Source organism: Pezoporus wallicus, unplaced genomic scaffold (genome assembly GCF_028554395.1).
Source record: "Pezoporus wallicus isolate ANWC-B61680 ecotype Strahan unplaced genomic scaffold, APGP_CSIRO_Pwel_v1 contig_4191, whole genome shotgun sequence".
NCBI classification, from domain to species: domain Eukaryota; kingdom Metazoa; phylum Chordata; class Aves; order Psittaciformes; family Psittacidae; genus Pezoporus; species Pezoporus wallicus.
The window spans coordinates 1-143,073 of NW_026641383.1; the positions used below are offsets into that span (position 1 = coordinate 1).

At 43.0% G+C, this 143,073-nt stretch overlaps 3 protein-coding genes across 9 annotated transcripts; all 3 read left to right on the plus strand.

Moving 5' to 3' along the window:
* The first annotated feature begins 6 nt into the window (after window positions 1-6).
* Window positions 7-6,852, plus strand: CRLS1 (cardiolipin synthase 1). Its single transcript, XM_057423306.1, has 7 exons — window positions 7-352; window positions 634-771; window positions 1,345-1,474; window positions 1,933-2,018; window positions 2,736-2,804; window positions 3,142-3,233; window positions 5,107-6,852. The coding sequence occupies exons 1-7, from the start codon at window positions 38-40 to the stop codon at window positions 5,192-5,194; spliced, it is 918 nt and encodes a 305-aa protein (XP_057279289.1). The 5' UTR covers window positions 7-37; the 3' UTR covers window positions 5,195-6,852.
* A 105-nt stretch (window positions 6,853-6,957) lies between these two features.
* COMMD1 (copper metabolism domain containing 1) lies at window positions 6,958-85,326 on the plus strand. 4 transcript variants are annotated; one of them, XM_057423308.1, is made up of 3 exons: window positions 6,958-7,206; window positions 31,347-31,628; window positions 45,978-46,148. In XM_057423308.1, the coding sequence occupies exons 1-3, from the start codon at window positions 7,012-7,014 to the stop codon at window positions 46,131-46,133; spliced, it is 633 nt and encodes a 210-aa protein (XP_057279291.1). In that variant the 5' UTR covers window positions 6,958-7,011; the 3' UTR covers window positions 46,134-46,148. The 4 variants fall into 4 exon arrangements, with proteins under 4 accessions (XP_057279291.1, XP_057279292.1, XP_057279293.1 ...); XM_057423309.1 differs by lacking the exon at window positions 45,978-46,148 and adding an exon at window positions 85,187-85,326 and having other exon boundaries at window positions 6,959-7,206; XM_057423310.1 differs by lacking the exon at window positions 45,978-46,148 and adding an exon at window positions 63,278-63,392 and having other exon boundaries at window positions 6,959-7,206.
* A 12,086-nt stretch (window positions 85,327-97,412) lies between these two features.
* On the plus strand, window positions 97,413-122,893 carry B3GNT2 (UDP-GlcNAc:betaGal beta-1,3-N-acetylglucosaminyltransferase 2). 4 transcript variants are annotated; one of them, XM_057423406.1, is made up of 2 exons: window positions 97,413-97,553; window positions 120,476-122,893. In XM_057423406.1, the coding sequence occupies exon 2, from the start codon at window positions 120,485-120,487 to the stop codon at window positions 121,676-121,678; it is 1,194 nt and encodes a 397-aa protein (XP_057279389.1). In that variant the 5' UTR covers window positions 97,413-97,553; window positions 120,476-120,484; the 3' UTR covers window positions 121,679-122,893. The 4 variants fall into 4 exon arrangements, with proteins under 4 accessions (XP_057279389.1, XP_057279386.1, XP_057279388.1 ...); XM_057423403.1 differs by lacking the exon at window positions 97,413-97,553 and adding an exon at window positions 100,135-100,447; XM_057423405.1 differs by lacking the exon at window positions 97,413-97,553 and adding an exon at window positions 100,733-100,814.
* Window positions 122,894-143,073: the final 20,180 nt, after the last annotated feature.

A 143,073-nucleotide genomic window follows, 5' to 3' on the forward strand; every position in this document is an offset into this window, starting at 1 on the left:
CGCGCCTAGGCCCCGCGGGCAGGCTGCACCCCGCACCATGCTGGCCGCCGCTTGGCTGGGCAGGGGGTTCTGGGGGCTCCTCCGCGGCGCGGGGCGGAGGCGGCCGGGCGGCGGCGGAAGGCCTCTGGTGAGCCGGCTCGGCGCAGCGGCGGCGGAGGGGCGCGGCGGCTGCCGCCATGGCAACAGCGGAGTGTTCTGCTGGTCGGGCGGCCGGGCTCCGGCGGGGTGGTGGCGGCAGCCCCAGAACCTGCTGCGGGAGCCCGCCGCCGCCTGGCGTCTCCTCAGCGGCGGCGCCGCCCCCCCATCGGAGCCCTCCCAGGAGCGGCGTGTGGCGGGGCGCTATGCCGAGCTGGTACGTGACGCGGTGGGGAGCGCCCGTAACCCCGTACGGGTGGGAACGGGTGGGTTTTCCCAGAGTTGGAGCCCCGGGAGGGCTCTGGGGGTCTCTGTCGGTGGTGCCTTGTCGCTCTGGAGGCTGAGTTAATGTTTAGTAGCTCGCGGACGTGTCCGTGTGTCTTGCGCAAGCAGCACACAAAGGTTGGTTTAACGTAAAGTGTGTGTTTGCCTTGATTTTTACTTGCCAAATCGGGGTTTGCCTTCCTGACCTGAAGTTTTTGCTTGCTTGTTTTACAGTATGAAAACCCCTGGACCATCCCAAACATGCTGTCAATGGCAAGAATGGGTTTGGCGCCAGTTTTGGGCTATTTGATCGTTGAAGAAAACTTCAATGTGGCATTGGGTGTCTTTGTTTTGGCTGGTGTTACGGATTTGGTACGTGTGCGTCGGCTTGGGAATACTGTGGGGATAGTGGTGGGTTATGGTGATCCAATTGGCATGCACTGAAATTCATATTCTAATACACATTTGGTTTTATGCTATATATGTCCTTGGCAACACTGTGAAAGGAGCTGGGAGGTGCCCGAAGGGGACCTAGTGCTGTTGGAGCACGGGGAATGAGTATCAGAGTTCCCTGACCCAGCCGCAAGTGGACTTTCTCCAGTCAGTGCTTACGCATCGGTGGTCTGTAACTGTGTGCAGGTGTCCCAGGTCCACCCATCATAACAATAATTGTGTGAATTTTAAGAGCATCAGTCACTCTTTTTTCCTTTTTCTCCCTTTTTTTTTAATATTATTTAATAATCAGAATTGAATATGTTCAGAGGCTTCCAAAATCTGGAATGCAATATGAAAAAAAGCATAAAATATCAGCTAAAGGGTATCATATTTCATCTTAAACTGGCTGCATTATGTGAAGTCATTCATGAAATACCTCTGTATACAGCCTATATAAGCTATTTTTATTCTTAGTTTTCTAACAAAAACATTGACCTTTGTTTTTCTCAGTTGGATGGATTTATTGCACGGAACTGGGCTAATCAGAAATCAGCTTTGGGAAGTGCCCTTGATCCTCTGGCTGATAAAATTCTCATCAGTGTGCTTTACGTAAGCCTGACCTGTACAAATCTTATCCCAGGTGAGAAAACATCAATTGCATGTACTATATAAGGTAAAGAAGCTGATTTTATGTGTAGTAATATTTCTTGTGTTTCTGGTAGGAAAACTATGGCTTGGAACTCTTGCTTTGTCAGTTGCACTTGGTTATTTGCTCTGTTCAAATACTTAACACACATCACAGAAAGCACGTGCTGCCATATCCAGAACCAGCTAGTATACACTGCCGTTTTCAAGTGTATTTCTTTAAAGCAATAATAGTGAGTAGCTATATCAGAAATTTTCTCATGGACTGGATTTTTTTAAGACTTCAGATTAAACTCTTTCAGAAATCATGGTAAAAATCTTCAGTCATGCATAAAACTTGTTCAGAAGCATTTGAGAGTGGTTATCCTCTTGCTTCATATTTTGTGTGCTTTTTGGTTTGGTTTTAATCATGAACATGATCTTTCACTAGATCCTATTGGCTTGGTTTTTCAGTTCCCCTTACTTCCATGATTATTCTGAGGGATGTAGCGCTCATTGCTGCTGTTTTCTATGTGCGATACAAAACTCTTTCTCCACCGGTAAGTGTATAGCTTTAAACAAAATGGTAGGAATATGTAGTCATTGTATTTTGATTAAACCTTCTGTAATGGGTTTAAACTAAAACAGGGGAAGTTCAGGTTGAATATAAAGAAGTTCTTTACTGTGAGAGTGGTGAGGCACTGAAGCAAGTTGGCCAAAGAAGTGGTAAATGCTCCATCCCTGGCAGTGTTCAAAGGCCAGGTTGGACAGAGCCTTGGGCAATGTGGCCTCATGTGAGGCATCCACTGCCCAAGGCAGGGGGTTGGAACTAGATGACCTTAAGGTCCTTTCCAACCCAAACCATTCTACAATTCAGTGATTTTTACAAGTATAAAAATATGAATAAGCCTTCAACAATGTTGTAAACAATAAAGATTTTAATTTTGAGACTTGATGTTGACTTAAAACTTGAGTGGTTAACCTAAGATGTGGTGTTGTGCTTGTTCTTTCACCAGATAGATCTGTAAGCAGAACAGTATTTCATAAAATAGGTTTCATCAAGATGAGTCAGAGCTACTGTTATTTTCCTGTGTATGATGTGTAATAGATCATATAAAATTTATTTTTACATTTTTCCTATCTATGCTATGTAGTAAATCATATAAGAGCAATATCAGTATAATCTTTAGTGCTACAGTTGTCTTTTCTGTGTTGTGTGAAGAGGACTATCGAATATACTAAATTGACTTTTTTTCCCTCTTTTTCTCACCCGACAGAGAACACTCAGTAGGTATTTTAACCCCTGTTATGCTACTGCCCAATTAAAACCAACATTCATTAGTAAGGTAAGAGTAGTAACTAACACCCCAGTACTTGGAGTGGTGTGCAGTTTGGAGGGAGGGGGCTGATTCCTGCTACCCCTGAGTGCAGTTTCAAAATAGTGCCAACCAGTTTGAAGGCAGTTTACATCCTGAAAGATTTTCAGCTATGCTCTGTCAGAGTACGTGTTAATTTTGAGTATGTATAGTGTATAGTTCAGTTGAGTATATAACTCGTTAAAAGAGGTTCCTAAATAAATTTTCTGTATATAGACTAGTACTTAAACCAGTAATAAAAGTGTCTATATTCTTTACATAGTGCATGTCTTCATTTTGGTCACATTTCCTATTTTGCTTTTATCAGATGAACACAATGGTTCAGCTAATTTTGGTGGCAGCTTCTTTAGCAGCTCCTGTTTTCAATTACGTGGACAGCATATATCTACAGACATTATGGTAACTTATCTCTTAATTTGTTTCTAGTTTTGGTTTTTTTTCTGATAATTTAATGTACTCTTAAAGAAACTGGTAATTGAGATTAATCTAATTGTGTGGCACAAAAAAAACCTGCAGGGATGGTGTAATATACCCATATGCCTGAATTTTTTAAGCATTTATTCTTAAAAGCACAAGAGCTAGATATTTGTTGGTATTTAATTTACTGTACAAGCAAAAAGTAGTCAAATGATAATACTAGTTAAGATCCAGGAATAAGAGCTGGGAAACAAGTCTTCAGAATAGGCAGAATTCAGAGTAATAGAAAAGAAGGGAGTGGGAAGAAAGGCTGTATGGATTCTTTATTTATTCATGCCATAGGTGTCCTTGAAGAAATAACTTTGATGTCAGTAAAAATAGATGGGAAATATTTTCTTGGTTTTGCTTTATGTTATACCTGCTACCTTGAAATCTAGGTTTCTGAAGCCTATCTGAAAAGCATCTGATGAAATCTGTGATTCCTGCTAGACTATAGGAAGGAAGGGGAAGGATGGAATGAAAACAGGCAAACAGGAGCGTAACTCCTTAAATAGTGGCTGTTCCTTTCACTGCTGTCATTGGAGGTGTGAGCTGTACCTGAAGCTTAACTGTACCTGAGAGCAGGTGTTACAAGTGCAGTTATTTCTCCTGAGCAGTTGGGTAAGAGATCAGGACAAAGAGGCTGAACAGCAGAATTACTACGTAACTTAGTTTCAAGTAGTAGAAAACCCAGTGTTACTTGTATCCTTCTTGGGGGGAGGGAGAGAGACATTAAAAAAAAAACACAAAACCCCACAAAACCAAAACAAACCCAAAAGCTTTTAAGGAACTAGGGACCTTGATCTTGACAGCCAGTGTAGTTTTTCATCCTTTTGAAAGCCAAAACTAGAATCTCATCTGTGAAAGATGCTTACTTTGCTGCTTGTCGGGGACTCTGAGTGAGTTACAACATCTTCGGTTTGTTCATTTCTTACTTTGCTTTAATTGATGAATACAGATGTTCAGCTAATTTTGGTGGCAGCTTCTTTAGCATCTCCTGGTTTTGGCAAGCTGTGGCCACCCCATCCCTGGCAGTGTTCAAGGCCAGGTTGGACGGGGCTTTGAGCCAACTAGTGGAAGGCGTCCCTGCCAATGGCAAGGGGGTTTAAACCAGATGATCCCTAAGGTCCCTTCCAACCCTAACCATGTTACGATTCTATTGTGTGAGTAATGAAGAAATGCTGGGTGTAACTCACCAGGGTCTTCTGTAAACACACTCTCAAAAATTATCTGGATGAGTGAGCCAAGGGAGAGCAGTGGTAATGGAGGGGTAGGACTGTAGTGGTGGCTCTCACCTGAATGGTGTCAGCCTTTAACACAGAGGAGCACTGCTAATTTAGAAATATGGGTAGTTATTACCCAGCATCTGAGGAGGGAACAAAAGAGGCTGAAGCCAAAACTTGTGCTTTAGCTTTGCAACTTGGTAAAATGAGACATTCCAGTCTTGCGTGGTTTGAATGTTCCCCTTTTATACTACCAATGTATAATATCTCCCATCGGACAGTTCTCAAGCTGGTAAAAATTAATGTAGGCTACAAGTACTGAATCTTTTGTCTTCCCTTCTCTAAGACAAGTGCTAATGTGTTAAAATTTCGCCTCCTATGCAGTTACACTGAAACATTCTACTTTGCACTACACGGCCGTTCCTTTGTTTATCTAATCCACTTAAAACTGAATTTCAGCATATTATCTGTAAAACCTATTTCTGTCAGACATAGCCCTTGAACTTGTAGTGAAAAATAATGATGAGCTTAAAAATGATCCTTTATTATTGTACTTGGACTCAAACGACTTACAGGAACTATTTTCCCCAAAGGTGCATCACGGCTTTCACGACGGTAACATCTGCATACAGTTATTACCACTATGGCCGAAAAACGGTTCAGGTGATAAATAACAAATGAAGTTCTCCTGAAAGGACAGGCTCTTGGCACCACTGGGTGCTGTACTGCCAAAGGGGGTTATATTGCTACTGAATTTTGGATCAAGAACTCTTTTTTTTTCTGCTTAAAACCATGGCATCACAATGGAGTGAAGATTTAACATGTACTGTATATATATAGATAGACTTTTCAATGTGTTTTTTATTTGTTTAAAAATAGGGTTGTTTACAAAACAAATAAATAATATCCTTAAAGACATAGGTTGCTGATTGATGCCACGTGCATTCTGAATAATTTTATATTCTTTTTGAAGTCAAAATATGCACCTTTCACCAGCTTTCTTGCCGTCTTCACACAAGACACTGAGTAGGCCGAGATCTGAGAAGAAAAAGCAATTAAAAGAACAGATTTGTCTTTGTACCTCAGCCTAAGTCACTAAACCAGCATTGCTCATTATGATGTCCATCAGCCTGAAGCAGAGGAAAGTGTCTCATCGGGAACAGTATCTTCAGAGATCTAAACCAGAAGGATAGAAATCTTTTCCTTTGTGTTCCGTGGTGATATGGATAAGCCATGAAGAGTTACTACCCTGCCCCTTTTTTCAATACGTGCAACCATGAACTGTATTCACCACAGAAGAGCATTGCCCCCAGAAAGGTTGGCTGTGCAGTGAGTACTCTGTACCCAAATGGAGTTAGTTTCTCATGCTATGTATTAATTTCTAGCAATTGAAAGGAACTCCTGTATCTCCGTATTCTTTAAAGCTTTTAACTATGCTATTTAGTCTAAATACTGCTGTAGGAAAGAGACATTTTAAGTATTGTCCAAATTAATGGAGAGAGTGGAGAATGGAGAAATTGTTAGCTGCACATACTGTTACATCTTTCATTTTCCTGTTCCTCTAGCTTGAAGATTCCCTCAGGCCAGGGGACAGCTTGCACATGTACTTTGCCTATTCTCTACTTACAAAAAGATACAGAATAAAGAACTAGGCAGAACAGATCATGTTGATCATAAACCTATGTTTTATATTTTTGAGCAATGTGATATTTCTTGTATGTCAAAAAAAGTGTAACTATGAAGGGCTTAAATAACTGAAATCAGGTGGTGATGCCACTGATAAATCATACTAGAAGACAATTTGCTGTAGACTTGAAAGCACACAGTCTCTTTTGTGACTGCACATGCTTGTATATACAAAGCATTTTAATATTTTTTATATTTAAACTTGTATAGAATGGTGCACAGAGAAAACACTTGATATTTGTTAGTACCTTTTTCTTAACTGTCCCATGTTTTGTGGCCAACCCTGCCTCTTAACAACAAAAGGATAGAGAGCAAAGCTGGTGGAAGCTTCCTTAAACTGAGTGTTCAGTAAAATAGAGTACTTGAAGAATCAGCATAGAAAAAAATGCATTCTACCCAGTCATGTCATTCCTGTTTGGTCCTGGTTAATGGGATTGGGGTTTAATTGGGGTTTTTGTTGTGTTGAGGTATTTTTTTCCTGTTCTAATCACAGATACCTTTGGAACATTACCTGGCATTGTCAGGGAATGAAATACTGGTCGGTGGAGGCTCTGTGTTGGTGTGTGTTATTACACCTTGTTGAAATAAGTTCCATGTACTCGGTGCGACGTGCCTAAATGCTAGTGTTAAATAAAATTAGTCTGGATGGCAGAGCCGCTGCGTTTTCCGTTTGCGTGTTGGGTACTCGGTGCTTACGATTGCCTTGCTAAGGGCACGATCCGCCTCACCCCGAGAAGAAGACTCGGTACGGCGGCGGGGACTGTCCCTGCGCGGCCGCCGTACTGGCGGGCGGTGCCTCCGCCCTCCTCACGATGGCGGCGCCGGAGCCGCCTCAGCCGCCGCCCGAGGGCTCGAAGCCGCTGAGCGCGCTCCTCAGCGGCATCGCCCAGGCCGCCTACTACGGCAACGCGGACATCACGGAGGATCTGCTGCGCGGGCAGCTCTACCCCGAGGCGGCGCCGGAGGAGTTCCGCGCCCTGCACGCCAAGATGGGCGGCCTCCTCCAGGTACCGGGTGCGGGCGGCGCGGCTCTGAAGGGAGGGAGCCCCGGTCCGGGGGGGGCCTCTCCGCACAGCGACCAGCATCCTTCCCCGCTGTGCGGCTCTGACTGTAGCCGGGGCCGGGGGTGCTGCCGCGGCGTGAAGCCGGTCGCCCTCAGTAGCAGGTGAAGCTTTTGGCTCCGTCCCTTCCCTTGCATGCCGTGGTGAGCTCCCGGTGTCGTGGAGGCGTCTCCTCAGAAGCAGGAGCCCACCAGGCCAGCGCTCTGTTGAGGTAAAGGCGGCTCTTGGGTTTATGCTTATGGAAGTAGCGGTACTTGAGAACTTCCTGCGAAGAGCTGCTGTTCACGTATTTCTTAACAAGGAAACTGCGTTTTAGGAGAAGCATCACCAATTGCGAAGCAAGCTGCTTTAAACAGCAAACAGATTTGGCTTTATGTAGAGAGAAAGGGATTTTCCCTTGGAATGGATGTTTTTGCTCTCTGTTCTAGAGAACACCGTGGTATAGTTCTCACGGCTCAGTGTGGCACAGGGAGCCTCCAGCTAACAAATACCTGAATGGCCGCTGCCACCTGGTGGTTAAATCCACGGATGTTCGCAGGTTGTATCAGCCTGGCAGGTTTTTGGGGAGGAAAAAGTGTATCTAAACGTGGTAACATAGTTCTGGCTGGGTAATTTTTTACGCCCAAGCCAGCAGCGAGCTTTATCCCTTTTTAAAGTGTCGTATTTTGCTTACAAGTAAAGCAACATGCTTGCCTGCTTTGCTTTCTCGGTCACTGCGCGTTATTTTTACTGCATGCTATTTATGTTGCTGAAGGTCATCTTTTAAATTACTGGAAAGAATCCTCAGGATTACCTTGCGTTAGTCTATATGATGGAAAAAAATGCTGGAAATTTTAAAAGGAATTGAATTTTCTTGCTTTTATCTGTGTTCTTATTTGTTACAAGGTCAAAAGTAAGCAAGTATGTGTCTTTTAAAAGAAAAATCACTATAAAGTGTCTTCAACCCCCAACCCCCTTTTATTACTGTCTTGTTCTCAGGAATCAGTGTGTTAGTGTAGACTTGCAGGTTAGCCCAGCAGATGATATTAACTGCTGCTTTAAATGACCAGTGTCACAAGATTCAGCAGAGAATGCAGCTCAGTCTCTCATCATTAGGTTGTGCCCACAGCGCTGTTAGCAGCAGTCTCCCTCTTTGTGGCAGGTAAGAAACTGCATGTGTGAAATGTGCCACTTCAATCTGATATTTGGTTACTGTCACACATGCCTGCAGACAGCCGCTGTGGTGAGCAGAGCAGTCGGATCTGGTGTGTGTTCTGCAAGATGTATGCCAGTGGGGAAGTATGTTATGGCCAAAATGAGGGGGTTTGACCATTTGGAATGGCTTCCCTAGGGAAGTGGTGACTTCCCTAGTACTGGATGCTTTTAAGATGCAGCTGGGCAGGGTGCTCTGCGCAGCAGTCTAGATCATGCTTTGCCAGGAAATGTTGGACCGGATGGTCCTTGATGTCTCTTCCAACCTGGGATTCTAGGATTCTCCTCATGTATTCTATCTGATACGTCAGTGCTTTGTTGTAGATTCCTAATCAATTCTTTATTCATTTTTTGTGTTAATTTAAAAATCAGTTTCTTTGCTAAATCTCCCCAAGCCAAATTTTACTTTGTCATCCATTCTCCCATTTTGGTAGTAATTTTTTAGACCTGATAGGTATACCTTTTTCCTCACCTGGACTTCTTGGTGCTTTTTTTGAGGTGCCTTTGGCTTACCTGTGAGAGATGGGGCAGATAAGAAACACAATTAGTATTTTTCTAGTTATTTCAGTGCATTACTGCCGTATAGTAACTTTAGATGAATATTGACTTCATGTGAATGATCTCCAAACTATATAGGTTTCTTTTTCTGCTTGCAGAAGTGGGTGGCTCTTTAGCCATCACTGAAATGTCATAGCTGCTCGGCCAATGCGGTGTGTTTGAGGCCAGAAGAAAAGAGAGTACCATGTTTACAGGAAATAGCTAGAGAAATTTAGGTTTCAAATACAACTCTTATTCAAGCACTGTTGAGCTGTCATATTCTGGAGATAACATAAATTCAGGCCCCAGAAAGCACAGATGATTCAAAGTATTCAATATTTACCCATTTCTGTAACATAGACATATAGCTTAGGAGGATGGCAATGTGTTGGGGAGAGGATATCACATTCCCTGTGTGCTGCTTTAAGAACCAAAACTGGTAACAGTTGTGGTCTTCAGGGTCATGCCTTCCAACATAAATTCGTATTCATAAATAACAAAGCATCATCTCACTATTGTCAGGTTCATCTTATGGTCTTTATTGCCACCACTCTTCTCATCTTATGAATGAAATTCCTGGGATATAACCAAAGTTTATGTTGTTCAACACACTTTAAAGCTGAAGTTCCGAGCTAAGCAATACACCAACTACATTTACAGACACAGCTTCAAGTCAAATATTGTGAATTGCGTGACTTAAAGGATGTAACACTTTAATTCCTGTGGATATTTTCAGGACCTCTGTTCTAGAGCATTCTAAAAAAATCTCTTGGCCTTCTGGTCAGTTTGAGGGCCCTTCCTCTTTCGCACCTCTTAGTTTGTGAGGGAAAGGTTGATATTAGTGTTGTACTTTGAAAGGAAGGCTTAAACATGTTTTCCTGTTCCTCCATCTACCTAGTAGGAAAAACCGTTGTCTTGGCTAGTATTTTTGATACCCTCTTTTTAGTTCTTACAGCTAGCCTACAGATCTCTGCCTCTTGCATAAACTGGCTCTTCTGAAGCTATGACATAGAGGTCACACAGATACAGTGTGAGCTGTTCTCTTTTGTTTGAAGGATGTGCAGGGGAAGCGCCATCTTGGCCCTACCAGTTGCTTAACCAAATCTTCAAGTAACTGAGAACTACCACACACATACTTGCATGCTTTAGGGAGTTGCCTGGAACACTTCTAGTATCTCTCTGAATTTAACTACATGGGAGGTGGCGTTATATTGTATTTGTTGACAACAGCAAACTTCAAAAGTGTTCCTCTGTGTTTATAACATCTCAGTATTTGGACACACATCTTGGATGCTGGAGGAGCAAGCTCCACTCAGAGATCTGTTTTGTCCCTTCCTTGTCAATTGTCACATGAGTTTTGGAGCAAATTTATTCCAAGTCTTGATATTTCATTGTGAAAAATCTGCATGATTAAAATGTTTATGTTATCTTTATGTGGTTTTATTTTTCTGTTCCTCCTCTGGATAGTGGAGGAAAGGGAGCAAATAGCAGAAATAGACAATAGAAAGTCAGAGTACTTGTTTATTTTCCTTGTACTTGTTACATTTTCCTTGTGTGCAGTGATCTTATCTGAACTTCAGAAGGCAACAGGTAGCTTTTCTGTCTCCATTGATGATAATACCTGTTTGCGTCAAATACATTCTTTCAGGAGGTAGCCATGCTGTTTGGCTTCAAACACCTCCTTTAGAAGCCCAGGTCCTTTGTATGGCCAATCTGGAAAGAATTCGATGTCTTGTACTGTGTCCTGTTGAATTCCAAGGGAATGTAAGCACCTAAATTGAATGAGATGAATAATGCCTTCTGCCTGTCTCTTGAGGATTTTTTTCTCTGATACCCATCTTCTTGATAGTTAGAAGCAGAGGCATTCATTACCCTTGTGAATTAATTGCTGTAGTACTTCATATCTTCTAAGTAGTAATCATAAATCTGTACTATAAATCAACCACTTGGTTGTATTAGAGCTGAGTATAAACAAGATGAAGGACTTTTCCTGTACCCTCCTGTGTTCCACCTGTGCAAAGCATGGCACCTGGGAGAAGTATTGAGATGAAGAAGAGCCACAAAAGCATATCATATTTATTGCAGCAATAAGCATTTAAATGTTTCTTTCCCCCTTGTTTGTGTATTGACTAGTCCTGGGTTTGTATTTATAAACGATGTTATGATCTGCTTCTTACAGCCTGCCCATAGATCTGCTGAATTTACATGAATCATTTGACCTCTAAAATGCTGAATTTATTTTGGAGAGAAGTCATGTTACCTTATTAAATTTACTTTAAAAAAAATCTCACTTCTGGTGTGGAATATCGTGGAAGGTAGATCAGAGCCCTAGGAAGGCTGGCCCTGGAGAACTGTACCACTTTAATGTTCTGTCAGTTGTTCTTTACCTTCATACCCAGCCTTCTGTCCCATAAGGTGGCAAAATATTGAGAAACTGAAGGAGATTGTAGATCAGCTTTTAGAAATTCTTATCCCCAGCTTTTTTGGTTTTTAAAGACTTCATCATCCTGACTAAAATACTAAATTTGTCTTCTCTTTTCGTATGTTTAGTTAACTGTATTCCACTGGTAATAGTTACTTTACACCTGGAGTAATTCTACTGTTTTCCTTTTGGTGGCAGCAGGCTATTGGATTTACTGAACACGATTCAGTTGCTGCTTTGTTGGAAGTGTCCTGGTTCGCTCTTCTGCCTCAGAACAAACTGTACGTTGGCTAAATGACAATAAAAATTGCAGTGTGAGGAGTCTAAATATTTTATTATATTTGATTTGCACGGGTTTATTTTCAGAAATACTGAGGGTGCCACCATCTGCAATAACAAATACTGGCACTTATTGGTAAAAATATTAATCAGGCTCTATGCAAGTGATATATGAGAACCAAGAGCTTGATATCTATTATGTAAAATGCACCTGAACTCTATGTATAGACTTTATAACATTCACTAGCTCTCTTCCATTGGTGACTTTCATTAGGAACCATGCTGGTATTTCTACTAGACTTTTCTGATGACAGATGTTTAATTTCACTGTTTTTCAGCCAAGAGGCTGATGGTAACCAACATTATTTGGCTCTGCTTAGCCCCTGGCACACATAGTGTATTCAAATCCCATCTCATAGCTATTTCTATGTTGTGGAATGCCCAGCTATTTCTAGTGATTACTTTTCTTCATGCCTTTGATGAAAATCTATTGAATAAGAAAGCTTTTGATCAAAATGTGATCCAAAGGCTTGTGGGGGAAAACTTGATGACACTAGTGGATAAAAGTGCTCGGTGTGTAAAATGCTCTGGACTCACCTGTGCAAACTGTGGGTGCTTTGGAAGCTGCCTAGTGCTGTTACCCTGTGTTGTCCCTAAAGACTGTCCCTTTCCTGATAGGGACTGCAGTCTTTTCCTGTGAAGTTGCTGTTGTTACCTAGAAAGGAGGTCCCAAAGCATCACTGTTTCTGCTTGAGAAGGAAGAGGCTGTTTGCTCTTCATAAAATGGATCTGTGAAAAGTCAGAGCAGGAAAACAGTCACAGGGTTCACCCTGTTGTGGAGGATAAAGGCCTTCAGCAGGATTTCTGCTGACAGCCACTGGTGGAAAATAAATGACTTCTTGCATTTTCTATTAAGGGAAGAGCTGTCATTCTTGCCTCTCCCCAGATAGCTTGTGATTCCTCAAGTATGTGAGCTGAGTCGTGAGCTCTTAGTGCTTTGCAGTTGTCCAAGCTTCTGCAGGCTGAGAAGCAGAACAGCCTCAGTCCAAAGACTGATACAAAATCATTTGGGAAGAGTTGATAGGAGAGACTGCTTGTTTTCTGCCATTTAGAATTGCAGTTGTGCCTCCATCTACTGACTAGAAAGATAACTCCATAAGCATGCTCATTCTTCTGGATTTGGGTAAAAGGTAACAAGTTGCTCACAAAGCAGTATCAGCAAGCGCTGTGTCAATATGAGGTGCTTTCTGGCCAAATACGAATCTTTCATAGTGTTATAACTTTCACTCCAGTGAATGACCGTGCTTATTATGAATAATTCTATTTGTTATTGGGTTAGGCAAAAATAAACTAACAATAACTGCATGCAGAATTTTGGGAGGGGAGGGGGGTATGTCTACAGTGTTATAATTGGCCATACATAGGAAAATTATTGTCTCATTTGATGTTTGCCTGGAACAACTACATAACAAATATACTCTCTAATTTAGTGAAATATCACTGTCATATAGCTCACTAATTTTAACAAAGCTGGACTGCACCTCTGCATTTTCTCTCCTCTGTATATAAACACAGTTACTGCTTTTTTTGCTGTACTTCAGCATCATCTTAGGAGGGTAGCAAATGGAATGTTTACTTGAATGTGCTTTATTGTGGCCATGAAAATGTTCATGGATACTGACCTGAAGTGTTCTTATTAGTGCTTCCGATTTGAGTTATTTTAGGTTTTAGGTATGTGTATGTGCAGTCAGTTCACATAAGGATTAGTGTAACTGCCAGTTGTAGGAACAGCATAAAGTGGAGGGGGAAAGTTCTTCAAAAGAATGAACTGGAGAGGAGGGTTGGCTGCAGGATGTTACATGGTTGAAGAACATTGACAGGAGCAGTAAGATCAGTGCTTCGCTGCCTAGAGCAGCAATTTAGTGTGTGTGTCACACACAACCTGACTAGGAAGAACAATGTACCTGCATTGTTCTGGATTTTTTTAATGCTCCTTTTCCTGTGATTTCTCCAGTTATGAAAGTTGGTGTTTGTTAAAGCCTATTGTATTTGCAATACTGCTTTCATTGCTATTGGAATTATTGAAGAGCTATATAGCAGGTGGAGTCAGAGCTGTGGGATGCAGAGGTGATGGTATTCTGCACCATGAGTGGAATGAAGTGGACTGTCATTAAACAATGGGGTATGAGCGAGGAATCTGCGCCTCCATATTACAAACCTAGTAGTCTTCCTACTGATGTGCCACTACAAGTGCAAATCCTGAAGGCAGGCACAAGCAGGAGGACTCCCACTATTATAACATCATTCATTTAATTAGTAGTATTTTCTGTAACTCAAGTGTGAGACAGGGGAAAGGTTATTTACTTAACAAGATCAATCTAAGACCCATTTCATTTGAGAACATAAAGTGCTCTTATGCTGTAGCTGTGTCACTTTAGTGCAGATGGCTTACCTTACGTTTTATGGTTTACTTGACCTTTCCTCTCATATTATTTTTTTATGTTCTTGTCAATGGAAAAGTGGTAAATCAAAATAAGTCGGTAGACCTGCGTCACTGGTGTGTAATAGGTGTGGTAGACTCCCTATTGCCCAAATGAGAGTCTCTCTCTCTGCGTTTTTCCTCAATTACAGTGTTGATAGTATCTCTGCAAGTAGAAATTTGTCCCAGTTGCAGAGGAGGGGGCTGCCCTCCCTATCTGCGTCTAGAGCAGGCAGATCAGTGGCAGCTCTTCATGGTCATGATGACTCTGCATTACCTCTTAGTTTTGAAATGCCCTACTGAAAATCAGCTAATTGTTAATGGCTTCCACAACAGCCTGCTGCTGAGAAAGTTGTATTCCTTGCTGGTCCTCATGTTTTGTATGCTGTTGATTTCCCTTTGCCATGTGGCTCACTTTGTTGCATTTGTAGAACTTCTGTCAGTAAGTAATATTTTCATCATTAATAACACCATCAAGTTTTGGATGCACTCTGTTTCTCAAAAAACCCACTCCACACAGGTGTGGTGAACAGAAGTTCCATATACACAAGTATGTGATTAGCATAGGAGTATATTCATGTGTTTGCACACATGCACAGAAAGGCAAGTATATTGGTTATGCTGAAATTCATTAGTCCACTCTGGTCCCTGCAGAGTTTCTCTTGACCATATCAAGAGTCTATCGTGAAGACAAGGGAGTTGGATCTTGCCTTTGAAGTTCATTACTACAAATTAAATGCTTCTACTATGCTTAATTAGTATTTATCAAGCATATGCTGTACGGAGTATATTTGAAAAGGGAAGAAGACTCCCTTAGGCTTCATGTGTAGTTTCATGTATTTATTACAGTAACGCTAATGCTCTGTTCCCTGTTTCCCAAAGTGTGTGGGAAATGCTGGAGAAGGTAATGAAGTTCACTGCCATCATCTCAGCAGTAGTGATTTTCTGGACTAGTATGAATTGTTTTTTCTCTTGAGATATGGCCTATGAAAAGGGGAGAATGTGAGATGTCCCTTCTTTGATTTGATGTATAAAGAAAGGGTAAAAGGAAAGGAAGCCTGTACACTGAAATGATATTGTTTATTACATGATACTTTTGAAATTGCGTCTGTTACAACTGGTGTGACGGAAGATTAGTGCTTGCTTGCTCCAGGAGAGTATTGATATTGGCAACGGAGTAGAAATTCTTACTCCAGCCTTGCTGGTGTCACATGAGGCTGCCTACAGCTGGGGTGATAATAGACTTCTTGCTTTCTTCAAAGGTACATACATTTTGTTTCACTGCAAGTGAAAAAAGACTAGTCAATGGAGACTTTAAATTGGAGTGAGCATAATTTCTTCTGCTAAGATATACATCCTCATTTCACAATTCAGACCAAGAAGAGAGCAACAGGAAAGATGTGTTAATGTGCTAAATAACCAACACCCTATCAGTGATGCAGAGCTGTGGCATTCACTTTAGCCACTGAAGTTCACAGCTAGTGTATGAAAGGAAATTTGGATGACATAAATCAGCCTCTTTTTAAGCTGAAATTTTCCATTCCCAGTAATGCTTAGCAGCTGCTGGCTTGGGATAATGTATGTTAGTTTTTCTACTGTACTGGTTTGTAGCATTTGGATGCAGTATATCCAACAGACTAGGGAGAACGTAGGCCCCCTCAGGAAGCTCTTGGGAGAGCTAGCTACACAGGATTTGGAGAAGGCTGAGGTTCTGAATGACTTCCTTGCCTCAGTCTTCACTGGCAAAGGCTCTGACCACACCACCCAAGTCCTGGAAGGCAGACGCAGGGACTGTGAGAATGAAGACCTTGTGCCCACTGTAGGAGAGGAACTGGTTCGAGACCATCTTAAAAATCTGAACGTGCACAAGCCTGATGAAATCCATCCGCAGGTTCTGAAGGAGCTGGCAAATGAAGTTGCTAAGCTGCTGGCCATCATATTTGAGAAATCATGGCAGTCAGGTGAAGTTCCTGACGACTGGGGGATATATAGCCCCCATTTTCAAGGAGGGGAAAATGGATGACCCAGGGAACTACAGACCAGTCAGTCTCACCTCTGTGCCTGGCAAAATCTTGGAGCAGATTCTCCTGGAAGGCATGCTAAGGCACATGAAAATCAACAAGGTGCTTGGTGACAGCCAGCATGGCTTCACTAAGGGGAAATACTGCCTGACCAATTTGGTGGCCTGCTATGATGGGGCTACAGAACTGATGGACAGGGGTAGAGCAGTTGATGTCATCTACCTGGACTTGTGCAAAGCATTCGACACTGTCCCACACGACATCCTTGTCTCTAAATGGAAGAGACATCAATTTGATGGATGGACCACTCGGTGGATAAAGAAGTGGCTGGATGGCCATACACAAAGAGTTGTGGTCAATGGCTCCATGTCCGGCTGGAGACCAGTAACGAGTGGTGTGCCTCAGGGATCGGTGTTGGGACCGGTCATGTCCAACATCTTTGTTGCTGACATGGACAGTGGGATTGAGTGCACCCTCAGCAAGTTTGCCAATGACACCAAGCTGTGTGGTTGGGTTGATACGCTGGAGGGAAGGAATGCCATCCAGAGGGACCTCGACACACTTGTGAGGTGGGATGATGCCAACCTTGTGAAGTTTAACCATGCCAAGTGCAAGGTCCTACACCTGGGTCGGAGCAATCCCAGGCACAGCTACAGTTTGGGCAGAGAAGAGATTCAGAGCAGCCCTGTGGAGAAGGACTTGGGGGTGTTGGTTGATGAGAAAATGAACATGAGTCGGCTTCAGTGTGCGCTTGCAGCCCTGAAAGCCAACCGTATCCTGGGCTGCATCAAAAGGAGCGTGACCAGCAGGTTGAAGGAGGTGATCCTGCCCCTCTGCTCTGCTCTTGTGAGACCTCACCTGGAGTATTGTGTGCAGTTCTGGCGTCCTCAACATAAAAAGGACATGGAACTGTTGGAACAAGTCCAGAGGAGGGCCACAAGGATGATCAGGGGACTGGAGCACCTCCCGTATGAAGACAGGCTGAGAAAGTTGGGGCTGTTCAGCCTGGAGAAGAGAAGGCTGCGTGGAGACCTCATAGCAGCCTTCCAGTATCTGAAGGGGGCCTATAGGGATGCTGGGGAGGGACTCTTCATTAGGGACTGTATTGACAGGACAAGGGGTAATGGGTTAAAACTTAAACAGGGGAAGTTTAGACTGGATATAAGGAGGAAATTCTTTCCTGTTAGGGTGGTGAGGCACTGGAATGGGTTGCCAAGGGAGGTTGTGAATGCTCCATCCCTGCTGGTGTTCAAGACCAGGTTGGACATGGCCTTGGGTGATATGGTTTAGTGTGAGGTGTCCCTGCCCATGGCAGAGGGGTTGGAACTTGATGATCTTAAAGGTTCTTTCCAACCCTAACTATTCTATGATTCAATGATTCTATTTTAAAAACCAAGCTGACAATACCAAAATCTTAAGAATGGTGAAAATGCTGTGTGACTACAATTAATTCCATTTTGCAGCTTGTATTCTCTGGATTTCTTCTAGTCTGGTGACCAAGGTGATGGAGATTTGAACTTTTCAACATGTTTGGATGATGTTGATTTTCATATTTGCTGCAGTTGTTACTTGAAGTCTTTTGTTCATTGATGTTTTAGTCATTGAGCCTAATGGGGCAGAAGTTGTCATGTAAGAACCTCTGGCAGCTTGATCTGCTGTCTGAATGGGTGGTTCGATTCCCTGTGGGCCTCACTTGGGCAGGAAGTGTTGGCTGCAACTTACTGAGAGGGCTCAAAGTTCACCCCTAGATGATCGCTGACTTTAGAAAAAGATTAAGTGACTTTCTTTGAAGGCAGAGCCTAAAGTATCCTATTTTTTAATTCTGTGTTTATCATTGTAAATGTCTTCTTTTCCGTAACTTTAAAAAGTGTTTAATATGTGGAGTAAGTCAGAACTGACTGGCATGGGTTGCACAGAGGGGTGGTGAATGAGACATTCAAGGAGACATTCAAGACCAAACTAATGTGTTTCTGGGCAACCTGATCTAGTTGAAGATGTCCCTGCTCCTTGTAGGGGGATCGAACTAGATGAGCTTTGAAGGTCCCTTCCAACACAAACCATTCTGTGATTCTATGGATGGCCTCCATTGTGAAGGATTAGGAGCTCATTATTGGGAAAACCAACTGATTTCTTACTACTTTGTTTACGGTGCATGAGCTGATAGCCATTTACGGTTTATAGCTGATAGCCAAAGATCTAAATCAGCAAACTCCATCTCATAGGATGTTGGTAGTTTTATAGTTGTATAGCAAGCTTGTGACTACCTCCTCCTTCCCAGCTCCCTGTGGAGTTCGGTATCTGTTTATCTGCTGTCCTTAAGGACTGTGTGTTGCTATTCTAAAGGTGACAGTGATTCTGGAACACGTTTTTTTTAATCCCTCTAATTCTTTGCCGTCTTCTATATTTACCTCTTAACAATGCTGGTTTATGTGTGATTCCACATAAGTAAAAATAAATTACAACAGAATCTCACTGAAAGAAGACCTAAAATATACTGTGCAGAGCAAATGTGAAATAAGAGCCAACTTGTACAAACAATTTTTAGACTTGTGTTTTTCTAATAATTTTTTAAAATGCTTTTGAAATTATCTCCCTTTGCATATGTTAATATATTTCTGAAAGCACATTTTTCATCTCTCCTCTAACAATAAGAAGTGGCAATACAAATACAGTTTGAGTGAAATTCTGTGTTTTTTTTCCAAATAAGGTTAGATTTTTTCTGCTTAAGATTTTTTGGGATCTCTGCCAAAAGATTCCTACCTCAGCTTGGTGGGTAGTTTTTTTCTTTCTTTATAGTCTCTATAAACCATGATGCCAGGATTATGAAACACGTTCTGAAGATAGATGCTGACACTTAAGTAGTATCTGTGTAAAAGGCAAGTAAGCAACACATTTTTACTCCTTGTCTGACATTTGCACATGGCTCTGTTGTCTCTCTTCAGACTGTCGCATCAGATGCGCTGTTCTCTTATACTCTTTTTGCCATTTGAGGTTCAAAAGTAGTTTATATTCTGTTCTAACAAGAACAAGCTGTTCGTATAAGTACCCTGTAGTTTTACATAGTCAAATATGGTACAAATATTGTATGCAATTGAGTAATTTGTGATTTCTTTTGTGTTTTTCATTAAACTCAATTTTTGCCTCTTCTGAACAAAATACTCATAACTCCCTTTTTCTGTAGAAGTAGAAATGGCACATTTAAGCAGTGTGCTATTAGTTTAGTAGATAGAATCATAGAATGGTTTGGGTTGGAAAGGACCTTAGGATCATCTAGTTCCATACCCCTGCCATGGGTAGGGACACCTCACACCAGAGCTTGTCACTCAAGGCTCTGTCCAACCTGGCATTAAACACTGCTGGAGATGGACCAGTCACCACTTCTTTGGGCAGCCTGTTCCAGAGCCTCACCACCCTCACAAGGAAGAACTTCTTCCTTACATCTAACCTGAACTTCCCCCTTTTAGTTTAAACCCATTACCGCTTGTCCTAATGCTCCAGCCCCTGATAAAAGAGTCACTCTCCGGAATCCTTGTAGGCCACCTTCAGATACTGGAAGGCTGCTATGATGGTCAGATATTCATATGGTGCTCACATATACATGTTTACAGAGAATGCAGAGGTAAGAACAGAGGGCAGAAACAACTGCCCTTCTAACACCATTCAGTGACAGACTCTAGTTTTTATACATTGCCTGGGATGAAGATGATGGTTCTGAGCCTGGTTGGAGTCTTCCAGAGTGGCCTCAAGGTTTGTTCTCCAGTGTTACATGTGGGATGCATGGGTAGCTGGAGCTGTACTTTACTGATGAGTCCTCAGGAGGCTAGAGGTTGTTATGCTGCACTTCAGACCTCTTGAGACCTCTAAGATGGTCCTCTCTTGAGGAGCCAAAGGAGCCCAAAGGCTGATGCAACTTGGCAGAAGGACTCTTTCCCCATCTGTTAGTGGACATGCCTCCTTGTAAACAAATACGCGCATCTAACTGAACTATTTTTGATGGCACGGGCCACAGTGTCTTGGAGGAATTGAGTAATGAAGCTTTTCGGTTAAGGCCTGCGATGATGAAATCTAAAGACAGATTTTATTGGTCACCACATACCTTTTACTCGTGGTATGTGTCTACGAGCTCTTCAGACCACTGTCATGCATGTGCAGCTCTCAAGAGCGATGCATGTTGTCTGTGAATTCACAGGGGTGTGGAGTGGTTCCTATGAGCTTGCTGGAAAACCCAATTACTTGGCCAGCTCTACTGATGGATGATTTCATCAGGAGCCTAACCTGATAGAAATAGAGAACTCTGGGGTAGTTAAAGCAGTCATTAATATTTAATGGAATTCTGTTGGATGGTACTTTCACATTGATGTTTTGGCTCTTTCTTTTTGTTTCTTTTTGTTTCTTTTTTTTTTCTTTTTCCAAAAACAACTTTTACTGCATTTACTTGTAACCATTTTTGACACAGCAAATGGTACTTACATCTTTATGGGAAAGTGAGGGATGGTTTATTCTGAGCAACCTGATTTGGACTTTGCTCCCGATCAGGTGTTGTTTTCCAGCACTGGGGATGGAGCAGGGACCTTTACAGAACAGTTTTGATGCCTATGGGGAAGTTTGACCTGCTACTCCTTTCTTGTTATAAAGTCTCAGCTGTTAACAGCCACCATAGCTGCTGATGGTTTGGGGAATATGTTTTGTATTTCACTGAGCTGACAAGAGGGAAAACCATTTTATCTGTATCAAAAGCGAGATCTGCAGGCTGGTATCCTGAGACTGGAAGCTTACCTCTCACCTGTCAAACCTGTAAATGTGCAACACAAGTTGTCAAAATAGGTGATGAATGACCAGATGGTAAGGTGCTCTTGCTTGCTTCCCTTGAAATTGTGTGGTCTGTAGCCTTGTTTCCTTTACTTGCTTTATTCTTTGCTGCTGTGGAATGTGTCTGCAGGGTTATGGGCTAAGGCAGTGATGTGCCATGGTGTGAGCCTGGCCTAGGAGTGCAGAAACCCCTCTATTCCCAGGTAGGAAAATCTAACTCCAGCCATTGCCCATGGTAGTGCAGGTAATAATGTACAATATAGTGCTGTGAAAGGAAGGAAGGCAGAGCCTGGAGTCAAGATTTGGCTGTAAAACGTTATATGGCAAGACATCATACAGTTGAGGGGTGTGACTCATGTATCTCATGTTGTTCACTGCTGGAGCATCTGTGCATTGCTGTAAAGGAAGCTGATGTCCAAATGTAAACCAAGGGGGAAATGAGCTGAGTTAATGATTAACTGTTAAGATGCAAACAAGATACATGGAGTAAAATTGAAAATTAATTTATGGTGTTAGTTCTGTTTGCTGTGTTTGGTTCCTCATAAAGCAAGTTTGTGCTTTGCCTGTTTCACTGACAGGATTGCTGCCTGCAGAGAGCTCCAATAAGCTCTGCTAATGTCTGCACCATTTACTGTGCTCAGGGTAGGGCTACAACTTCTTTTCCACGTGCCTTCAAAACATGAGCTGCTCCAACTTCTATTTTTAACTCTCCTAAGTGAAACGAGATTAAACATGAAGCGGTGGCTGCGACAGCAAGTCATTTTCCCAGAATGATTGTACAAACCTGATAAACACAGTTCTAATTTACTGTATTGTGAGAGAACAGAGGAGCAGAAAAAGAGGCTGACCACGTGGTCTCTTAAGGTCATGTCACCAATTCCGGGACTGTCACCATGTCTGTCTCCTCTCTTCCTGCTTTAACTCCCTCTGTTGCATTTTCTTTTAATTTTATAGTTTACCATCTGGTATTTATTATATCCTATCTGGATTTCTCTCTGCCTTTTATTTTCCTCTCTGTCTTTAGCAATACAGCATTAAATGGCTTCCATCTGTTGAGAGTTCTTATTTCTGAACCAGTTCCTTCAGGAGGACTGAAGAAGAAAATGTTTTATCCTGCATGTCACCTGCAGGATTTATATGTTCTCCAAGAAGACAACTTGCTTCAGCCGAAGGGAGTTCAGGGAGCACATGTGTCTGCACATTTGTTTTGGAAAAGGTTGAACCTCTCAAACTTGTCTGTGACACAGCTGCATATTTAAGAACTACTGGAAACAAGACACTTCTTTGCCTCTGAACCATAGCAAAGAATTTGACTCAAGTGGGGAGAAAACTGACAGCAAAGCTTGGGGTTTTTTTGCTGTAATTCAGTTGGATACAGGCCGGGATGGACAATTGATATTTGTATTTTCAATATAAATAGATTTTTAGTTTTCTATTTGACCCTTGAAGTTGCAAGCATATTTGGTATTAATAAAACATTTCCTTATTTTTTCAGTTCCTTGTTTTATCTCCCTTTAGTCTGTCCAACAGCTATCTGTGCTCTCCAAGAAGCATTTTCCATTGCCTTTTTTCTTGTACATCTCTTCCTTTTTCTATTTTAAATAATTTAAGTAGTTTGGAAACTATTATTCAAGAACGGGGGGAGTAGTGCTTTTTCTTTTATGTTTACCGCTTAAAATCCAAGCGTTTAGTGTCTGTTTACAATCTGAGAGTGCAGGCATTGTTCAGAAATCTAGCTATGACTAATGTTATTAGTGGGTGGGCTCGTTCTGTCTTTTGGGGTTTTTTTCCCAAATTTTTATTTATTCTTGTTCTGTAAGTAGTACAAGGCCTAGACAGAGTCTTTAAGAAAAGTTCTTGGGGGTGTTGGTCGATGAGAAACTGAACATGAGCCAGCAGTGTGCACTCAGCCCAGAAAGCCAACGGTATCCTGGGCTGCATCAAAAGGAGCGTGACCAGCAGGTCGAAGGAGGTGATCCTGCCCCTCTACTCTGCTCTTGTGAGACCTCACCTGGAGTATTGTGTGCAGTTCTGGTGTCCTCAACATAGAAAGGACGTGGAACTGTTGGAACAAGTCCAGAGGAGGGCCACGAGGATGATCAGGGGACTGGAGCACCTCCCGTATGAAGACAGGCTGAGGAAGTTGGGGCTGTTCAGCCTGGAGAAGAGAAAGCTGCGTGGAGACCTCATAGCAGCCTTCCAGTATCTGAAGGGGGCTATAAGGATGCTGGGGAGGGACTCTTCATTAGAGACTGTAGTGATAGGATAAGGGGTAACGGGTTCAAACTAAAACAGGGGAAGTCCAGGTTAGATATAAGGAAGAAGTTCTTTACTGTGAAGGTGGTGAGGCACTGGAATGGTTTGCCCAAAGAAGTGGTAAATGCTCCACAGAGCCTTGAGCAACATGGTTAAGCGTGAGGGGGGTTGGAACTAGATGATCTTAAGGTCCTTTCCAACCCAAACCATTCTACTATTCTAAGTAGGTCCAGACAGCAAAGTCCTGATGATCTGCAATTTTCCTTCAGCTAAAGATGGTTTTTAGGATGGCTCTGGGGTGGGGGAGCCACTGCTTTTGAGCTTAGCAGAGCAGGTTTGCAGGAAGTATGATCTGACCATGGGAGCATGGCTCAGGTTGCGGTTCAGTGGTGGCTGCCTATTTTAATCAACCTTTCATCCTCCTTTGTCATCAAATGAGTCTTCAGACCACAGAAAAATGACACCTCCTGTAAATAAACTTAGGAAGTTGCGTTTTATGGAATTGTGAGCTCAAACTGGTCATTTCTGCAGACGCACAGGCTAATGGCAGAGGCAGGCTAGAGGGAAATGATGTGGTCACTTCAGATGCATTTTAGAAACTAATGCAAAGATCTCTTTTGCGTTCAATTGTAAGCTAGGCCAAAAATAGCTGAATCTCTACTCCACTGTTATTGAACTTCATGTTCAAGTGAAAAAGTAATTTTAGCAGAGAACACTGGGTTTGGTGAGCTTGTATGCACAGAAAGAAAAAAAATAGGTAGGGGTTTGGAGGGTTTCTGCTTGGTGGGAAACTTGGGAATGGCAATGGAGGAGTCAGTCAAGAGGCATGGAAGTGACCCATTGAGAGGAGTTTCATCTTTAATGTGCACATTTGACAAATCTGGATGGAATCAAGCATAATAAGATTAGAAGTACAGGAAGAATGGAATTTTGCCTGCAACTTCAGCATGCACACTCATTTTTTCCCATCTGCAGTAGCAGTTAAGTGTTTTTTTGTTGCTGCTGTGTGGTGTGAGTCCTCCCATCCAAGACAATCATGATTCATGAAAATCAGAATAACTCCAACTTGAAAATATTTACAAGTCTACTGAATGTCCGTTGACCTGGTTAGTGTCTCCTCAGCAATGAATCAAAAGGCTACACAAGTCGGAATAAGAAATAGTTGTTGCAGAAGATCTATTTATTACATGCCAGAAAAAAGATTGAACTACAGGTTTTAAGCAATATATGTATTATGATCCTTTTAGTGATTCACAGTTAGCTCATTCTATTAGCAAACAGTTTCATTTCATTTCTAACTGTTTATTACAGTTAGTAATATTGGAACATAGTATGAAATTTGAATAAAAGAAATTTGTGTGGTCTCCCAAGGCTTAGATGAAGACTTAAAGATTAGTTAAAGTGTTTCTTCTTTGATGTAGTAACACTAAATGGTCACTTAAGTTTAAGGTCGCTTGTGATTTCTGACTTACAAATTTGCTGGGTGTGTAGAAGCCTTTAGCTTTGGTTTTTTTCCTGAAAGATGGATAACCATTTTCAAGTGCAGACAAGCGGGCTGTTGCATCTAATTTTATCTTAATTTCAATTCTCAGGAGAGCTCTTGGACTCTAATAAACAGTGTTTGTGAGGCACAACCTACTAACTAGTTGAAAACCTCCACTGTCTCCAGAAACGTGGGAAAGTCTACTGGACTAATGTCCAGGGAACATCTATGGGAACAGCTCGTATATTACAGGACTGGATATCTCAGCAGCCCTTGGGAGAGAGTCCGGTTAATGTATGCAAAGGAGGATCCAGAAACCACAGAGTTGCAGAGATCTTCTCTAGTTCCTTCTGTCTGAAGCTACTATTTGCAGAAGAGCATGCTAAGCTAACTTTGACAAATAGCTTAGTGTCACTTGGACCCATGTATGCTGTTACACCCAAAGATGATGAAAGCTGCTTCTGTTCCCCACCCTGCTCTCCCAGGGTTGCCTTTCTTTTTAGAGCAAGAGAAAGAAACTATACACCCCAAAGCTGCACGCAGCAGGTACCCCCTATTTGCCCTAAAGCCCTTCCAAGTGAAAGGAATGCACAGTATCCCGATGTTAACAAGAATTGGCTTTTGTGCTATCAAAGGGTTTGGCCGAGCAGGGTCCCTTGGCATGCTCCTCCTGTCTGTAGCTGGTCCCCCCCTCCGTGCCTGTGCTTCAACGGTCTGAGAAACAGTTTTCAAGAGCATCTGAATTACAACGGTTGTGATACAGCTATAGCCTCTCACTCCCACCTCCCCAAAACCTGAAGAGGCAAGTTCATTAGCATGAGCTTCATTAGTGTGAACAGAACTGAATCATTTATTTCTCTGAGCTTCTGATTGCTTTGTGCTACAGGCTGGCAGCAGCTTGTGATTTTGAGGGTCAGCTGGAGAAAATGCCTGCACATGCTGGCAAGGCCAACTCTTGGAGCTCTTCTGTAATGGTTGACAAGTAATGTTTTCTTTCTGGAAATGAAGAGCGTTCTCTTTTTCCCCAGGGGTTTTACCAGTTGTTGTTTCTCACCAGTATTGCTTGTCAGGCTTTGTTTCTGAGAAGAGATAATGAATATAGGTCTGTTTTCCTGTTCTGTGTACCGTAGCACACGTCTAATGGATCTAATTAAGCTAATACAAAACTCTCCAGATTATCAAATACTGTTCCATTAAGGAAACAGTATTTGAAGTCATATTTTTATTGGCTGAATTATATTTGAAAACGCAGTGGGTATGTGTTGAAGGTTAGCACAAAGAGAAGTCAGTATGACCAAAACTGTTTCTTGTTTAAAAGCATCTGCTTAGCCTCTGGAAAGAAAGGTGGAGACAGTTGCAGAGTGTAGGGTTTGCATGCTTGTAGTGTGAAATGCTTTCCATAAGCTGTGCTTCCTAGGGTTAAAAAAAAAAAATATTTTTTTTTTAAATCTCAAAAGAGATAGCATGGGGAAATTTTTAATATCCATTAGATATTAATTATGTTCTCTTCAAGACTCTAGTTTTGAAAAGAGGCTTTTTTCACTTAGTCATTTGAGTGATCAGTCATAATAATGTAAATTAAATTACTGGTGTAGAACAGGTGTGATTCTCTACATTCCTAGAAAACTTCTGGTTTTTGTTAGTTGAAGATTTTTATGTTGAAATAGTAAAGCATTTGTGATTTCCAGTAAGAACTGGAATTAGGTCCTATATAACCTTTTTTTCCTCAGTTTCATACTTTTAGCACAGCGCTTGTTGACGTGCTGTAGAACTGCTTAGAGATGGGACAGTCTGTAAATAAAAAGGGAACTGTGGTAACATATTGCAAAAGTATGTTTATTGAGGATCATTAAAGAGATGAAGTGAGAAACAATGAAGGCAGGGTCTCCAGGTACACACGCTTAGCTCAGAATATAAGTCTATAATTTAATGACGTGTCACTGACAGTATGGTGAGTCAAAGTACGGGAGTGGATCCTGCACTTCAAGGTCTGTCTGGACTAAGTCATTGACATTAGTAAGATGTATCCCTCTTGAATTGATGCTCACAGTGATTCAGCTGTAGGAGCTGATGGATGAAACAACTTTCCACACCTTTAAATCATAGAATAGCTAGGATTGGAAAGGACCTTAAGATCATCAAGTTCCAACCCCCCTGCCTTCGACAGGGACACCTCACACTAAACCATGTAACCCAAAGCTCTGTCCTACCTGGCCTTGAACACCTCCAGGGATGGAGCATTCACAACTTCCCTTGGCAACCCATTCCAGTGCCTCACCACCCTTACAGTAAAGAACTTCCTCCTTATATCCTATCTAAACTTCCCTTGTTTAAGTTTGAGCCCATTACCCCTTGTCCTGTCAATACAGTTCCTAAGGAAGAGTCCCTCCCCAGCACCCTTATAGGCCCCCTTCAGATACTGGAAGGCTGCTATGAGTTCTGCAAGGAGCCTTCTCTTCTCCAGGCTGAACAGCCCCGACTTCCTCAGTCTGCCTTCATATGGGAGGTGCTCCAGTCCCCTGATCATCCTTGTGGCCCTCCTCTGGACTTGTTCCAACAGTTCCATGTCCTTTTTATGTTGAGGACACCAGAACTGCACACAATACTCCGAGTGAGGTCTCACGAGAGCCAGTTGTGATGCTAAAACATGTCTGTGGTGTTTATTCCACCAGTGAAACTATCTTGATCACTGCTGATTGCTGTGGGAACTGGACAAGAGCTGGTCATTGTCCTGGTGGCGGTAAATACTCCTCCAAAACTCCTAGGGTTTAAAAGCATGAGAGGTTACCTATAATCAGATATATTTTATTTGTCTTTAGTCATAAGCACAGAAGAATCACTCATGTTTTAACTTTAAATTAATTGTTAGAAATATTAGTAAGATGTATTCATTGTGATTTGAATTTCTGTGTACTAAATGAACATTGTTAAAGGTAATGGACAGAACTGTTTCTAATGCTCTTCAGAATATCACTGGAAATATAAATTTTTTTTTTCTTTCAAGTTAAATTTAAATATTCCCTCAACCTTGAAGAAAGTCCAGAATTTAACTGTGTCCATTCATATGAGCAATGGAGTAGAACTACACTTGTTTAAAGAATGAGTTGTTTAAGTGTTCATACAATAGAGGAGATGGAAGATCAGCAAAGACCTTAATTGTTCTCTCATTTGTAACTTTTATCAGGTTTCCTGTCAACAGTGAAATGTTTCCAAGATGAAAAATAATGTTAAATGAGTTGCTGTTCTTACATGTTTTGACAGTTTTTATAGCTGGTGAGTTATGTTGAGGAATTTCAAAGTAAATGTATCTTCAGTAATATCTTCAGGCAGCTATACTGCAGTTGTACTCAGTGACTCTTTGTACCCACTTCCAATAAAATCTCGATATACTTTTTAAAAGGGGTTTTTAAGTAGTAGTTGTATTTCCAAGCTGAGAGAGATTTTAGTCTGAATGATGGACTCTATTGGTATCTTATTTAAGGCCTGCATTACCTGATAAATATTCCACCAAAATACAGTATGGTTGTTACCTTCTGATTTCTTAGCTGTGTATGTGTACAGATTAAGAAATCCATACTGTGTGTACCTGTGCACATGTGTGAGAGCAAGCAAGATTGCTAGTTATGATACATGGTTTCATTCCTCTGTATTATGGGGTAGTATTTTGGTAGCAAACTCTATCAGCATGCTTATGATGCACAAACATACGGAGTTTTTAAATGTCGCTTGCCCCAGATCTTAACTAATCATCAATCTGTTGATGATCTTTGCCAAACAAGTTTAACCCTCCTGTATAACCTTTCTTCTACTTAAAACTGCAAGCTTGGTCATAAGCTTCCTCTTTCAGATACACTTCGGAGTCAGACTTGCATCATGTGTCAAGCACAGTAAGGAACTCCGCGTGTGTCTTTGTTTTTTGTCATCTTAGCAAAGCACTGCCAGAAATCTTGCTGCACCTTGCAAAAAGAATTGTTGTGAAGGGGTGAGGTTAAAAATAACCCAAAGAGTTACAACTGTGAAATATTTGAAGGTTATAAAATCAAGCCTAGGAAAGGGTTACCTGGTTATTTGATCTGGTGAATCCGCATTAACAAAGATCAGCTCTTTCTCTGTGACACCTTTGCTTCATTCAGTGCAGAGGATGCAGTTTATAGTCTCAGTTCCTGCACAGGAATAAAACAGAATGCAATTTTCTGCACAGCTGAAACAGCACAGAAGAGAGTCTGCACAGTCTGCACACACTTCTGCACAGAAGAAAGTCTGCATCTCAACTTGATCTTGGTCTTCACAGGGTTTACATAAGGTGCTGGGATCTGCAGCTCTATTGCCCCTCATTCACATAAACTAACATGAACCAACGAAAAGATGTGCATAAGTGATAGTTGGTGTCACACAACACTCAAACAGATCCCCACATAGATGTAGCAGTATGATAACATTAAACCAGAAACTATTCCACACTGCTGTAACAGACAGTCCTGTTCATGTAAGAAGTGGATGTAGGAAAGGCCTGTGAGTCTAAACAGCTTTTCTTTCGAAAATGAAAAGTGCTTTTTTAACTTACAGCATAACTAAATATTAGGGGATAATTTCCTCTTAACTTAAATATCTTCGTGATAAAAGCAAGCAATATACACAGGGTGAATGCCCTATAGAGAAAACATTGGTGCACTAGACATCTCAAATTTTGTAATAAATTGGCAGATGCTTCTATTAAGCTGGAACCCTGATACAGCTGAGTGTTTACTTCCAGTGGGGATTGCCATTTCTTCTCTTGATTATGTTAACAGGTGGCAGCTAATCCATTGTGAGAGTGAGGGAAGGCAGCACGTTCCTCTTAAAACAGAGCACTACAAAAGCTTCAGGAGAAAGATCTTATACACTGGATGATTAAAGGCTGTTTAAAAAACTGTTGTAAATCAGAAGTTGATTGTTGGGGGCAGGGGGAGGTATTAGGTGGGCCATGGTGGTGTTTCTGGTTTGCTCTTCTCTTGGTCAGAAGCAAAACCCTTTAAGTAAGGAGGATGTGGTGGTATATCTACTGGAGGTTGGGCATGTCATGGTGTTGGCTTTACTCCCTTCAGAACAGCAAACCTGCTGCTGTTCTGTCATTTCTATGATGCATAAGCTCTTTGTTTTGGGCTAGTTCTTGTGTTAGGTCTTTTTTTCTACCTGCCATTTATTTCAGGCCACTCCTGTTGTAAGTAAGATCCTGTACTTTGACATCTGTCTGGTCTACAGGAAGGTGGCAAAGCCTGCTGGTAAGCTCACCCCTCTGACAGTTTCAGTTCATCGCCAATGAAGCAGCAGATCTCACACCCTTGGCAATCTCAGAAAGCACTAACCCCTTAGTTTTCAGCTGATACCCAGTTTTGCAGACAAGCAATGTGAAACACATGGAGCGCATCCAGCCAAAAGTCACAGGGTCTCACCCACTTGGTTAACGAGAGCAAGATCGTTACTTCCCTGAATGCATGGAGTACAGCAGCAGGAATACCGTGTCAAGGAAAATTAAATAGAGGCAAACCCCAGAGATTGCAGTGTTAGCTGCAATTCACCTTGCTGTGCTCCAGATCAGCACCTGCTTGGAGCTGTCGTGTTCATTTAGGATAAGATGCATCCATTTTGAGTGAGAATGAAGTGAAAGTGTCTGTTTGAAACTACAATGGGGAAACTTAGCCACGGTTTCCTCTCCCCATCTCCTGTTCTCCCTTCCTTTCACAGCCATATTTAGCAACTGCTGCCAGTTAGGCAATGCAAATTTAAGGCTGTAGGAGTATCAGCTTTGAAAAAAGCTGATACTCCTACAAGGTGGAAAAACTGGGTATCTAGTAAAAAAAGGGTTTGGCAAGAATAATTTATGTTGTTCTGCAGGGAGGAGAAATAAATGACCCCTGGCACTCCCTTGCAAAACACACATTTAGCCCGACAGAGTCCACTGACCCTTTGGAAAAAGCTGCATTTGAGTTTCTAAGGATTGCTCCGTGCACACAGGCTCTCAGCCTTGGAAGACTCACATTGTTGCTGCCACAGCCAGCATGTTGCAGTGGCCGGTGCTGCCGACCCTGCTTTACTGGTGCAGCATTTACCAGTTTTGCTTCCTTGTCTGTGGTATGGTGGTGGCAGATGAAGCCGTGGATGTTGCAATGAGCTGGGATGTCTCATCACTTGTCTCAGCCTTGGCCAGGGGCATGCCATGTTTGCCCCAGCTTTCCCCATACCATCAGAACAGCAGTATCATGCCTGCTTCAGTGTTCCCAGCAGTGACCAGCTGGGTATGCCTAGGGCATACTAGGGCAGAGGATGAGGCAGACAGTGAGAAGCCTCCTGTACCAGTACTGCATTCCCAAAGGTGCTCCTGGTTTCCTCATCACTGTTGCTGATCTATTGCCCTCCATCTCTCTGGGGACAAGAATGTGGGATGAGTGGTAGGCATTTACAAACTGAGTTTTAATGAAAGTCATCAGGTTTCCATGACCCAGATCTGTTTGTGCTATCCTTTTAAAATCCTGTATTTTGTAAAACCCTAAAGATGTGACCTTTTGGTAGACTGTTAAAAAGTAGTTTTGAGCCAGCTTTTCCCTTTTACTCCTCTTATTTTCCCTACAGTCCATTGCTTCAGCGGACATGGATTTGAATCAGCTGGAGGCTTTTCTTACTGCCCAAACCAAAAAACAAGGTGGCATCACGTCAGACCAAGCTGCAGTCATTGCAAAATTTTGGAAGAACCACCGGATGAAGATCCACGAGAGCCTGATCAATCAGAGCCGTTGGGGTAATGTCCTGAAAAACATAAACTGGCGAGTGGATCTGAAGTCACAGTCGAGACACATGGACCAGATAAACACTCCTGTTGCAATAGTTGAAATGGAACTGGGAAAAATTGGGCAGGTAAGCTTTCTGTTGCAAAATACAGAAACCTGATTTAACTACATACGTGCTGAGACATTTTACCTATTGCTGAATTCTCTATATCCAAATCAAGTCAGTGTGTTTTTCACCACCAGGCCTTTAATGTACTTGTACTTGTGGTCCATCTTTGAATACAAAGATACATTCTGGCTGATGAATGCAATTTGGTTTCTTTTTATATCTCCATATATGTATTGACAGCTCTCTTTACATTAAGCTTGAAAAATCTGATGATGTAGAAATAAAACATAAAATCAGCCAAACTAGTGATTATATTTGTATTCCATTGTCATGATTTAGACATCAGGGCATCCATGCACTGCAAAGTCCATTAGTCTTCATTTGTTTTATTTTTCTAAGCAAACACTAAAAATAGATAATATCTGTAAAGTAGAAGCTGAAAAAAAAATAAAGTTCACAGATTATGATGATCAAGCATCCCTTACATTTTAGGACAAATAGAGGGAAAGACTCCTTTACTTTACATAACACCTATTTTCATGTTGCATCTTTATTAGCAGTCACACCCTATGCAATCTACTCTCAGGCAATCTGGCCTAAGAAAAAGATAGAGCTCTATCAGTGCTGAACACTGCATTTCTTTTTAATCTTTGGCATTCATGTGAATGTGTAAATAAAGGCACAGCTTCCCATCTTCAATCTTTCTATCTTTTTCTGACAGGAAATGTGTTTCAATTTGTTATCTTTTTTTCTCTGCAATGTGTTAGCACATCTTAAAACCTCATTTCTTAGCAGCAGCTACTGCAAAACATACCATGAGCTGATTTGAGGGTTTTGATGTTAATAGTTAACATTTACCAAGTTGCCTTAGATTTTATAATATTTTAGTACCTGGATTATGTATATCTAAAATACGTATGTGCATGTGTACACACACACATGCCTGGAATACAGCTCTACTGACTGAATGATTTAATTGAAACTGTGTGGCTATACCATGTACAAGTAAATTGGGATCCTACAGAGACAATATATATTGTTGAAGTTACTCTGTTTATCCTCTTTTCCCCAGTCTTTGAAAGCTTATCCTTACTAAGTGCTGGCCCTCTGCCTTCCACTCACGTATCTCTGCAGTGACCAACACAATAAGAGTGTGTGAGTTCAGGGGTTTTTTTCTAGCATCAAAAAAAAAAGTGGAGATTTCTGCTGTTGAGATTGGAAGCAATTATATTCTATTATTAATAAATGGAAAAAGATGAGAAAAAAACGTTACAGGAGTACAATTGAATCAGTACATTAGCGAGCAAATGGGAAAATCACCCATGTTCATCTAAAAACAAATCCTGAACTCAGAACCACTGTTGTATTTCATGGGGGAATTATGTAGCTTGTGACTCTTGTTTTGAAATTGTATTTTCCCCAGTAATGGATTTTTGCGGTAACATCAGTCAGCAAGTACATTTGTATTTCTTCCACCCTGTGTAGCATGGGAAAGGGGATGTGAACATGAAGGACGAATACACATTTCAGAGACTGTCATTCCTTTTACCAAAGAGTCCCACAACAAAAGGAAATCCATTATTTTAGCAATGCAGCTTTGTATTTCAAAGGGAAGCAGTTGTGTGAATGTATTTTTTCGAACTGCCACCAGACATAACTTTTGCCTCTGTTGCTGAGGACAGTAGTGAGCTGTCAGCAAGTGTCTGATACTTGGTGCAACTAAGGGTATTAGACTGGTACTTCCAGAAATAATCACAGAGTAATTAGCATTGTCACCACTTGAATCAAAATTGGTATTTATTTTCAGGAGCTGTGGTTTCACATGGTCTTTAGCTTTGGATTAAATAACTTCTCTGCTGAAAAGCTTTTGGTTGAGGCAGTCCGCATCAGGCTGCACGCTCCTGTGATGGGCTGAGGTTTGAGAACCCCAGGACTGAAATGTCAGCAAGCAGGTTGCCAGAACAGTTCAACCAGCCCTCAGCCTCTTCCCACATGTGTTTGGGACCTTCTGGAAAGAGGCTACTATTGAAGGTTGAACAAGTTGTTCTTGCACACTGGATCCAGTCTATAAACTTAAACCAATCATGTTTTATAGCCTCTATATGTATTTTTACATTATTGTTAGCACATTTCTATCAGTTCTAAATAATCAAGTTTTGTAGCACATCAAATACACATATGCTGGTACCTTTCTGAAACTTAACAAAGAGAATGTCTTTTCTAAAAGATTGTCAGTCATATATGTGACTTGGCAAATAGTGAAGATCTGGATTTGCAGAAGAAAGCTGACTGATGATTCAGGAGTAAATTATTTAGAACAGATTGTTTTCATTTGGACACTTGATAACAGGGGAGTATACAAATGCATTGATGTGTAATGAATTGACGTTAATATTTCATGTTTCAACAGAAGCAAAGAAATACTCTGTATAAAACGTACCTTTACAGAATTTGAAGTCGCTCTGATTCTTTTCTGTGTCTCTAGGCTGGATTTAGATCTCTTCCCAGCAGAAGGCAAGACAGTTTGGTGGAGTGTCTGCTCCTTCAGCTTCAATAAATGACCTTGCTTTCTGCTTGCCATCTCTGAATTTTAATCAGGCAATTCTTTCATGATGGAAAGACTGTATGTGTAAGACCTAATATGGTTAGAAGTGGGAAGTTTGAAGTGATAATGCCACTAGACTGAGTTTGCATGAATTTTGTTACATTTCACAAGTGTTTTCTAATGGAAGAGAGATGTTTCTGGGCTTGAGAATCCATTATAACTTGCATGCATTACTTCTTACTAGCCCTGGCATTACTGATCATAGGAAAAAAAGAAAAATAGCCCTTTCCTCTAAGTGCTCTTAAAAACACTTCTGATGAGAAACATTTGGAAATACTGGTGTCCTAAACTTTGGGAAGTTTGGTTCAGGATCTTGCATCGTAACTTGCATCTTGAACTTTGCTTCTTCAGTAAAGATTTTACTGTAACATTTAAAGTTTCCTTTGTGCTGGTGATGTAGTCTTTAAAAATCTTGGTTAAAGGCAGATGAAGATGCTGGCCATGAAAGACTGCTTTGAAAGCCCATTTTCTTTAACAGTATGGCTAAAAATAAATTCCTAAAGCAGTTGCACTTTAGCCTGCATTTGCCTTCATCTGTTCATGATATTCACTGCTCATCACTGCCAGTTCATTCTTTCCTTTTGAACAGCCCATCTTTTCTTTGGTGCAGTGGTTTTATCCTCCTGCATCTCTGTACCTTGCTGGCTTTCTCTTAAAACATCTATAACTCCGTGCTCCCTTCTTTATATCTTTGTTCTCCCTCTCTGAGCATTGCTGTAAAGCTCTTTTGGCATGAAATTTCAACTGGATGAGAATCTGCTGTGAGGGACAGTGGTGTGAGCTGCAGTCGCCCTTCTCGTGCCCTTCCTGCCCTGCTGCACCAGCGCTGCTCCATATGGTGAGCAGTCACTGCTGCACAATGTTAAGTTACCTGCAGATGTCTGTCACAGATTTATATCTGACCTTGTCATTAATAGAAAATAAATGCATAGGTTTTGCACTGTGGTTTGGCATTAAGATATTTAAACTTGTTTTATGGACTTTGTCATGTTATTTTCCTTATGAGATGTGCCCCTCCACTGAGGCTATGTTCTTCCCCACTGCTATTGTGGGCTGATTTACCATTAAGTTTTACTTTCTTGCAGCATTACATATATTTAGCAGTTTCGTATCTGAAACTGATCAAATGTTATAGATTAGCTTGAGTATTTGCTCTTGGCTTTTATGCTTAAATTTATTTACAGAATGGGTATTTTCTCATGCATTTCTTTCCATTGCTTAAAATACTGTTAATCCATGTAATAGCACTTTTATTGGAGTTCCATGGGATGTTAAGCATGTTATATGAGCAAAGACTATTTACTGCCCTAATTTAACATGAAATCTGGGATTCCACTGCAGGAATCTTCCCAAAAGATGTGAAGAAATTGCATCAGGATTATGGATTGGAGAGGTTTTCTGAAATTTCATCAACTTTAGTTTCTATGACTATGAAGATTTTATTCTTTTAGTGTTCTGGGAAGGAGTGAAATACATCTCAAAGAAAACCAAGTTTCTGACTTATCAATTAGTATATTCTAAACAAATTTAGGTGAAATTTGTATCAGCCATGCTATAAACAAATGCAAAGTTGAATTCACACACATAGACAAACACTGAAATTGAACATGCTTTCACAGTAAAATAGTCAAAGAATTATTATTATTTAGTTTCTATAAATCTCATTACCTTGCTAGCATTACAGATTGAATGCTGCTGAGCATCTCTTGGTGTTTGTCACATTTTTGTAAGCACAGGTCTCTTGGCTGCGGTTATCTCCAGCAATAGCTTTCACCAATGGAGAAGGTCAGATCAAAAAAGCGTCATGAGTAAACTCATGCTATAGAGAGGAAGGATTATGGCTGCTTTTGACTCTGTGTGACTGCAGGTCAGGCTGCTTCAGAGCTGTCTCTTAAAATAACTTCAGATAATGGATTTCCTGTCCTTTTTATGTAAGATCCATTCTGGAAAGATGTACCACCTTTTGTACAATGTCAATATGAGCAAAGTGGTGCTCTGGGAGATTAGCAGTTCTGGGTACCCCAACCAAACTAAGAGCAGCCTGGCCTGAGAAGGGGGAGGAAAAACAACCACTAAACTGTTTCTCCTTTCCGGCCTTAATCCACTTTAATCTTTGTAGTTATTAACATTATCAGAAATGTTGTTCTGGTAAAAAATGGAAAAACATGGGCATTTAGAAGCAGAATTGATCAACTGCAACAGGCTTAATACTTTTATGTGATTAAAAATATAAACCCTGTTAAGTAGAAGTTAGTGGAAAAAAATCACCTTTGTGGCCAAGCCAAATGTCATCACTTGAGCTTTTTGTTCACCTTGGAAATTTATGAGCTGGAGGGAACAGTTACATAAGGCAGTACAGTGCAAAAGCAAATAAAAACCAGAGGGCAACGGGTCACTCAGCGCAGAGAAACCTGGAACACAGCTGGCTGACTTAACTCAGTTATTTTCTTAAACCCCTGCACGGCACCCTCTGTAGTCCTTTGCTTTGACAGTTCAATTTTTGTCACCTTCTCCTGAAAGCAAAGTGAGATTTGGGGAACAAGAAGAGAATTTTGTTGCTTGTGGCTGTTGGGATTTTTAAGTGTTATATATTACAGAGATAAGAGCATTAAACTGTGATATCAAATAACTGTCTTCTTGAATTGTCACTTTTCCTTTAAATATATATGACAATGTTTTTTCATTAGTACCTCATCTGTCCATCCTACATGAAGCAAGGATATTCTACAGTTACTGGTACTAACAGTTTACATCATTGTTTATTTGCGCCATGTATACACACACAGGGATGTGCAGGTGCATGCACACACAAACATCCCTTGTCACCTGTTTTACTCTGGAACTGGATTTGCTGAAGTAGTTTAATAGAGTAATTTAAGTGAGACAGATATTGATTGTAGCTGAGCTCAGAGTGTTATGGGGAGAATTCTGAATGAACTGAAGGTGAGCTATATGAAGATAGGTGTTATAATGATGCATATTTGCTGCCTTTCATCTGCCTAAATTCAGATTCAGTCCTGGAGCCTTGCAATTTTTTTACCTTCTCAGAAAATATATTGAGGTCTATATTATGACAGGGAACTTGCCATCTGTTATGTGTCCCATATGATCGACGAATGTTTTGCAAGCTAACATCTGTCTGGCATTCTCATAGAGCAATAAAACGTTGCTTAGCTTTGATGAAACACCCTCCAGAGCCATGACTTGCAGCCTTGGGGTGCAGATTACGATGAGGCTGGGACAGGGGCAGCTGGGTTCAACAGGCCTGTCTGTTGAAAACTGTTTCCAGCAAATGCATTTCATCACTCAGCTACACCTTTTTCTGGAATTGGTGCTACCCATTTACAGTCAGAAGGACCTGTTCTTTCTCGTTCTTAACATCCTTACGTTATCCCTGTCTGCTTATGGCTTTTCTGGAAGTCCTCGCCCTAGTTTTCTACCAACTCCCTTGCCCCCAGAAGTGGCTGGTATGCTTTTGGAACCTACCCTTATCTAACAGGCCTCGGTTCTCATCCTGGCTCTCCTACTAAAAGCGTTTCTATAGTTTTCAACCTTTTCTTTGCCATTACTGCTGCACTGGGGTAGGTTACTCTGAAAGTTTGTGGTTGTGCATGCTTTTAGATCTTCAAGACTCAAGCTGGATAAAGTCAGTGCGGTCAGATATGCAGGCAGGGTCTTGGCCACAGCAGACCTGAGCATTTAGCCCACAGGCTTTCAGGTGGAACAAATGGCTTCATGCTCCTTGTTTAATCCAGTCTCTGTGTGCATTTCAGTTCCTTCTCTATTCACTGAACCTCACGTGGAAGATTGAGCTAAGAGCATGTTTCTTTTGTACTTTGTGCTTTAGTTCCATCTGAATGCGTGAACTTCTGGGTCAGGAAATCGGGAGTTTGGTTTCAGGAGAGCGAGAGCATCTTTTTGGGAGCTGTGGCACTGGAGTGGGGAGCAAAAAAAGCAGACAGCACTTAAAGAGAACACGTTGGAGAGGCTGGATGCAGAGATGGCTGATGAGCTTCAAAACCTCCACAGCTCTGGCTCTGTTCTCTAATAAGAAAGTTATTCTGTGTTGCTAATGAGCTTAGGGGATGGTTATGAGTTTCTTGTGGTTTCTCATCGCTTTGCATTAACTGGGTAATTTGGAGATGCTAAATTGCACACCCCCCATCACCAAAGGAATTGCTCAGTTTGAAGCAGGTTGGCAGAGCAGTTTCAATGTGACACTCACACTACTGCTGTGGTGGGTGTAAATAATCACAGTGACTCCACTGTCAGTGCAATCCCCCATCACCATGGACTTGGAATTGTATAGAAACTGACTGCAAATATGCAAATAAAAGCATTGCATTTGCACAAAATTCCACATGCAGATGGCACCATTTGGCTGAGTGACCTTGCTCTTACACTAGCTTAGTAAGGTCTTCTGCCTTTTTCAGAGCATGTGGCCTGGCCTGGGTTGCTGCCAGAGGGTAGAGGAGCAGCTCTGCGTTTCCCACACCTACCAAGCAGGTAGAGATTCAACCTTGCTGCTGCAAAACCAGGCTTTAATTGGGGTAAAATGTAGTGTAAGGCTTGGAAAGATGGAGTTTAATGTATGAAGTGGAAGGTCTTTGGAGATTTGCAGAAGGTGAGATGAAAAACCTGAAATGGGAAAGGTGGATTAAAAAATACCACCATTTCTCATTTTACTAATGCCAAGCCTGGGGCAGAAGGCAGAGGGGACCATGCTTGGCCAACGTGATTGATTCCTGGTTTATTAAAAAGCAAATTTGAATGCAAAGAGTGGGTCTGTTTGCTGCTGTGTTTCCAACTGTTGAGGACCCAGAGAGAGCATTTGCTGATGTAAGGCCTCCTGGGATCAGGAGGAATTAGTGAATTCTTTTGGCACTGCCCACCTTTTGTGAAAGCAGTGGTGTGTAGTTTGGGTGTGAAAGTGAATATTTTCTGTTTTCTGAATTAATTCCTCTTGGGATAAATATATTATGTGAAAAACAGTTACCCTGAGAGGCTTTCAAGGAAGTGGAACATGGTTGAAGGACTAAAAATGGCAATCTCTGCTGGATTCTTTTTAACAAAAGTCACAAGTTTTATGTGATTCTCAAATAAAACATTTTTAAAAGGGGGAGTATTTGTGCTGGAAACCCTGTACACAGTAAATCAAAGCAACTGATTTCTTTGCATCTTTGCTTCAGTGTTGCTGGCCATCTGTGTTCTTCAGAGGACTTGGGTGTCAACATTAGCAAGTAATTTGTTCTTAGAAAACTCAGGGAGAAAAAGGAGTTGTTGTGAACATAAGCGCCCACTGCACTGGTTAACAAAGCATTTTGTTTATACAGGCTTAGCCTGGCCAAACACATTTAAAGTTGTTTTGCCAGTTGGCCAGCCTGCCCGCTCTTTTGATGCTATGCCACATTGCTGCTGAAACACATTTTGCAGATCCTTCCAGGTTTGTCACAGTCTCTCTTGAGATCCCCAGATTCTAGTGTTCAGGCGTGTACATAAGAACAGGAAGAGCCACTGCAGGAGAAGGTATCAGAGGATAGAAAATTGGAAAGCTGGCATGTCACTGGGGAGAAATGCTTGTAACTTACTCTGCTGCTTAACCATTTGGATTCTCTTTACTCTGTCTTATATATATGTATATACACTTCATGAGTATATATGCATGCAGCTTTGGCTGTGCAAGAATTGATTCAACAAAAAAAACCCAACACAGTCCACAGAAACAAAGCAAAACCACTGCAAACTGTACCATTAAACTTGCGTGTTTCTCTGCATGTATTAGTTTTTTGAAGAGTGAACCTGTGTGATTTCTTTTGAGCAGCTTATACGTTATCTGCCAGCAGCTTTGGTTTTTTACCTTTCTTCACGACTTGAATTCCCACGTGGTGAGCAGTTCTATTAATACATTAGGCAGCAGAAGGCATGGGCAACAGGAGAATGCGATTCGTAGGCAGTTCTCAGGGTAATCTTTTTATTGAGGAGATACTTCTAACTTCTAGCAAGCTGTGGCTTTCTGTCCTTCTAGTGCTTCTACGCCTGTGTCTCATCCTAGTTAAAAATGAAAAAAGAAAGGATAAGCGTCACCCTTTTTCCTTCCTTTTCTTCTTGCAATTCCATTTACAAAATCTCTAACTGAGGGATTTCACTGGTAGCAGCTGGAATTTGCTGGTGTACAAAGCTGTCCTTGGCAGTCAGTAACAGAGTTAATGCTGGGATATTATGAGCTCCCTGCATGGAAATGTAGTCAATCAACATGTGTGATGCTTGGAATACTATCTCTGTGTTTATACAAAAGTGAACTCTCATTCCTGCTACAGATGCTCTTGCTGCTATTGCTTCATACTACTAGCAATGGTACCTAGGGGCTTCTAGATGCCAGCAAAGAAATTCTGGGTGAGGCTTACACCCCTTCCTAAGGCAATGAATTAAAACAGTTGAAAACAAGGCTCTTTTAGAAGACATCAACCTCCATGTCATGTAGGTCAGGTTTTCAGAGATGACTGGTAGGAATTTTGCACCGAAGAAGCGCAAACTTCATCTCCATTTGCAGGTTCACTTTCCTCCGTATTAAATAGATCTGCCTTACAGGTGCACCTTAGTACACTGCCTTTGCTTCATCTTGTGAAAAACATAGGCTGAAAGGAAGGCAGTAAATAGAACTGCCATGGAAAAATCACATGTGGGTCTGAGATTGTAGTTTCAAGTTACAGGTCTTTTTCTTGTAGTGATGTAGATTTAAAGAGTTCCAGACCTTTGTTACTTGTTCCACCATTGCAATACCCTGGTAGTTACACATTTATAGAGTTGAGAGTACCTGAGTGAGTCCAAATGAATTTTTTTTTTTGTTGCTCCCTCCCCACCTTTTTTTTGTTTTCCCCAAATAATTTTTAGTCTGGACCCATTTGTTGAAGGGGTGGGATGGGGGCAAAATTGAGCAAAAGAAATTGAGAAGTCATCCAGAAAAGTGCTCATTTAAACATACATGGTCAAAGGATTACCTCTTTTAAACCTGAGCTAGTGGTGCCTTGAACATGAGAAGTAAAGCAGCTTTCCTTGAATGCTAAGGATGACCTCTCTGAAGTGCCAGCTTTTCCTTAAAGAGTGGAGGAGGAATAGAAAATGAGAGACACGGCTGTTGGATGAGTTTGGTATTGTAAACTTAATCTGGAGAAGTGTGGAAAAGATACCTGATTTGGAAATGATCTAAAATGGTATCTGGAGGTGGGAACCTGCTAAGATTGCAAGAACAGAGGAATCTTGATATTTTAGCAGTATTAATATTCTTTGTTTCTAGAATATATCCCAGCTACATACATTCGTGACATCATTAATAAGAAACATGATTGAAATACTTGTCTTATATTTGTCTGTTTATTTTCTCCAGTGTTAGGTGGGAAATACGGCAAGTTGAACCACAGATTTGGCCGAGTTGCCTAGAGTGATGCTAAAAGTCTGGAAACAGGAAGGAGTAGAGCTGAACAGCAAGCAAGTCCTGACTTAGTCACAGCTCTAACAATGAAACTGGTTTATTGTTTGGAGTTTGGGGTTGTGTGGGGTTTGGGGTTTTTCTCATTCAATAGTTAGAATAAGTTGATTGCTGTCAACAATTTCATTGTCAAAATAGCTTTTTCCTTGTTGCCTTGTGTGCCTCTATTCCATTCTTTTTTCTTTTTGCTTGTTTTGAATATACTTACTTGAGGCAGTGTGCTGAAGCATAAGTTTCCCTGCTTTTCTCTGAAAGGAGATGGTTGGGAGGAGATCACTGACAGTGCTTTTGATTAAGACATCACTGTCCCACTTACTGCTTTAAAAGTTGAGGAACTGACTACTTTGAACATAATTCCAAGAGCAAGTCCTCTTCGTTTCGAAAGAGATTCTAGCTTACAAAAGATACAAAACAACCCTTTGATTAAAAAACCTCTCTAAGCTGTAATTTTGCATAGACCTTGACACAAGAGGTTTTTTCTGTCCTCCCTTCAAACTGTCATTTGCAAAACTCCATAAAGCTAATCAGACATGCAAATCTTCAATATATTTTTAGTTCAGCTCACTGATGTATATTCATTAATATGTTATTAAGACAAGGAAAGCATAATTTAAATTGCATATGCTTAATTTGGTTAATAAATGCTTGAAATGTAGTCCCACTTTTAAAAGTAACATACGAATGATGCCACTTTTTCAGGGTTTTTTTCCTTTTAAGTTACAAGGAGGGTATAAAGCCTCTTGTTTTAAGCACAAAAGTAAATTTCTAGTGCTTTTTACCATGACCCTGTACAACTAAAGGACCCCTGTGCTGAGTTTTAGTTCTCCTTGTATGCATTACATTCCAAATGATGTAATTATAATAAATTGCGCCAGTGGACACCTAGTGAAGATTATGGCATTGTGTTTGAGTTCCCAGACTCAAATTAGGTGGAGTTAGGTAGCCAAATACAAGATGGAAAGAACACAGTTTCCTTGTGTTCCAGTGTGGCTAAGCTCCACCAATGCAAATCAGGGACATGCTTGCCCTATATTTAGTTTGTGGTGGCCTAACCAAATGAGATACTCACAAATTACTACTGGAATTAGAATAAATTCTCTAAAAGCTTCTGAACCTTCATTGAACATTCAAAGCTGCTATAATATCTATTTCTTTAAACCTTTGAAGAGATACTTGAATGCTTACAGGCAGTAAACTTTTCAGTCAATTGATTCCATTTTTGTTGAATAGCTCTCAAAAGTGGAGCTGTGCTTTAAGAACTATTAAAAAATGTTCATTCCATTTAACCTGTAAATATGCCACAGGACTTGAGAAAATGAGTTTGATAATGGTTTTTGGAGCTTTTTTAAGACTTCAGCCTGGAAGGCAGCATCTTAAAGGAACTCATCATTGAGGAGAGTCTCTACAGTGTCCCGTTATGCTGGCCTGACTTATCTGAAGTAATGAGGCATGACAGATCATGAGTGCAGTGCATCATGTTCACAACAAATAACCCTGTTCAGAAAATTACATTTCTGCTCTAAGCAGTCATTTTGAGTTATTTGCAGCTAATTTTAAACTGCCTGCTTTTATGGAAATGGAACGCTCGCATTTCCCAGTAAATATCACCATGATGCTCAGAGACAGCTGTGAAGTGTGACTGTCTGGGAAAAAGCTGAAGTCTGATCAGACTTAATCAGACTGGAACCTGTTCCTGCCTGGAAATATCTTGATTATACATGAGAACAAACACAACACTTGACAGAATTGGCTTTTGTGGTACCACTGCTGTAACGACATGGAAAAGAACTGTCGATTCATGTCTTCTGTCTCGCTGAAGGTGCAGGCATTGACGGGAGCATCTTCCTGTATTGTTTTTCTTCTTACTTACCCTTTCCACTAGAAAAGATACTGATTGAATGCAGTCAGCTTCCTTTGTTAGTAGTATGTGCCTTTTATTCACTGCTATTGCTGTCTTGTGGTGGTTAGGTTGCCACCATTGGAGTTTGAGCAATGAGCCATGACTGCACCTAGCTGATCACCCAGAGTTTACTGGAGAGCATGACGAGAAACCCTGGCTGTTTGAGGGAGGGGTAAATCTGGCTCAGTTTAGGTGTCTGCCTTGGACTGTTCCCTCAAAGGATCCGTTTCCCTGGACTCCAAAGGAAAGCAAGCATTATTAGCTGAGCTCTAGAGGCCTGAAGTTTGGTGAAATAGATCCCACCCTTCATCTGAACTGTGTACTGATGGCTTAACAACCATTCTTCTCAGATGAAGGATGTGGATGAAACATTGCTTAGTTGAGCTCAGAGAGGATGAGGCAAACTGTCTCATCCTTTGTTTTCTAGGAAGCAAAAACAGAAGAGAAAGGCAGCTCATCCACTTATACTGTGGGAAGAGTAGACAAGTGAATGTCATTGAACTGTCAGCCAAATAAGTGCTGGCTGCTGGATCAAAGACCTGCATTTGCAGTGAATCTGAACTCCTGGGGTAAAATTAATGCAAGATATAAGTGAAAGGATAAAGAAACTATGTTTAAATGTTTGTTTCGTTTTTTTTAAGTCATATTAAACAAGCATTAAGTTTGCAGAGCAGAAGTACTTCTGGGTTTAAACACACCAAACGCTATGTGACAGTTAACAGCTCCGAAATATTGTCGTGTGTGACTGGGCCAGTTTGGGTCATAACACTCTCCTCTGCAAACACACCGAGACAAGCTGACTGGATGCTAAAGCAGAAGAAAGACAATACCCCCAGCTGAGAGCAAGGATTTGAAAGACAGTGGATGAGCGGATCAGTTTCAAGGGCTTGAAGGTTCTCTCTTGGAGGCAGGGAGAGGCTTGTTTTTACAGGCACAGAGCTTGGAGATCAAGAAGACTTGCTCACCCCTGAAGGAGACTGTTCCCCAGAGCTGCTGGAGGAGAGTTTAGCTTGAGGGACTTGGGGAGGTTGGATGGTGCTGTCACATCCCAGTGGTCTTGGAGTCGTATGAGGGATGTTGGCTTGCCATGCTTCTCATACAGAAGCTACCTGATAAGAAAACTGTGTTCAGGTAATTTTTTATTCTAAACCATTGGCTTTTGCAGAGAGCGCTGGATGTTTCTTTTCTCAGTCACTGATTTTTGGAAGAGAATTTTTGGAAGGAATTTTCAGAGGTGTGATGCTATGCTCCAAGCCTGCCACACATCACTCTTTCTGCCCCTTCTGTTGTGTTTCTTCCTACTCCTGTTTGCATGACAACATGCAGAGCTCTCCACAAGCTCTTGTAATTCCTGAAAGAGATTTCAACTCATAACTTTTTCTCAGTGCATCAAACCACATGCCAGGCCAGAGGGCTGAGTACTGTTAGCACTTTAACATGCAAATGGTGGGAGAAATTTGCTGTTGACCAGGGAGTTGCACATGCCTTTATATGCTGGCTGTGCTCTGGGTTGGCCTGGCTCATGATTTCCCATCCTAAGAAGTGACAGCAGTGTCCAGCAGCCCTCCCTCCCTTCAGAGGACAGGGCTTTCTCCTTCAGGCAGGGAGTTGTCACCAGGGCTCTCCCGTTGTCATCTCACTGTCTTCCCCATTTGGCATCATTCCCTACTTGAGCGCAGCTCCTCTCCCCCCTCCTTTCTTCTATGCCCTTTGCTTGGCTCTGGTTGTGTGTTTGTTTTCTCTCCCACACTCTCTCTGTTTCATTTGCTGCCCAGAATAATAAGGGGCTTGTTGAAAGGGTGCTGCGAAGTAATTTGTCTTCTTCGTTCATTCTGTATTTATTTAACATTAGTTTGCAGCCTGCCTGGAATACAAAATTACAAATTTATTCACAGTTTATTTTAATAGTATTTATTATTTTGGAGGCTCCTGTGCAAGCCCTATTACTGCCATAAGAATCTCATAAATAAATAGTTATCATCAGTTATGATGATATTATAGTTCCCATATCCATTCCAAGGATACAATCGAAGGGCAGAGAGCACAGACACAAGGATTTCTACTAATTCTGCTGCCCAGTTTGAAAAACCCTAACCCTGAGTTCCCACAGTGCTGAGCTGTGGTGGTACAGCTGGTGTACATTTCTGATAGCATACTCACCACTCTGGTGAACATCAGCCCTTCTGCAAAGCAGACCCCAGGTGTTTCAAACAGAACCTGGAGAAAACTGGGAACACACAAGGAGTGAACCCCTGGAAAAATGCTGTTGGTGTGACTTGCCCACCATTTCATGTGCTTTCCTGTACAGGCATAGCCTTGTTCTCTCGGTATCATTCAGCTGGTTTATCTGTAAGATCCTTCTTTCTCTTCCTGCAGTTCCCTGTCTGCTTTGCTCTGCACCTTCCAGCTTCAGCAATGGGCAGCCTTCAGACCTCAGCCTGCTTCCCTACACAGCCCCTACGCAGTTCATTCATTGCCTGGGCATTGCCTGCCACAGAGTTCTGCTGGAAGATAAATAGTATTGGATCTTGACATGGCAGCTTGCATTACAGCGCTTATGCAAAAGGGCAGGAGGTTATTTTAAGTTGCCTGGCAACTGTAATTCTGACATTTTCTGTATTATGATAATTTTGCATTGTAGTGCTCGTGTTCTTTAATACAGTTTTCAAGAATGGGGCTGAAAAGTGTTTTTTCAGATCGTGCATGCAGAAGGTCCTGACTTGGACCTCCTGTATGCACACAAGAACATTTACCTGTGGGCAAATAAGTTTACTTAATAGCTGCATGCAAATAAAGGCAGAACACTCACGATATTCATAAGCCACTGGAGAAAATATTAGTGGGATTCTTCTAGCTAAAGAAAATCTGAGATGGAGGTATATTGGTGCAGAATATTAATACCTCCCCATCCAAAATCTGGAAAATGGCTTTTAGTGCTTCTGTTTTCTTTCCCAGTTGTTAGAACCTAAGTCAAATGCTGTGTTTTATCTGAAGTGGTTTACCCAGAGACATGTGCTGCATGCGAGTGTATTCATTATCCTGCCTCATCCTTTTCTTAACATCTTCCTTTTTCTAAATTTTGAAGCGTGCAGCAGTAGCATTTTATACATAGTGAAACGTAATTATACAGTTATATTGCATGCACTCTGGTCAATAAGGTGAATCTCAGGCAGGAGTAGGCAGTCATGCAGAAAAATCTCACACTGGTGCAGCAGGATAGGTGTAATACCAGATCCTGCTGAGCTGCGACTGAAGTACACCCTGGGGAGGTGCTGACTGTGTTTTCTTGGCTAAAGCTGGTATTTTTCGAGGCTGGAAAGCTGGGCAGGAAGCACATTATAGAGCAATTAGCACTGGGCTGTGTTTGTGCAAGGAAGCGTCTGTCATCTTTGTCAGGGCAGAAAGGTCATTTTCTTTGGAACATCTGGAGAAGGTTGTTCGAAGTGTGGCAAGCTGGCATGGAGGATTTGCTTTTGAAATACTCTGCTGCTTTTCTAAATGATTACCCATGGCTTTAAGATTGCCTGTGCGCCAGTTATGGTGGATTTGCTGATAGAAAGGAGACTTTCACTAGGGTTAGCTGCTAAATAGGGGACTGCTAGAGAAGGGTCAGTTGGGAGCAGGAGGCTTTAGCAAAGATGCCCAAGTAAGAGTCTGGAGAGGGCTTGGACTTCACCAGGTCCTTAAATGCAGGTCCTCTCTCAGCAGTGGCAGCTCTGTGTGAATCTTCCTGTTTCTCCTTTGCCTTTCTCTGCCAGTTCTGCTTTCATTTCTTCTCCTTCTTCTCTTTTCCCTTCTGCTTCTGCATCCTCAAAGTGCTGCTCTGCCTCTTCCCCTCTCTTTTCATCCCCTTGGCTTGCTCCTCGCTCTCAAACTTGGATTTTTCTTTCATTTCAGCAGAGATATCTGGGGCTTTTTGTCTTTGTCAGAGCTGTGCAGCACAGCAGAGGGCCATGAACTGTCCCAGGGCAAAGCTGCCCATGAGCACATGAAAGTACAGAGGCTGTTCTGGGCAAGGTTCAGGTTTGCACGGTGTCTCCATGATCCCTCTATGTTATTGTACTGAGACCAGCACTGTGTTACAGAAACAGCGTATTCTAATTGCTCTGTGGCAAAGCTTATTTTTCTGAGAAGCTGTGAATAGATTAAGTTGTGTTCTTGGGGTTGTGTGTGGCTTGGGTTTTGTTTTTTTTTTAAAGCAGTGTATGAAGTCTTCACTTACAACTGTGCATGAAACTCCTTGTCTGTAATTGTCCTTCCGTGGATTTACTAAGCTGCAGTATCAAAGCAGAGCTTTAAAAACAAGGATGGAACATATTGGAATTACTTGGCACCTGCATGTTCTAATGTATTCTAAATAATGAGCTTTATGTGGTAAGTTTATGTAGCTGAGCTGTGTAAATTTGTTTGTGATGATGATTATACTGAGAATCACCTTTGCTAGTTGAGTTACACGTGAACATGATGTAGGCTTATTACCCAGGAGACCTGATTAGCAATAGTGTGGGACTTGGGCAGAGTGCAGCTCAAGAGTAAGCATATTTGCATTTTAAGTGAGCTGCCGTTGCCATAAAGGTATGTAAACTGCTGTCAATTAAAATTGTGTGTCAGACTGTACAAATGATCCTGCGTGCTAATGCAGCCCAACATGTGGCTCTGGGGTGCATCAGGACACTGGTTCTTCTTTGTGATGTTTGTTCCCCTTTAGAGTAGTGGATCATGTGGCAATCTCAGCTTCCAACAGGATACCATCAAGGGGTTTAACAGATTCACTGAGAGAATCAATTGTGCATGTGTTAGATGAAGTCTTCAGATTTCTCATTAAATACCAGCAAACCAAAGGGTCATCATCCCCCATGCTTCATCTGTCATCTGTTTGTAGCCTGCCTAAAAGTCTTCCTCTTTAGACCTTTACTTTTAAGTTGGACTTCCTTGAAAATCAGTTCAGAGAACTGAAGATTGACATATGCGAACAAATGGATCCATTTATTTAGAGAAGACTAGCTCTGTATGTTGCATATGGAAATAGATATTTTTTCATTTTCCTTTGCCCACTAGTAAACATACTTCACACTACAAGCATTGTTACTGCAAAGCTCAGCATCCTGTTGACACTCAATGATATTTTTGATGAAGGCAAGGGTTGGGTCACCAAAATGGACGGAACATGACTTTTTGCACTGAAAAAAACACATTCAAATTTCTCACTTGAAGACACGTTTTGTCCATGGTTTCTCTCTCGTCCATACAAGCACATCTTTGTCTTGTGTTTAGACTCTAGACTTGGCTGGTAATAATTAGAGACAAACCAGGTGGAAAGTCATGAGTCATATGTTGAGGAAAAGATACGGCTTTTTTGGATCAAAGCAAAGTGCTCTGCATACACAATGTGTATTTCTGGATAAGCAGGAGGACTTTTTCATGTTCTTCCCAGGGTATTTTAGGGTCTTAAAGTGATAGCATAAGAACCTAAACACAAAAAACCCCACACCTTACAATTATGAGTGTGCTGAATCACCAGAGAAGTCGCCTTCATGCACAGGAAGTGCTGTGCGGTGAACATGGGCAGAAAAAAGTCAGGCTTTACAAAGCTAATGGCATATCTCCGTGCCCCTGATAAATTCTGAATATATTGGTTCCGTATGCAGCCTTCCACTTGCATAAGCACCCATATGCCCATATGCATGGGCATAACAAGCTATTCTGGCTTTTCCTGCTCTTTGCTTTGTCTCCTCTTCCTTCTCACCTCTGAAATTCTCACTCTGATTTGAGTCATTGCCATGTGTCAGGTACTCTTGTAACTCACCCCCTCACAATCGTACATGCCCATGGACTTTTGTCGTTTTTGGAAACTTGATTTCAAACTCACAGGGCTGCACCCTTCCCAAGGTGCTGTATGTAGGTGTGCCAGGAGCAGAGTATCGATTACTGATGCAGAGGGAAATCTCCAGGGTGGAGGCAGCCCTGGAGATACTCAGGGAGCATTTCTTCTGATGCTCTTGCAAGGCTAAAATCTGGTTATTTCAATGGTAATAATAGTAGTCACTAGAAATAAATGCAGAGGTCTGCTTTACTCATGTTAGTACCGATGCTATCTATGTCCTTGATTACACGTGGGTTATCTTACGTGTCCCAGATACAGACAGCTGTTTTCATGTTAGGGATAGAGATGGGGGGGTAATGCAGAGCTTATTTTTTCTTAGTTAATTATCAAAACAACTCTTTGCAGTAAATATTTCCCATAGCAGCCTTTCCCTGTCCATAGTTCATTTTGTTTGTCTTCGCCTCACAGGAGTGCAAGGGAAACAAATTCTTCACTTCTTTCTGGATGTGGAAGAGAAATGAGTTAGTCCCATATGTCATGCTTGTGAATGATGAGTCCCAATTCTAACCTTACAAAGATGCTGTTGTGTACTGTAATAATTCAAAGGTTTTGCTTCTCCTCTACTATTTCATTTCTAATAATTCCTGGATTAAGGGAATGTTTCAAGAGGAGGGGAGGGAGTACATACTGTTTTCAAAATACTGAAATGCTTATAAGTTGCACCACCTTAGAGTTGTTTCAGGCCCAGGGGCTCAAACACAATCAGCATTACTAGGTTTTAAAGAGTGTTAAAGGAAATAACTATCTCTTCCTGTCCCCCAAGTTGCAAGGTCTCTTCTCTTGCAGTAATACCAAGAGTATCTCTTCTTTGTGCACTTACCTTCCCTTTCTTTTTCCATCCAAGGAAATCAGAATCTAAAAGGGAGCCTCGGAGCTTACCTCATTTGAAACACCTCCAGATTTCTGGCTTGCTGTCACTGTCATTGCGACAGCGTTGCAGTCAGGTACCATGGTGATCTTAAACACTGTCACACTGCCTGCATGTACTTGTCAAATAATTTTTATAAGGTTTTTTTTTATTTCTTTGATGCCAAGATGGTTAAACAACAGTCATATCTAATTCCCACTGCAGTGTCAGTGATGATGTACCTTAGAAGAAATTAATTCTTAACTATTTGCTTAGTGCATATCAGTGCCTTATTCCTTTGTACTGCATTAGCTTCAGGAGAACAGCTTCTGACCATGGAATCTGCCTGTGTAAAAGTGCTGCTCCCTGTAATACAAATGGATCCCTACATAAAGGAATGTGTTTCAAACGAATGCTGGTAAGGAACACTTTTGTACTTCCACTTTGAAAGTCGAAATACAAAATGACACAAAATTGTCCTGACGTCCCTGGCCTTTAATTTATTCAGGAAGCATTTCTTAACAGTCTTGTCCTGAAGCCTGAAACAGAATGTTCTAAAACATGCGAAAACACACTGCATACGGAACTCAAGGCTGTGGCTGCAGGCATGGAGCAGAACCAGTTCAGAATCGTGGTTAGACATTGCTGATGGTACCAGGAGGTATATAGTCTTCCCTTCCTGGGTGGCAAAGGCTCCTGTGATTCCAGAATCATGTTGAAGTCAGAAGTGCTCTCCTTACAGGGTAGGAGTGTAATTAGTACCATGATTTAGCTGATACTATCTTGGAAAAATTTGTCACGTGGGTTAGAATTGAAGGTATGCATCATGCTTGAGCAGGTCTAACAAACTGCCGCAGCTGAAAGAGAGGTTTTAGTCCCCTCTCCCCTGCTCTGCTCTTTTCTTCTTTCACACAGTGATTTGCCTGCTTTAGTAGATTGATTTTTGGCCAGGTTGATGAACAGAATTGGCTCACAGAAGACTCCAGTGATCACTAGCAATGGTGCAAGGGAATTTCCTGGACAGGGGAGAGGACCTCTGTTTGACTGCCTTGTGTAACGAGGAGGCTCTGCCAGAAACCTGCTGTAAGTGATGGTGCCCACAAGCCAGCTGTGATGGCCGTGATTTGGAAGAATGCATCCTGTGCCTGAACCAGCGATGCTGTAATTACTGCTTTTGCCTAACCTGAAGCATACTTTGTTTTCACCGCTCAAAACAAGCTAAAGAATTATTTTGAGGGGCTGTTAAGTTTGGTAAAGTCAACAAACAACTTAATGAGAACTTAAATTATAAGCATACAATAATTCCTTCTTTTTTTATCATATTCTGTGAGTCACATAAGGACCAAGTGGCCAGAAGCACTAAAAACTAAGCTGATGGGGGATGGAGAGGAATATGTTGAGTGGGATAGCTTCCTCCTGTGAGAACTCTTAAGACTATAAACATTGAAACAGAGAGTCCAGTTCTATCTAAATAACTTGTCATGTGGGTTTGACAAAGGCTAACTTTCAGTATCTGAAGTAAAGGAGGCCTTTCACTTATTTTTGGGAGTGTTATTTTATTCTCATCTCAGGATCTGAGATTTAAAATAGTTGGTTTTTTTTCTCCTTCAAAAATAAAGCCACAGGCTTGTTGCCATGGGCTTGAGGAAGATAATTCTGTTGAATTTTACAGAAAGGATCCTGTTTCGCTGGGGGTTTATAAGGAGCTTAGAAGAGTAAAGATAAGTCAATAGTTAGATTATGAAATTAAGAGTTTTATATACATATGTGGGTTTATATATATAAAAATCAGCTGCAAGAAGTACATGGAGCTGACTGAATGTAGAAACATGTGAAAGGTAGAGTGGACCATCAGCTAAAACACTTTTCCAGCAGAGAAAATCTGCTAAGAATTAATGCAAGGAGGTGTTTGATCTTGCTGTTTCTCTCTCTTGTGCTAGCAGGTTCACAGGCTTTTCCCAGGGCTGATGCCTGCAACACCTACCTGGGGTCAAGCTTTATGGGCCGGAGCCCTGGGGTTTTTTGTTCCTTCTCCTAAAGCTCCGTCTCTAAGGCTGTCCTTGGTTTTTGTAAGAGTACAGAGAGAGCAAGAAGAGGCTCTAGGTGATGAATTGCGGGTCTGTTTTACTAACAGCTTGTATTTCACTAAGGACGTAACTGAAATCTGCCAATATCGCTTGCTCAAAGAGATGTTGTTACAGCAGGAACTTTGATAATATTGCAGTGGGTCTTTTTACTTTCATGAGGACTTCAGTACCAGCCTTTATGTGCAATGCTTGTCTTCCTTCCTAGTGTCGCCTCATTACGCTGCCTGCATGTTTTTCTGCTACCCAGGTGCTTGGGGCAGTGTGCGAAAATGTGAATTATAGTTAAATGAATGGAATTACCTGGGGTTGAGTTTATTCCCCCTCCTGCCAGCAGCTGAAGGTGAGGATTTGTTCTCAAAGTGCAGTGGCAGAACGTCAGTGAAATTTCTGATGGATGCTGCTCTCCTGAGACATGGCAATACTTCGTTCTTCAGCTTGGCTGGACCCACAGCAGTGTTCATCTGCAAGTAATGTGGTTTCTTGTTCTGTATTTTGGATCCTGATACACTTAACAGCCCTTTTGGCTGTTTCTTAAGGTTTGATGATAGTGGGAACAGGCTCATGGAGCTTGTATCCAGGATACCAGAGATAACCTTGGAAAAGTTCTTTTTCTAGGGGGGATACAAAATTAACATGACCTGATGGGCCATCTTAACAAAAACAGTGATGAAATCGACAGCTAAACAATAAATTCAAGCAGCAACCTCCAAGAAGTACAAGGTGACAGCTGGTAAGATTAATTCCCTATCTAATTTTTGGCAACCAGAATTGCTTCTGAACTGCATGTGTTGAGTCTTGAGTCTCATCTCTGTAGGTTCCTTGTAGTGGAGGGAGAGGCTTCTCCAGGGAGTGTCTCAGGGTTGATTCAAAGGGCAAATTTAGCCTGACAAAGACCACCTTAAGCACCACAGCTACCTGGACCTGATGATGTGAATGCTCTTCAGTGTGGTTTATTGTGCAAATATTTGTAGAAGACTGTTGGTTGTCCAACCAGCATCTCAAAAAGCCATCTCAACGCTTCCAAGTTCAACTGATGCAGTAAAGAAAAGTGGCTTTGTGATGCTCATATGTATGTTGACAGTCCATCCTTGACTGTTTGTCATTTTTTCCTATGCTAGTCCTTTTTGATCTTTCCTGTGAGGGTGGTGAGGCCCTGGCACAGGCTGCCCAGAGAAGCTGTGGCTGCCCCATCCCTGGCAGTGTTCAAGGCCAGGCTGGACAGGGCTTGAGCAACCTGGTCTAGTGGAAGGTGTCCTTGCGCATGGCAGGGGTTGGAACTGGATGATCTTTAAGGTCCATTCCAGCCCAAACCATTCTGTCAATCTATGATTTCTATGATCTTGTCTCTCTCCAAGATCACACACTCATGCTTTGAGTGGCAGCATTTTCCTGCATCTTTTTGGTAGGCCACACTATTTAATCTCTTTGTTGCTGGTGGCAAGAAGAGGGTCAAAAGGAAGTGTGTACTATGAAAGACATTTTTTTGTGAGGTGTTTCTTTGTCTCATGTTATCTCAACAACATTGTTAATAGCTATGCCTGTAACATCATCCTTAAGTAAAAGCTGAGAGTTTGCTGATTGTTACCCTCCAGTGTTGGAGGGCTGCCGTGTTTTGTCCTGTGTGAAGTGGTATTACTTTGTCTTTGACACCTCAGTTTTTAAAATGAGATGGAAATTCAAGATGAGTGCAGTAGTGTAACAAAGGTTATGGATTTATAGAAGTTGTAATAGGAATAATGGAAAAATAATTTTCTGTTTATAAAAAAAATAGAGGGAATTGTTCGCCTAATGCTCTAAAAGAAACAAAATCTTCATCCATAAATCAATCAGCTGTCACCAACAGAAGTATTTCTGTGTGGCTCTGAGTAGTTTTCTAAACTCGCAATCAAAGATATGAACACTTCTGCAAAAACAATTAAACCTCCTTAATTCTGTTTTCCTTTCTTTCTGTCAGATGCCTGAGACTGTTCTGCCTCAGTCTTTAGCAAGTATGTATTTCCATTTTAAAATTACAGAATAGTTTAGTATTGCATCAATATTTTCACAGTGAGTACCGGTTGTAGTAAGAAAGATTTATCATAGGGTTAATAAAATTACTTAAATATTCTATATTATAAAACTGTAGGAAACTGGTGTAGCATATTGCTTACTGCATGGTGTTTAGAGCAGGAGGGACTTGATTTGACAGCATGGCTGGGAAGACTGTATTAAACCCAGTTTGGTTTCTTTTTTCATTGAAACATATCAGTACCCTAAAAACCAACCATTTATGCAACTTTCAAACATGAAATGGTAAAATTAATTCCTTTCTGTCTGAGCAGGAAGTGGCCAGTGCTATCTAGGGAGTTTTCTCATTAGGTAGATCCATAGTAACACCTACTGACGTCTCTGTGTCTTGAACTTCCAGATTGGCGACTTCTGTTTTGCCTGTTTATCCGGTGCACGGCTTGGCTCAGGGAATTTCATGACAGAGAGCAACTTTGCTGATAATCAGCACTCAGAAGCCTCCTTAAAAAATTACATATACAAGTAAACGCATAGGTCAACAAGATGGACAATTTAGTCCAGGTTTTGGGGGGTATTTTCTTTTTTATTATTATTATCACTGTAAACAAATATATTTTGTATTAATAGTAAATCAGACAAAAAGTGGTGTGTACTTTTCCATCTTAGATTTATACATACAAAATATATATTTTTAAAATAACATATCAGCTAATTCACTATTAAGTGAAAAACTGTTGTTGGATTTCATTGTGGGGCTTTCTGTGGCAGAAGCAGTCTAGTCAAATCACAGAATCACAGGATGGTTTGGATTGGAAGGGACCTTCAAAGCTCATCTAATCCAGCCCCCTGCAGTGAGCAGGGACATCCTTCAACTAGATCAGGTTGACCAGAACCACATCCAGCCTGTCCTTGACTGTCTCCTGTAGTGCAAATTACACCAGCTTAAAAAGACTCTTCAAATTCTGGCTTTTTTGTGTTAAATGAGCCATGGTGGAAGGATTGCTGGCACAGGATCTGCAGTGAATGGGAAGCTGCTGGTCAGGCTGAGGAGTTTCTTATCTTTTCTAGGTTTAGGATCAGCAGTGACCAGGAACCTCTTCAAGAATGACTTAAACAGGGGTGGCTTATGTGCAGGAGTCAGTAGTTATGTGCAGGAGTCAATGGTTTAGGGTTTCTGCTCCAGGAATACCTGTATTTACCTCTTCTCACACTGCACAGCTTTGCTGTTCAACCCTCTACCCAGGTGTTGAGGGAGAAGCTGTACCCTTGAATTTAACATTGCCTTCCAGAAGTCCACACATCTATGTTGTCATACTCTGCATGCATTTGCATGGCCCAAAAAGAAACCCCAACCCAGAAAAAGGTGTTAAAGTGATGGCCAGTAGCTGAACAGTTCAGCCCAGCAAGGATGGGCATTGGCTTTGGCTTTGGGACAGGAGGAGCTGCAGGTCAAGGCAGCCAGTTTTTAAAGCCTTGGGTTTGTTTCTGTTCTTCCCAGCATGAGGAAAACCTTGTTTTCGCAGTGTTTCTGCAGCACGACTAAAAAGTAAGGTTAAATTCTTTCAGGACAAGTTCATTGTATCTGACCTGGGTGGTGGCGGTGGTGTGGAAGTCTTTTGTGCTTATCTCTAAAGTGCATTTTAACTGAAAATTAGGGAAAAACAATAAACAATGAAGGAGACAGGGCTATTTCTGTCATTTGATACTCTGCCTTCTGTCCCTTGCGCACATGGTGTGATTTATCATGGTATTTGCATAAGGTTAGTTCAGCGCCAGGCATAAGACATTTATAACTTGTCTCTGCAAAGTGATTTTCTGCAGGGGTGTGTGTAAAGCCAGGGAGGGAGGTGAAACCCTTTTCCCTGGCATCGTGGCAGCTGTGCAGTTGGGGGTCAGAGGAGTCTCTCCTTTTCCTTCTAGAAGGGAAGGATGTTTTCCTACAAAATCCGGCTTCTCTCCTGTTAGCTTGCTCAATGCCTGGTAAATAAAGAGTAGCAGGGGGAAAGCATCTCATGAAGAAGAACTGGAACAGCATCTCCTTTATTTTCAGTCTTTAAATTTAGTACCTTTCAGCTTTGCTACATGAAAAACACGGACCTGATGGCTAAAACTTATTTTGCCTTACACTTTATTTATTCAGATCAGTCTTTGGCTTGTTCACGTGGGAAGAATCGGGTCTTCTATTGTCTTCTGGGCACTGAATTGCAGTCCTTGTTATAGTGCCTCATTATAAAGTCACATCTCCCAAGAAAGACCTTTTTGTCTGGTAAAGTGCAGCAGGCCAAAACCCTTACTAGCAACGCAGTCAGGCCAGCTGGGCAGCAGTTGCAGACACTTGGGGTTTTGAGGCTTTGCCTGATGGACTGCGATGGTATCTGATGGGGGCTGTTTCCAGATGGTATCTGGTGTTTCCATCCGCTTTTTGCCAACTTAACTATCAAGATACTGATGCCTGTTACAGTTTACAAATGGGTCACTGAAAGAGGTTTCAGGGCAGGGCATATTTTCCCAGGGAGAGGGCTTGTTTTTTCAAAGGTGTTGTCCGCCATGCAGTTGCACCAGAGCTTTGTCGAAGTGTCAGGATGCCATATGGTTCCTCAACCATCGTATAGCCAGGTCACCTGAAAAGCTGTAGGGGCATTTCGTGACTTGGAGCTGTGCTCAGAGTGTGACCCAGTCCAGCCCCTCATAACAGTGTCAGGGCCCTGGGCACGTTCCTGGCTTCCACCACGAGGGAGGAAGGCTTACGTCTCCTGCCGTTCAGATAAACGTAATTAGTTTGGACATAGATTTTTGAACAACGCACATTAATTGTGTGGTGAGGCTTTTATTGGCTATTATGTGTTTGCTTTTGCCTCATGAAGCTACTCACGCATCGACACGATCCTTTGGTTTAAGAGACGGGTTTATTGGGCAGAAATGGCATATTGCCATCCTCTGAATTACCTCAGACACACCTCAGCAGCAAATCTTGCTCCTCTATTCAGAAAAGGTCTGTGACAAGATTGCAATCTGTGCCATTCAGAGATGCTTTTTCCTCTTGTTCTGCTGGGCTTAAGTCCCCCATGTACATTTTCTTGTGCTGCTAGTTAACAACATTCAAAGGTTTTCAGGTTGCACATCCAAAAGCTGTTTCCATCGGTGTCTTGGGCTTTTGTTGTTGTTTATGAACAGCAAAAAAGCTGAGGTGAACTACAGTTTGTCCTGCCAGATCCAGGCTTTGCATGCAGTTAGGGTTTCAGACTGCTGTTGAGAAGGAAAAAGCAGAATATCTGAAATTTCATTATCTGGCTACTCCAGAAATGAATCCAACAAGTGTTCTGGAAAGTTCCCATCACAGGAGTTCCATTCATGCGGAGTTAGTGGTGAGCATTAAAGATTACAAATTATTTGTAGCTCAAGATATGTTTTACTCAAACACTGGCTGTGCTGTGCAAGGGCCACTCCAATTCATTTCAGGTTTCGAGCAGCAAGCACAGTGCTGCCCCTCAGCATCAGTATATGCCTGGTTTGAGGAGATACGCGAGATGTCCATCACCCATCCCTGAGATGAGAAGCTTAATTTTTTAGGAGGCTTTTTAATACATTTTGGGACCTTTCAAATATGGGGTTTGTTTCCTGTAGCTTGCTGGCTGTCCCATAATCAAACTCTAACAAGTCTTCTTTGCCACTTGTGTTATTCTTTTTAATAATATGCTGGTTTTAAAATGGGTTTCATTTGTATTTACTCTCAGTGAACACTTTGAGAAGAGAATTAATCTTGTCTCAAAGAAGTCAAAAATGTTCAGGACGGAAGTCAAGGAAGCAGTGGCTGTGGACTGGTTTGCTTCATTGCATACACCATCACACATGTTGAACATGCATGTTTTGCTCTTGAAACTTGTTAACTGTTGGAGCATGGCTCCTTGTGAGCTCAAGAAGATGCAACACAAACCACTACTGCAGTCTAAGTGTATGAATAATACTTTATTAAACTACATATAAAAAAACTCTTGTGAACAGAGCAGTTGTAGCTGAATAGTGCATGGTTAGGGTCCAGCAAAAGCTGTATTTTATGAAATCAAACAAAATTGTAACTTAGGCATTTACAAACTTGGGTTTTATTACTTCTAAATGAAAGTACCTATTGCTAAGAATTATCTTTATTACTTTAGTGATAAATCTTACAAAACGCAAAAATATTTCATGATTACTGTTATTCAGAAAATTTGGAATTCATTGCAAATTTCGGGAAATACTCTGATAATTCCTGTTTATTAGTAAGCTTTGATAAAAAAGTAATTCTTACCCCTTCAAATGATACTTAATTCTAAAACTTAATTCTTAAAATTAGCTGTGGGTACTGTCTTTAAGGAGGGAGAAACTGATGGTGTTCACTATTTATCCAGCTGTCTTCCCACTCTTCCCAAGAGTACTGAAACCATATGCAAATAACCACTTGCACTCCATTTGACATTGCTTTCATTAAATCCATCTCTTCTTCCTCTTTAATTTTCTATCTTCAGACACTGGTTATTCTCTTCATTTTTGGGGCCTTTCTGGAGAAGCTTTATGGCTTGTCCCTTACTGTAAATGATAAATAAACCATTGTAAATTCCTGTTAAACTGAAGACTGATGGATCTGCTGTTAATAATTTCTACTTCTGACAATGTATTAGGTAGAAATGCATTGTGTAGCATAAATCACGCATATATTTCAAAGCAAGAAACATGCAAAGTACGTAAATTCCAAGCAAATAGCTTTGCAAGGGTGCATATTGGGATTTAATAAGGGTTGTTCTTTGACTATGGCTACTCAAAAAGATTCTTTCTTATTAGTATGTCAAGTAATACAAGCAGTAGTATTTGGGCCAAAATAAAGCAGGTCAGGGAGCTTCACCTTTGGAAGGTGAAGTTCTGTCAACAAATGTGGTATCTTTAAATAGTGCAGCAGATGGACATAGTAGATTGGTCATCTGCAAATTGGGGTTGATTTCTATGTTGATTTCTGGGATTTGGGGCTAAGATGCCGAAGTCTGACAATGAAATCAGCTCTATAGAAAAACACCTATAACAAAAGTTTCTGTGACATGTTGGGCATGAATAAACCATCAGGTTTTATTACTAGGAAATACCTTGGTAGTGGAAGAGGGAATTTTTGAACATGGAACTTGAAGTGAATGTTTAACAACACTTGGAAGAAAAGCAAATTGTTCAAGTGTGGATGCTTTAATGAAGAGCCACAGTCTTTTCCTGTGTTCATTCTGTATTTTTCACAGTCATCTGTTCCTTAAAATATTTTCAGTTTGGGGTTTGTTTTGGAGCTTCTTTGGGATGCTCAGTGACAAGCTTCCGAGGGAATATGTGTAATCCTGTGCTTTGAAGAGAGTGTCAGCAACCAATAATCCGAGAGTTGAGGCTGAACTTGTGGAATTGTTGACTATAATATGTCCTACCCTTTCAGATACTTGAAGAGCTAATTTACAGTTTTCTGGCTTTCAATTCCAACACCATATAGTTCAGGCTGCTGCACTCCTCTGAGCTGGGACTCCATTAGGAGCCTGTAGGATTGGTAGTTTTGAGGAAGATAAACTGCTATTTTTGTTTCTAACTCCTTTGGCAGGCAGAACGTTCAGGGGATAAGGAGGGAGCGATGCTTATTAAACTGGATCATTTGTTTTGGTCAAAACTCTCTTACAGGCAAGCTATATTTAGAGCTTTATCTGCAACATGAGTTCACTGAGGTGTTTTGAAGCTCATTCCAACAGGAACAGGGATTGTTTTACCACCAAATGTGAACAACTTTGTTTTGTAACTTGAAATCTGTGTTTAGTTACTCTGTGAATGGCTTTGTGGAGCCCAGTTATAAGAAGATTCAGCGCATAGATGTCAGGGGAAGCTGCTAAAACAAATGCACCCAGGAGGCAAAATTGAAAAGGCTGTGGAGATGTCTTGTGCCTTTGTTAACATTTATGGCCAAAAATAACTTTGCTTTTCACATTACAGAATATTGATTGTTTTACAAAATTTGCTAATGATACAATCGCTCATCTGTGTTTAACCGCATGGATGAATAAACCCAACCCAGATGCAACATCAACCTCAATTAAACATAATAAACCTTTCATTAGCAGATTCCATAGACCTCCGTTTCCTAACGTTTTTAGAACAAACATCTTGACAAGCATCAGTAAGCAAGATGAAGCTTTCTGGTGATGCTAAGCTAATTTCTTTTGTGCAGAAAAAGATCCCTTGGCTGGGATCAGCAAGGGCCCAAGCAATAGGCTGCAGCCCAGGGGCTCTCAATAAATGAAAGCAGGGGTTTCTCTTCTCTCTCACCATGCACCTCTTAACCCATACACTGAAATTCCCAGATAATATTTCATGGGTGGGTTTGCTACCAAACTCTTGAAACTTAGCACATTGAGTGCTATAATGATTAGGATATTGATTGCTTTGCTCTGCCAATCTTTAACCCATTAGATTTTCCAAGATGTGCAAGTAATAAGTGTCCTGCTTTTTCCAAGAAACAAACTATTGACAGGTACTTCAGGTCTTAAGAAAAACAAGCTTTTGTAGCTTAAAAAACTAACTGTTGCTAATGAAACCTTCAAATGAGAGTAAAATGCATTGGAGCAAGGTACTTACACATCAGCACAGGGCATTACACTGGCACTTCCTTCCTCTACTGAGAATATCCAAGTCTTGGATTAACTAAGGTTGCCAGCTGTAATAGCATATGTTTGTAGTCTCAGGTTTGGATTGTATTTTGGTTTTCTGTTTTTTAATGGATGTGGAAAGAGCACTCCAATTAGAGCTCTAGTTTCAAAAGCACATGGTGTAAAAACTGAAAAGCAGAAGAAATCTCTTTGTCAGGCCAGTGCTTGGTTGATGCTCCCATGCACCCATGGGCATCCCTTAAAAAAGAAAACCAGAAATAAGTGAAAAGGAAGTAATTCCTTCAGGTTCCTGGAGGCTCCAGGAACAATGTCTGGAGCTGCAGACAGGAGCCGGTCCCTTTGTTTTTAGCTCTGCCTGTTGTTTTTCCTGGTGATTAGTGATCAGCCCTCTGCAGGGAACTTCAAAGAGCTTCAAAAGCCACTTGCTTTTTCCTTGATTTGGATGGGAGGAGGGACGGGATTGCTTTGCTCCCCAGACTTCATTTTCTGAGGTGGCAGGTCTCAAATGCATTTTTTTCCTCTGTAGATTTGAGGATGTGAAAGATTCCTTGGCCATAATCTTGGGTCTTCCATATTTCTTCGCCTTCCTCCAGGGTTTAAGATGCAAAGCCTACCTTGCAGCTCTCAAAATACATCCAAGCTTGAATTTGGCTGTTAGCTACTGTTGCCAGCTTGTATTGATCTCTTGCTAAACCATGGCTTAAACCCAAGTCCATTTACTTAAAAACAAGTCCAGTTGTAGTCATCTGTCAGAGACGATTGATTTGTGATGTTCTTCCCTGCTTCTTTACAATTCTTTTTCTTTTCTCCAATGGAAATCAATCTGGATTTATGGTGCCATCATTAATGGATGGTAAATACATCTAAAATTTATGTAAAGCTCAGTCTGAAGGATAAAAACAAAGTGTTACACAAACATTCATGCAAACATTAATTCATCAGCAATATAAACATTCTTATTCATGGCAAGCATCATCTCATCACCTCATCTCAAACATTTTCAGGTTCTTTTCCTTACAAAGAGGGAACTACAGTAATATTTTTGGAAACCTGATTATATACTAGACATACTGATCAAGATGAGATCCACATACAGTCCTGTTTCCCGTAAAGTTTGCAATCTTACACAAACTGTTCTCACACTGAATGTGTTATGGCTGTGTATGAGTCTGATGCTACATCTACAGTGTTTAAAGTAAAGCTGGATAATCCATGAGCAAAACAGGGAGGGCATTAGAGATTAAATGGAAGAATGACTACTGATGAACTGCTGAATTTCTGGTTTTGACACTCTAAAAGTAGTTACTCGCCCTGTGAACTGGCATCTTTGTTTCAAACAACCAGACCGGCTCAGGCATTAAAGCAAAAAGCTTTAGTGGCTCTTGCTGTGGTGGGATCCACATTACTGAATTAGGGATGTTTACTTGCTTGTGTAGACCGTGCAGATAGTGCAGAACATAGAATTCCAGTAATAAACCCAGCCCTTGATTAGATAGTTAAAGCATAATCATGCTTACTGTCCTCTTCATGTGAGTGGGGTGCTTTGTATGTGCCTTCCTGCCTGCCCTTCTTAGCACTAAGGAGAAGGGCAATTTTAAGAACTTGTTGGGGTAAGCAAAAGGAAACTTTTAAGAAGCAGATGAGGAAGTTCTCCAGCAGAGTAATGCAGTGCCCTGGCTCTGTCATCCTGCACTGGGAGGTAGCAGCTCTCTGATAGCCCTTTCTTAGAACGGGCCATCAAGAAGGAGCCCTCCCCAGCCAGGAACAGTGATTATCACAAGCAGCAGAACTCCTGAAAGGCCTGATGTGTCAGCCCGATGCGTGTCGTTTTATAATGGTTTAACACAGTAACAAACCTTCAAAATCATGCTAAGGTATTGAAGAGTGTTTCTGAGATAGGAGATTTTATTCCAAGGCTGCTTCAGATTTTGTTTTTCCTGCCCAAGTTGTATTGTTCTTCATGGAAATGAAGTCTCAGATGGTTCATTTAGACGCTGTGTCACGTCTGCTTGTTTGCCCAAAGAAAGAAGAAGAAAATACATGCTAATTCCGTTTTCTTCAGCCAGTCTTTTATGTGTGCTAGGCAGTTACATCTGTAAGTGCCTGATGTTAGTGATGTAAAATGAGCACTGAAGGCTTTACAGGGGCTTTCTTCCCTCCCAACAAGAAACATTTCTGTATTTGCTTCAAAGAGTGCTGCCTGGTTGTGTCACCTACAAAAACAGAATCACAGAGTGGTTAGGGTTGGAAAACATCAAATGAAAAGCAGCAAATGCACCTGAAAAAAAGAGTTTTTTTCTGTGGACCAATTTGGTAAGTTGGAAAATGGCTGTAGCAGAGTTTTGTAACGACTGGCAAATTGTCTTCTCCCCAAAATGAAACCATACCAGCCTTCATTTACTGTGAGCTGCTACACTTAACTAGCTCTAAGGATGGACCAGTTCTCCATTCTTTGGCCTTTACATGGTTTTTCCCTAACAACCTTTTTCCTACTATTGTTTTCTTTTTGCTACACCTGTTCTTCCCCCCTTCTTCATGCAGAAGCACATTAGTCATTGTACATGTGGCTGAAAAAGTGCCTTTTAAAAAGCTGCTTTTAGCTGAGGTATAAATATTAACCAGACGGTGCACAAGTAGCTTCTTAAATACTGCTGCTATTAAATGCCCTGGTTTTGCATTTGAGAGGGACTAGTCTGCTGTTATGCACTTGGAGATGCTTGATACATTATTTAACATCTTTGTTGGGGACATGGCTTGAATACACCCTCAGCAAGTTTGCTAAAAATGCCAAGTGGAGTGATGCTGCTGACATTCCTGAAGGAAGGGATGCCACCCAGGGGGACCTGCAAAGGGTTGGAGAGGTGGGCAGTGCAAACATCATCATTTCAACAAGGCCAAGTGCAAGGTCTTGCCACCTAGGTCAGGGCAATCCCAAGCACAAATACAGGCTGGGCAGAGACTGGATTGAGAGCAGCCCTGAGGAGAAGGACTTGGCGGTGTTGCTTGAGGAAGAGCTCAGTATGACCCAGCAGTGTGTGCTTGCAGCCCAGAAACCAGCTGTGTCCTGAGCTGCATCACCAGCAGTGTGATCAGTAGGTTGAAGGAGGGGATTCTCCCCCTTTACTCCACTCTGGTGAGAGCCCCCTGCAGTCCTGCATCCAGCTCTGGTGCCCACAACATAAGAAGGATGTAGAGCTGTTGGAGCAAGTCCAGAGGAGGCCACAAAGATGCTCTGAGGGCTGGAGCAGCTCTGCTGTGGAGACAGGCTGAGAGAGCTGGGGTGGTTCAGCCTGGAGAAGAGAAAGCTCCAGGGACACCTTAGAGCAGCTTCCAGTGCCTAAAGAGGGCCTACAAGAAAGCTGGAGAGGGGCTTTTGACAAGGACCTCTAGGGACAGGACAAGGGGAAATGGCTTTAGCCTGACAGAGGGGAGATTGAGATGAGCTCTTAGGCAGAAGTTCTTCCCTGTGAGGGTGCTGAGGCCCTGGCACAGAGTGCCCAGAGAAGCTGTGGCTGCCCATCCCTGGCAGTGTTCAAGGCCAGGTTGGACAGGGCTTGGAGCAACCTGCTCTAGTGGAAGGTGTCCATGCCCGTGGCAGGGGGTTGGAACTGGATGAGCTTTAAGGTCCCTTCTGACCCAAACCGTCCTATGAAAATGGACCCTAAAAATGAACAGCAGTATTAGGTACAGAAGTGACATGATCTTAAAATGAGTATAGCACGTGCTGGTATTAATCCCCTTCCATATGGTCTTGGGATGGGGCCTGTGGCATGGGATCATCTTTTTTGAATTGTGGGGCTCAAAATACTTTGCAGGATGTACTGAACCCTTAGGAAGCATCACACACAGGTGGCTCCAAAGCAGAACTGTGAAACAAGTTTTCTTAGTTAACTCTTCCTCATCTCCTGACAGTGGTTCAAGGATTCCAGAGTAAAACATGCTACATTAGGTGTGTTGAGAACGTGTTGTAAGAAATGATCTCATTACCAGACTGCTAATGGAAGGCAACAAAGGGAGATTAAGCAGAAGAAACAACTTCCTGTTTGAAACAGTAAATGCTGTTCTTCTACATTGTTTTTTTTTTCCCTGCTCTCTTTGCTGTGATAACATAGTCACCCTGTAAGGGGCACATGTATTGCAATTTGAAAGTAAAGATGAATTAAACATATATCAAAGTCAGTCCCAAGGCAGGGTATTGTAATCAGAGTGGCACGTGGTGGTCCTCTCTGTTTCTGTAGAGATGGAGAAATGAGTTATGAATCAGAAAAGCTAAAACAGAGGAGCTTGTGATATTGATGATGTCAGATCAATACCAGACAGGGTATTCCATGGGTGTGAAAAAGAGGAAGATGCATAAGATGTAGAGCTAGGTTTAATCCTCAGCCAGCTGCTTGTATAGGCTCTCAATATGGGGCATTCTGGACTGCAAACCAAAGTATAATGTTTAAGCCAACAGAAAGAACAGCAAGCTGCTCTTCTCAGGCCTCATTATACATTTATAATGTTTCTGTGCTTTTTGCACTGTCATTAGAGCTGTTCACCACTAGACAATGACAGCAGTCACATCTGCAATGCCAAGAAGTTCTTCAAGGGGATGTGTCAGATATAAATCAAATGTAACACATTCAGATTATTTATTTTCAAGGTCAGGTTGGATGGGTCTTGGAGCAACCTGCCCTAGTGGAAGGTGTCCCTGCCCATGACAACAGGCTGGAACTGGATGAGCTTTAGGGTCCCTTCCAACCCAGACCCAAAAAGGGTGCCACATTTTCTGAAGAAGAGATGTGAAACCGAGCTTTGTAGAGGATTTGTATTTTCCACTTAGAAAATGGTGCTTCCCGCTGTCAGTGAAGAGTCCCAAGATGCCTGCTCTGAATCACACTGAGACAAGCCATGTCAGGGGGAGCCTATGACACGAGGAAAAAGTAGATCACAGACTAAGCACGAAAAACTGCAAATTGAAAGGTATCTTTAGGGAAAAATATCCCCCGGGGTCCACAGTCCAGATTCCCCAAGCCTTCTTTGAGAAAACCCTATGTTTTTTATTTTCCATAAGTGAATTCAGACTGAGGTGAGCAACCACACTGTTTGCTTCCCCTCTTTTGGAGCTGCCAGCTGAGGGTACATGTCTGCATCTGCAGCAAGATCTTGCTGCAGCAGTGTGTCTCTCAGGTCACTGAGAGTATGGGGAGGGTTGATGTAACTAAACTCCAAACATATTTGGGGTTTGGGGTTTGCTGGGTTTGGGTTTTTTTCCTTAAAAAAAGAGAACCACCCACAAAACCCCCTCAGTTTTGCCCTTTGTAGCTGAAAACCAAGAGGATAGTGATTAGAGCTTTTACCTCAGACAGAAAATTAGTAAAGCTGCTTTTCTGGCCATTTTATCTGATAGCAATAAATCTCATCAAGCAGAGTTCATCTGGCCTTAGGGATGTGGCTATTCCAAGATTGAAGAACTTCAGACAGTGCTACTGGTGCTTTAGATGCAGGTACCAAGGTCTTTTTGCTCCTGCGGTAGTTATATTTTAGTGGGTGAATCTGCAGAGATAGAACATTAAATGCTAGCTCCTCATTATAGTCAGATAAATGGGTTATAGCTGGGGAAAAGTATGGTGATTCATTTTTTAATGGAAAGAAATGGCTTCAGTTCTGTTCTGTTTCTATCTTCTATCCCTGTGCTGTCATTTAAAAGTCTAATCCCAGTTTTAGACACTGCGGGGGTTTTTATTTGAACTTATTTCCAGTGTGAGTATTCCTCTCAGGCTGGTATTTTTTGATGTTTAAGATTCTTGTTTAAAAATAAAAAGTATGGAGCTTGGAGTTTAACACAGCCGGGTCAGTAAATAAGCATCAGTTTTCAGTGTTTACATCCCCGCATCCTCCACATTCAGAGCTCCTGAAGGGTTTCTATATTTTTATTGTCCCTTACTGATGAAGTTGTCTCCACTTATTCTACCCATTACAAAGGGGTGAGCGGATGGTCCAGACGGCCTTTATTGTCTTCATCCTGTTCATGAATGATTCAAAGAACAGTATCCAGTTCCTGGAAGCTCTAGGGCTTCATTTTTAATTTTGACTAATTGTTTTCTTGAAATAATGAGCAGTGATGACTCCAGAAGCCACATTCTTCTGGCGCCCTGGTCATTAATGACTCACTGTATCTTTAGTAGCAGCTAAAAATACACTTCACCACAGTTTTAAAAAGTCCTGGTCATTTTGCTCACAAAGGATGTGTAACGTGTGGTAGGAATAATGGAGTTGTTGTGTTTGCTTATTATTTCCTATTCATGACCATTTTGAGACAGAGAACCCAAGGCAGCCAAAAACTAGCAAGAAAAAGGGGAGTTGCATTGGAGGACTGGTCCAGCTGGAAAATACTGTCTGAGGTGTTAACATGGCCAGTGACCCTCTTGCCTTCTCTTTAACCCCTCTACGGTGATGCAGTGCAAGTACCACACCATGTTTTTGAGGTTCATTTTTAATGGGAACACGAATGCTAATCCCATCTGTAGTCCTTTGTTCAGGAAGACTTTGGTTTTCTTGGAGATTTCATGGCACACGCTCAAGAGCAGCGCTGGAGGACAGTGGAGCGAGGAGAGCGCGTTGTCCATCCATGGTACCATGTGAGAGAGGCTTCCAGCAAGGGAAATGTCTCATCGCTTGTCTCAAATGATTCACAGGCAGGTCTGTTCTCATCCCTATTTGGTTTTTCTCTTGAGGGGAGGTCATGTAGAGCACTCCACTGTCTGAACTTCAGACACATCCATGAAGCTGCTGCTAAGGATTGACCACTGAGTGTGACTACAGGACCAGACTGAACCCAGGCCTTAACCTCTTTGCAGCAGCACAGGATTCAACACTGCATGAGAAGAGTTTCTTCTGGGAAGCATCTCTGAGACATTTTTCATTATGGGTGTGTTGTTCCGATTTTATAACACACTGAAGATGTGTTTGATTTCTTCATGTGACTGAGTTGCTTTGTTAAAAGGTATGGTGAAAGTGAATTGTTTTGGAAGTTACTCTTGTGTTGTTACTTTTTTGGTGCAGAGGATACTTATGGTGACCAGTGTCCTCCCCTGCTCTTCTGCCACAACAAAAAAACCCCAAACAGATACCCATCGCTGCCACTGCACTGGTTTGAAATGAGAAGCTGGGGTCTGTAATGTCAATCTAAAGTATTTTATCAGCATTTAATTACAGTCCTTTGTTAAATGGGTGCATACAGAAGTAGCACAAACTCATTAAATGGTAATGCTGAGTTCTCATCAAGAACTTGATTATTGGAGAATCAATCAAAGGAGGTAAAATATGCCATCTTTACTCGCTGGTTACTTCAGGAGCTCTATCATGTGAGCACCCTTTTTATAACCCAGGTTGATATCTTAGAAAATATCTTTACCTGTCTATAACTTGTTTGCAAAACTGTTAATTGGGCTTGTGGGGAGAAAGGCTGTGCCAAATGTAAAGCTGCTTCCCAGCATCCTTCATCTCAGGATAATCCATTTATCCAAGGAAATAAAGCTACATTTTATAATGTCCAGTGGAACATTACCAAGCCTACAGTGGAGCAGAATGAATGCAATGAGCCCAGCATGCCACCATGTCTGCTTTTCTTAGAACTTCTTAGCTATTTATCAGACTTGGTTTTCAATTTGTGAGTGAATTTAGTCCTCCTGAAAATGAAATACCACTTTTGGCTTTGCATTATGCAGAACGCAGGCAAGCTCAGGCCGCAGCCTTCACTGCCCAGCCCTGCCAGTGCACCTCTCCCCGTGTTCAGTGCTGTCTGTGCATTGTCCTGTGCTCTTCCTGCAAATGGTTTGGCAGGCTCCAGGAAATTAATCACTATGGGTTTGTGGTAGATACAGACAGCAGCTAACATGAGTTGAACCCACCCTTGTTAATTAATACAGCAAGATGAATTTGGTTTTACATCTCCAGAGGGGAGGCAAAATGATGCTGCAGAGGAGTCATCTGGATTTTGTAACCCTCTCTGAGGTCTGTGTGTAAAGATCTGTGAAGGAAGGGAAAAGCAGGGTGCAAGTGTTGGATGATCAGTGAAAATCTCCACTGGGCATTCAGCAACAGTTCAGATAAAAGCAAGCTTAAAGAATCATAAAATCAGCTAGGTTGGAAAACAGCTTTCAGATTATCAAGTCCAACCATTACCCCAGCACTGCCAAGACCTCCCAGGAGGACGTGTTTAGTCTGATCGCATGAACAAGGAGGAGGTGAAACACATCGTACTTCTCACAGTCCCACAGCAAGTGATGACCTTACATCTACCAAGGGGAACCAGTCACAAATCTTTCATTTTGTTGATGCAGGAGAAATAGGCTGTGGCATACAGATTTGCTGCCAATGAGAAGTGCATTTGTTCTGCTAAATGCTGATGTCCAAACTGTGGATGCAGACTGAAAAAGAAAGGTTGCTGTTGTGGAGAGAAAAAGAGAGACTTCTCCTCTGCTACAAAGATACAGAAGGCTTAAATGAGCTATTCACATCATCTCTGTTTTCCTTAGGAGGAGTGGTTAAGTTCCTTTGTATTTCATCGCCCTCTCCTCCCCTTGCTCATGGGGAGAAAAAGAAAGAGAGAACCAATTAAGTATCTAAGGTGGAGGAGCTGCAGCTTTTCTTTGTGCAGAGGTATCTCCAGCTCTCACTAGCTTATTTTCATATTCAGTTTTCATATGCCGAGCGGATCACTTATTAATTGTTAAATGACTGCTCTGCAATTCAGTTACGGAAATGATTTCCACTTCAGTGCCACTTTGCCCTTGAATTGAGAACAAGAGATCAACCAAAATTAGATAACTTTTCTTTGAATCTTCTTCTAAAAACATAAGGTTCAACATGGTGCCTGTCTATGTCTAGAAGACTATGAAGTGCTCTGTGTGAAAACAGTCGTTATGGCATGGCAGGTTTTGGGATCACATTGGGAACTGGTGTCCTGATACGTCCTAATTAAACTTTCAAACAGATGGATGCAGAGGTGGTGCACTGACCGTGGTGCAGAGTTCATATTCTATTGCCCATACTGATTTCTAGGATGAATTTAGCTTGACTAAAACAAGGTTGTAATACTAGCTGAGGTAGAGAGGGCTGTGTGGGCAGAGCCTGCGGCCCCAGGGCTTCAGTGGGATTCTGCACAGGCGTAAGTGTCCTCCCACACTAATCTCTCTGCAGTATTGCACCTAGAGCTTCAGCTTTCACCGTGAGCCTTTGCTTTTCCTCTTACACAAGGAAAAAGGCTGGGGGAAAAAAAGGCGTTAAGTATCACGCAGAAAATATTAGCAAGGACATATTATGTGTTAAAAAAAAAGGGGGAGGGAAGAAAAATGCAAATCTGTGGCTTCTCTCTTTTTTCAGCAGAGAGCTGTATTCCTCCAGTGGCTCCCTGCTGGCACGTAACAGTGATATTTTAGTGCATTTGATCCAAAGGTCACTGGAGTCAGTGCAGAGATTCCCACTATCTTTAGTGGGCTTTGCACCACACTCAGCAAGAGCTGCTGTTTTGCTGATAAATCCAAGTGCGATGCCTGTCCTGAGGCTTTGAAAACAGCAATAGCAGCAGTGTGTAAGGGGCTGTAAAACAGGCTGGACTGCAGAGACGTGGCTGCCCTCCCTTCTGTGGCAGGTTTCTCATGGTGAATGTAAAGACAGAATTTTGCTTTCTAAAAGAAATTAGAGGAAAAAAATGCCAAAAATTAAATCATTTTCTTTCCAATTTGGCTTTTTTCCCCCATATAAGTTCATACATTCGAATTACTAAAAAGAAGCAAGCATAGTTATTTTGGTCCTGCTGAGAATATGTGTTTGCAGTGGCAACATAACTCTTGAGTAGTCCTTTTGTCCCCATAAACTCTATTTTCAGATCATTGGAAAGGGCATGGATGCATGCTGTAAAAACAGCAAAAAAAGCCTGTTTGGCCTGACCACTTTGTCTAGTTACATCTTTTAAGAAGGAAAACCCAGCTGAATGCATCCTGAACTGCAGGCATATTTTCAAGCCTGTTTTTGTATTTTTAGATGAGCCCTTCTCTTTTCACTCTCTGTTTTGAGGCATATTTGTGTGTAATTCAGGATCTGTGTGATGTATCAGTGTGCCAGGGACAGAGGGTTAATGTTGCCGTAACAAGATGGGGATGCTGGTGGTGGTGCGTGTGCCTGCGAGGATGCCGCCAGGCTTTGTGCTCTTCCTCCTAGGTGGTAAAATACCCTGGAGCAAATGTCTGCCTGGCATCAGTGTGATGCTGTAAACACAGCAGGGATAGATGCACACAAACAGATGCCCTTGAAAAATTACTGTATGAAAAATTCCATGTTGTGGTCACAGATTCTTTGCTGTAGCTGGGTTGTGCTGATCTGAGAGCTTAGGTGCAAGAATACAAGGACTTTTGGGACATGGGGCTTTCTGAGGGCAGTGCCTGTCGCTGTTCAGAGATGCCAGCCAGCAGGTTTGCATGGCTTTTACTAACCACTTGCAAAACTTGCAGCAACCAAAGTAAATACCGTTGTCCTTTTTGTTCAGCTCTGTGTGTTGAAGTCTTTCAGCAATATGCCCTCTACTCCCCTCATGTGCTCCGTTTTGGGCAATCCAGGTGCCTTTTAGACCGCAGGACAAGTACACACTGTTCAGAAAGGAGCAGAAAAGAAGGTTTTAAACACACGTTATTCAGAATGCTGATTCAGTCTTAGCAGTAGATTCTCAGAGTCTTCAGTCTCTTCTTTGCCCAAACCAGATGTGTTCTTGGCTAAAGACATATTGGAGTTGAAAAGCCAAAATCTCCTAGCAATTGCCATCAACAGGAGTTAGCACTGCCTGCTGTCATGGAAAATAAGGCCACTTGAACTATCTTAGAGTATTAATTTGCACTCAGCTTTTATAGTTGGTGCAATATTTTCAGGCAGAGCATTAATGGACACTCGAATCCTTTATGTAACACACAACCTAAAATGCTAAAGAGCTGCGAGGGAGCAAGAGAGATCTGTTTGGGGGATGCTAACCAAGTTGTTAAACCTGCAGGCTGATAGTGCTCTCAGCCAGAATACACCTGGATCCCAAGTCACGCATCCTCCTAAAGGTCAGGTATCCTCTGCTCAGGTTTTGACTGCATTCTTTGACTGTGGGGTTATTTTTAAATGCGGATTACTTAAACTGTGTCTATGTAGTTGCTATAAAAGTAATTCTTAACCCCGCAGCTCATTCCCGTTCCCTTGCCAGTAAATACTGCAGTAACAAAGGAACACAGTTGACACTGATTAGATTAAATAAACAGCTGAGTTGAAAGCACAGAAATTTCCTTATGTAATGAAGAGTTAACTAAATGCAGTGTCTGCAAACTCCAGTGTTGCCGGTACCCTAAACCAAACACATGCCCCAGTAGCATGGAGGGTTTGATGGTATAATATGGTACTTTCCCATGCATTTAAGAAAAGAGTAACTAATATCACAAAGTACTTAAACTTGATTCTGAAATGGGGTGATTTTACCATACTGGATGATGCCTCATTTTATCTTTTTCCCTGTGATACTGAATGGCTCCCATGTGAGATAATAAGGAGGTTAAAATGTGGTGACTCTGAATTCCAGATTTGATTGATGTTCTCCCTAGGGAAGCCAAACTTAAGGTAAAAGCACAAGATCCTTCCAGCAAGGGCTGTCTTTTCCTCTAGACTTATTTCATACTGCAATTAAGTGCCACAAGACTGAAAAACCAGAGAGTAGGTATTTGGAGATTAAACATGGATTGAGAAAGCTCCTCAGTGACATTTCAGCTCTGTGTGCAGGCTTAAAAGCACCAACCAAACAAACTATGGTGCAGGAAAACAAGTACAGCTGTCAAACAAGATAGAAATAGAAAAATGCAGATCAGCACAGGAAGGCAGTGATCACAGCTGAGGAAGGACATTTACCCTTTCAGGTGCCCTGCAGGGGACTTGTGGAGGAAAGTACATCACCCTGCAGCGGTTCCTCTTTGTTAATGAAGAGCTGACACAGCAGACACAGCTCAAGTAAATGATGATGGAGCTTTCTCATCACTGGTACCCTTGTGAACACCGGCAGGGGAAGGAATACCAGTGTGGAGGAGCTGAGATGAGCTGGAGAATGATTAAGAAAAAATGAGAACCTGATACCCTGCCAGAAATACAGTGTATTTCCTTTAGTTTTTAAACACATGTGTTGATACAAATCTCACAGTGGTAAAGATATTTTAATTTATTTTCTTTAATGCTGTCTTTATCTGCTTCTCTGTACAGTTTGGTGACATTTGCAGGTATCACTGTATCTTTGCTTTTAAAACCTCTTAATCATAGAATCACAGAATGGTTTGGGCTGGAAAGGACCTTAAGATCATCAAGTTCCAACCCCCCTGCCATGGGCAGGGACACCTCACACTAAACCATGTCACCCAAGGCTCTGTCCAACCTGGCCTTGAACACCACCAGGGATGGAGCATTCACAACTTCCCTGGGCAGCCCATTCCAGTGCCTCACCACCCTCACAGTAAAGAACTTCTTCCTTATATCCAATCTAAACTTCCCCTGTTTAAATTTTAGCCTGTTACCCCTTGTCCTGTCACTACAGCCCTGCCAGATATCCATAGGCATGCACTGGGGCATTCACATGGAGAAAGATACATATAAATGTTAGCCTTAATTCAGCCTTTGTTTCCCTAAGACTGCATCCTATGACAGACACTGGCATTGCATAGGGTTCCCAAAAGCTTTCTTGTAAAGGAGGAAAAATAATGAGAAAATTTCAGTCTAATTTACACTTTTAGGATGATTGGGAACTGGCAACCGTGTTTGTTACAGAATGAACAGGATTCCACATAAAGCTTTAATGTACTATCTCCCAAATGGGGGTTAGTCCATATATAGTCCATCTAGAAGGAAACAATTTTTACAATGACGGTGGTAAAACACTGGCTGAGGATGCCCAGAGAGGTGGTGGATGCCCCATCCCTGGAGACATTCAAGGCCAGGCTGGATGTGGTTCTGGGCAACCTGATCTGGTTGGAGATGTCCCTGCTCATTGCAGGGGGTTGGACCGGATGAGCTTTGAAGGTCCCTTCCAGCCCAAACCATTCTGTGATTTTCAAAAATTGACCACAAGCCCTAAAGTAAATTCCCCCTAAATTCTCCCTTAATAGTCCTTGCTCTTGAAGAGTTCCAGCTCTCTAGACTTGTACTGCCCCTTTCATGCATGGAGGAAACAGCCATGCCTGTAGGATGGGGAAGACCAGGGCTTTCTCCCTAATATACCCATGGAGAGATAGAAATCTCTGCAGCCCATCTGCAGAGAAGTATTTTAAGCTTGCCTAATGGAAACAAAGTTTGTGCAAAGAATAGTTAGAAAGCAAATGCATTTCTTAACTCTGCTTGTTTGCTCCTTCTGTACATAACAACTGGGCTTCATATCCAACCAGAGTTGCATACCAGCAACACCAAGAAAGGGTTAGTGGACTGAGGAGGTGAAGTGATTTATTTTGCATGCTGTTACACCTGTTTACTTCAAGCTGTTCAAGCAGCAGGAGATAAATGCCCCTTTTAAAGACTAAATATCCCATGCCCATTGTTTTAGGGTTTGAAAGACTCTTGAGCTCAGCTGTTCTTTCAGAGATGCTGGAGTTCAACTGCAAACAGATGTGATGTGCTTTCTGTGTCAAAATAGTGTCCATAGGGGCAGACAAGAATTGGAGGGGGTTCTTGTTGCATTATTTTCTAGGCATCAGTTGAGATACAGAAGCATCTTGCTTTTCATTCCTGCGCCAGGATTTAGGTCCTAAGACTTCTTGTTCTCCTGCTGCAACTCCATTCCTATCTAAAGAAGGCAACAGCAATGGCATTGCTGTTAGTTATAATTACCTAACACTGTATTTAGTGGCCTTCAGCTTTGACCAGCTTACATGGTCAGTATTTCACATGCCAGACTGAATCCTTTCCAGACTGTTTGTCCATCTCCAAGATCAAGACTAGGAGAAAAAGAAAAACATATTTAGGAGCCTCTGAAAATCTTATTTGTGCATCCTTGATAGAGATTTCATTCAGCAGCTCAGTTCCTAGATTTTGCCTGAATTCAGCATGTTCCAGGGTGGAAATGCAGCCTCTGGATGCTGTAGGCAGTCCTGTAGGTACCCAGCTTTGGGTTCAGGCTGATGGACAGGCTACCTAAGGGTAGGACGCCAGAAGGTAAGAGACAACCTCATGCATAAGACAGTGAAATGCGACCTCAGCCTGCAAAGCCCTGGCGTGAGGCTCGGTGAAGCTGGCGACAGCTGAGCACTGCAGAGTCCTTTCCCAAATTAGATGTTCCCCATTTTCTGGGTGCCAGAGGCAGATGCAGGTAAATCTGCAAAGAGCTATGTGCTTACAACCACAGGGGTCAGAGCCGTGTTGAAAAGTTATGGAACACTATTAATAATACTGCAGGTTCCTAAAAAAATGGGATAGATGTCTCAAACTGTGGCTGCACAGAGGGGTTTTAGGTTCTGCATCTCTTTGCCTGTTTGCCAAGCGCTGAAATGAGCTGATGAAGCTTCATGGGTTTGATTGACTTTGCAACATTATTATTGGTGCTCAGTGTTGGCATGTGGGACTCAGGAGGAGAAACCAGGCTATTTTTAAACAATTATTATTAACACATTTCAATCACTCCACATTTATGAATCTGGTTGAGTACAGGGTTGAAGAAATGATAGGGAATTCCCTATCAAATTCACAGTTTTATAACTAGTGACTTGAACTGTAAACAGACAGGAGACCAAAATACCATATATGTTATATGCATCTAAACACACGGTGCTCTTCAGCGAGGGAAAGCCATACGGGGGAGTTTCATTGTGTTAACCTCCTGTGATGTCCAACAACTGCAACAGATTTGGAAAGGCATTTATGGGGTAACTTGAGTCTCAGCTACTTGAAGACATTTAAAAAGGGTATTGGAGGAACCAGGTAAGCAAGCTGAGCAAGTGGCAGTCAATCAGATAAGCCCACATAAAAAGCTACAGGTATAATCTTGCAGAGAGTCATCCATAGATGAGAATGAAATTTGCATTTTGTCAACATACACAGGGCTTTTCTTCTGTATTGTGTTGGTATCAGCAGAACTGTGGCTTTTATAGCATTTCCCTTCTGGCCACAGAAAGTTGCCGTATGAAGTGGCTCAGCATTCAGGGTATTTGAATGGGTTTTGCTCTTGTAGGAGAGACGTTTGCAGTGTTTTCTCCAAACCAGCTGAGGGTTTGGGCTAATCAGCATCCATAATGAATGAGCAGTGTCCTAGCAGCATCTGGAACGCAGCGGTTATGACTGAGCACTCTTTTGCTAATGAAAAGAAACAGGAGATCACGAACGCAGGGTAATTACTCGTGTTGGACATCCAGTGTTTGTTCAGTGCCAGCCTCTGTATTTGTGCAGTGTGGTGTAATAGTTTTAAGTGGAAGCATGGGTAAGTAACCCCTGTAATAGAGTTTGTGGAGGGGGAGCACACAAGGCAGGATGCTGCTCTCTGGGCGGGATATGGGGAATACATAATGTTAAAGCAGTTCAAAAAAGGGAAATGGGTACAAATCAAAGTGATCTTTTACAAAACATAAGCGAAGTTGGAAGGCTTACAGGAATCAATGCAAGTTCTCACCATCCATTTGAAAGCAGCATAACCATATAGAAAATATATAAAGCTTGCATAACACTTAAGCCGTCTTTTTCTTCTTGTTAATTTTTTATTATGTTATACTTGTTAATTTGATGTGAAACATGTAATAACTACAGTGTAAGCATCTTTCTAATTAGCTGCACTGATTAAAATATGGATTGGGTTTTTTCCTCCTGTAACACTTTCTGAAAAGAAATCTGCGCTTCTAAAAGAGACATAAAGGCCAGCAGGTTAAAGCACGTGCACCTCTGCATCCATAAATACTCATTTTTCATGGAAGGTATAAAACATGAGGTAGGCTATTTTCAGTAGGCTGCTAACAAAAAGCAATGACACTACGTTTGCTGTGCAGTACCAGAGACCTAGTCTTATGCTCCTGGAATTATTCCAGTTTCCACAATCCTTTATCTGTTTAATCTGTGATATTACAGGCTTGATGTTACATTAAAAGTATTAAAAACTCTGCAAGCGGGTTAACTGTTCTTTTCTATGGGGCTGTAGTAATCATTTGCTTAAGAGATTCTTGGTTCATGTAATACCAAAATAATGGAGGGGAATTAGAAGGCGCTTCCAGTTACAAATATTTGTGCTTTATTTTATACAGTATTATGGAAATGAACTGCACTTTACCTTAGAGTTTTTTAAAGCCGTGATTATAGGCTTGTGGCAAAAATAGCTCTGCATTGAATGAAAAGTAATGGATTTAGTATTGTCAGAGATGTGGTCATATGAGATCAGTGGATCCGTTCCAATTTTTCTGGAATTATCTAGACTTTGCTGTCATTATCTTGTGCCCCAGTGTATCTTTGCAGAATATTAATGAATCTAAGAATAACTTCTGAGGTTTGCAGGGGGATCACGAGTGATGCAATGTGATAGAAGATGCGATGCAGCATCTCGTACTTTTATCTCCCTGCACTGGTTTGTGACAGCCTGGTTTTGGGGGGGTTCTTTTCTTCTTATCACTTAAGAGGTGTTCCCAATCTGAGAATCTAAACAGCAAAAATAAATCGCTTTCATAAACCTCTGACACAAAATACTCCTCTTAGCATGAATCACCCAGTTCAGTGTCGTGTTACCCTGATTTCTGAAGAAGAAATAAGCTCAAATTCAATATGGGGGTCATATTTTCCTACTTTAGAGAACATTGTGATGGTAACTTACACATTATCTTTTACTGCTTCTTTTAGCATGAATTACACAGGTAATTTCCGTCTCATGTTCTCCCCAGTCCTGCTAGGAATGGCGTGAGCAGCCAGGAAGTGCTCAGTGCTGGGAGGGATCCTCCACCATGATGTTCTACGAGAAGATCAGGTGTAGCTCACTGTGTTTTCTGGCATTCCTGCAGCAGCTACCACAGATGTTTGCATGGAAGACGGATGTGGGTTTGCGTTGTGCAGAAAACGAAACCCAACACCTCTTAACCAGGCAGCCCTGGTGAGTCACATCTGAGTTGTGTGCACTAGGAGTCAAGGAGAGGGCCTCCAAAGAAAGGTTTGGAAGCAAGTGATAGTGATGATAATGCTGAGGTGACTTTATCAGGGTTTATTTATCAGGGTTTATGTATTTTCTGCCACCAGACAGTACAATAGCAAATGCCCACAGTAATGAGTAAGAGTCTGCAATGAAGGGAGCTTCTGCAATAGAGCTTGCCAGCATCATTGCAGAATGACTTTCAGATGTGCGTTTTCCAAGGAGAATGAGTCCTTTCCCTGGTTTAAATGTGCCCCATTTCCAGTTTGAATTTTGGGTTATTTTGGGGTTTTGAACAACCTGGTCTAGTGGAAGGTACCCCTGCCCATGGCAGGGGGTTGGAACCAGACGAGCTTTAAGGTCCCTTCCAACCCAAATCCATTCTGTGATTCTATGATTATGTTGGGATTTTTTATTATTATTTCTTTTCTCTTGTCTATTTTGGGGTGGGGGAATTTTTTTTTTTTTAATTTTTAACACACACACACCCCCATTTTTTCTTTTAATTAATATTTGCATTTCTTTGTCATGCAAGCCTCTAAGCAGGTCCAGCTAAATCTTGCAGGTGACACTGTTTCTGTGTGTTAAGAGAAATAGCTCTAACATGGAGCATGCTATTAATACCTTCAGGCTGTGGCCAGGTCACTGGCATGACCAGGGCTATTTGCCAGCTCCCTTTTAACACTGGAGCCAGTGGGCTCCACAGGCAACTCAATGTCCCTGCTTTAGAGCTGCCTCTGCTCCCCTGCTCCCAGCAGTGCTGAGGTGTTGAGGGGTGGCCAAAGCCACCTTGTGCTTTAAATCTGTCGACTTAGAAAGCGAGCCAGGTGACTGTGATGGATCACTGTGTAAAGAAAGTCTAAAGGACTTTGACTGGTTTGTATTACTGTTATTTGCAAAGCCGAGGTGCAGTTACTGCTGTCAGGTCTCTCGCAGTTCTCTGTGTTTCCTCACTGGCTATTTCCAGACACTTTCTTCTCAAGTACAATTATAATCTTTTAGTGATTAAGAAATTAAAACTGGGTAACCGAGAATGTGTAGTTCTTGGCTGTGAGAATGGGGAGCACTGGCACAGGCCAAACCTGCCCTGGTGCTGAGTGGGCAAGGAGGAAATTGTACCTTCTATGTCAAGATAAAATGGGAACTGATAAGGTAGTTGGCCATTATTGATTTAGCCCATGGCAGAGAGGGCTCGAACTAGGTGATCTTAAGGTCTTTCCCAACCCTTAACCATTTATGATTCTGTGATTTTCCTGTTGAAACACCATTACTTGTGTCACCACTTGTGATGTGGGATATTATTTACAGGGTCATCCCTGCAGGTGTTTTACTAAAATAGTATTTAAATGGAATTAGCAAATTTGGAGGATTTCTTCCTGAGATGATTTTTCAGTAACCCTAACTCGTGCTGCCGAAGCATGTTCTATCTAAGCCCATGCACATGTTTCCTTTCACTCCAGATAAGCAAAGTCTTGAGACTCATTTGTGAAGTGGGAAAAAAACCCCGACATGCTGTGGATGTACTCTGAAATCAGTGTTTTGTCTTTGCTGTTTAATTAATGCCTTGGAAACAAAGCAACATTAGTTTCTGCTCGTGGGTGTTGCTGGTGGAGACGAGTGTGCTCTCAATTCCCATGCGTGTTCGCTGCCGTGCTTGATGCAACCTGACCACGGGTTGAGGCTTGCGTGATGCTTAGTGATGCCTTAGTGACCGGCTCCTTGCACCTCGCCCTGCCAGCAGCTTTCTCCAGGATTGTTTTATTCACCCCCCACTGGCTTTGCTGTTTGCAGCCTGATTTGCTTGTGTTGTGAATTGCGAGGTATTCACCTGGTGTTAATACGTTGCTGATTTAACCCTAACCCTGCTGCTCTGCAGTTTCTTTAGTGCACTTACAATAAAAGTCAAAACTTGTTTTCAGAGATGTGTTTACAGAGATAATTCTGTCTGAAAGAAAATGTTTGGTTAGCTTGTAACATGGCTTTAAATATCCTTGCCTTTCTTCTGAATCATAGAATTGTTTGGGTTAGAGACCATCCAGTTCCACCCCCCTGCCACAGGCAGGAGCACCTCCCACTAGACCAAGTTGCTCAAAGCCGTGTCCAACCTGGCCTTGAAAATAAGTAATTTGAATGTGTTGCATTCTATTTATATCTGAAACATCTCTCTCGATAACTTCTTAGGATCAAATATAAGACATGTATTATTCAGATGTATAGGTATGCCTGAAATCCTCCAAAGACAGGCTGTCCTTCTCTGTATTTCAGTGCTTTTTCCTGCTGCACAACTAATCCGGTCTGAGTAAGATGCCTGGCACCGCATTGTGCAGCAGGAGGGTGCCCACAGCTGGGTGTGCTGTGGTGGGAAATGGCAGCATCCGTGGAGGAGTGGGCGGGGGGGGGCACCTTGTCTCTCCCCAAGCTCCTCCTGAGCTGGCCCACACATCCTGCTGCAGGTCTGGTGTGGGTTCAGCTGGGGCACGTAAGCCAGATGCAGTCTGCAAGTGACTCCTGGCCCAGCTGTTCTGCAGAGGAGGCCGGGCAGCTGTTCAGGAGGACAGCAGTCCGTGGCTGGCTCCTGGCATATTAGGGTAGAATATGACATCATTGTACAAGGGCCTGCGGTGACAGGACAAGGGGGAATGGGTTTACACTGACAGGGGGGAAACTGAGATGAGACATTAGGAAGTTGTACCCTGTGAGGGTGCTGGGGCACTGGCACAGGTTGCCCAGAGAAGCTGTGGCTGCCCCATCCCCTGGCAGTGTTCAAGGCCAGGGATGTAGTGGCACTGATAGCCCTGTGGCCTCAGGGACCCAAGTTAAAGGCTGTGAGTGGGCTTGTGCTCACTCCAGGCATGTCTGAAATCCATGGAGGTGAGGATGGGCACAGAGCATTTCCTGTATTCTCCTTGCACAGCTTTAAAATGCTGCTGCTTCTCATATGAAAATAGTATCTAACTGGACAAACCCCGCATTTCTCTCTGTCTCCATGCCTTGAATGATGTAGAGTGCTCCCTGTGTGAAGGTGGAGTTAACTCCCTCTCCCCTTGCACAGGACATCTCTGCTGAGCCATGGAGACCTGCTCTCCTGGCAGCTGGCTCCCAGCGCTGCTCTGGTTTAATGGCAAAAAGCCCCCAGTTCCTTGAACCCACCTGAGCTGTGTTGTTGAGGCTGTCATCAACACCTCAGCATCTTTGTTCTGTTGCTGAGCAGTTTGTGTTTCCTGCCCCTTGGCAGGAGGTTCCCCTCACCTCTCACAGCTTTGTCCAAGGTGTTTCTACCTGAGCAGGCAAATCTACCTGTTTCTACCTAGCAGCCTTCACTGTCCTTGGGCCAGCAAGCGTGAGGCCTGGCACCCCACTGACTGAACCCCCACCAGTGTCTCATGTGCGACCACTGCTTGCCAAGAAAGCTGAACTCCTCACTTCTGTGTTGGGACATGCCCCAAGCCACCACCCTGGCCCATGGAACGAGCCTTAGTCAAGACACTTCATGATCCAAAGCAGATTTACCCCAACTTGTGTTGCGGTCCTGGCAGTGACCAGGTTCCCTGAATGAGTGTTGCAGGAGGTCCCTGAATCAAGTGGAAATGAATAGGAATACGTAAACACAGAGGGTTTATCTTTGTTTTTCCAATACAATAGCTAAAACTTAGAAACACCAGATGGATCCAACTTGCTGGAAGTCATTTTAAGTTGCTGCTCCCACTGATGCAGTACAGAACTACTGTATGTTTTTAAGTTTTGAGTGTGTGAGGACTGGTTTTCTAAGAACACATGGTTTTTAACTGTAGTTACTGAGATAAAGTTGTGCTTCTCTTCGTCTCTCACATAAATATTTTTGCAGCACTCTGTTGTTACTGAAAAAGAGAAAACCTGGAAGATCTGATTCAAGGCTGGGGGGAGTTTGTGTTTCTTGGATGTTTGTTTTGCAGTGTCTTTTTATAGCCCAGGCTCAGGAGGGAAGTGGGAGGAGGGGTGGGAAAGCATGTGGGGGTAAACCAAGACAGCCATAGGAAATGGATGTCCATTCCCACACCCTTCTGAGAGCACCGAGCTTGGCTTTCCATCCTGAAGGTGCTGTTCCCATTGCATGCGATTATGCTGTAATGGCCCCCCTTATGTGCTTACATGTGCCTTTTCTTAAAGACCATGTCCATCTCAAGGCCAGGTTGGACAGGGCCTTGAGCAACCTGGTCTAGTGGAAAGCATCCCTGCCTGTGGCAGGGGGTTGGAACTGCGTGTTCTCTAACATCCTTTCCAACCCAGGCCATTCTATGATCCCATGATCTCCATGAAGAGCTCAGCTGAAGCCCAATGTGCCGTTCTTCAGGACTTGCATGCAATGAATGACTTGTTCCATTTTGGTTTTGCTTAACTGTGAGGTCTCCAGGTGGGCTGCAATTTTCTTTAGCAGCAGGAAGTATCAAAAGGGATGCCGTGTTTCTTGCTGAGGGGGAGCAGAGGTACTAAATGTGTGCTGCTCCTGGAGGACACCTGAGGAGAGCAAAAGGGAGTTTAGAATTTCACAGCTCTGTCTTTTCTTTTTTCTTCCTGTTTTTCATGGAGGGTATAAACTAATGAGGCATTAAATAAAAAGCACAGCCCTCTTGGTCATGTTTTAGATTGGTCCACGTGAGACTGCCGTAACAAGGTACCATACAACCCCCATAGGAAAGTTTTAGCTGCTTCATAGATAAAAGTATGCTTAAGTGAGTACACTTAAGCTTGTATAAAATGTCTTGCAGAGTCTTAGTGTAAACCAGGAGTGTCCTTTTGCTCAGTTTACATTCCTTTTAACTGACAAAACCTGAAGAGGGGAGGAAAAAATGTCCTCCTTATGCCTTAGGATTGTGTAAAAGCATCTCCACCAGAGCTGGGCACTTTGCTCTTCTCTCCGCTCGCACTCACCATGTCATTAAACCCTAAAATCAGCTTATGCAGATGTTGGAGGTTGCATGGGCAAACCTTGGCCTGGGGAAGTTGATGGGCTCACATGACTTGCAGTGCACAGCTGTGCCTGGAAAGCCTGAGATGTCACCAGGAGTTTGGCCTTGGAGTTTGGCCTGTTGAGGACTGTGACTGTGGGCTTAAGCTGTCAAATTCATCACCAGACATCTTCCTTCTGCACACTGACCAGCTGTAATTATGCTTTGCTGTAATTACACTTGCAGAGATATTTTATACAAGGTATTTCCATAAGATGTGTCAATAACCATTGTCAAGGACAAGAAAAATGATGTGAGTGAGCCCTTGCTTCCAAGTCCTAGATTTCATCTCTCTTGTCATTGATCCTAAATGTTTAATGCTACTCTGTGATGTTTTGGAATGTACTAAGTGATGCTATAGAGATTAATAATTAGCTCTAAAACAAAGAAAACCACAACCTATGGTTTCCAGTCAGATGTTGTTGATAAACATAACTGCTTGCTCACACAAAGGCCTTTCCTAGTAGTCACCTGTATATTCTGCATGGTATATATTTACCTACGTGACTATTACTGAACTTTACTGGTGCATCATTCAAACACAGTTCTCCTGTGTTCTGTGAAACCCTTTCTGATAAGGAGCACCCACATGCTAAATCTATAACAAATCTCTGCCCCTTGGCCCATTGGTTGATTGGTTGTTAGCAGATAAGATAATAGACATTTAATGAAAAAGCTTATAGCAGTCCTAAAATGTGGTTAGTAAAAGTTGATGGGTTTAATTTGCCCATTTACTTTATCCTTGTGTGTTAACTATTAATTCCATAAATGTAAAGGATGAAGTTGTGGTGGCTTTGGTAGGGGTTAATTATATGGAAAAAAAAACCCCACGTTTTGAAATAATTATAGAAATTTTAGTCTGCCAGAAAACAGGTGAGACCCGGAGATGCCCTTCTGCTTTTACAAGCACCACGGGGTCTGTGTTGCATATAGAAACTTGGTGGATATACAGTGATTCTCATGGCTGAAACTATTCCGGTGTCTCATATGGAAACCTCCTCCATACCGGCTGCACTTTCATCTCCAAATGCTTTCAGTTTGTTTCTCTGTCACTGATGGTGCTTCACCTGGAATGACCTTTAGGACACAGCCAGGCTTCTGGCAATCTGAACACTACTTCTGCCAGATTCACTGTAGGAAATTCTTTGTAACTATAGACATAGCAGTAGGTAAGGTTAATGGGCTGGAGAGCTCACTATTCAGTTCCGTATCACTGAAACTTTTTTTGTATATATACCCTCATATATACATGTATATATATATATATATATATATATATATATATATATATATATATTGGGTTTTTTCTTTATTATCTGGGCCTTTGAAAAGATCCTTTTACTATATCCCAATATCCATCTAGTCAATAGATAACTACTTTTCAAGATGTGACAGGACTTTTCAGAGCGAATTAGTGCTGCTTCACAACTCCAAAATTTGTATCGACACTACAGCCCATGTACAAGAGAGTATAAAACTCTCCTGAATTTCCAGACTGGAATGTCCTGTACAAGACTCTGTCTGGGAGTCTGACTTTCCCCTGTATAAAACCTGGGTTTTGTATGTAATGAGCTTTGTGCGATAGCTCTAATCACTTTGCAGTTCCCAGTGTCCGCAGCGACAGCTTTGTGGATCAGCGGATTGGGAAGAAAAGGGGAATTCTCACATATAATTCAATTTCCACAAGTTTTGCAGAAGTCTGCAGCTAAGGAGAGACCCAAACTGATGCCTACACTGAAAGGAAAGGTGGGCAGAGCTCAGCCGTCCTGTGTCCACTTTGACAGCTGCTGGCACACACTGCTCTCGCTTGGTTGGTGTGTAGCCAGCCTCTGGGTCTACTGAGGTTATTTGAGTGGTACTGGGAAAAAAGGGGACACAGGACGCAGGTTATCAGGAAACCAGAACTCGCTGTCCTGCCTCCATTGTGTATCTGAAACCCCGTTATCTTTCTCAACTATTGTTCTTGCAATTTTGTTTTGTAGGAATCGGAGTTCCTCTGTTTGGAGTTTGATGAGGCCAAGGTGAGCCAGATGCTGAAGAAGCTCTCAGAAATAGAGGAGAGCATGAACTCGTTGACTCAGACCACTTAACCAAATAAAGAGATTGGAACTCAGAAAATGAATGGCCCTCGGTACTTTTTCATTATTCCCCTTTGTGCACATAATCTAGCTAATGATTGTTAAATCCTGATTATAACTGCAGAATGCGTTCGCAACCAAGTATGGGCTAAGTCACACTATGAAGCTTTCTCCATCCCCTCCTCCAGGCCTGTTCTCCGAGCCAGCAGTGGTGTTGTTTGCATAAAGCTTTGCATCATCAGGCCTTCGAGCGGAGTGTAGCTTTTCTCTTTCCCCTCAGTCAATCTCTGAATCATGCAGATGCTGTAAATACTGGGCTGGATGAACAGCAAAGGTAAATTGGCCAGTTGTGGCAGGGAAGAAATGAGCACAAGACTATGTGGGACTCATGTTTATCCTTCCAAACCATGGGCTATGTGGAGCAAATCCACCCACATGAACTGTGTCTGCTTTGAGCTTAAAGTCCAGGAGAGTAGGTGAAGTGCAGCGAGTTCAGGGAGCAGAGACACAAACGCACTTCTGTAATGGGAGTGTCTGTGCTGCTGAGGATTAAATGGATCCTGAGGGTGTGAGGTGGTCGGTGTTGCTGGCCCATCCAGTCACACCTACCCAACACCACGGAGAGCCAGAGGGCAATCCAGAGGAGCGACAGGGCTATGGGAAATGCTAGTTCTCCCAAAGAAGCAGCCCTCCTACGTGTGCTGAGCGCCTGATCCAGCAACCTGCTGGCAAGCCTTCAAAGCCACTTCTGACCTGCTTCCCCAAAGACCATCCACCCTCATCAGCCTTCCAGCTCTCGGTCTGTAGCAGTCAGCCCTGGCATCAAGCTGCACGGTGTGTTTGAGAGGCCAGTGCTTTGTCAGAGCACAGTTTAACTTGGCTGCTCTTAGTCCTGTTTGTCATGATGTTTGACCTCAGAAAGCCCCAGGTTAGACCCAGGGTTTCTAGTGTGTGCACATTCAGCTTGGAATTTGGATAAAAGGAAAATGTCCTTGGCAACCTTGCAGGCCAAAGCCCTGTTGATAAAATAGTTGTGTGAAGAAAGCTTCCAGAGGCAGATACGGTATGCATAGGGCACCACGAGCTGAGTTGCCCAAGCTGCTCTGGCCCTTGGCTGTGGAGGCACCCACATCTCAAACTGCGAAGTAGCCACCACCCTTCTGCTGCAGAGGACCGAGAACTGTTTTCTGTTTCAGATGTTTCCGTTCAGGGGTGCACGTCCCTGTCACAGCAGGATGTATAACCACACATACTGGCTTATCCGTGCAGGACGACCTGGAGGGGCTGTCCTGAGCATGGAGCATGATAGTCCCTACTGGAGAAATGCCTGATAGTCCATAAGGTGGTGATGGACCAGCTGGAGATGACAGTGGCTCACTGTTTTGTGCTCTTACTTAACCAGAAGGTGTGCACACACATTTGGTTGGAGGCCACATTGATTCTTTCAGTTTTATTTCAGCTTCATAAGCAACCTCCTCCTGAGCTAAAATTATATTGAGGGCTTGTACCAAGATAGAAATGACAATATAAAATGTTCTTGTGCCATAACTGAAGTACTCCTCATTGCTCCTCCTTGTGAATTTATTGCTTGTGGACTTGCCAGATTGTACTTGGACGCAAAATTTCTTCAGAGTGAGGGAAGGGCACCTTTTCCCAACTGCCTGGTCATCACTCAAGCCAATTTGTCTCTTATGGCCCCCTGGTTCTCCCCTCCATCTCATGGAAGGACTGCACAGCCCCAAAGCTCCTTGCTCTCCCCAGCAAATACTTGTCAGAGTGGAACTGAACTGTAACTACCAGCCAATCCTCACACTGGTCCATGCGTACCTGGCTGCTGGCACATGTGGAATGCTGAGGTGTTGATGATTCTCTGAGCTTTCCACTTGCCTTTTCATTAAAATGGAGGGGGTTTTCTGCATTTTGGAGCATGTTTAAAAAAAAAAGAAAAATCAAGGTCAGGGAAGGATCATGATCTTAAGTAACTTGCACCGTGTCAAACATACTTATTGTTTTATTTTAACATGGTCAGAGGATAGGAAAATGTGCTATAAATGGAAATTAAAGAGAAACAAACTGGGAACAGATGTCAGGAAGTATTATTTCATGCAAAGAATAATAAATATGTGGAATGGGTAACCAGGCACGGAGGCTGAGGCAGAAAGCATCAGGATCATTTAGGAAATGATTAGATACTTCCCTGGTAGGGGTGTGAAGTTAAAAGGGGGCATGTTTTTTATGGGTGCCTGCTTCTGCCTTCCTAATCATCACTCCCCCGAATAGCTAATGTCCTCATTTTCTTCTTGGTGGATCTTTGTAAGCTATTGTGCAAAATGAGGGAAAAAAGCCGAGTGTTTTGAGGACCACACTGCCCAGCTCTTGGTCAGGGCACAGGAGCGTCATGGGGCAGTAAAATCATTTCTGCTTCATGAGGTTTGACATAGTCAGGGAAGAGGATGCTGTGCTTCCCCAGATTGCTGTAATCCCCAGCTGGAGCTGGGGCACAGAGAGCAGATTTCCCCCTTGAGCAGGACCATGCCTTCCTGCTGGCACGGTTTATGTGTGTGTCCATCCATCTGTCCCTTCCTACAGAGTTTTGAACCTATTGGCTACTTTTGACTGAACTTGGAGAAGGAGGCCTCTGATGCTGCTCTGCTTTGTTTCCTTGAGTGAGGGGCACAAGCACCCATGGCTATTTGTTGGGATTCAGGGATGTCACTTGCTGTCAACGGTCCCACTAAATATCTCTGTGGTGTTGGCAAATGAAAGCTGCTGCTTTCACACTTCAAGAGAGATTTCAGATTCCCTCCTCAAAGCTCAGATGTAAACCAGACTCAGTCTGAACGTGTGGCTGGGCAGCTCTTGCTGTGGCTGGGGCCACACGTGGATGCTGGCCTCCTGCATAGGTCTGTCTGAGCAGACATCCCAGCACAGCCCTGTTGGCTATAAGGGCCTCATCCTGTTTGGAGACCTGCTGCCTAGCACAGGCACCAGCTCATGTGCCTGTATGCTGAGCTATGCCAGTGGTGTTATGCCAGGGACATCACCTCCTCCTCCTCTTCCTCCCTCCTTCAGGGAAGCAGCCACGTTGCAATGTACCCTGCGCTGCTGGTCAAGCCAGTCAATTTGGAGATTTACAGCAGGGGCATAAGCAGCTCAGCACAGCCAGAGGAGGAAAGTGAGGGACATAGGAAGCAGCAGGAGGAAGAGCTGAAGGAGGGCCCCTGCCTGAGTCTCACCTCTCCCCTGAGCGAGGTTTCCCTGCCCAGGCTTCAGAAACAGGCCAGGGAAGGAACTGAGACACAACTCATGCCACGCTCCAATACCCTTAACTTCAGAAAACTCCCCTTTATACCTGCACCACTGCAGGTGAACCTGCAGTCTGCCCAGTATCCATCCTTCCTGGTTTACTAACAACTGAAAACCGCTTGTGAGTGGAACTGCCATGTACCACCAGGCTGGGGCAGGTTTGATTTCTATCAAAAGTCCAGGTATTTCATCTAACTTGCATTGTGTTGGTGGAGGCAAGGCATGGAGCATCCCAGGACATGCTGCTCAGGCAGGGGACAGCACCCAGGAGCACCAGCAATTTCCTCTGGTCCCACTTTTGCTGGTGCTTTCCTGTGTGGATTTGCCCTGTGGTGAGTGAGGTGCTGCTGCTGCAGCTCTGGCACCGTGTCCATGATGATGCACTGTGCACATGATGGACAGCCCATCCCAAGCTCTGCTGCTTCTTACTGGAGACTCACAAACAACAGCCGCATGTTGCAGCCTTCAGCTGGTTGTTCCTCAGATGTCACCTTTTTCACCGCTAAAATGCTCTGCAATTTTTTCCTGCAGTCACTTCTTGTTTTCTGGGAATTCCTCCAAGTTGCCACTCGTTTATGATCTGGTGCTCCCTAAAATATCTGCGAGTGCTGTTGCTTTCAATCACACGTTACACAACTGGCAAGCTGTGCACGCGTTCTCTGCTTGGCGAGATGATGACTTCTCTTAGCACTGTATTCTTTTTTCTTGGTCCATGTATTCCCAGAACTGCTGAAGTTTTTGAGTATTTTTCTAGGCATATCTGTATTTGGAAAAAAAAACCCAACAGTTTAGGCACACCGTGTTTTTCCAAATGCAGGTGTTGTACTTCATAAAGCTTCAGGCCATGGGAAGCAGCAGATGATGAGGCATACTTACACTGATGTTGATTTACTTTCCCATTGCTCGTGTTACTCACTGTCATTTTATTTTACGTTTCTATTTTCCCTTTCTTACAGGTCCTTTTTGCAAGTATAAGTATCAGCATTAACATCTGTGCATTTATTGTGTTTCATGGAAGGGTTTTCACTGGAGTCCGTGACCTCCACATTTTATTGTGCTTTAACTTTTTTTTTTATAAACTGGTTGATATTTTGATAGATTTTCTGTCCTGTACATCAGTTCTTTGCTATCTTTAATAAAATAAATAACTCACTGTTTTTCTGTGTGGATTTCCTGATTTAGACAGTTAACCGACCATTTGTAGATGCATAAGTCTCTGAGGAGCTTTCCCTGAAGACTCATGTTTGCCACACATCGCTTGTGAAAATGTTTCCTTCCCCTTCTGGGGAGTTTCAACAGTTCTTTCATTTCTGCCAGCCATTTATGAAGAGGTGCTCAGTCAGTGCTGGGGACAGAGGGAGCCTTTTTAAGAAGGCAGTACCCCCTGGCAGTGCTGGGCGGGGGAACGCAGTGCTCCTCCACAGCAGCCGCTGATGACTTTTTAATGCGTTACGTTTCATGTGGTCTCCTCACACGGAAAAACAGGCGATGAGTCCTCTCCTGGAGCTGGGGCTGTTAAAATGTGCCTCTTAAATTATTCCCAAATCCTGGGGAAGCAGGGCTCGGGGTGCTGTTTAATCCAACGTGAAAGCCAGAGCTCTCCTCCTGGGCCTGTCTCACCATGCTGGGAAGTAAAGGCGACGGCACAGGGAGACAGGCAGCCATCACCACTGGTACTTTCTCACCTCAGCACAGCAACCTAAACCTGTTTCTACCCATAAAGGTCACCCTGGTTTAGTCAAACCTTGCCAAAGCTGCAGATGAGTCATCCCCGCCCTCAAGGGGGACACACATACACCAACAAAAATGCCTCTTCCCAGTAGCTGAATCCCAGGGTAATCCCTGGGGTCACTTCCAATGAAAGGGTTTCAAGGGGGATGCAGCTACAACCTCACCTGCTGAAAATCCACCTCTGAACTGCCAGTACCATTTGAGGAGGATTATTTTGGGATATCACCTAAGATGCTGTCCCAGCAAAAAATCCACGGGTGGTAGAGCTGGTGTTATGAAGCTTTCCTCCCAGATGTAATGAAGTTCATAGAATCACAGAATGGTTTGGATTGGAAGGGACCTTAAAGCTCATCCAGTTCCAACCCTCTGCCATGGGCAGGGACACCTTCCACTAGCCCAGGTTGCTCCAAGCCCCGTCCAACCTGGCCTTGAACGCTGCCAGGGATGGGACAGCCACAGCTTCTCTGGGTAACCTGTGCCAGGGCCTCACCACCCTCACAGGAAATAATTTCCTCCTTATAGCTAATGTATGTCCTGCCGGCTTTCAGTTCAAAGCCATTACCCCTTGATCATCCCCACGCTCAAATCCCCAATGCCTTTCCCTTCCTCCTTCCTTTTGGTGTGAACAAGGCAGAACTTGAAGTGCAAGAAATTGCAGGAAAACAGGTTTGAAAGGAGGGGGCTGGAATTGGATTTGGCCTCAGGCATTTTGCAGGTGGCCCTTGGCAGCACAGGACCCAAGGGCAGGTCCCTGAAATGTGGTGCTGTCAGAGGACATCGGCCAACACGGAGGTGTGAAATACTTCTACAATGACATTTTCTTATCTCCCCGGAGTGCAGGGGACTTGGAGCTTGCATTTTAATTCACTTAGTTTTTGGCCACACTGAAGCTCCAGCACTCAGCCATTAGCTTTTGTAATGAGATGGTACTGGAGAATATGTAAAACCAGGTAATTGAATAAATGGTGGTTTTGGATGCTGACAAGTGTCTCTAGACCCTTGAGGAGTGACATTTTACAGGGGTGAATGGGGGGAAAAACAGTGATCACAGAACAAAACCCATAGTGCCTCTGAACAGAACCTAGGAGGAAACATTAATCATTTAGGGATGATAACACGTAATTTCTCTGCCATATTTGCTGAGCTTTATGGCCAGCTGGCAAAATCCTGGCCAAATGCAGCATTACCAGGAAATTGCACAATACAGTGCATTTTAGTAATAAATGGCAATCTTCCTGCCTTGCAAATTAAACCATGTAGAGCATTAGAGTCTTCATGGCATCTCTGTTCTTGGCAGTGAAACAGAAAATAAGCAAAGCCACAACAGGAGGATGGCAGGCTGAAACAGAGAGAGGTGTCTGTTTGATCCCAGCCTCCTGTGAGTGGGTCAGGTCTCTCCCTGTGCTCCTAAGACATGGCAGCCACCCCACTGCCCTCTGCAAAATGCCTGGTGGCTCAGTGAGCCCTGGCCTCCTCCAGGCATCCCCTTAAAATACATTTGCTATTGCAGAACCTCAGGACAAATCTGCATTTTTCTATGGCCAAAGAACACAGTGTGTAAAGCTAATCCCCTGCTCTAAGATCTTACGAGGCAATGGCATGCAGAAGTACAAGGTTAAAAAATGCCATCAAGAAGCAGTGGCCAGGAACCATAAATACTTTTCAGGCAGTCCTCAGGCACATCAGGAGACAAGCAAAGCAACTGGAATTTATAAACTTACATAATTAATTTTTCTTTGTGGGGAGAACAAACAGTCCCATGTTCCAGCTCTCTCAGGGCCTTTGACAATCAGGCTCCTTTCTATAAATAATGTTATGTAAGTTTATACATTTCAATTAGTGCTTGTTCTGGCCTCTTGCAGCCCAAGGATGTTTTTGCTCCAGTTTATTATTTAGGCTGTGGATAGATTATTTTGCCTTGGTGAATCTATAATGTGAGTTAAATTAACATGCTTGCAAGCAGCATAATAGTAATGAAACGGTCTCTGGAAAACATTGGCCCATCCTCCATAAGAAGGAAAGAGAGAAATGAGCTTTACACTGTGGTGTCTGAGTATATAGCTGCACCCTCCTTTGCAGGGCAGGAGTGGGATTTGTGCAAGGACACAGCCTGTGAAGGGTGAGTGCTCATATCTGGGCTGTGCTCTGGGGCCACTGCAGACACAGTGGAATGGCCACCGATGTTTTTTTCCCAGAACAGAAACACCTCTAAGTCATCCTCCAGCCCTGTAACTGCAACGTGCTGCAATCAGAGCTGGCAGAAATGCTTAACCCCAACGGCTTAATCCCCAGCCATTGCAAATTAGTACAGCTCCATTAACTTCAGGGGACTATTTACATGGGGGAGGTTTAATACGTACAGGATCAGGCACAAAACCTGCAGTGATTTCGTACATGGGCAGTGGTTTACTCATTTACGAGGCTTAGATCTCATCTGTGCTGTGTGCTGGTTTCCAAAGTTTTATTTATTTATAGTGAGCACAGCCACGTCACAGGGATTTCTCCACCAAGCGCCACGAGAAAACCCTTCATTTACTCTGATTATGTTGCTGATCTCAGTCCCTAATGCAGGAGGTATCTTCCCTCCAGATCATTTTTCAGTAACCTGTCGGTATGAGGCTGGATATTAAATCTAGATGTGTGGATTATTTCATTTCCCTTTAACCTGTTCTTTATTTCTGAAGTTTATCTGCAGATCCTACAATAACAAGATAAAAGGTTTCTGATCTCCTTTTTTGATATATTGTAATTCTGATACGCCAGGGGCTACATCCTGCACCCCGGGTGGTACTGCTGGCCTCCATTCAGTGCAATGAGGCCTCCTGGTAGTAAGTGCGTGTAACCCAGCAATGTGGCAAGGCAAGTGGCCTGCGGCCTCTGAGGTAGCTTTTACAAGCATAAATATATGTCAAACGGTTACAGGAGAACTGAAGGGCTTGGGGGAAATCTGATGAGCCCCATGTGCTTGCAAGAAGCCGTCAGCAGCCAGATGGTGGGGGGAAGGAGCTTCCCAGCCAGGAGCAAGGCCCCTGGGTGCTCTGCGAGCTCAATATGCTGGACTGGTGCCTGCACCCAGAGGCGGACACAGAGGATGCCAGTGGGGCTGAAACCAGTAACTGCTCTCCTGCCAGGGTCCCCAGAGACCTGGCACAGATCTCCCTCTGGATAGGGCCTGATGAGTGCCTTGGAGGGAGTTTCAAAACAGCCCAGTTACGTTCCACCCCAACCCTGCAGCCATAGGAGCCACCGCTGTCTGCCTGAGACACGGCTGCTCTCCCCACCCTGGTTTTGAAGCCCCTTCTGCTCATGCCATCCAAAGGAGAAGCCCTCAGCAAGGAGCGCCAGCCCCAAGTCCAGGTGATAACAGTCGCTGTGCCCCGACTGCTGGTCCACAGCCCCATGGGCTGAGCAGGATTTCACTCCTGTGGTGGCTGCAAGTGCTTTGCCAAATGGTTGGGAGTGCCTTGATAAACCTCCTGTGCACGGTGTTGACTTCATTTTCTTTGCCACCCAGAAACAGCCAGCTTGGATGCCATCACCCTTCCAGATACAGGACTGGTTTTAATTGGAGTTGCCTTACCCAAGCTGGCACTGTGAGAGTGCAAGGGAAATCACACAGCAGAGCCTCATCCAGGAGATGCCTGAAGTCAAGATGGTTTAAAACAATCTAGTGACATGTGAGGACTGGCAGCTCTCCCACAGCTGGGATTTTGCTGGTGCTTAAAACTGCATCTGCTAAAAAGTAAAAGCAAAATTGAAGTGGTTCAGCTGAAATACATTTTTTTCCTATGTGTAAAGTTTTCTCACCTTTGCAGAGACTCAGCTGCAGCTCTGCTGCCTGGCAGTTTTCTGTTTTGCAGGTCTTCAGGTCTTGCTGCAGAACACTGTGGGATGCCTCTGAACTGAGATAAGGAGAAGTGCAAGGGGCTTGCATTTCCAGGAAGACAAAAAAAAGATGCTTAGTACATAGAAGGCACTTTCTTGTTGTTTGCAAAATAATTACTGTCTGGTTTCTGCTGTTACACAAGTGGATTCTTCTCCATCCTCTTGCCTACGCTCTGCCCTGCTGTGCCTTCTGTCTGCAAGGAAAAGGAGCCTCACCGGCAGGGAACACTGTTAGTTACTGCAGCCTTTCTCTGAAAAAGGCAGGTATGTCCTTCTAAAGCAAGAAAACACTGTCTTGAATCCAAGCAGCTCGGAGAGTAATTATTCTTGGCAAATGTGAATCAATACAAGCAGAATGCAGCTCTGCCCACAGCTTACAAATGACAGCACACAGTGTAGCTCGGGTGAGCTTCTTTCATTGCCATCCTGCCCCGCTTTGCCTGCAAGAGCAAACTGCAGCACTCCAGAAAAAACAAGTGGAGCTCTGGGGAACATGGATGGATGTGCCAATCTCTTCAGCTCGAGTGGTTTTGCTAAAGCTGAACGTACCACACATCTCCCCCGTCTCACCGAGGCTCAAAAGCAAAGGGAAGTGGAGCAAACCAGTTCTATGGTGGTTCTTGCTGTGCTGGTTTGCATGCAGGTGGTGTGTCAGGAGGAGAACGTGGAGAAAATGACTGTGAGACCACTAAAATACTGTGTTCCTGTCGCTGGCAAGCCTTCCTGTCAAACCTTGCTGTCAGACTCTGCTGACAAACCTTGCCAGTCCTGGGAGAGGCTTTTTGCTTGGCTGAACTCCAGGCTCAAACATTTGGGTGGGGAGAACCAGGTTCATTCCTGGAGAAACCAAGATGCTCCAGCTCCGATTGCATGTTGTCTTTGCATTCTTACTTCTTTCCATTTGAAAAACAGGGCTGCTGCTGAAGTGCTCACATGTCACAGGAACAATCTTTAGGCTCCTGTTATTATTTAAATTTTAACCTCTTATCTTGTGTTCTTATCCTTCTTGGTCACAGAAGCACACTCAGGTTAGTCCCATGCTTTCCAGGTGTTCTCCAGTCACGTCAGTCCTCAAAAATCAGATTACACCTGTGTTCTGGGTAAGCTTTGGTCCATCACAGAAAAATAATTCCAGCATGCACTGGCCTTAGGGGAGCGTTTAAGCAAGGTGAACTAGGTGAGTATTTACTAGAGGGAGGCTGCAAAGTGTTTCAGCACATGTGTGCCTGCAGTCAGCAGCATTCTGGCCCAGGTGGTGGGTGCATGCTTTGAAGCAGGGGCTGTGGTGCTAAGAGATGTCATTAATCCTACAGGATGCAGAGTGAGGTGTCTGGGCCAAGCATTTATCTAATGCAAATGCTAGACTTGCAGGTGCTCCTTATAGAAAGGAGCTAATCAGTGTTTCTGATGAGATGGGTGGTGGGGAGGAGGCCCTGACCATGTTCACAAGGGTGGCTGCAAGTACCTGGAAATCCCAGGCAATACATGGATTCGAGGGAAAATCCTGTGTCTGCTGCTTCCTGGTAGCTGGGGGAGGAAATGCCTGCAGCTGCTGTGATGAGCCCAGGAGGTATGGTGGGACCAGATGTGCTGCCATGTGGCTCTCCCGGGGCAGCAGCCCACAGCTCCTAAGGGCAAGTGTCCCGTAGCCAGGCCCCATCTCATCACAACCTGGCTGTGTCTGACATCTCTTACTCTTGCTTTGCTGCTGGGAAACAGGAAGAGCAAGATAACCTTGAAGATTTTATAACCTGGGACTTGTTCCTACTTCTCCTTTGCTGCTGGCAATGTACCAATTATTAATTAACAGGCAAATACTGCTGAGAAAAGGCACACATGAGCTCATTTCCATAGCTGCAAACGCCGTAGCCCCCCAGTCAGCTTTCATACCAGTGAACCCAATTGCAATGACAGCAGTGAATAAATAGCCTGGAAAAAATAGAAACTGTTCTGAACCTGATGAAAAAATGAGAGTTGAATCCTTTTAAAAGACTCTTTTCTGGCTGTCGTGCGTATCACACTACCTATGGAAAAACTCAGACAACAAGAATTTGTGTCACCAAGTGACACGACACCAGTGCCCTGAACACACGACTTCCCTGTAACCAGCCCCTGAGAAATGTCTGATGCTCTGCAACTCACTGGCAAGGGCTGTACACTGGGTCTAATCATTTGCATCATGATGCTGAGTGAAGGTGGTATTTTTGAATATGCAGGCAAAAAAGTTATTCCAGATTCAGGCCAATTTAAACTGTGTATGTGCTGCTGAGAACAGCTGCAATCAAAAGCATCTGCTCTCTTTCTCAGGAGAAAAAAAGAAAAAGTAAGTATTTACTAATGTGCCCATAACAAAGCCCAGCTTTAAAGACCTGAATCATGAAAATCCTGCTTCCTTTCTAATGAAACAAACTTCAGAACAACTTTAACATCAAATTTTTCATGGCTTCCTTAGCTTCACCCAAGCACAACCAGCCATCCAGGAGAGGTTGTACATCTGTGCTTAGAGGTAGTCCCGATGCTATGATTCTATGTTCTGCTTCATCCTACTGTGCACAGTAGGGTCCATACTCCCTCACAGTCACACTGGCAGATGTAATGAGTGTCTGCTCCATCACCAGTGCTTAAAAAAGTGTATTTTTATAAGGTTACTCCTTACTGTGGCACCTCACTACCTCACTACCCGTCTCAACAGCTGGATACCAAAACCTCTTTCCCAGCAGGCTCTGTCAAAGAAGCAACAATAACAACAGCAAGAGCTTGGGAACAGCATGTCTGTGTGCTGTTAGGAACTGGTTCTAATTAATTAATGTATAAGGTTGTATCAGGTCATGACACAGCATGGCAGGGCATCAGGTAGATTCGTGTCCTTGAGTTGTTTTCTCCTGTCTCAGTGGCAGTGAGCAACACGGTCTGCTGAAAAGGGAGAGATATAAATAAAATACAATACATATAAATCTGAGAGCAACTGAGGTGCTTCTCTGCAAAGGAGTTGGTTAGCTGGTGCTAGCCAGTGTGCTCGCCTCATCCCTGAAACCCCAGTGGGGACAGGGAGGTGTTATGGCCCCCAGTATGACTGCGTGGGGCAGGAGGGAAGGAGGCTGCTTTGAAGAGAAGCCTGAAGGAGGATGTCATGGCAGGATAGGGGAGAGAGTTGCTTCGTTAGGACTGTTTTGTGCTAACGAGACTTCATTAAACCTGATGACTGACAGAGGAGATTCGAGTTGAGAGCTGGAGCAGTTTTCAGGCGGTTGCGGCAGGCTGAGGCACACTGAAGCTTGGCAGTCCCTACCCCAGGACTGTGCTATGCTCACCATTACTCCTACTGGGTCCTAATAATTCTCAGCATCAGGTAAGAAACCTCCCGAGGCTTAATGATGCATGGATTTGGGGAAGGCCAAGCTGCCCGCGCTCAGGGTAACGGGACTGGAAAGTGAGCCCCTGCCTTACCCCTCGCTGGGGTTTGTAGGGTATAGCTGCACCGAGCACAGCGGGGGTACTGAAGTTAGGCAGTGTTTTGAAAATACACTGTGCTCAGTGGCAATGTCAGTTATAGGTATCTTCCTCCTTTCAGATAATTTTTGAGGCTCAGCTGCCAGTTGGATCAGGGAATATATTTGGATTAAAACACCTCCCCCTCCTTGAGGTTTCACAACACAGCCCCGTGACCAGTTGAGTCGGTGTGATTACAGAGGAGCAGGCACCGCTGTGGGGTGGGACCAGGAGGAGGGAGAAGTGTCCTTCCCCTAAAGACAGCAAGACCATTCTATCACTGGCCAAAACTTACAGCTTCAGTGTGCTTTTCCAGGCTCCTTAGCACCCAGTGTTACACGACACGCTGTTCTGGTTGATTTTTGGCTTCCTCTTTTCTTTATTGATCTCAAAACACATTGTTATGAAATCTCCCATGCAGTGGAGCAAAGTTCCTGGCTGTCAGACGCTTAATTCTCCTTTCAAGCTTTGTGTTACTTACTGAACAAAGATGCTTGCCGATTTAGGGTAACTCCTCCCTTTGCTGTAATCTTTCTACTTCGATGAAAAGGACAGCTAAACTCAGACATGAAGTACATATATAAATATTTGAAGAGGAATGAAATATGCAATGTCCCTCCCAAAGCACTGTGGATAAGGATGTTTCTTTCAGGCTCCTAAAGGAGATTTCTGAGCAGGAGACTCACAGGTTTTCTCTGAGCCTCCAATATGTAATGACACAGAGCTCAGTGCGTGCTATTGGCACTAGTGCTGTTTACCAAACCAGCCTTTATTGCTGTATGTATCAGCTACTGAAGCTTGGGGAAAATGAGTGCTGTAAAATGAAAGTGCATAAATGTGTATTTTTGTGGATCGTGGGGACATGCTTACCTCTCCCCCTGCAATGAAAACAGTTTTTAAGTGACTGCACCAGGTGACATTGGGATAATTGCTTTGGTTTGGGCCTCTCTTTATATTGGATTGAGAATGCAGGTGCTAAAAATAGAAACAAACGGCATGTGTTCATTTTCTTCCTGGACAGGATAAAAAGCTGTGAGGTTCACAGTCCAAGGGAGCTGTAAATCTGTCTGCTGGTGGCTATCGATCTGGCCCTGATGAGTCTGAAGACTGTATTCCTTGCTGTAACAGCACACAGTTGTATGTTTTATTTCAGTAAGCATCCTGCGTCTTGGAGATTTCTCTAGTTTGTTTCCATAAGGGTATTTCGCCAGGATTTGTCGTCTCATCAATTTAAGAAGTAAGCAAACAGCAAAGAAGAGGGTTACTAATGAGTGAGTCACGCATGATTAGTATCAGCTCTGGACGGCAAATTGCCAAAATCTGGAGCTCTCAGAAACTTACTTACCAAGAGAAGCACCGAGAGCATAAACCAATCCTTTCCTCCTCCTCCCTCCAGTAACAAAAGCTTTGCGGACCATCACATAAAGCTGAGCCAGTTTCAATTACTTAAAAATGAGAAACCTTATAAAAAGGTGATGTGAAATGTCTTTTTTTTAGCATGGCTTTGATGCTGTGTGGAAAAAAAACCAAAGGAATGAACATTGTCATAAGGCAAGGTAAGTGACCAGCTGCCCCTGTGGCTCTAGAGGCCACCAGCCTGTAAACCTAGGTGGTTTTACCTCAGAAACATGCTTTTATTATTACAGGAGGGAGGGACAGAGGTGCCAGCTCTCCTCCCACTGACGAAGCTGGCAGACATAAATGCACTGGTGTCTGCTTTTCTGCGAGGTCACGCACTGCTCCCTCCTCGTGGGTACGGCCTACAAACTGGGCACCTTCAACTTAGTGGGGAGGCCCCGGGTGACTTCTCTCTCCTCTGCCGCCAGCAATGGCGTGCTTTGCAGCGAACTACTGCTGTCTGGGGACATGCTGGGAACACGCATTTCCCCTTCCGTATGTGTTTTACCTCACGACCTGTGAGGCGTCGAGGGAAAACATGGCGGAAGGGAGCCCGGGCTGCGGGCGGTCACCAAGGCGGCGGGGTCAGGATGAGGGGATAAGCGCCAGCCCTGGGCTCGGAAGCGGTCCCGCAGGACAGGACGGAGAGAGGCGGTGCCGAGGGAGGGGTGGGGGGTAGACTGCGTCCTGCTGGGGAAAAGGCAGGCGAGGCGGCAGTGCCATTACGCCCGCCCGCCCGCTCATTTCCTCAGGGACACAACAGTGCGGCAACCACGGGGACAACTGGGGCCAGAAGGGGTGCAGAGCCCCCCTCCCCCGCTCCGCCAATCCGCTGCGCCGCCGGCCTGGCAGGGGCGTGGCTTCAGCGGGAGAGCCGCTCTCTATGGCTCCGCCCACCTTGCAGCGCGTGGTTGGTAGGCGGGCGGTGCGCGCGCCCCGGCTCGCTCGCGCGCCCGTGCCACAGGGCAACAAGTGAGCGCTTCCCTCTCCTCCGGCGGCGGCCGCCCCGGTACCCGCAGCGCTCCATCGAGGTGACTCTGCCCTCCGCCCCCAGCCCCGCTCCGTCCGCTGGCCCCAAGGAGAGAGTAGGCGGGACGGGAGGGGACCAACCCTCCGCGGTTGCCGCCCCGGCATCACCCTCAGGTGCGGAGCCGACGCCCGGTGCGGGGTCTGGCGGAGCGCGGCAGCCACAGCATGGAGCTCCGCTGGGTGCTGGGGCCGCGGTAGGGCGGCAGGCCGGGGAGGGGGGGACACCCTCACCGCGTTAAGAGGCAGCCGGCGGCCGGACTAAAGCATGGTGGACGTGGAGGCGGCGGCAGGAAGAACCCCGGCAGAGCCCCGCGGCAGCCTGGCAAGGTACGTGCGTGAGGAGGTTTGGTGGCGGCGCTGCCTCCTCGGGGCGCCGCGACGGGGCGTGAGAGGGGAAAACCCATCACTTTCTGCTTAATTTTTACCTTTTTACGCTTGTTTTCCACATCGTGAGATTTCCTCGTAGCGTGTTTGTGTACTGGCAGATACAAGCTGAGGGGAAGCGGTCAGACGTATGTGTTTATTTGGGATCTTTTTTCAGTGTTTTTTTCCCTTTTTTTTTTCAATGTATTTTTCCTCTCCCCGTGGGGGAAGCGACAGGCGGTGGGAAGGGTGGGGTTAAACCGCGCGGACGCGGAATCTCTGCCCTGGCGCACAGGAGCATCGGCAGCCGGCACATGTTGCAACAAACTCGGTGAGAGCGAGGCAGAGGCGCAGGCTGTGGGCATGGGTGCAACTTAAGCCAGCTCAGCCGCGTTGAACGACCGCATGTTCGTCTTCTTTTATTTGTTTTTATACGTTTGTTTTAACGTGGGGAGGAGGAGCTGGTGCTGGAACTGTGAGCTTTTTGCTTCCAGAGAAAACCTGGGACGTGAGGTTGCTGCAGTGCTGGGTGCTGCTGTAATCCTGCCCTTGGCTGGAGGGGAGGGACAGGGGAGAGGACGCAGGCAGGGTAGCGTCCGTCGTGTGTTCTTCGGGGGGGGGGGGGTGTTGGAGGAGCTAGAAGGCTCGCACAGCTCCTGGGATCAGCTAAATTAGTCGGCTTTAACCCAGTCGGTTAATGATTAATGTCTGCTGAGCGTTAGGATGTTGCTGTCATGCTACAGTGCTGAGGTGGTGCCTCTGAGCTACGGACTTCGGTGAACCTGAAAGGGGGGAAATGGTATTTTTTTGGTAGAATTGGCCTGAGTGTATCACGAGATGATGCTTTCTAGCCCTTTGAACTTCCTGAGACATGCCGTACCCCGTCAGGAGGGGACTTCAGGTTACTCGCTGTGGTTGTGGCCAAACTGCAGCTCGCAATTCATTAGTCATCCTGCAAAAATTTATGGTGAAAGTTATTCGAGTAACCCTTTAGGCCGACATCCCAAAATGCTCAGTGCTGTTGGAGTTGATTATTAAACATTAATGTTTAGGTTTAACTGCGCGGAGTAAGAGCTTACTTGGTTCGGTTGGGTGGCTTTTCCCTCCCCCCTTTCTTTTTATATTGGACACAAAGTGGGTTTGGGCACAGAAGAGTTTAATGTGGACGTGGAAGGATGCATGCATAAAATTACATGCTAAATATATAGTCTGAAAGTTGTTGAGGAAGCATGATTATAGCGTTCTCCTGTGAGGAAATTTCTGGTTGATTATTCCTCCCCTGTCTTAACTAAATTCGAGGCTGTCTCTCTTTATCTTCTGAAGTTGCTTAAAACGGTTTCGTGTTCTTGTTGCGGTTCCGCTTTTGCGTCAGGCAGGTTTTCGTGGTGTCACGGAGGGTGTGTGTGCATGGGTGGGGTGAGGAGAGAGATGGCACTCCGGTGAGTGGTACAGCTGCAGCCGGTCCTTTGCTCGGATGATGAACTGGCTGCTGGCAACTCTGTCTCCTTTTCACCTTCGTGACCCAGCCTGATGCCTGTTGAAACCACCGGGGGAATTGAACTAGCTCCGAATTGTTACCAAATGCGTGGAGAAAACAAAACGGGGAATCAGCTTTTCTCGTTGAGCAGATGTAGTTTCTGATGGTTTGTTTTGATTTCTGTGTTTCTGATTTTCAAGTAAGCAACTTGAAAAGAGAATAGACTCTTTAAAAAAAAAAACAAAAAACAAAACACACCAAAACCAAACAAAACCCAAAATTGCAGTGGAGATGAAGGTATGGAATCTTTGTCTTGTACTTAAAAATATAGTGCTGTTGGTTAGAATTGAAATCCTTTGGCTTAAAGGAAACACTGATTTTTGCTGCTTGCTTTGAACGTGCAACTTCCTGCCGGAGATGTTGTGCAGTGCCGTTGTACAGCTATACGAAAGCTACAGACACTGCACGAAGTGATCAGAAAGAGAATTTGGCATTTTTGTCACCTGTGAACTGGTTTTGTTTGGGTTATTGCTTGCTTCTTTTCCCATTGTACTATAAATGGATGAGGAAGACAAGGTACAGCAGCAAGGTAACACTGCTGAAGGGACTTGCTTTGAAGGTCGTGTATTAGGTGGCTGAGAGTGCCAGCTAGCCGTCCGATGATGCCCTGTCTCATAATAGATACAGCTCACCAATCTCCCTAGAGATTGTTCCCAGTGAACACAATGTCACTGGTGGTCAAAAATTTTGTTGCCTTTAAGCTCCTCCTAAATGTTTTAAATACATCTGGGTAATGAAGGTACTGATGAGATAAGTATAAAAGGAGCGCTTGCTCAGAAAGGCTTTAATGAAAAATTGGAAGTGCATAAAGTGGCTTTGTATTCTACGCTGAAAAAATATGTGCGATTGTCTGCATGACTAAGTTACACATTATGTATATGGAGGAAAAAAATGCAGGATTTAAGTGTTCATCTTCTTGCCTACCCATTGGACTCCTTGGAGAACAGTTTCAGAGGAGTACTCCTCCATGGTGACTTGTCAATGCCAAGACCATTAGCAATTGTCATTTTACTGCCACCTGGTGCAGCTGTTTTTACAGTGGGGCTAGCTCTGATAGTGATTTTTCCCTGTTGGCTGCAGGAAGCCACTTAAAGAACAAACGGTGGTGATAAAAGTCTATGTCAGTGCTGATAGTGTTGAAATTTAAAACATAGTCATATGTCTCCTACCACAGCCAATATTGTCATTATCACAACAGTCAAAAAGCAGGGATGGCTTGTCACTGGTAAATGCACTTGACTGAAATCTGTATAGCTGTATTTCTCCAAATTAACTAAAGGAGAGGAAAAAGATTGAGCAGTATCAACTAAAATCCTCAGCCAATTTCTATGGTAACTTGTTCTTTTTCAGCAGATTACTCAGTTTTTGACAAATGTGTCAAATTATCTTGTAAAATCTTTGCTTCAGACAGTTTGTGAAACTTCACAAAGTTAGTTTCTTGATGGGCTGCTTCTGTATGCTGTCACACTTGTGGGTTTTGATGGAAGTGACTGAGCAGCTATCAGAAATGCATCAAGAGCTGATGTTTCGGATCTCTCTTTTACTGCATTCGGTTATGTTTCCTGCTGTAAAAATCTCATTAACTTCTCTTTCAGTTGAAGTATGTGGCTCTAAATAGTAGAGCCTGGTAGATTTCTCATGGGTTTGTCACACACTTAAACTTTTTAAACTGTATAATTCAAAACCCTGCCAAGGATAGGCCAGAGGGGAGCTATTGGCAAAAGTATGCTTACTGTGGCAACAAGGTCATAATAATCTTTTTCATTTAGATTGGTATGTTTTTGTAGGAAGCACAGAATATTGGCGGGGGGGAATGTAGGGGAAGGTGTATTTGATTAAAATAATGAGCCTTTTTAACGTGTATAGTTTTCATGTTAATGTTTCTGGAAGGTCATTAGGATTGATCACCTTTCAAAAGCTTAAAACAGTCTTTGTCCATTTCATAGGTGAAGAGTTTGGGACTTTTTGCCTAGTATGTCTATTTTATTTTCTATTACTATACAATAGAAGTACATGAATAATTTTGAAGCAAGTAGGCATGTATTTGCATTTTGAATTTAAACTTAAAAAAAAAGTTTTTTCAGGTATACTCAATTCTAACTTTTTATGGTGGTAAAATAACATTTTTAACCAAAGTGTTACCAATTAGTTGAGGAAGAAAGTGCAGTTGTTATAGTTGTGGGCCTGAGAAATCACAGGGTTAGTATTTGATGTTCCTAGGGTGTTGTAGGCTATGTTCAGATAAGTGCTTCACATGGTCTGGAGAAGGATATATGCCTGTGAATGCAGTTCATAAAAATTACTGATGTAACCTCCCTGTTATGCCGTGTTCTGACCTCACAGATACATATTTAGATGTTTTTATCAGTCTACTACTACTTCATAGTTGCATTGCACAATCCTTATGATCTTAAAACCCAGCAAAAAGTAAGCAAGAGAAGATGACGATACAATGAAATGCCCTTCCCATCATTTTATTATAGAATGAATAAACAAATGAGGGGGGGGGGGGGGAAATCTGTATGTTCTATTCAGGCACATTTTGCTTTTTACATAGGAAGAACTGACAGCTGTCTTGGGCTTGATTCTGTAATTCTCTTGCATTCTTTTTACTGGTTCATTGAGCCTTCTAGGACTTTAAAGACTACTAAGTAAACCTCCCCGCAACTCCAGATCATGTAAAACCCAGTGAGAAGACTAGATCATTAAAATGTCTTGTGATGAACTGTGCTAAAGAATTATTGAGTTGATGTCTCATGAGAGACAATTAACATTTAAATAAGAAGAATCCCAGTGTGAGGGGTGTGGTGCTGAAATCTTTATAGGGAGAATTGATGAAACAATTTCCATCTGCAGTTGCTTAAGAGAACTTTGTTGTTTGAGAGAAATACAATAGCAAGAGTTGAAAAGTATTTAATTTGGAGCTAGTTTCGATCATCTTTGTAAATAACTTCTGAAATTTAACAGCTGCTTTACTTTAAACTCACAGAAGAGTTACTCTGAGAGTGACTTGACTAAATCACTTCATTTGTAAATCAACTACCAAACTTGAATGAGTCTTGGATTATTTTATTTTTGTGGATGACTATTTTTATTATATTTCCATAAAAGATTAATTCTTGATGGTTTATGAACCACCAGAGGATGTGCATATTTGCATGCTATTTACAGAAGCAATGCAGTATTGGAAGCTGATGTGCCCCACCAGGGTGTGTGTACACATGTGGGATGTTCAGCTTCCACAGACAGCTGCCATTCAGCCTGCACTAGGTTTCCTCCTTACAGCATCTTCATGTAGGTTCGTGCAGTTTTGAGGTATAGCTGCTTTAGCAGCGCTTCTGTCTGCCTCTGTGCCCACAGGCTGTTGTGTGGTGTAGCACAACAGTGCCCCCCAGTCTATTTGTACAGCTGTGTTGTGAGCTGAACCGAGCAACCAAGTGGATTGAGAAAATCCTTTATGTTTGCTTGTCTTTGGGGGTTATACTTAATGTAACACAGTAAGCTTTCCAATTACGGGAATTCATGGACTGGGGAAGGGTGGGGGTTATTTTAATATGATTTAAGGTGTGGTATGGCTGAATGTCAGGTTGTACCATGAATTTATTGCTGTTTCATCTTACTTGAGCAATGATATTTTTAATCTAACATTTGAATGTTAGGAAACAATAATGGAAGGCTATCTTTGGAGTAGAGAATGTTATTGCAAACTTATTGTTGATTTGCTTTTGAATAAAACCAATTAAGAGACATGTAAAACAGCTTAGAGTTGATTACATGAATCACTCAAATATAATGGATGCTTTGCATTGGTGTGAAAGTAATATGTACAGAAGTAGTTCCTGCTTGGATTTAGATGTGTCTAATTGGGTTACATGCTTATCTGCCATTAACAAAACCAGGAGTCAGCTGCCTAACCTGCTTAAAGATCTTTTACAAAATCCTCCTGGTACTTACATGAATCTTTAGCTGCCTAAAACTGCTGGAGAAATTGTACCTATTTTCTTGATGGTCTGCAATGAGGTTTGTATATTACATCTTACAAGTTTGAAGGAGGAAAATGAACTTCCCTACTTACAGCTCCAGTGATTTTCTGAACTTTAAATGGATTCTTGAGAAAGATTAAAAACCCTTTTTCCCCCCCTGTACATGTTAATTACACTTGAAACCAAAACCAATTAAGGCTTTTCATGTATTTGCATTTTAAAATGTAGGCTCTGCATTCTTTAACATTCATTTAGTTCAGTACTGTAAATTCAGAGGCAGATCCTAGAATTTCGATCTGAATATTCACAGTATGAATTTGGTTTGAATTTACTTTTGATGGAGTAATGGCATAGCCCTTGCAGGGAAACCTGATTTGAGATGGCTGGGATGGTGACTGTCCCAGCTGTGTATGCTGTCACCCAGCCACAGACTGCCATGGTAGCACTGGTGTCTGTTTTTATTACTGATTACCCAGTGATAATCAGGGGCAGTAACTTCATCAGACATAGCAAGCTATACCGACCTTGCTTTTGAGACATGGTTTTTAGTAGTGTGGGTTATGTCTGACTTTAACATGGGTGAGAAAACAAAGCAGCAGTAAAATTTTGGTGACCTTGAAGCATGGTGCGTACAAAATGGCTTCATTGACTAAATAATGGTCTCTACGCAAACATGAAAGTGGTTGGGATATGGTTAAGGCAGTATTATTGGTCTGAAGATAAAGCTGGAAAAGATGCCAGGAGGAGATGAATTGTCTTGTTTGTGGAAATTATGGTTATCTGCATCTTGAATGGGAACACTAAATAACCTTTTTTATTTAAAAAGACCTCTTGTCTGTCCAGCAGACATTAATTGTATAAATGTTCATTGAAAGCATCAATCAGGTTTGCAATATGTTACTCATTTTTTATTACCAGAGTTAGCATTGATCAAAGTACTAAGTATTTGGCAAGAGGGCAGTTCATTATCCACTTCTTAGCTTTCTAGTAATTATGATAAGATAACACTCAAATTTAAATGAACCCCTTAACAGAGAGCAGAACACAGTAGGAGTAGCGGAAGTGGGTGGGTCATGCTGGTTCACTGCTAACCCACTGACTTGATTACAAGAATTTAGAGAAATTCGAACCCCAGGGTGTGTCTTGCTGTGGTTGAGGTTGCCAGCCAGGCTAGCCGCATCTGCTGGATCGGGCTTGTCTGTCCCTGCCTGTGGGGATCTCTGGATGAAGGTGGGAACAGCATCAGTAGCATCATGCTGGGGTACCAGTGTGCTGGTAAATGAAAGTTTAAGCTGGGGGAGGCATCTGCTGTGGCCTCGGTTGTGTGAGTCTTGCTCTCTTCTGCACTGTTACTGGTGTTTGTGCAGCACAGCAGCAAGCAAATCTGGTGATGTGAACTGGCTGAAAACTAATTGCTGCTTTGTTAGGTTCTGTATCATCCTCTTTAGCTGCCTGAACTGACTCATCACACTCATATCAGTGCAAAGTGGGATGGGAATGTGCAGTTTACAGGGGAAGGAGTAAATTACAGGAATGTGTCAGCCCTGACTGAAACTGTTTTAAACCGCCATGAAACTGTACCAACTGACTTGTAATCGATGTGGTGAATGAAATGAATTTTCTCCCAAGAGGTGTTTCTCTGCTGCCACCCAGTTAAACCTCTTCTCTTGATTATTATTTGTTCAAGCTGAAGCCTTCTCAAAGGTATGTAAAAATCTGAAGTTCATAAATGGGAAGTTAGCAGCTCTGGGTTATTCCTAACGAATTGTACAATGTCATAATTCTAAAGCTTGTGGATTTTGGTAGTGGTGTTTTTGGTTTTGTTTTGGTTTTTTTTTAATACTAGATTGGGAAAAACAGGTCACTTTCACTACTGTGGGCCCTCAGATACTGAAGTATTAACCTTTAATACTAGTATTTATGGCAAGTTCCGGCTGGGCTTAAACCATGACAAGTTGTTAGTGTACAAGCTCGATATAGAAAAAAAAGAACAAACCCCAAACCCAAAACAATTAACCCAGATCCTTTTTACTCTTAAACAAAAAGCCTCAAACTTTATCACAAGGTTTGATTGGGTTTTGTTTTTTTGCATTCACTTAGGAACACTTTCATAGATGTTTAGTGTGTCTGCAGATATGGCAGCCTAGAACGGTGATATTGGCAGAATGCACTAATGTAGAGACACTGCCATGGTTTAAATTGTTTTATGTAAGTGAGGTGTTCATGTGGAGCTCTGTTGCTTTTTTTTTTATCCCTAGAAACCATGAAATAATTTTTTCATCCCTAGAAAATCATGACTAAACTCCAGTAGTACATGCCAGTAGAAAAATTTGAAGTATACATTAAACCTGGGATTGAATTTATAGATAACTTTTTTCTAATGACCAGAGGGCTTTTCTTGCATATACCTTGATCTTCTAGAGAAATATTTAAAACAATTCATATATGAACATTTTTTCAAAAAAAAACCAAGGATTTAATTTGAACAGGTTAAAAATATATATATTTATATATATTTAGATGTAACTTGCATTGAATTCAATAGGTACACAATATTTAAACATCGGTTTAATTAAACCCAGACCTTTTGAGATGGATATCTGTAACAACATATAGGTAGGGGTTGTAATGATCTAAGGGTTTGTAATGATCTAAGTGATTTACTGGTAGCTGTCTAATTAAGAAACGGATGGAAAAAATAGATGACTTTTCTCTTGAAGGTTTTGTGACTATCAGTTTGATTCAGGGTTGGAAGTATCCACTTTGAGGTAGTGGAGATCTGGTGGTATCTCTCCATCTGTCGAGCAAGAATTTAATGTAAATGGTTTTAATGAAATGAAGAAACTTGTTTTCTTGAATTACTTTGTAATGATAGTTTGATGCAGTCTTTATGGGTGTTGCTGCAGTGTTTGAGCAGAAAGATAAAATCAATAAAATATCTGTTTCATAGATGTTATTTTATATAGCATAAGGTGATGCTCTGGTAACTTCCCTTTAACACTGAAGGAGTGAGAGGGAGCAAGGCACTTGGAATTAGTCAAAATGTGACAGGAAGCCTAGTAATGTAACTTTGAAGATTTTGGGATTCTGATATTCAGAACTTGCCATTCAGCAGTAAATAAAAGACTTAATGCCACAGTTGGAAGCTGACAGGACGGTCTCAGGACAGCAGTCAAATAAGCTATTAGGGTGGGGAGTTTTGGATTCTCGTGCTTTTGCAAACTTCAGTGTAGTAGGAATTTCCCCACCTTTTTGTAGCAGCTTCTGACAAGATGACTTCTTGAGTTTCATCCTAATATAACTACTGTGAGCAGTGCCTTTAAACGTGTTATCTGATTGCTTTGAGAAGCAAGACTCTGCAGAGAGCAAACCTGCTGACTTGAGGTAGTAGTAGTCGTCAGAGAAATTTAAACGTTTGTAGTGCTCACAGATCTTTTCAGATAGCTGCAGGGCCTGTCTGCATTGCACCTAGAGGAGTTGGTTTCAATGATAATCTGATCGTCTGTCGACAAGGTTGTAGGATGGTGTTCTTAGCTAGTGAAGACAGACTCTTAATCCATGTGATTTGGAGTCTTGGTGAGACCTGGTGGTGGAGCTCAGTCAAATCTGGCTTATGCTATAGAAGAATCTTGTTGTAACATGTGCTCTCTACTTGGTTGTGGTTGCGACTTGGATGAGGTTTGAGAGGCTGCAAGTGGAGTCTTGCTTTGTTATTTCGCTTCAGAACTGTAGCTTATGTTGGTTGCATGATGACTTTGTCTTCTTTCTGTATAGAGTAACTGCACAGGCCTTTTTTGAAGCAGCTGCCTAGAATGTTTGGAAGGTGTCCTATGGATCATAGGAAACAGGAGATGATATAGCTTACATAATTAAGCCATTTTGTTTGTATTTACATGGTGGATCGCTCTCAGCCTGTGTAGAGAAACCTGTTCCTCAGTTTAAAGTCTCGGTGTTTCACAAAACTGGGCTGAAAGTTACAAGTCTAGATTGTATTTGGAGAAAATGCCATGTATTTATTTATACTGCTGCACTTAAAATTCTGTAAAGCATAAGGTTATGTTTTCTTGCATTTCTAAGATTTGTATGTTGTATAATAACCTTCATGAGATGTTTTTGTAACATTATAAAGTTGCAACGATGATGTTAATTTCTACCTTATGTGCTGTTTGAGGCTATTCCTTGATTAATGCATTCAATCCACCTTAGGAAACATAACCCCAATAGGCTTCTTGAAACGTCATCTTTATAAAATGGTAGCTCGTACAAGAATGAATGAGAAGGGAGAGCTGTTTAGATATGGACTCTTGCTTTAGTGCTTGATAAAGTCGGCCAGTGTTTAGGGATAGGTTCTTTCATTTTTCACCATAGTGTTTCCTTGGCTGATGGCAAAAGTTTGGATTGTTGAAAACAAGTTTGCGGGCCTCCTTTTCATGATTAAAACGATGGGCTTGTCAATACTACATTAAAACATCTTGCAGGTCTGCATTGAAGCCAGTAAATTAGCATTGGATTGAATAGTACATGTTCATTAGATCAGCTTGTCTTAAGTATATTTATCACTAAAGAAACAAAAAGTTTCTATAGAATACTGGATTAAATGCCACATGGAGCGAGACATTTTTGTGTGTGGGGAAGTTGCAACAGTTTATATCTTTCCTGTTTTTTAACACCATCTCAGTTGGAAACCAGGGTTTCTCACCCATCTGTGTGCAGACATATGTTTATTCAGCATATTTTTAGAAGCTGATTCTAAGCTCTTATCCCTGTGACTGCAAATGTGATGTGCCAAATGAATTGGGAATGAACGGTGCAGTTATTTCCTGAAGTCTGTAGGTAGCTCCAAGTGTTGTTGCTGCTGCTGGACAAGTTTTTGTTGTGATTGCCCCTGGCAATGTAGAACTCTAAAAACTACCAGTGAAGCTGAGAGGCGTTATTGCAAAGCAAGAGCACTTTTGAAAACTCTTCTGTAGAAATAGAGCAACAAATGGCTGTCAAGAAAGGAGGCACAGTGGAGGGCTCTGTCCTTCTGGCTAGGGTGACTCCCATGCTTGGAGATGGCTTTCATTCATGTAAGAGGCTTCAGTTCTTCCGTACCAGTTTCAGACTTGAAAAGACAGTCTTGAGATTGTAACCTAAAAGATCAACCAGTGGTAGAGCTGGTGGTTCAACTTTATCATAGCCATTGTAAAACTGCTTTGTAAAGCAGATGAATTACATGGATGAGGGTTAGGTGGAGTGGAAAATGGTGAGTAACAATGAAGCAGTATCTTTAAGGCAAAGGATGGAATTGAGCAGATAACCAGTGCTTGTTTCATTGGAAGACTGGCAACTGTTTAACAATCCTCCTTTACTCTGGCAGTTTCGAATTCATTTTAATGTAGTTTATGAGGATTTTACTAATTGTTTTCATCACTCTGTCTCAGAAGAGAGGAGCAGAATCCATCTGGGAATGGAGTTATGGCATGGATAACAGAAGCAAAGTAAGAGGTGTAGCACGAAACTGATTAAATTGCTTATAGATTCCATGTAGTGTATGCTTCATTCCGTTAAGTTGTAGGACATGGTCTGGGAGTAGCAAGATTAGTTAAGTTTAATATTTGGAATATTGAGGCTTCAGTTGCAGTTAATCTTTTTACCTGACAGCCAAAAGAAGTGTTGATTAGTGATAATTTCAGTGGTAAAATTTGTGGGTGCTGGAAACTGTTTTGAGGAGATGCAGCTTCATTATGAGTTACAAGACAGTGATGACTTCCCTGATAAACTAAATGGCAAAAGCTCAGCATCATCCACCTACTGTGAGGGTCTTGGACGACCAGTTACATATGTAGGTGTTTCAAATGAGGCATCTTTCTAAGCTAATGGGAGTACACAGAGGTGTGTGTGGCAAAGTTCCTTCTCAAATGTGGGGGTTGTTTTGGAAGTAATCTCTATTTAAAGCTTAGCAAGACTGAGTATACTGTGACCCTTGCCCCTTATACCCATCCCCATTGATACATGGCTCTAAAAATGTTTCCGCAAATCTTTGTGAGCTTTTAGTGCTAAATGCTTTTTTGTTGTTGTTGCCATATCAAAAAATGACCTAACAGAAGAGTGTGTGTGGGGGGAAGACAAGGTTAGTCAGAAGTGCAAAATAGTTCCAGAAATAAAATGGCTATGACTTTTATCATGGTAAAAGAGGAACAGAGGAGAAAGGTTTGTTTTATACCTGGTATGGCAAATGTACATAGAGAAAATAACTACAATTTTTTAATGTTGTGTTTTCCAAGAGTTCCCCTCTTGTGTGGCAATAGGAAAGCAAATAATTCCAAGTTCTTGCTGTGTGGAAAATTAATCACCAGTGGAATTCATAAAAGTCAAAATGCATTCAAAGAGGGTTTGGGCAAAGTGAGATTAGGTACAACAGCAGTAATAAAACATGCTCTAAATGCAGTTCCTGGTCCTCTTAATACCTTACTGCAGAAATCCAGGTGAGTGTTACTAGGGAGATGCTTCACTGTGCCATTGGAGGTTTTGGGTGTAGTTTTTGGTTGGTTTGCTTTTGGGGCTTTTGGTGTGTGCTTTGAGCAAAATGTGCTGAAGATGACCAGTGGGAAGCCAGAATATGAAGCTAGGTTGCCTTTTATTCAAACTCGCTAGTTCTTATGCCTTGGGCTGCGTTTTAAGAAAATAGAAGCGCAACCTTCCCTGGTCTTGCTATTTACTTGCATCTTGAAATTCCATGTCTAAGTTGTGCTGGCGTCTTTGAGTATTAAAATATTGGAAGAGTATGATTTCTCCCAAAACTAAGTAGTATGCTGGAAGATGACTCAAAGCAGGTATATGAAATTAATTAATGTTAAACATTAGCTGCTCTGACTGACATTCCACTTTTTGGTACGTTGTGTAGTGTGTTATCTCTCTTAACTTTCCTTCAACTGGAACATTGTTTCAGACCCTGGTCTTGAAGAACACAGAAAAGAGGGACTATTATTAGTTGGTAGCCACTGTGATGTGCTTCTGCAAAAGCAGAATACTGATATCTGTTCAATATTTGACAGTTCTTATTATGATCTTAATGACTATTGTGTAAAACTGAACTTCCGTAAAGTCCTGAGGTAGAAAAAGTTACCTGATTGTGTTGCTAGAAAAAGAAATAGTGTCCAAGTTCTTTAAAGCTGGAAACAGCACAGACTTTTTATAACAGCCTGAGGCTCTTTAACATCTTCATAGTCTAAAACTGTGGTGTTTCTCAGTCTTTTGACCCCTGAGTAGAACTGATATTGGAAGAACTGGTGCATCTCACAAGGGGTTAGAGGGACTATGTATGGCTTGTGATGTGTTTAATAGTATCTTAAGAACCATAGTGTTGCTATTGCATTCTAGCACTACCGGAACTTGTGCTCTATGTAGAACTGCTGTAAGGGATATCAGGCTTCAAAATGAAGTTACATGGTGAGACCCAAGTCTGCCATAGCCTTGGTTATAGCTAGCCTCTGGAGAGAGAAAGGTGGCAGGATCTGATGGATACCTGAATTACAGCTTTGTTTTGCCAAATTCCTGATAGTTGAGCCCTGGACTAGTAGAATGATAGGTGTCATACCTGCAAGAAATAAGGATTATCTTATCTTTTGTCAGCCCCAGTGAATAAGTAGAGTTTTAATGCTTGGGTTTGGCAGTCAAATAATGTAGACGGGTTGTTCAGCCCACTTAGAAAATACAGGATAATTCTTATCTCCAGTGGAAGATACAGATATTTGCAGTTCAAGGTCATGGCTTCTGGCAGACTTGAAGAAGGTGGAGAAGTTACACGTCTTACCTTGCATCTATGCAGTCTGTTCAAAGTCTGGTGTTACATGGCTGAGTATAATGTCATTTTTGATGATGCTAGATAGCCTCTTATTAGAGGGTGAATGGGATTATGAATCCAGAACCAAGGCTCAGTTCCTGGTGTGTTGTCATCCCTGATGAAGAGGGGACATCTGTCTGCTCCCTTACTCTCTGTTGTGTGCTTTCTCTGTAGCTGCTGTGGTGCTTATCTGTTGTGCATCTCTGGTCATTGTTAGTTTTCTGCTGGGTTAGTGATGTGAACTGATTTATGTAGAGGCCTGGCAGAGCACCAGAGCCAGTGTGAGGGAGGGATTGGGCCTGAGTTCTTGGAGTCGGAAAGGGAGGAGGAGAAAGTCTCCATCAAAAGGAGAGGTCAGGCGATTAGATCGGTTCAGATGCTGGTAGATCCACAGCCTGGGACGTCTGCAAGAGGTGAGGGTTGAGGCAGGTAGTACAGTTAAACATTGTTCTTTAATCTTGTGGTTGCAGGAGTGTGCCTAGATTTGGTTTAGTGCCTTGAAGTACAGCTCTGCTGCTATGGCTGCATCTGCTGTGGAGCACTTTGTGAGTGCAGGAATGCTTATGCAGATATATGCAGTGTGGGAAGGAACACTACCTGAGGTAGCCCACATTGTGTTATCTAATATTCCTTTCATAGTGGAATTGTTAATTGTCAATGCTAAATATTCAAGCTGGTTTAAGGGAGTTTTGCTTTGGGTGGTTTGCTTAGCTGCGAATCCCTATGATACGCTATTGAGACTGCTTACTTGATAGTCACAGCTTGCTTCTACTGCTGTTGAACTTTCATGTTGAGATTTGAGGTTAATAAATATTCATAAGTAAAAGCATAAAGACAGAATGTCTTAATAGCAAAGGACTTGTGTTGGAGAGAAAAAATTGATGGTTGATACATATAGAAACACCATTTAAACTTATTTTTAAATAGAGTTATAACCTTGAAAATGGCAGTCTTACTTGCCATTTGCTCCTTGAAACTTTCCTTTATGTAACAAACAGGAATACTGTGTTTTGTTCATCTTGCTGGAGGAGCTTGCGGTGTATGCTGGTGCTGGGCAGTGGAAGGCAGCACAGGTCAGTTATTACCACAGGCTGCACTGCCTTTTGAAAGCAAACTAATACCCTTGTAGCCGCTGTTGAAGGCTGGGGTGTGTGAACCCAGTTGCTGACCTGAAGATGCTTTTGAGGATCCTTGCTGGGTAGTGCTGCATTACATTATGCTCAGTGGTGCTGCTAACAAAACTTACCCCTGTATTTGAGAAGGGAAATGATGGAGCCTGTCTGCAGTAACAAGTAGTATCTTTTTAGGTGTTAAGCTTTAAATAGTCACCAGCATTCTGATTGCATAATTTATCGTGGGCTTCAGCACTTATGAGCAAGGAAGATGACTTTTCTCAGTATAAAGACACATGAGGTTACGGTTGCTTTCCCTTTTTTAGCTGTCTTCTGAAGGCTTGTTCTTTGATTTCATGCTATAGGTATACTCTCATTGCATTGCAAGTGGGAGCTTGGGATGGATACTGTGTGGAGTGCTGCAGAAGAAGCTTCAATGTACACTCGGGTATCTTAGAGGCTCTGCTGATTGGGAACCTAAATATCAATAAAAGTCAACATACATGATCAATATTTGGTGTATGAATATATGGTTCTTTGTCAGTCAGGTCGCTATATAGAGACTTGGAGTAAAAGAAAGTTCTCATTTAGGAAAGTGGTGTTCCTGAAGTTGTCTTATGATATCTCAGTTAATGTGTAAGCAACCAGTTAATCCTCTGGCATTTTAAACACTCAGTGGGTGTTCCATTGAATATAAGCAGAATGAAATAAGTTAGCTACAAAGCTGGTGTGACTTTTCAGGAAAGAGGGCTTTTGCTTCATTGCTAAACTTGGTAGGATTGACTGTCAAAAAAGTATTAATTTGCCACTTGTGTTCATGCTCATGGGTGCCCTCCTTTGTTTTGATGGTATTTCTAAAAGAGTACCTGCTACCTTGAAGATTTTACCATCTATGGTAACATCTTTAACTCAAATCCTTGCTTAAAAACTGTAGGAAAGAAAAACTTCATTGTTCAGGGTGGTGATTCAGATTGGGATGTTGAAGCAAGTTCCATTCTTTAGAGTTCCTTTTTGGCTTTATTGTAGGCTGCACACAGTGACTGCAAATCTAGGTGTGTTTGTTTTGGTATCTTGCTGTAGAAGAGTAGTCAGTGCACCCTCTGAATCCACTGTGTTTCATGGCCTCTATCCTAGGGAGGATTGCTTTTTCTGAACTTGTAAATATACTTTGGGTTTTTTTTTAGCCAATTCTTTGCAACTTTGCTTTTTCCTCTTGCCTTTTTGTCTCCTACAGTTAAACCTCAGTAGAGGTTTAGGATTGTTTATGTGCATAGTGACATGTTAGTAGCATCAGTTAAAAAGCTAAAACTGTCATCACATGTTTCGCATTCTAGCTTTGTGAAGTCATTATGGAAAATCAAGTGCTACAACAGGGCTAATCAAATTCTGCAGGATCCCAGCTCCAGTGCGTGTGAAGTTCAGACTGATATCGCATGCGCGCTACATTAGGGGCTGGTACGCTTGGATATATTTGTTTTTGGTTTTGGCCTCCTTCCAATGTAACTCTGGTCAGGGGGCATCATGGCCCCTGTTTGTGTAAAGTCTTGCTTTCAGAAAAGACTCTCATACGTAATTAATTCGTGGGACTAGATGGAGTGTGCATACTCGATGTTCAAGGAGCATTTGGACAATGCTCTTGGATATATATGGTTTTAACTTTTAGGTTGCCCTTGTGGAGTCAAGAGTTGGATTTGAGCCTCATGGGTCCCTTCCAGCTCAGGAGAGTGATTTCTGTTCTCATTTCAGACCAGCTATTGTAGACTTCTGAGCAGGTTCCTTGCAGGCTTTTGCAATACATTCACTCTTGAGATAAAGCATAAAATAATACTGTTTAAAAGCCACCTGTGAACAGTTTCTCATTATTTGCATTAATGTTATTTGGATTTAAAGGCATTTGGAATCTATTTGTAGATCACAGCTTCTTTGTAATACCTGTTTTCTTCTGTTGTTGTTCATTGTGTTTTATCGATTGTTGCCTGCTCCCCCAGTGAAGCTGTTTTTCTTGCCAGGTTCCACTAGCCTGCCATTCCCATCCATCTTTTGATTTTGGTGCTGCTTTTGTGGCTTCATAAATCTGTTCCCTTCTATCAATACCTTAGTTTTTACTGAGTGAAGTGTAAAAGAGTGGACTGGAGCTGAAGAGGGCAACTCCTTTCTGCCCTCCTCACCTCTCCCATTTCTGCAGAATCAAACTTTCCAAATACAGTTTCTGTAGCAGGACCTTGTTTTATGCAGAGTATAGTTAATGTTAACTTTTTTTCCCTAGCCACATGGGTGTTTTCTAAAGGCTTTGAACAAACTGACTTTATGTATGCAGTGATACTGACGCAGAACTCCACGCAGCTGGAAGTTGCATAAGCAGAAATGTGATGATTTGTACAAACTTGAACTGGTTGCTAAAATGGTCTTCACATCAGTGTGGCTGAGAGGTTGAAAATGGGCAGTGAGAAACTGTGTCAGATTATCTCTGAGTGTAGGTAACTCTTCACCTTCCCCGCTGAAGTTGGAATAAATTTGTTGTATTTTCTGTTTTTCAGGATCTGTGTGTATTGTGATTCGCTTTACTGACATACAGTGTTTACTCTCATGTTCTGCTTTTTATGCCCCTTTTTTAACACCTAAAGCAGCAGGATTTTTTTCAAATGGAGTGTTGCTTTGTACTGCTTGCCTCAGTTCTTCAACAGCACTTAGTATAAAAAAATGCATTGGATAGATTTAAGTGTGAACCCAGTCACTTTTAGTTTGGTTTTGGCTTTCCTAACATATCTTCCATTCTCAGCAGTCAAAAAAGGTAGCTGGGAATTTTTGTAATATTAGAAGAAACTATTACTGGAATAGGAGAAGGGTTTTTGTGATGTGTCTGGATTGCTGTCACCAAGCTGTAAGTAGGAAATGAGTGCTGTCTTGTATTCCACAATGCTGCTCCTTAGCAAGCTGCCCTGTGCACAAAATCTCCATCGTGCTGGTGCTTTGGTCAATCATTAGTGTCAGCAAAGCAGATGAAGAAATGAGATTTGCCTTGAGACCGTATGGTGTGTTTACTTGGAGGGGGAGGGTGGGGAACAAACCAACAACAAAGCCAACAACCGAATACCCCCAAACAAAAAAGCCAATTACCCCACTAGCAACATTACAAATGGAGCATACCCCTCCATTGTGATTGATTAAAAACCCACATGTTGACAGCTTTTGGTTATCAAAAAGACTGAAAGTCATACTGGAAGTACTTACACGTGGGTCTGATAGCATTTACTGTACTTTATGTGATGGAACCACAGTCGTCTTGGGAGACTCTACCAAGTCTAGCAGTAAATGGAGATCTTTCTGTGTGAGTTCCCTGCCTCCTTTGCTGCAGGGGATTGCAAGGCTACGCCTGAAAGCCACGAAGATTAGAAGTGAAATGCTTACCCAGGAGACTTAATGATTTGAAGGATTTTGTAAAGTGATTGAAATAAAGTCTTTGCAAATGGTGTCGCATTGTCTTCAAAACAGTCAAGCACCCAGATGAGTTAGAGGTGTTGAATACTCATAGTTTAGTAGCTGGGGGATGTGACAGATAAACTGTGATATCCTGGAAAATGAGGCTCCTGACAATCCTGTGTTTGTTAACTGTCACTGGTGGGGGAGCTTTTTGTTCTAGTGAGAAGTGCTGTAGAGGATGGGGTACATAAGCATTGATGTACATGCTGAACTGCATGGAGTAGCACAAAGCACAGGACAGCTGCTTCTCTCCTTGTACTGGAAGGGAAGAAAACCAGTATATAATGACCTGGTTTTAGTGGAAGCTGCTGTGGCAGTTGGAAAAGGAAGAGACAGTTTCTGTGAATTCTGTGTGGCCAGGCCAGTGCTTTCTGACAGTTCAGTTGTTTATCTTAAATGATGGCACTGACCACACGGTTTTGGTTTTGAGGTGTAGAAGGAAACTGCTTTAAAGTTAAAACAGCAAACTTTATAGCTGCCTGCGAACTGGATGTTAAATAATGTAGATCTGGCCTGAGTGTATGCACAGATAAATATGCAGATGCATGATGTCAAATGAAGGAAGAGCAGGGATTTTTTGCTGAGTAGTCCATTGTGTCTAGGAGTGGCTTTTTGTTTAAATTCCAAAGTTACTCCCCTTCCTCTAGATTTAATGACAATCCAGGGGTCAAATGAGAGGAAAAGAGTTTACTGATTATTTACTGGCCGCTTTCTTATACTAACTTTACATGTCACTTGCTGAGGAAAAAAGAAAGCAAGACTGGTCAAACCAGAAGAGACCAAGGGTCAGTCTAGCTCACGTGCCTGGTGATGACTGGAAATAAGATGAAGAGCAAGTACAAGGTGTACTTCTCCAGTGTACCTTCCTGACTACTGTTGCCCTGTGACTTCAGGAGCTCTGAGGCAATGTTGGCAGCTGTGCTTTTAACAGTGATTGCAAATCATTTTCATGAGGTTTTTCTGGTCTTCCAGTATACTTCTGGCTGATGAAAGCATCTTCAGCAGTGAGTTCTGTATCTGACTTCAGTGTAATCTTACTTTCTTACTAATTCTGAATTATTTTCTAGTCTGACTTCCCAACTTAGAAGGGCTTGCTGCTTGTACATTGATATACCCCATGGCTAGTAAACAGATAAGCACCCCTTCAGAAGAACACCTTGTTTTCACGTTGCTCCTTGCACCTTTTATTCTGACAGCTGTGGAAGAAAGAGGGGTTGATCCCTTCCTCTCAGTAAAAAATGGAGATGGGCTCTAGAATAACCTTTGCTTACAGCAGGGAGAGGTACACTTACAGTTCCTGGTCTTAAATGAATAGGAAACCTCTCCTTTTTTCATTTCTTCTCTGTTTCTATTTCCTTCCTTATTACACTTTCACTTTCTGGTGCCATTCACTTCCTTTTCCAGTTGGAGAGAGGAGAAAAAACTATTGGCATTCATGTTCTTTTATCTCTGCAGAGAGCTGAATACCAGCAATGCAGTAGCCTGTTTTGTCAGCCTCTCTCCCAAGGAACAGCCAAGTGAAACGGACAGAAACTAATTGTGTGCTTTAAAATTCAGCTCTGCCTGTTACGTATTTGGAAGGTATAAGAATGCGAGTATAAAAGCTTGAAACTTAGTTTAAAAATAACTGACCTTATCATATAGCAATTTATTCTATACCCTTAAGCTCACCTTACTAACAGGAAAAAAATGTTTCTCTGCCTTTGCCAAGCTGAGGGCTCGGATTCTAATTACTGTACAGACCAGTGTTTAAAGGAGACTTAAATGACAAACAAAACCTGCTGGCTGGCTTAGAGACGGCAAAATGTTCTGTAAAATTCCTAAGTAACAAATGGCAACTTTACGTTCTTACCAGCTTTTTGTTGTGCACACCTACAGCTAGTAGGTGCAGTCTTAGAGGTAGGTTAGTTTTTGCTGGGGGGTGGGGGGGTGGTAGGTAACCTCTGGTTTTAGGCTACTAACTTGTCTGTTCTTTGTCTGAAAGTAGTTTGTGGGTTTGAGATGAAGGACTTGATAGGAAAGCTAAAATTCTATTGTTTTTGTTCCTCTTTCCAGATATGAGAAATGAGTGTTGGACGCAGAAGATTAAAGCTGCTGGGAATTCTGATGATGGTAAACATTTTTATTTATGTGATTGTGGAAGTCTCAAAAAGTGGCAGCCAAGAGAAGAATGCAAAAGGACGTGTTATTATACCACGCAACAAGTTCTGGAGGAAATACACTCCTCACAAAGCGTATTGGAACAGACAGCAACAGAAGCTTGAGCTGCTCTACAACCCTATTCTGACCTTGCTTTCCAATATGACTGTGGAAGAGAACTTAGTTTCTAATGCGAGCGTTCTCAATTCCTGTGACCCTGACCCATGGGTAGCTTCAGAGGTTAGTGACTTTGCAAACTTGCCAGACAGATTCAAAGACTTTCTACTGTACTTGAGATGTAGAAATTATTCGTTATTAATGGATCAGCCAAACAAGTGCAAACATAAACCTTTTTTGCTGCTGGCTATTAAGTCGCTTACACCGCATTTTGATAGAAGGCAAGCCATTAGGGAATCCTGGGGCAAAGAAATCAAATCGGGGGATGTGACAGTCAGAAGGGTCTTCTTACTTGGACAGACACCACCAGAGGATAATTTCCCTGATCTTTCAGACATGATAAGATTTGAAAGTGAAACCCACCAAGACATTCTCCTCTGGAACTACAGAGACACTTTCTTCAATTTAACTCTGAAAGAGGTGCTGTTTCTCAAGTGGGTCAGCAGCAGTTGTGCAGATGTCCAGTTTATTTTTAAGGGTGATGATGATGTTTTTGTGAATACCAATCAGATCCTGGATTACTTGAAGAGCTTAACAAAGGACAAAGCTAAAGACTTATTTATAGGCGATGTGATCAAAGATGCTGGACCTCACAGAGAAAAAAAATTGAAGTACTACATCCCAGAAAGTGTTTATGAAGGGTCATATCCTCCGTATGCAGGAGGTGGTGGGTTTCTGTACTCTGGTGATCTGGCATTGAGACTTAATAATGCATCTGACCAGGTACTCCTTTACCCTATTGATGATGTTTATACTGGAATGTGCCTTCAGAAGCTTGGGCTTGCTCCGGAAAAACACAAAGGCTTCAAAACATTTGATATTGAAGAGAAATACAGAAATAACATATGTTCCTACACAAACTTAATGTTAGTACATAGTAGAAAACCTCAAGAAATGATTAAGATTTGGACACGCTTGCAAGATCCACACTTAAATTGTTAAAGCAATGTGCATAAGTGTCTTAAGTACAAATAACTTTCCCAGGTTGGGTCTGACTTTCTTGGTGGACCAGTGAAGCTCTGTTTTAATAGTTTAATTTTCTCTGAAAACTTTTTCCAGTACTTCTGAAGATAAGAATAATACTAAAGTTTGACTTGATGGCTTGAAGACTTGGTCCTGACTTTTCCACTGTCCTGGTGGTCATAATGTTTCAATATTTGTCTTAATTTGAAAAAGGACTTCAAGGCTATAACTAGCTGTCAGTGACTGGTTAGCTGTATTGGAAACAGGGATTGCCTACTACAATGCATCTTTTGTGAACTGTGATGGTGGAAGATAATTTTTTCTTGAGTAGTGTCTGTGTGTGGGTGCTTGGAAACCACTGTCAGATTGAAAATTCACAAATTGGAAGGATGTAGTTTTAAGTATGAAACACTCTTACGAGACTTCAACTGTTGGATTTTGTAGTTTATGGGTTTCGGTCTTTTTGCACCCTGGAACAGTGTTTTCTCCTTTACTTATGATATTTTGTGCAAAGCGTGCCTGCGTCTGAAGGATTTACCCTTTTATTAGATGATGCTGTTGGGAATACCCCATAAAAGAGCTGAATATATAAGGAATAGAAAGAACAGATTTTGTTTGGGGCTGGGCAATAGGTACAGTTAGGTCTGCCCCAAGCTTACAGGAGGTAAAGCTGACTTGTTGCTCATGTTGCTTATGTGAAAAGCTACTCTGGTCAGTCCTTGCTTTCTGTTTTGGCACTAAATGTGGTCAGGTAGCTTGACTTGATGCAAGTAACTGAAATTGCACATTGCTTACGAGAGCATGGTTTGGATCTCCTATAAAGCGGTAGCAAATCTAGAATTGTGCAGATCCTAAGAGTTTGGGATTTTGAAACAAACTTTGAAGTTGCATGATGTCTCATGTAGAGTTAAACATGTTCTCAAAACTCAGAACTTCTGTATTTCCACATTTGCTTATAAGAGTTATTCTAAATAGTGGTTGCTTCCTTTGTATGTGTAGAAGTGCCTGTCTATTTATTGTTCAGATTGAAGACCAAAACATTTTCTTAAATATATTTTGTGTAACGTTTTATTTGTATAGTGTTGTCACTCGGATATTTAAATAGAGCATGATATTTTAAATCTGAGATGTGTAACATGTTAAACAAAGCTAATTGTTATTTTTGAATTTGAAAAATAAAATGTGATTTAAATATTTCTTGGAATGCTTCATTTGAGACATAACGTTGACTTGCAGGGCAGTTGCGCTCTACTGCGTGGCGTTCAGTAACAACACATTTCAGAAGCAAAAGGCTCTTATTTGGCAAATTAATGCTTGCGTAGCAGACTATCAGGAAACTGTTGTTGCAGTTGTGTATGGGTTTGTTAGATGCTGTAATAGATGGGCAACTTGGGCAAAAGCAAGGGAACATGAAGTGCCGTAGGAAAAATAGTGTGTACAGAAATAATTGCCTGTACAATAACACTGCTTGTACAATTGAAAGGAATCAAGGAATAGATTGAATGGCTGGCACTTCAGGTTTTGCTTGAAATAACTTGGCAGCCGCAAGTTCTTTGGTTCCTTCACCTGCTTTCTTCTTTTCTTCCTTCTTTGACTTTAAAGAAGGTGACTTTTTTTGTCTGGGGAAAGGTGAGTGGTCTGGTCTTCCACCCTTGTGTTCTGTAGATGTTCACGATGACGCCAGCCAACATAGATTGAAGATGGTCTGTGCTCTGGTATTGTGCTGTGAGGTTTGGCCTCGGTGCCTTGTCGTTCCTCATAGGGAATTGCACCTGTCTGAATGAGCTGCAGGTTTTACTGTACATGTGCTGCTTCCTGCCCTGTTCTTCCTGGCCATGCTCAGCACCCTGTTTCCTTTTAAATGTTAGTGGAATTTTTGTCAGGAGTTTGGGCCAGGTGAAAGGAAAGTTGTGCTAATGATGGGGAATGCAAGTGGAGATACGGTGTTAAGATTCTGTATGGACTACAGAGAGAGGAAGAGGAGGGTACTGTGGGTGGGTAGAGACATGGTGGGGAGGGAGAGGCAAGTGAGCACTAAAGGTAGTCAGGAGGACAAGGGAAGGATCAGACTCAACCAAGAGCAGGTTGCAAGAACAAAGGGACAGGAAAAGAGCCCAAGAATTCAATCATATGAGTAAGAGAGGGTGGAGTGCACATGTGATATTAACCTGTTAGTGAAGTGGGTGGGATTGGTGGAGTGGCAGCATTAATTAATTACTTCATACCCTTCCTGTAACCAGGAGATTAAAACCAGGCCTCCTGTGTAGGGCACAACTAAGGGAAAACAGGCTAAATGGTACTTAGCAAGGAGGAATGCTGTGAGAAAGCATCTACCTGCCTTATGAAGTGATAGAGAGGGGAGAGAAGAGACTGATGAGCAGGTGGCCTCAGTGGGCTAAATAAGTAAGAGGCACAGGTGAAGAAATTGGGCAGACTGGTTTTGCTTACACTGGGTGTGGAGACGCACTGGTGACTGTACTGTCCCATTGGATCTCCGGTCCACTCTATGGAGAGAGAATTGTCTTGACTAAGAATTGGGAGTGTGTGGAGTAACAAGCAAAATAAAGAAGAGCAGAGATAAGGAAATGGAAAGCAACCAAAAGAAACAACATGAGGTGGGAAAGGGATCTGGCGACAGATGGGAAATGGAAGATGAAAAGTCTTTAAAAAGCAGATACAGTATTAGGTTGTTGTATCTTGCTTTGGTTGTGTTGCATTTTGCTTATTTCCCTGGTGTGGTAAAGTAGTTAAATCGTGAATCTTTCTAGTTTTTTTAAATACAGGCTGCTTTCCTATGAAGCAAACTCTGAGTTGAGGAAACAGTGAACAAAAACTGGTAACTACTATTAAATAAACAAACATATGAATGACTTTTGGAGTTACTTTAGTGGAAAGTGATCTGTGAAATAAAAGGGAGCCAAAAATCGATACTTTTTTTTCCCCCTTAAATTTAAGAAAAAGAGTCCAGTAAGATGAAAGCATGAGAAAAACTGACTGCAATGGGAGGTGTTTAGGTGAGGCAAATGAATGTGGATGCAGTCTTTATTTTTTCCCTTCTCTTGAATACAGCAGGGAAAATAGAAGTGCTGCTCTGATTAAATGACATTGCATCAGAGTAAGCCATTAGAATCCATTAGCTTGTTTGTATAAAGGCTCAGGCCTTTACTTCTAAATCCAGTTGGGAGGAGGAATCGGAGGCCTTTGGATAAGGTAAATGAGCTATAATTAATGCACAAATTACTGTGTTTATCTTCTGGAAGATGGCATTCCCTTTTTTCCTAAATAAAAACATTCTGCCTGTCTACTTGGACTGTCTGCACCTGTTCTTGGATCCCTTCCCCCCTACCCAGTTTTATGTATGCTTGAGTGAAATGTGCCACTTGACTGGTGATAAGAGAATTCCTGACAATCCTTTCTGCTTTTCAGTGCTGGAAGTACTGAAAGCTGAACTTCAAAAGAGCTTTCACTGAAGAATGCAAGAAAAATGCAGACTAGAGTTTAGTTAAAGCTTTTGTGTTAGGTATGCAATTCAGCAAGGATCCCCATGCAGGTAGTTCTTAATTTGGGGCTTTGTGGTGTGGCAATGAGCAATCTAGCTCTTATCTAGTGCTGTTGTGGTGCTGATCTAGCTTACAGTAAGCAGTTTGCTCCCTGGAGTCTGGCCTCCTTTCCTTTCTGGCTTATTAACACCTTTTATGCATAAGATTTCAACTGTAGTTGTGCTTGCCTGAAGGCACCAATCCAAATGAGTTCATGTCTACAGTGAGCTATTTCCTTCTCAAAGAATGACCATGAAACCAACTTAGCAAGCAAATAGGGCAGGGAGATCTGCTTAATGGGCCCTTTTTACAGACAGTAATGGGCAAGAGGTGGTCTGAAAGAGGAGGGGTGTCAGCCAGCATGAGTACAAAACATCACCAGCTTCTCTTCAGCCTCTTCCTGTTAGTTTTTTAAGCTCTTGCCCCGTTCCTGGCTGAATGAAGATGAGATGAGTGGGAGTGAGAACTTCAGTAAAGCAAATGCAGTTCTGGAAGCTGTCATGGCCAGCAAGCCCCATGCTACCCAGACATCTGCTAGTGGTTTTCTCAAGAATGGAAGTTGAATAAAGACAGGGTTGCAAAGAGCCACTCTTGATCTTAACCTCTCGGGAGCAATTTGATGTCTCGTTTTCCTGTAGCTCCACATATTACAAAGTGTATACTGGGAAACTTAATTACAAACTGTATACTGAGAGACTTAAGTGTATTTTCCAAATGTCAGGGATGATTGAGGCCTGAGCAGGTCAGGTTTTCTTTTGTTGTGCTCAATTAGGTCTTTGGTTGCTACTCAGTGTAATATTGGCTCAGCCTGCTCAAAGTAGTGTTTAAACAATGCTGGCTAGACTCTGCTGAGGGGTGGCTGTTTGCACACCAGCCTTTTGAAAAGACAGTCTGTTTTCATTCATCAGTGAAAACACTTGTGCCGTGTCTAGCATCTGACTGAGCAAATTTGAGTTGGACATCTGCTGATCTTGGTGTGTCAGTCTTCACTTCAGGGTCTGTTAACGTGTCAGTCTGTGTGTTGTCTATTTTCTTCTGTATTTGTGTGTTATTGCAGTCATTTAGTTTTATTTTAACTGCCCTCCAGCCTAAGGACTTCAGATCATGAGTTAGGTACTTAGGGCTTTGCACCCTTCCCAGCTTCAGGCACTGGGGCACTTGGCAGCGTGCAGCTGCTTTGCTCTCTGAAGAACTACCAAGGGAGGTCTCAAAACTTGTCCATGTAAGTTTATAGCCCAAATTTCCTGTCCAGCTCAGCAGTAGCGTGGTTGGTTTGTGGTAGAGTCACAGAGGCCTGGTAAGGGTCACTCAGTTCTGACCACAGGTGTATTGGGATGTCAGTGTTGTGGTGGCTCAAAGGGAATTCGTTCAGCCCCAAAAGACAACAAAGAGATGGGATCTTTGGTTTTGGGATCTCTCCTGTTGCTGTAAACTTGCTGATCTTTGGTCAGGTCCTTCTTTCAGTCTTGCCCTGCTCTCTCTGGGAGGGGGGTTTGTGTGAATGCGTACTGAATGTCCTGTTACAGATCTATCAAGATAGAAGTTTACACAATCTCAAATTTCATAGTGAAAAAATTCCAAATCACTCTAACTCCTAGACTCCTTGACTTACCTCTGCTTCTTCAGCCAATGACCTGTGTCATTTCCAGTCTTCCCTGCTAAGCTCCCCATCTAAATGCATCCATCTTTCTTCCCTTATTATGTCTTTGTCCCCTCTGTTCTTGTGTTGTCTCAGGTGTTGGTGGAGACAAAGTGCTTATCTCTCCAGTGAACCTCGAGGTTTACTGAGAAACAGAAGCACCTCTTTGGATTCACTGGAATGGTTGGATTTTCCTCCCTCTAGCAGCTGGATTTGGATGCTCTCAGACACAGTAGTCTTAAGGTACTTGATGATTTTGTGGCTTCATGTTCAGTGACACGCCTTTGGACTATAGAGGAGAGAGAGTTTGGACAGTGTTTACTGGGGAATCACCTGGGAATTCAGCTTTAAAGAAACCCTAAACATCACTGACTTGGAGCCTGATTCACACCATTTGAGTTGGTGGATTTAAGGGGTGGGGGGAAGTGCTGAGCTGCAAATCAAGCTATAACTTTCTCATTGATTTTAGAGTTACCTTTTGTGCTGTTGCTGCCATTGTCTCTTCAAACTAAACTACTCCAGGGCAGATTTGGAGAGGGTTTCTACAAGGGTTAGAAATAATCCCTAGATGTATCCCCTGTTAGCTTTTACAGGCAACAGCTGCAGCTCGGTGTTTGCTGTGGCTGTGTTTTTTGTGTCCCTTTCCCCTCTTCTTCCATCTCTCTGGCTGAATTTTGACCGAATTCTGCTTTTTGCTGTTTATTCTGTGTGAGGGGGCTGTACATGATTCATTCATTTGTTTCCTCGTGTGGCTGAAATGCGTCATCTGTTTTTTCTCCACTACTCCTACCCCTGCTACTGATATTCCTCCTCCAGAAAAGCCAATTATCTCAGGACTGTCTGAATTTTGTCTTCTTTTGGGGACATCACGTGTGTGATGCTGGCAGACCATCAAGAATGCATGTGTGATGAGTATTTGATAGCCCTCTAACAACTGTGATTTCCTTTTAAGAACACAGACCTTTAATTTATATGATAAATTGGAGCTGTAACTGCAGAAAACAGCATCATCCTTCAAGTCCCTTCTTTTCAGTTTTCTTACCTGTAGGATCACTCGGGTTCTTAATGGTTTTGCTACATTTTGTGCTCTTGTTTTATTGTTTGTTGTGATAGAGCTGGAAACAGTCGTGTGATTTATGTTTGGTCTCTAGAACTACTCAGCCAAGAAGGGAGGCTAGCATTGGTCATCTCTACAGAAATCAAACCTGAAAGCTCACCTTGTGAGTAGGGGTGAGATTAAAAATAGGCAATTATAGGCCAAATTTTTACTGAGATTCGAAGTATTCTTCAGTAACATTATTGAAGAAAATAGAAGCATGGTTTTGTACCTAGAGACCCCTTGTGTTTTCCAAAATCTCCATCACATTTCTGATTGTCCCATATTCAAGCATTTACAAATGATTAAAAAAAAACAAGGAGGGGCAAAAATCCCCAAAAGCTTTCAGGTAAGGAACAGCCAGGGTAGGGAATTATAGGCTAAGCTGAAGGAACAAATGACCTCTCACTAAGACAGATGCCACGTTACTCACAGTGTGAAGTGAGGGATTTCTTTTTAAGATGTAAAACCGAAGGAACTTGCCTGTTTTCCCTTCCCTCCAATCTTTCTGGTATGTGAGGAAACAGACTTCTGCTTTAGACATTGGTTTGGCAGCTGCCCAAGAGACCTGAGAGGGAGAATTTCATCATCTTGTTAGTTGTTGGCTGCTTTGCTTATGCAAAAATAAATGCCAGAGAGGCCAATGAATTGTTCTGGTTTTCTTAAATCTATCCTGCATGGTTTTGATACAACCCCAGGTGCTCAGGAAAAATACTAATGGTGTTTGGGTGAAAATAATCGTGCACTTTCAAGAAACTTGAAACATAAGCCATGCTTTACAATAGTAGAAATTGGATGGGTTTCAAGAGAGGCAAGCTGCATAACCCAGCTCTGTCTGTGCCCTTCAGATTTCAGAGAGGTTCCTCATTGGAATGAGTCTGAGAATTCTTGTTATTAGAGCTCTCATCCATTCTCTGTATAGATCTAACCTGGATTGTTCTAATTTAGGTTTGAGAAAGAGCTGTATTGAGCCAAACCAGGGCTAGATGGGTCCTTCAGGCCCCTCAATGGAAGAACAAAATGCTTCTGGTAGCTCAGGAGAGCCTTTAATCATGATTAGAAGTTGCTTCTAGACCATGGTGGTTAGTGACAAGCAAAAATACCTAAATAACTTCCTGGAATTTGTCTTTAATTTCACTGCATGCTCTGGCAAAGATCCCTGCACCAGAATTATGTGCTGCATGAAAATTCGGTGTCTGGCACTCTAAGAATGAGAAGATCATTAGCTGGCTGTCTCCACTGTGAGTGGACACAAGTACTCACTCCACTTCCTTATCGAAGCCAGTAATCCATGCCTGAAAGCTGAAAGGGTTGACTTGTGCAGTAACGACTTCTGAGCAAAACGTCATGTGAGACCTGTAGCAACCATGTGAGAACTAGTATGTACGTATGGTATACAATCACTGCTCTGCACCATCTACTCCTACTTGGTAGAAGCCTGCAGTGCTACTGAAGCACTCTGGGCATGGAGGCAAACATGCATTGAGGGAGCTGTTACCTCCTCAGAATCCATGGCACATGGATTTAGCATGTAGGGCATCTTTATTACCCTTTTGGAATGGACCATCCTCAGTGGGTGTTGGTGGTACAGCAGTGGGTGGTATGACAAACCCGATCCCCTTGTGATCTAGTAACAAAGTATAACGGAAAACAATGGAAGCTTTATAGGTGGTCAGTTTCTGGTTACATGGTGCATTGAACAGAGCTTCTTTTCCTCTATGAACTTATACCTTCATGTGGTCTGTGGCAGCAGTTCTTATTCAATGCTGATTATCCATTTATTTTCCTCTAGCCTCCTGATTTTGAATTCCTGTCCCTTCTTCCTCACAGGAAAGCAAGATAAATAAAACATTTTAGCTACAAGTGAAAGAATATTAAGTGTGAAAAAATTGGCTTCAGAGTTGCCAGAAAGTGAATGCCACAGTAGGGGCCTTATGGAGGCATTGTCTTTGGGGATCTAATTGGAGCATCTCAAAGGTTTTCAAAATATTCATGTTTGATCTAACTTTGGAACTGATTTCCTACGATTTCCTATGCCAAAATTGCAGTTGCATGTGCCAAAATTTGTCATATTCTCCAGCTCTCTTGTGTATTGCCTGAGCCATACTGTGTGATGTAGTTGCAGCTGCCTGCTAGAAAGTTTCCCAGCTCAACGAGAAGTGAAATACATGCCTGTGTCTTGGGAGGAGAAACTGGCATGGGCCCAGCAGAGTAATTCTTGGATGATGCTTGGTTCTCTATCCCACTTTCCAGGCTGCTCCAGCACACATGAGGGTCCTCTCACAAATGCAGATGCTTTTTCCCTACTCTGAGCATATTTTAGGGCAGGAGAGAACATGGATCTCCTGGTTCTGCTCTCAGTCGGGCCATTAACAGTGTAATAACCTTTCCCCTGGTCTATTTTCCTTGTTGTCAGGTGGTCCATTTTGGATTTTCCCTGTTTCAGGATGTTTGTTGTATGTACCTGGTGTTTAATGGCAGAGAGATCTGAATCATTAACTCAGGGTAATTAATAGTGACCTAATTACACAGATGAGTTCTGCACTGAAATTTTTAATGGTACTTAATAATTAGAGTTCTTCGTTCCCCACCTCTATGACTCAGTCCTTTGGCTTTCGCGCCTCCAAAAAGCAAGAGCACTTGATGAAATTAATTCCCTGTTTATTTTGGGTTGGGTAACCCTCCAGGTCCCTGTGGTTCCTGCCTGGGGAAGCAAAGGAACTTGCTGTAGTTGAACCTCTAAGCAGAGAAAGCTGTGGTTGAATTCAACAATAGCATTGTCCTTCATCTAAACCAGGAGAGGACATCAATGAAATTTTGATCTCTCTAGGAGATTGCAGATGTCAAACAGGAATAGGGAGACTCAAAGGTGACAGCTTTGTCTGTGGCTGTTGTGCACAAGTGCAGTTTTCTGTTCAGGAAATCCTTAAATCATGTTCACTAAATGGGAAGTATGTTAAAGATAGATCTATATATAAAATCCTATTTACATCCATTCCCAAACTCTGTGTCTAGAGAGAAATTATAGAATCATAGAATGGTTTGAGTTGGAAGGGACAATAAAAAACATTTAGTTCCAACCTCCTGCCATGGCCAGGGATGCCTTCCACTAGAGCAGGTTGCTCCAAGCCCCATCCAACCTGGCTTTGAACACTGGCAGGGATGGGGCAGCCACAACTTCTTCAACCTGTTCCAATGTCTCACTAGCCTCACAGCAAACAATTTCTTCCTAATGTCTAATCTAAATCTCCTCTCTGTCAGTTTAAAGCTATTCCCCTTTGTTCTGTCACTACAAGCTCTTGTAGAAAGTCCCTCTCCGGGTTTCTTGTTAACCCCTTTAGGTACTGGAAGACTGTTACAAGGTCTCTTGGAAGCCTTCTCTTCTCTGAACAAACCCAGCTCTCAGCCTGTCTGCATAGGAAAGGTGCTCCAGCCCTTGGAGCATCTTTGTGGAGGCTCCTACATAACCTGGTAGAGTTACCTTTTACCTTCTTAACTGATGAGTGTGCAGGGTTGTGTCCTAAAGCATTGCAGTAAATGGGAGAAGCTCAAATGATAAAGGCCTCACCTCTCCTGGTTTCACCAGGCTGGGGACAAAAGTGTTAGAGGCCAGCATGGTTTCAGACCTGCATCATGCCTGCAATAAAGCAGTTGCACACTCCAACCAGCAATGCAGCTGGGCAGGAACAATGCTGTGCCCAGCCTCCTGTAGATCAGCTGAAGCAGTAAATGATGGCTGAGGCTTGCTGAAATGACTTCCTGTGCTCCTCTGCAGAGGAGAGAGGGAAGGAGAGTCTAGAGACAAAGATAAAAAGCTCAGAGTTGGGAGTGTTTGTTGTAAAGGGAGAGCCTGCATTGCTGAGGGCAGGCAGGGTCATCGGAGCCGGAAGGATTTTGCGGTGAACTGCAAATTGGGAGCTGCAGGCAGGAACCATGGCCCGCTGCTGCTGCTTCCCAGGGAAACGCTGATGAAAAATCTGGTGGAAAACTGCTGCACAGAAACACTTGAGTGACTTTATTTCCCCTGGGTCTCTATCTCTTCCATGACTTCAAGTGAAGCGCAGTGGTTTCGGAACCACTGTAGATAGCTTATTTCTACACACAATATGTGTTCGTATCTTGTGTGTCTCCAGGGGCTTAAAAAGCCACCAGCATATGCCTGTGGCTGTAGTCCTGTGAGGGTGAGCAGATAAACGTGGTGGTTTAGGGCTGATGTTACTGTGAGATCTGTGAAATGAAAAGGGCCCTAATTGTGCAAAAGAACACTGCAATAGGCATTTCCTTTAGTCACTTGATGTTTGTCTAATACACGAGTCCTGCTTTAACATTGTATTAAACATCCCTCCCACATACTTCTCTTTAAATTTCCCCTGTGTTTCTTCCTTTTATTTCTGGTCTGTTCTGAATATCCTGGTGTCTGGAATTTGTCTTTTATAATGATACATAACGTGGCGTGACGCCAGCCTCCAGGGAATTTTTGTTCATATTAAGATTTGAAGAACTTCATAAACACGTGCTTGGATGAAAAAGAGTCTGGTATTTAAGAAACAGGATAAAGAGCTCGGTCCTTTTACCAGCTGTGTCATATCCTCCTGGGGTGACGTTCTTGGGGGGGAAAAAGGATAACTTCTGAATCATCTCCAGCATGCTCCCACACTGACTCATGGGGAGAGCATAAAGAGAGCATCTGAGATGTGCTGTATAAATATAGGTAAAAATTCAGTGAAGAGCTTTTGTTCCTAACCTCTTGGACATGCTCTGGCTTTGCTCGAAGAGTAAAGATTTGAGACACGTTTTTGAGAGGAGGCAACTGGTCTATAGCAGAAATTAGACCTCTTATTTGGAGTCTTGTTCTCACTCAATGTCTTTGGTCTTAGGCAGGTAAGACATAGGACAGTCTCTTACAAGGAACCAAGATGATTTGTGCATTCATGCTGAACTGAAGTTGAGCAGTGGGATGGGATAGCATGCTTATGAGATGAAGTTTCTGAAGGTGGTGAAGAGGAGGACATGGGCAGCCAGGGGGGGAGTTCAGAAGGGCTGCTGGGAAACCAAGTAAAATGAGAGGTAGACATGAAAGAAGATAGGTGGAAGATGACACAAGGGGGACAGAAAGTGCTGCTCTGGAACAGCATCTTGGGGTTGCTACAGGTAGCTGTGGGAAGTGGTCAAAGGCAGTTGTACATAAAACGTGGCAAGGAAAGGGACAGAGTACGTCTTCATGGCACTCTAAATCCACGGTCCATCTGCATCTTCAATAATGTACATGGGTTGGGTTTGCTCACCTGAAAAGGACAGAGGAGGACTGCAAAAGGAGGACAGCAGGAGACAAGGATCCGTACTGACAAGCTTTGGTGTAACTGAGGTATGAGTTTTGGATTTAGAAAGAAATGTCTGAGAAGAGGCATGACAGAGGGCCTGGAAAAGCAAGAAGTGGGGGTCTTCAAAGGGAGCCAGAGCCAGAAACACAGCAGAAACCAGTGGGTTTTGTAAATTCAGCAGGCAGTAGATCTGTGGAGCTTCCTGCCTGAGGCTTTTTGAGTGCTAAACATATATATGGGCTCAAGGGGAAACTGGGCAAGTACCCAAAAAAGAGAGTCCCCTTGAGGAGTGTGGTGCTTGTCTGGCCGGTATCATTGACCAAAAATCACATCCATCTCAGAAGACACCTGAGCTGAAAGCAGTTGAAGCAGGACAGCCCTTCAGGGCAAATACCATTCGTGGTCATCTTGTTCTTACTCTTCCATGATCATTTGCTCATGACTGCTGTTGGAAGTGAAGACAGGGCTGGAGGCACCGTTGTCCTGACGTGGTGCTGAATCCTATGCTCACTTTCCATAGCATTGTCAGGAGCCGGCCAAAAAACCCGTTCTCATATATTCAAAACTCCTAGCAGTTACCAGCAGTATAACGTGCAAGAACACCAACTCTGTAATAGCTGCACAGCTGATAGTTATTTTCCTCATTTTCACAACAAGCCGTTGCATGTAGGCAGTGCTCATTTACTTCGTTGTCTTCGTTTTCATGTAGCTCCCCAGAACCACAGTCCTAAAGCTCAGGCTTTTGAAGCAAGAATAACTGGCTCCGCAGACAACTTGCCAGCTTCTTGAGTGAGAGTAAATGAGCGGAGAAAGCTGGTGTTACACGGCGGTGGCTGTGCTTACTGCTCACATGTCTACTATTAACCTCATACTTGAGGTTTACATCAGGAATGCTCTGGTTCTTGCGTCTTCCTTCTGCAGGAGACTGTACCCTGGGAGAAAACAGTAAATGCCACTTCTCAGCTGGTTTTGCTGGCTGTGTAAGCGCCTGGGGAGGAAAGGCCACTTGGAAATTGGTAGGTGTTTTTGCCCCAGTGTCTGGAGAGAGTGGATGGGATGGGATGGGCAAGCTGCCCTGCCCTACAGCAACACTCCTCACTTCCCACACAGGCTTCTGCTTCTCCATCCGCGTCCACAGCCAGGGACTGCTGGAGCACCCGCTGTTGTTCTGGATGGAGATGGCTTGGCTCAGGAGGACATTGCAGCCCCAGCTTGCACTCGCTTTGTGTCATGGACAAGTTTTCATTGAGACGAGCGCCTGCTCTCTGAGGACGGTTAGGCTGGATTTCTCCATGGCTGTATGATGCAAACTCAGCTGGGATGAGCCCAGGAGGCGGGAGCTGGGGCTGAGCCATCAGCCCGAGCTTGAAGAAGCCAACAAGGAGGGACCTGGCAGAGAAACCAGCCCAAGAGAGTGAGGGAGGGCTGGGAGTGAAGATGTTTGTGTGATATAAAGCGTATCTTGGCTGCCAGAGGGATTCGCAGAGTGGCTGGAGGAACATATTTAAGGCTGTTTGAGGTAACTCGACAGCTCTGTGCTGAGCTTTCTTGCAGCCACCGGAGTGTTCACATGCAGGCTGTCTTCCGAACCAGCGCTGCCCTGACTGAACGCTTACATGGGAAGGATGTTGTCCCTGGATGCTGGAGGGTGCTGGTGGGGCAGGAGCAGCCACTGTGTGCTCAAAGCCAGGGAGCAAAGCCCCTGGTGGGCTTCAAGTCTCAGCACATTTGAATGTTTCAATAAATGCTTGTCCCTAAGCCCTCCCCCTCCAACCAAAGGTGCTGCCGTGTCAGTGAAGCTTAGATTTGGGGCTGCAACTCTTTTTATAGATATAAAAATTCCTATGTTATGATTTTACTCTATTAGGACAAAATTCTGCATAAAAAAAAATCCTATTTAGAGGCATGAGGCAGCTGCTTTTCATTAGGATCATTTGCCATAAGTCAAAAATACTGCGTTTAAAGAATGTGGTCGATTCTCTCAGTCCCTCTGCTCCATGGTGAGCTCGCTGCTGGGGCGAGGGTGACAGCCTGGTTTTCAATCATGTTGGGGCTGTGCACCTCGAAACCTTGAAGTTATACAAGGTCCACAACACCCACTTGAGCACAAATCCCCCAGGTGGGGAGAATTTTGATGGTGCTGGTGGCTAATAGCAGCCAGTGTCACCTGGAGATGTAAAGATGCAAACTCTTTGTTAAAATACATATGCATTATCAGATGAATTGAGTCCTGCAGAGTTCTCTCTTGCACAACATCCTCCCCAGCCCAGTGTGCATGGCTGATAGGAGCATCCTCCTCTGCAGTAGCCCCGGCACTTGCAGCTCAATTGCTTTGGACAAAGATCCAGAGAAGTGATGCTCAAGCTGCTATTTCACAAGTACCCTTTCCGAGCATACCTTTTCCTGATGTTTTAACTTTCAAAGCTGTGAAGGGCTGCTGCAATGTTTGCTTGGTCTATCTTTTTTAACCATCCACCATCCTGGTTTACCAAAGGTGGGATGTTACTCTTTGGTTTGGGAGCTGCTGTGGCTGCTGGCAGTCATGCAGCCAGTTCAAGCTGTTGTTCAGCTGGGTCTTTGCTCCCGAGCTCCTTCACAGCCCAGCCAGCCAGGAGAGCAAGGAAACACACACCAGATACGGGCCAGCTCTTTGGCGTGGCTGCCATTGCTAACATCTGGATTCCTTCATGTGAAGTCATTAGCACAAGTAAAAGAGAGTTCAGGCGGAAGGGAGGGGAAATTCCCCTTCAACAGCTCTTCCAGTCTGTTGTTTGAGGACATTTACATTCCTGGCTTAGTCATTTGAACATCCCGCTGGAGGAATTGGATGCGATTCTGATGTTCTCTCAAAGAGCTGATGTTCAGGGTGGCGGCTGCTGCCAGCGCAGGCCCAGTCATTACCCTTGCGAGCATGGACAAAGCATCTGGGATTTCAACCTTTCAGGCTGAGCTCACGTCTGCCTTGAAATCAGGCAGGGTTTTGCCATTGGCTTTGCTGACCCCCCCTCTGTGCACACAGCAGGTTGTTTCTGAGCAGCCCATTCCCCAAGGGGTTTCCACCAAAATATCTGACTTCTGGCTGAAGCAGGCAGCATGGTGGCCTGTACCTGGATGCTTTCCAAAGACACAATACTTGGGAGCTGTTTTCTCCCTGCATAGAGCACTCAGAAGGATCCATCTCTTTTATTGCCTTTGCTGCTGCGGTCGCTCGGTGGCTCCATTCCGTGGATGTACAGAGCAGTGTTTCCCGCAGCATTCCAGAGCTAGGCTTTGTCCTCATTTTCATAGTTTGTTTGTTGGATTTTCAACATTCCACTTCTTTTCCATGTGAAAGCCTTTGGCAAGCACAGGAAGTGGTAGCTCTGTCCCAGGAATAACCTCGTTCTCCAGAATCACGTGCGGTTAGAGGCATTGAAGGCAAGAGTGGTGCTGTGTTCCAAATCTGAACTTTTGCACTGTTTCTTAAGCTGCTTCCTGACTGCAAAATGCTGGTTTCTTTGCTAGCATCCTGGGGGGGTTTCATGCCCAGTGATCCTTTTTGCCTTCCTCCAGCACCTTCCAGTGCCCAGTGAAGCCAATGGCAGCAGCAGCAGGTTGGAAGTGTGACTCTGGATGGGGAAAGGTTTCAAGATGACTGTGCTGCCGTACTCATGGAGTAGCTGCTAACTGTGATGGGGCCAAAGGAGATAGGAAGAGAGAGGTTATCAGCCAAGATAAAGCACATTTGAATGTATCTGGGGTAGGCAAGCACCATGTGTTGATTTACTGCCTTTTGGCCATGCATGTCTGTATGTGGGGCAACGAGCATCCCCTTCAGAGCCCACCACCAGACTCTGGTCACGGTTTCAGCAACATGACCCATCCCTACCTAGCACTGTAAGCATCACATGCAAGCACAAATAAAACAGATTATGCTGAGAAGATGGGGTGTGTATGAACCCAGAGTAGATGGGGAGCCTGTGGAACCAGGGCTGTGCAGGTCTGTTCAGGGCTTTGGGAAAATCTCTCCTCTATGGCCCCATCTTCACAGGGTGTTTTGCTACAACACCAAGCAGAATTGCCAGCTCTAGGTATAGCTGGGGTGGGTCAGTCTGTGTGCAGACCAGCACATCACCCTGGTCATACTGGCCTGAAATGGGGACAACCCAATGCAAAGACCATCAGTCTGCACTGAGCCTTGTGTTGGGGTCAGGACAGGGCTCATGCAACCCCTTGGCACCCCGTTCCCAAGCAGTCAGGGAGTAAATCTGGCCACAGATTTTTTTATAGTGGCCTCTATTATTAATTTTTTTTCCTCTTTGTTTAGGTCTTTCAGCTTTTTTTTTTTTTTTTTTTTTTTCCTTGATGAAGAGGTCAGGATTTTTTTCCTCCCCCAGCTCTGCAACAGCGAACCAACATGAAGTGACATGAGGCTGCCTCAAACCCAAGTGTGCTGCTGCGACAGAGCAGTGGGGAAGGAGACAAGATGGGGGAAGAGAGGATCTGACCACCAAAAAAGTGTGTTTCTCAGCACATGGATGTAGCTACAGTCATCCTGAGAGTGTGGGGCAGGGGCTATTCATCAGCTTGCTATGCACCACTGCGCTGGCATCACACCACCACCTTTCTGAGGCCAGGCTAGGCTGTTTTGGGGCAGAAGGGAGCCAGGCTGGGGAAGTCCTCAAGGCTCTGGGCTTTCCCCATGTTGGTGACAGCAATGCAGAGACACGAGGCTGCATTTTCCCCTCACTGACGAACTCCCCAGATGTGGTAGGAGCCAGCATAGATCAAGCTGGGTGGAGAGCACTCATTTTTGTTAGTGGCTGTTGAAATGTGGTTGCAGCAGAGGAAATGAGCCCCAGTTTGGCTGTTGCCAGCATCTGCTTTTGTGCTGTTGCTGCTACTTGAGCCTAAACGGCTGCAGACAGGCATGCACAAGAGAGGATGGACCCATCCAGCGGAGCAGCTGCCCAGGGAGGATGGTGGCCCTTAGGGATGGCGATTTGGATGGAAAGCTCCTCCAGCTCCATCGCCATCCCAGAAAACACCGGACAGGTCCCTTCTGCTGCTTAGGGTGGCTGAAAACAACAATTACCAGCAGAATAACAACCACTGCTGCCTCCCTGGGGCTCACTGCTCCCAAGCGGTTCAATTAGCCCTCACTCTCATAAAGCAGGAAGAATAACACCGCTGTTAACCCAGCTGCATCGTTTCTATTTTGATTTCTTCCCAGCAAAGCATCACACAGGATGGTGGCAAAAGGAAGGGATGCAGGCGCTCATCCTAACAACAGCAGCCCCTCTGTGCAGGTCCCTGTAGGTTTGGAGGTGATTTTTCACCACGGCTGCTGGGAAACGCAGCCCAGTGGTGGCTTTTTGTGCCCAGCCAGCATGCAAATAAAGATATGAGTCATAAAATGGCTTTGGTCTCCCTGTTTCGGACAGTCGTTATTGATTATTTTTAGCTGTAGAAGGGGGCAGGGAGGAACGAGCTGGGACAGGGCTCCCTGCTGCTGTTCCAGGGGATTTGTTAGGTTTGCAGCTGACTGTTGAGAGATTAATAGACAAACCCCAACCAGTTCGGTATTGTGTGCTCTTTATTTTTAATATAAATCAGTTCTGCAGTGGTTTGCAGGACACAAAGCTGCCTGCAGCCTGGGTTTCCTCACACCAGAATGAACGGCCTGGCCGGGCACGTGGTTTCAATGGCCAGGGCATCATTGCTGTGGGGTTTTGTTCTGCCTTTTCTTCCTCCTGCTGCTCGGGACGCACAGAGGTGGGATCTGTTCTGGGAATGGGATGTGCGTGCCCATGTCCAGCTGGATGTGAGCCCTTAAAAGTCCTCCAGAACTGGTCCTCCCAAGGCAGCCCTGGCTTGGGAACCTCCTGGGGTCAAAGAGACAGCCACCAGCCCTCTTGCTCTCCACCATCCCCATGGCAGAAGGGCCATGTCTGCCCTGCTAGGAGAGGCTGGGTGACAAAAATCCTACTGGGCTGGGTGCAGGGAAGATGCTCTGATCCTGCCAGATGTTGCTTCTGGCATCTCTCTTGTTCGAGCCCCAAGTCTCCTCTCCACAGTCACCAAGCAGAAAGTGCTGTTGCTGGGGAGATGCTGAGACATTGCTGTAGACACATAGGCTCAGTTAACCTGCTTTCCCAATGGAAAGCTGGCCTTGGGAGCTATAAGCAGGAAAATAACTCCTTTGATTTTAGAGAATAGTTCATCAGAGTGGTGCTGAATTAAATGTGTGAAAAAAAAAAATCAGGCTGAGTACAATGAAGTAGCAGCTCACACACTGTATGAACAGGGTGCATGAGCTTCTCAATTTGAAGTATATTTTGTTGAAAACCATTTCTGCAGGTATTTATTTCCATCACCTGTTAAAATGTTGTCGTGGTTTAAACCCAGTCAGGTAATTCGTTCGCTCATTTCCCCCCCTTTCTTGCCCTCCCCCTGCTCTCGGAGGGACGGAGAGGAGAATCAAAAGAATGCAACTCCCACGGGTTGAGATAAGAACAGTTTAGTAACTAAGGTATAACACAAATCACTACTGCTACCACCAGTGATAATAATGATAAAGGAAATAACAAGGGAAGAGAATACAACATCTCACCACCCGCTGACCGATAACTCGCCCCCCAAGCCCGACCAAGCTCCAACCGATACCTCCTCCAACCCTGCAGTCTCCCATGTGTTCTGGAGAACAGCTCCTTTGCCATCATAGAATCCCAGAATGGTTTGGGTTGGAAGGGACCTTAAAGCTCACCCAGTTCCAACCCTCTGCCATGGGCAGGGTCACCTTCCACTAGAGCAGGTTGCTGCAAGCCCCGTCCAACCTGGCCTTGAACACTGCCAGGGATGGGGCAGCCACAGCTTCTCTGGGCAACCTGTGCCAGGGCCTCACCACCCTGATAGTGAAGCCCAGAGAAAAATCACTTTAGCCCTCCCATGGTACACATCTTCATACACAAATCTTGTGTGTGATTTATGCTGTTAGTCTGTAAAAATCCCACAAAAGTGAAGTCTGAACTGTACATAGTTTTATTAATAGTATTACAGTTCACCATCAAGTTGGGTAAAACACTCTCCATGATAAACTGGACTGTGATGGCATCACTCATTTAGACATCCCCAAGCATAGTCCAGAGGATTAACAGCCAAATCAATGAAAAGCAGTCTGTGATTGAGGAAAGCCAACTCTGTATATAAGGAAAACATCAGGTCCTGAGAAATACCTTACCTTTAATACATCTAAAAGTATAATTGCATTCTTGTCCCCAACAGACCTAAAATCAATCTGGCTAACAAGTGACACAAAGAAATGGGAATTAAACTGATGCTTATCTCCAGCAACTAAATACAGGGGTCTCATTCTACATAATGCATATATAAATAATAGAGTGGCCCCTGCAAGCACAGCACTCTCAGCTCACTCAGAGGGATGGAGCCATTAAGATGGGCACCCAGGACACATCCCCCAGTATTTAGCTGGATGTCTTGCTGAGCTCTAAAGGATAGCACAAGTTTGTAAACCTGCTAAAAATAGAGCTTATCAGCGATGTCACCAATATTCTCAACTTTGATTAAAATGTTGGGTTTTAAAACATCCCTTTGTTTCAGACCTAAGTTATTTCTAGTTAGCAAGGGGATAAGTGAAATCTTAATTTCTTGCCTCCCTTTAGCTCTTCCCATTTGCTCTGGTGCATAACAGAACTATAGAATCATAGACTGGTTTGGATTGGAAAGGACCTTAAGATCATCCAGTTCCAAACCCCTGCCATGGACAGGGACACCTTCCACTAGAGCAGGTTGCTCCAAGCCCCATCCAACCTGGCCTTGAACACTGCCAGGGAAGGGGCAGCCACAGCTTCCTCGGGTGACAACTTTGATTTTAAAAAGAGAATAAAACCCACTATTGCCCAGTATGATTTTCGCTCTCTTTTCATGCAGCAATGCAATCACTAGGGGGAGGCAGATGGTAAATTTATCTATCCTAAGCTCTCAGCCTATTTATGTTGCCTTATAAACAACGGCAGAACAGTTGTAAGTAGGAGCTCCTCATACTCTGTGCTGCCTGGGGGGGGGGGGGAAATCTGAGCACTTGCTGAAGTCAGCTTGATTTTGGTGCCGCTTTGATGGACTTGCCCGCACCGGTGCTCCCCAAGGTGGCTGTGTGCCCTGCAGTGGCAATGGGCAGCCAAGGTGCCTCAGCAGCTTCAGAGCTGCCTGGCTGCTGAGGGTCATGTTGGGTCCATTGGCTCATCCTGGGAGAGATTCACCCTCATCCCGATAAACTGGAAGCACAGGGGCTGGTAGAGAATCTGAAAACACAATTTTTGGCCTCAATGTGCAGAGTTTGTGCAACCTGGCGTGGGCCATTGTGAACATGCCAACGTGCTTACCTCCAACAGACACGCTCAGCCCAGGCATCCCCAAAATAAACAAGAAAATCAGCAACGGCTGAGCATAAGGGTTTAGTCAAAAGGGCCAAACATCCTAATGGACAATTTATGTTTTTATGGAAACACCCACAGTAAAACAAACAAAAGAAAGAGCTACCGAACTGTCATGTTCCAGCGGGATGGGGAGGAGAATCGGAAAAAAAGGTAGAAATTCATGGGTTGAGACATAAACAGTTTAATAATTGAAATAAAAGCAAAACATAATAATCATACAATAATAACAATCATAATTATGAAATAGAGGGAGAGAGGAAGGAATAAACCTTGCCTCCCCAAAAAAACATAAGTGATGCCCAGTACTATTGCGTAACACCGACTGACCAATACCCAGCTTGACCTGAGCTGCAATTAGTCCCTTCCCTCTAACTCCCCCCCAGTTTATATACTGGGCATGATGTCTGTGGTGTGGAATACCCCTTTGGCTAGTCTGGGTCAGGTCCTGTCTCTGCTTCCTCCCGGCTTCTTGTGCACTGGCAGAGCATGGGACTGAACAGTCCTTGATCAGGGTTAAGTGCTACTGAGCAACAACTAAAACATCAGTGTGTTATCAGCATTATTGTCATACTAAAGCCAAAACACAGCCCTGCACCAGCAATCAGGACACTAACAAACAACCTCCACCTCCAAGCTAAAATTCCTCACTTAAATGCTTACATATCATCAGAAAACTTGCCTTTACCACTTATTTCACCATTTCCGCTCCACCATCTGCTAAGCTAAAATGAAGCAAACGCTTCTGTTCTCCTTGTGAGCCGGATGATACTTCAGGGATCTCCCTGCTTCACAGCAGGGCATCCAGGATGCTTATCACAAGGAGGAGCTGGGGAACTACAGGTTTGTCAGCCTCACCTCAGTGCCAGGGAAGGTTAGGGAGCAGATCACCTCGAGTGCCATTACATGGCATGTACAGGACAATCCTGCTGTAGTGAGAATGGAGCGAGGTGTGGGTTGGTCTCTTCTCCCAAGTGACAAGCAATGGAATGAGAGAAAACAGCCTCAGGCTGTGCTAAGGGAAACTCAGACTGGGTATTAGGAACACTTTCTTCCCCAAGAGAGTTGTCAAGCACTGGAACAGGCTGCCCAGGGAAGTGGTTGAGTCACCATCCCTGGAGATGTAGAGATGCAGCCCTTAGTGACATGGTTTAGTGGTGGGCTTGTCAATGTTAGGTTAACAGTTAGACTTGGTGATATGATTCTATCTATGATTCTATCTATCTTAACAGTCTTTTACAACCTAAATGATTCTATGAACCTACGGTAAGCATGGAGCAGGGTTTGCAGGTCTGTCCATACCTGTTTTACAGTAAGAAAGATTTGGGGTCTCTTTGGATGTGTAGT

What these genes read in the sequence shown, in the direction of transcription:
- COMMD1 (XM_057423308.1), top strand. Translation starts at nt 7,012, where the DNA reads ATGGCGGCGCCGGAGCCGCCTCAGCCGCCGCCCGAGGGCTCGAAGCCG. An exon ending in AGATGGGCGGCCTCCTCCAG is followed by an intron (nt 7,207 to 31,346) that starts GTACCGGGTGCG and finishes TTTTCCCTACAG; the next exon opens with TCCATTGCTTCAGCGGACAT. An exon ending in AACTGGGAAAAATTGGGCAG is followed by an intron (nt 31,629 to 45,977) that starts GTAAGCTTTCTG and finishes CTCTTCCTGCAG; the next exon opens with TTCCCTGTCTGCTTTGCTCT.
- CRLS1 (XM_057423306.1), top strand. Translation starts at nt 38, where the DNA reads ATGCTGGCCGCCGCTTGGCTGGGCAGGGGGTTCTGGGGGCTCCTCCGC. An exon ending in CTGTACAAATCTTATCCCAG is followed by an intron (nt 1,475 to 1,932) that starts GTGAGAAAACAT and finishes TTGGTTTTTCAG; the next exon opens with TTCCCCTTACTTCCATGATT. An exon ending in ATATATCTACAGACATTATG is followed by an intron (nt 3,234 to 5,106) that starts GTAACTTATCTC and finishes TTTTCCCCAAAG; the next exon opens with GTGCATCACGGCTTTCACGA.
- B3GNT2 (XM_057423406.1), top strand. Translation starts at nt 120,485, where the DNA reads ATGAGTGTTGGACGCAGAAGATTAAAGCTGCTGGGAATTCTGATGATG.